Source organism: Paramisgurnus dabryanus, chromosome 9, assembly GCF_030506205.2.
Source record: "Paramisgurnus dabryanus chromosome 9, PD_genome_1.1, whole genome shotgun sequence".
NCBI classification, from domain to species: domain Eukaryota; kingdom Metazoa; phylum Chordata; class Actinopteri; order Cypriniformes; family Cobitidae; genus Paramisgurnus; species Paramisgurnus dabryanus.
The window spans coordinates 34,279,089-34,423,267 of NC_133345.1; positions in this window are offsets into that span (position 1 = coordinate 34,279,089).

Here is a 144,179-nt window from a genome sequence, read left to right on the forward strand (position 1 = left end):
GTAAACAGTATGCACTGAACTGTGGTAGGTTAACAACTTAACATTTAAATAAAGCACATAATTCAATGCAATTGACTATTTAGAATTGGATGCAGGTGGACAGACACCTACAGAGCGCCACCTCGCCTGGGAAGGGCTACTACAAAATCTGTCAATCACAGAGGTAACTATGATTACATTGACAGGCCTGTATTATGATGAGCAATGATGCAGGGTGCGGTAATGTGCAATCACATTTACATATATGCATATAGGAAATGTTGGAGAGATCTTTCAGAGAAAATCAATTTATTTTGTGCTTGTAAGTGAGAGTATGGATTTGTGTGCACGTGTGTACGAGGTCTCTCACTCTGTTCTCTGTCTGTGGTGATTGGATTCTGCTAGCTCATCCTTGCTGTGCATATTAATTAGGAAGAAAGGCGACCCACTGTGCCCTAGATCACACTGTGCACTTGTCCTTCTGGGGGATAGAGAGAGAAAGTGACAGAGAAAGAGAGAGAGTTTCCAACTTTGTACCTCTCCTGCAGGTGTCAGTGCTGCACCGTGGTCCAGAGGAATTGACTGCATTGCATCATGGGATATCAATCGACACAGGTAAGTAAATAAAGTTCTTGGAGCTTAACTGGTCGAGCATTGTGTTAGCAGCTTAAAGGTCATGGGTTTGACTCGTATTGAGAACACATAAGCTGATAAAACGTATAGCTTGAATGCATTGTAAGTGATGTAGCCACATAAGAGATATTCCTGGGTCAACATCATAGTTTACAACTGGATAACTTGGACAATTCAGAATTAAGGGGGTTCATTTAAAATTAAACGTAAACAAAATCAGGTTAAGTGTAATTGGATAAAAGCGAATGCCAAATGTGTAAATGTAAATATACAGTCATATTTACATGCAAGACTCATATTTAATCTCTAATTTCAAACCTAAATCACAGACTTTGCAGAACAAAAGCAAGACTTAACCTTTCAACAGAGCTGTAATGGACATTAATATTAAATTAAATTTGGGAGAATGGAGCTGTGTTTATGTATCAGCACATAAGGGCTGTTGTGTTACCGCTCTGCAGGATACTGCGAAGAAACACCGGCACGTCAACACTCGCAGATGCTTAATGACGTACACGCTGCCTTTCGTCACGGAAAGGGGGTCATGAGAGGTACATAGAAAGATGTCCTGGGATCTGAAGGATTGTGTGGAAGGAGATGGGGAGTAAAACGGGAAGATAAATGTGTGCAGAGAGGATGGGCTTCACATTTGAACGAGAGAAGAGAGCCAGGGGTGCCGGAGTGATAAATGAGAGGACCGGGATGAAGCCACCGCAACTACCGGAAAACGACCAGGTGCACGGAGAGAGAGAAAGAGAGATGGATCGGGAAGAAATAGATGCAGGATATTAACCATTTAGCCCGATTTACTGAAAGACACCGTGAGGGTTCAAAGGTTCATGAAAGCCAATGAGGTTTAAAGACAGGAAAAGGAATTACTGTACACATGTGGCACAATGATGGAGACAAATTATAAAAAGTGAAATGCAAAAACAACAACAACAGTATTAAAGGGCCGCAAACGTAGGTGTTTTCATATGAAATATTAAAAGAGTCTCCCAGAATGTGTCTGTAAAGTTTCAGCTCAAAATACACCACAGATCTTTCATTATACGATGTTGAACATGGCCTGTTGTTGCTGTTTTTGTGTTTCTTTAAATGCAAAGAAAGCTTCTGTTCCCCTCCCCGTATGCAAAGTAGGGTGTAGGGTGCTTACACATGTGCTTTGGACTTCATCAAAACATGTATCTATGGCGGAAGATTGAACTACATGCTCATAAGGCGGAGTTTGTGAGCAGTCATGGGTGGGGCATAATCAATGTGACATCATATTGATAGGGGATCCCCAACAGCCTGTTTTGTGTGACTGTTGCAATTAAAAGTAAATTACACAAAGATGGATCCTAGGTTAAGGTTAAATCTTTCTCTTGCTTTGCTTTTTGTTGTTTGAAGGTTTGACTTTTTTCTCTGTTTTGTTTTTTTATTGCGTTTCAGTGATTCCCAACGAAAACTATAAAAAATATGTGTCATATTTCACCACAACAAGCATAGAGAATGAATCGAACCTGCTTGTTTGACGTGGCGAAAATTTACTATTCTTATAAACAGTTTTTAACGGATGCACGTGCGGTGACGCGATTACACATCTGGTTGCAACTTAACTTCCGGTTTCTGTTTGTTTAATGGTCTGACTGGTTGCTAAACTGAACTCTTGAACAAATACCTCGTCGGAAATACAAAAATGGTTTCCTAGGTAATTTACGTGTTGTTTATTATGCTTGTTATATACTGCAAATAAACTACTTTAAAAGGACTTTGTTGTTATTTATTCTTAGCTGAGTTTACAGGGAATTACGTGTTGACCAAGAAAGACACTTGTTTATGTTGTTACTGCTGAAACCATCTATACAATAGTTAATTTATATAACCATGATTTGCTATTTGTTATTTTGATGTTGGCAAGAATGGACATTTCAGTTTTAGAAAGCATTGGATGAGTGTAAATATGAGTCATCAATATTTTGGACCGTGCATTTAGTGCAGAGATCTTCTACAAGTTAATAATTTTTGACAGACATTTTATCCAAAGCAATACAGTGTATTCAAGCTGTGTGTTTTATCTATATGTGTATGTATTGACCCACAACCTTTGGGCTGCTAACACAATGTCACAATGGTACACTGTAAAAAATGCTGTAGTTGTGCAGCAGTTTTCCAGTAATTTACTGTATATTTATTAAATTTATTATGCAACAGTTTGTTAAACATTAACAAGTATTTGTCTTTACAGAATAAAATTATAAATAACATCCTCATGCAAAGCATTTTGGGAACCAAAAATCTTCATCAACTTCATCGCTTTCTGTTTTTTTTTCTGATTTTGGTTCCCAGAAACGCTTCGCATAATTCTGTACTTTTTATATTGTTTTCCTGTAAAGATAAAGTCTTGTTAATGTTTAAAGTTCATTTATCTTTAAACAAATTATTGCCAGTAAATTACATCAAATTAAATCTACAGTAAATTACTGGCAAACTGCTGGCACTTATACTGTAATTTCTGCAGCGTATATGATGATCATTTCATGGGTTCTTTAGAATTATATAACATTATTTTCCTGACAATTACAATATGCTCCCCCCACTGCATCACGACAGCATGCTTTTCAAGTTTTCCATAACATTAACTTTAAGATGGGTGAATGTAACAATACTGTAATTGTCATGAAATTATGCTAAATAATGCCAAAATGCAGATATTCATAATGATCCATAATGGTCCTAAAATAGGCCTTATTTTCTTCCCACAAAATATAATTTACTTCAGCCTGCACATTTCTAAGCATCATCCACCATTTTATATAAAAGCAAGATGGTTTTAGTGTGTGATGAATATTTCTTATAACACTGGCCTAAAAAGTTTTGGGAAATTATCGACCTCAGAGATAAAATGTTTCCATTCTCTTTCATATTTTGATTAGATGAACGTGATAAAGGTGCTGGTTAGCTAAAGTTTTCAAGATATTTAATAAAAAAATTTTTAAAAATTGACACACAGGCGAGTATATTTGCCTACAAGGGGGTCTGATGATCATGATGCCTCTTAACTTCTCGACAAGTACATATTTTAAGTACCAAATGGAAGTTTATAAATGTATCTTTACTTTGAGACTAAAGATTATTACTTAACTGTAATTTATTGGGCTTGGCCAGGAGTACATTTGTCTTGGCCAGTGCTACGCATTATACACTTACAGTTAATTTGGTGGCTTGTGTCATTGGCTAACATTTCCAAACTTGTGATATTTTCCTTCAGAAACAATTCAGTCAGTTTTTCATGAAAAAGCATGAAAATGTTCCAGGAAAAATAAATAATATAATACATGAATAATAAAAAAAATGAATTAAAAGTTATGTTATTGGTATTAATAAAAGATAAATTGCTATATCACATTTTGCAGAAAAGCTATGGTCTATGTTAGGGTGTACCGTCAATAGAAGAGTTTATCTAATCCAGGTGTTTATTTTCATGCAAAAATCGTGGTTCCCAAACAAAATGAAAAACATAAAGTGACAAAACTAAGCAAAGCAATAAAGAAACACATATACATATACTTATACATGTGTATTTTGACTATGCCAAAATCTAGGCCCAGAAACACAGTACTTTCACATGCAACAAAAAAACCTCCTCAAAATGGCTACCAGAGGCCTTTTATAAAGTTAGACTCCTCCCACTTCTGGAACATACCATGTGGTATTTTATAAGGTTTCATATAACTACACAAATACACAAAATAAACAGTATTAACGTGTAGCAAATGCGCCAAACTATAGATCTAAAAGTGAAACCATGGGAAATTCTAGTTTTCCAAATTCCCCCCTGTGATGTCACTAAAAAAGGTAGTGCCCTTCCTACTGGGCAATTGTAAGCCTTTAAAAATGGCACCCCCCTCCCATTTTATTATTTCTCCTGGAAAACTCCTCGTTGTATGAATAATCATGAATGATCTTGTATAAAACACATACTGCTCACACAATAGACACAACATACAAATTTAAACCCATTTTTTACCACAAGCTGGCAACCTACAACTCTGTTGCGCTGTTGATTTCTGCGCAGGTAAACGGGGAAAGTTGAATCCAGCATCACTTTTAAAAATTAAAAAATTGGTAAGCTCAGGTGGTGCTACGGCAAAATAAACTAAATATAGCTGCAAATTTTACAACAACTGGACGGAGGAGTTTCATATCTTTCTAACTGCGAATCAACATTGGTAATTCCCACGCTTTTTGCAATGTTTGTCACACTGATTTTTGTTTTGGACACGTTGGGAAAAAATCCACAACGCAGCACAATAAAACATAACAGTTGCACTGTGGAGGTAAAGAGCATAGTAGTTAAAGACATAACTATACTTGCACGTTGGCTGCTGTATCGTGGGTCAACGGCGCCGCCGTATTAGTTGTGGCAACTTATCCATTAATCTCATGGCAAATGGAGGTAAAAATTCCTCCGTTGTGTGCAGTTTGGAGGTGTACAAACCATCACACATCATAAAAAGAGTCTCAGGGAATTACCTTTCACAAGTAAGACTGAACAGTTGTTTCTGGTTGTGTTAGATCACAATCGTTATAATAACATTATTTTGATAGAGAGTTGTCAACTTGAGGCAGACTATTAATAGCTACAGATATCGCTATTTAGCTATGAATGTTGATACTTAATGAGAATTAACAATGTTTAAATTATTTGGTTTATTATAAAATTGTAACATGTGTTAGAGTCAGGCTATATTAAATTGTCCGTCTTACAGTAGTTTGTTGGTTAGGGTTTCCTAAAGTGAAACATATGAGGAGGCATTGGGAGGTTGCTGAAAGTAGAGAAGGGTTTTGCATGATATAAGTTTAGCGCTTTGCTAACCCCCAGACCCCCCATTCATACTCTAAGTCTCCCGGATTTTGGAATCCAGTTGACAGGTATGTTGACGACCAGTGTAATATATTCTGTTGGGAGACACTGGGCGCTATGTGAGGTAGACACGACACAGTCCAGGATACCTATTACTTTAAAGAAGTGCACCCTTGAGTCCTGACACATAGAAGGTATATACCATTTGTCAAAATCCTGCATCTCTTTCTCTTCAGTGGATCCCAGCGGATCTCACTGCAGCACATGTAAATGTGTGTAGAGTCTTGTATACAGGTTACACCAGATGCTATAGTGGGAACGGTTGCGGTGATATTCAGCAGAAAGCACTATCTATCTTTATAAAGTAAATGCAGTTAAAACCTCAACAGCAACTTGGAAAAAAAGTTAGAGCTAAGGCAACCATCACTTATAACATGCAAACTATTGCCATATCTCTTTGATATATATAAAATTGCAGGTTACTTTATGTACTTTTATTTATACGCTTTTGAATAAACAACTAACTGCAAACTCTGACCTGTAAGGAACACTGATTGTTTATGTACATATTCAATTACTGATTTGTGTATATTTTAATAATAATAAGTAGAAGGGTAAGCAATAGACTCTAGTAAGACGACTGCTGGCCCTCCTATAATTATTGAAGGACCCCTTATGAAGCAGAAAATATAAAGTAGGGGGGTCCCCTGTTTTTTATTAAAATACAACATGAATTTAAAAATCTTGTGCTGTGGTGCCACCAAGCAATACTGTCCATTATTTGTCACAATTTTGCAAAAAAATAATCCAAAAGATTTCTTTCTGAAATAAACGTAAACTCTCAAGTGCGCCTCATGCTGTTTTCAGGAGGAATTGACAGACGAGTTGACGAGTTGCATGTTGAATACTTTCACCCCGTTGATGGTAAGAATCTTTAGAAATTATCTATAGTAATCTGTAGGGTTAGGGGATTTTAAAAATTATTCTCAAACTATTATTTGAGGGGTAAATAAGGTTAGGGTTTGAGCTTAGGGTAATTTGGAGTTTCTTAATTAAAACGTTGATCCAGGATCACATCTTACTTTGTGAAATCACATCGACCCTAAAATGATGGGGGTGGGGGGGCTTAGCTAGGGGACCTTCATATTTGACATAATTTGAACCTATTTCAACCATCTAACCTAGGTCTAAAGCACATGGTGCACAGTCTATAAGAGCGTGTCTGAATCCACTTTTGCTAATTTAACTACGGTAAAAATGGTTTATGCGCCTGGTGCACAGTCTAAATGGGTTGTTCCTATTCTCATAATGAGTAATGCATGTGTTTTGGGTGTAATGTGCAATAAACCAACGAGTGCAATAAACCAATTAGAGTCTCATCTCTCATTCCCTTTAAAAGCAAGATGCGCTCGTGCCATGCCAATTGCCTATTTAGATGGCAGAATTTGTAAACTGAAAAACTAAGTGGAGGAAGGAGACCATCACACCAGTTTAAGATTGATGTTAAAAAATGCCTTGATTTTATTTGTATTTAAATTATTTTTTGTATTAAAACCTTTGGCTCTCTTTAAAAGTCATTTTCTTTCAGTCATGGAAGTAAAATTAGCAGCCTTTTAATTGTTGTAAATGTATGGATAGCCTACATGGTCAGTGTATAAATAATTTACAAATATGCCAGAAATTGTTTGTACTCTAAAAATACTTTATTTGTAACAAACAGGGGATAACAAATTTACAAACATGTGGAGAGCTGGAATGTTTCAGCACTCAGACAGAGCCGTGAGGGTTTTGAAAAGCATTACTTTTAAAATTTTAATCCTTTAATTTTTCATATTTAAAATGTTTGTGTGCTGCTGCGCATCCATGTGTGTGATAAGCAAACATGTGTTGTCATCCGGTTTATAGGCGCATATTACTAACGTGCTCATTAAATAACAAAAACAATATTGCACCATTTCAGTTTTGTGTTGGTCAATGGTGTAGTCTATTTTAGTTGCCTCAAAATAGCAATGCGCCAACAATGCGTCTGAACACACCTCTGTAACGACACAAATAAGTGGAGGAAGCAAGCGCAGGCGATCAACACAGATTTATTGTAAATGATGGTAAGATCAGAGAAACAACAGAACATGTGACAGAGTCCAGGATGTTGGCGATGGTGATCGAAGGTCTACGGTGGCTGAAGAGTGATGAAACGTGAAGTCGGTGATGAGTGTGATAAAGGCCAATGGACGAAACCAGGAACGGACCCAACACTCACACGGAGACGACAAACACGAACACTGATCCAATGCACACGAAGACGAGAGACGATAATCCAAGTGGTACTGCTGGACATGAAATGAACAGAAACAAAACACGAGGAGTAAAACCATAACACAGGAACACGCAGTACATGGAACACAGGAACAGACATGAACGTAATGACAATGACAATGATCCGGCGACAGGTGAGAAACAGACAGCAGTATAAATACACAACACTTAACAGGGAACAGGTGTGATGAATCAGTCCGTGAATGTCCAGGTGACGTAATCGGAGAGACAAACAAAACATGACACGGATCACCGTGACATGACCCCTCCCTCTAAGAGTGGCTACCAGACACTCACCTAAACAAAACAAACACAAAAGTCTGGTAGCGAGAGTCCAAGGGAGGGGTGGAGGGCTTGGGGACCCTGGCGAAGCCGGCAGCCGCCGGGATGAGACCAACAGGAACGGTAGGCCGGACTGCGCCAGGAGAACCGGAGCGATCGCTCCGAGGACCGAGGCAGACGAATTACCCCCCTCCTGGGAATCGCCGACGATCAGCTGCCCCCGGAAGTCATCTCCCATCCCCTCGCGGAAACGGAGACCCTCTCACGGTAGCCACCCCGGGGAAATGATCGGGCGTGGTCCGTTCCGGATCCCCCTGCGAGCAGGATGGTGGTTCTCCGAGGGACCGTCGACGACGACTCAACCGTTGGGGGACCGCCTGGGCCGATCCTCCTCCCGCATGCTCGCAGGAGCGAGCGATCGCTCACGGTGGTCCCCAAGAGACATCGGGGCTGATGGGGAATGAACCCCGATGTCACTACTCCCCCTCGACGAAACTCCTGGGGGAGCCGCCCTCCGTGAACCCGCTGCGTCCAGTCTGGCCGGATCATTCTGTCATGACTGGGTACAGGAATCAGGACGCAAGTGCAGGGTTCACCATGAAATAAATAACGTTTAATAAAAAATGAACAGAAACAAAACACGAGGAGTAAAACCATAACACAGGAACACGCAGTACATGGAACACAGGAACAGACATGAACGTAATGACAATGATCCGGCGACAGGTGAGAAACAGACAGCAGTATAAATACACAACACTTAACAGGGAACAGGTGTGATGAATCAGTCCGTGAATGTCCAGGTGACGTAATCGGAGAGACAAACAAAACATGACACGGATCACCGTGACAACCTCATTTTCAAGCCAAGCACGCTTATGGGCACAAAAATGGGCGCAAACGCATTTGCTATTTAAACAATGTGGTTCTGAACATGAAAATGATAACTGCGCTGGGCTTAAACTAGCAAAAACACTTGCGCCGTGCATTGTGCTGCATTGCATCGAGCGTATGAAAGGGTATGTGGTTATTATAGTTAGTTAGACAAATATCATGGTTAAACAATTAGATTTTTATAAAGCAGGTAAGATTGCCTATAATTTACATACACACCAGTCTTCAACTACTTTCTTCCAGGATACAGCATGTCAACCCTTATGAAAATGAATCATGTTTTTTTTTTTTGTGTGTGTTAAAAGTGTAGTAACCATGATTTTTTTGTGTGTTTTTATCACTATTGATTACATTACTGTACAGTAACCATGTTTTTTTTAAATTACTTAGTACTAAAATTCATTGAGTCCAGACTGAATCCGTCTTCAAATAAATATGATCCTGACCCTGAATCAGGTGTCTATGATAGGACAGCTATCTGTGATGGAGCACTACAAGATTACATACTTCAGATCTTACAGGAGACCAGAGAAATGCCCTTCTATCCCATTGTAGTGAATCTCATGGCATTATTTGAGGATAATATGGAGTTTGAATGCATTTCCCAGCCAGGTGCTGCCTATATTTAACAAAGCAGCTCTGTCCATATAACAATAATGACACTCAAACACCATCTGCATGTCTGAATATCAGGTTGAATGTCAGAGTTTTCTTAAATTACTGTTCTCCATACACTTGCGTCCTTTCCTTTTCAAATAGTTTTGTATTAAGCTCTCTCTTTTATATTCTCAGCTCAGTGTTTAACATAATAGAACCAAATTCCGTTCCTGAAGATTCATTAACCATAAACCGGATATTTGTGCCATTACAGTGTCTATAGCACAGGGTGTCTCTCTGAGGTTATGATACAAAATTGAATAAAAAGGTGAGAGGAAGCAACATATCATAGAATGACAGGAAAGTATAGCTACAGGTCCCTGTCTTCTTATACATCACGTTTCTTTACACAAAGAAGTGTCCTGTTGATGTCTGAGTGAAAGGGAACCAAATTGGTCGCCAGGTCTTACAAGGATTCTCACAATGTTTTGCAGACGGATGATGTGGCAGAAAATATCAACACACAGTGAGCGACAAAAGCAATGCAAAGGAAAAAAGGCACAGCTGTAATGAGTCTCTCTGAGCACATATATGGCAAATGATGATGTCTTTATCATAATGTAGGATGAAAAGGTAAGATGAAACAGAAGGTATGACTTCAGACGGGCGTATCTGCTTTATTCATACGACCTGTACGCTCTCAGTAAGGCAAGCATTGATGTTAGGCAAGAATGACTCTTCTATAGCCTTGCCTGTTGGGAAATTGACATCATCTGTAATAATTTACATTTAATCATGTTTACATTTGTAATCATACTCCTGATATCCATTTTATTAATGCTTTTAAATGAAATAATGAGGTATTTTAAAAACACATAAAATACCAGAAATTGGCTTTATTGAATAATCGAAAAATAAATATAGATTTGTTTTTATTTCAGTGCAGGTTTTTGCCCAATAATGCTAGCAGTATCAGCTGGTACTGGTGGCTATAAAGCTTGCAGGCCCAATGTAAGCTATTAAACTAGAGATTACTAACAGTAAAATACAAATACCAACAAAGGAAAGGAGAACAGTCAGGAATGATACACCAAATCAATCTGCACCTTCAGACGTAGGGCACCAAGTGCTGAGGGGGCACCAAAAATAATAGCCCAAAGAAAAAAATTAGAATGCCGATATTATTTCATTAGCCTATAGAAATAATATTAGGCACTTTTTAGCCGTGTATATGTAACAAAAAAGGGGGAACAAGATAATTTTAATTCCTCTAGTCTAGAAAGTATGCCCCCCTCGCCTTAGATGGTCTGCACCTGTTGATCGCGCGGGCTCCTGATGAAGTTTGACAGACAGTAAGCAACTTTTATGGAAATGGCCTCGAGGAGGAGTCAGGGTGCAATAATGTGCCTCGAACTTGCTGTCATTAATGTTAACAAACTATGTTGTTATACTTTATAACTTTGGTGCAAGCTAAATTGAGATTTTATTGTTAAACATTACCTATGCATATGCATTTTACAAATAACTGACACCAGCTAGCTGTTTTTTTCATTACTATCTTTCTTTAGATATTGAGCAGTAGTTTATGGTATATTTTGACGTGACAGTGGTTAATACTTTCTCAGTAACCGTAAACGTCAGCAGTGAGTACAGTGCACATTGTAGGCTAATGGTGCATTCCCACCAGCCGCGGTAGAGGTGGCAAAAATGCACTATTTTCGCGTAGTTGGACGCTTGAACATTTGAGTTTACTCGCTTCATTCGCACATTAAATTCTAGCCATTCGAAACATTCACGCGGAAAATCACGTCATGGGAGGGGCTTCTGTGACTCCGCTGAGACTCCGCCACTCTGCTCGCTTCCTGAAATCACGTCGCTACTAGAGCAAGGTCCTGATTGGCCAAAGTTCAGATTTTTCAACTCGCGTGCGTTTCCCACTGCAACACTCAATTCGTGCGCTCCATCCTACGCATGCGCCTTACGCACACGCCGCTCTTACCACGTGTACCACGTCGCAGGATGCCTAATCGCGTCTTTGCATTGACTTAACATGTAAATCACTCGAGCTTGCCACCTCTGCCACGTCTTGTGTGAACTCTACATAACAATTCCTGTTAAATATATTATCAAAATAATCCAGACATGTTTTTTCCAAATTAAATGTCACTTGTTTTACAAACAAGAATAGCCAATCTTTTTAAATAAAACAAAGATTTAGAGGACTAAAAGTCACAAATTTACTTACTTTGTAAACACAGTAGGCTATGTAGAATAGCTAAAAAATCTAATCTCATCTAAAATTATAATAAAATAAGGTGCAATAATGCACAGAATTCAACAGTAATGTTTGCTTTATATCATTCATAATGACATTTTATATTTATATATAATTTTATTTTCTAATGGAAGAAAAGTTTGCACTTTCAAATGTGTTGGCTATTTTACATGTTGACTATGTTTACAAAGTCAGCAAAGCTGTGAAGATTTTACTTTTTTTATTTTACATGTTCTTTATTTTTATATGCTACTGTGATGCTGCTATTGTGTTATTGGTGTTGAGTTATATGTTTAGTAAAAAGCTAAACTGGCAAAGACAAAAAAATATTTTCTCAGGGTCCGGGTAGGGGGCATCATAAAGGAATTATGCTTAGGGCACCAAAATGGCTAGCAGTGGCACTCCTTTCAGAGGTTTTGCTTGAGCTTCATTTTGGGCCTTTATCAGCATTGTCAAAAAACTGATACTATGTTGTATTAACAAACATGTTCATAAGTCTATAATAAAGCTAAGATGTATTTGAGATGTCTTTAGGTCCATTAACTGGAAGTCAACTCTCAAATCCTTTTTAGCAGGACATTTACTTTGAAACATATTTTATTAAAGCTTTGCTGTATCCAAAATAAATGACCGTACATTTTACCAGAAAGTGTCTTAGAAAATCTCTTGACTAACCGGTGCAGGGTTTGATCAGTTTCTGTTGTAGTGTTATCAACTATTTTGCTTAGTGCCGTGACAGTGACAGAGAGTATCGTATGGTGTATGGGTATCGGGACACCTGCAGGATTTTGGTGATATCTGTCAGGACATTTTATTTGTGGTTTAAAAAACATGTTTACAGCAGCTCCACATGTTTAAATCCTTTGATAAGGTGGACATCAAAAACCAGCGCTTTGCATGAATGGAAAACATCCTTCAAAAGAAACCCTGTGGCTTTACTGTAAAACTAGATTGCGCAACCGGTAATACAGTCTCGTCTGATCTGAAGTACAATCTTGTAGGTGATTGAGTGTCTTGTACAATCTTGGATTTTGTAGCAACCAGCACAGCATGCAGAAAATAATCTTTCAACACATCCTAAAAGAGTCCACGCTTTTGTCTACATCTCAAAGCTGCAAAAGATTTATTGATCAAAGTAAGACGGCTGTGGAGATTCCATTTTTTGTTGTAAAGGAACTTTTAAAGTAATGAAAACATTATAATCATCAAAATAGATTTTAAGGCCTATACTTACAAAAGCATACAAGAGGGTTTAAATTGCCCTGCGACAAATAACCAGGTTTAAATTTGACATTAATCACAACAATTGTCACATTATGGATGAAGCATTATTGTAGCATTGGTATTTGTTAAATCAGTATGACTAGTCTGGATGTGTACAGTATAAGGGTGGTCTGTGTTGGTCAGACAGTGTGACATCATCATGACTTTAATAAAAAGCACCAATCGGTCCAATTTGGCAAAAATACTATTTTAAAAAATTAACTGTAATTAAATTACTGGAAAAATAAGAATTTAAAATATGCCAAAAATATATATTTACTGAAATATATTTTGAAATGTTTAAAAAAAATCACAATTTTTTATATTTTAAAATAAATGTTAAAAATAAATATAATTTAAAGTATTTAAATTCACGTCGCATTGGAATTTTTTTTATTTTATAACCTGTAAACATAACAAGTTTTAAAAAGTTAAAATAAAATATATATAGCATATATTTAAAACATGTTTTTGGCCAGATAGTTTTTTTTGTCATATGGAGTAATTCACTGTTGAAATTGTAAATGAAAATCAGTTTGTCTGAAATTGTAAACATTCTCATTGACAGACTCTTGATTTTATGGGACCATAGGATTTTACTTTTAAGTAAAGTATAATTCATTTTTATTCTGATTTTAGTGAACTATCCAGAGAGTTTAGAGGGTTAAGATGTAGGGCCACTGATGATATCATTTTCAGAGTAAAAATATCCTTACAAATTATACTGATGATCAAATTTTATTTTCTTTCCCTTCGTTTTTAATCAGACGTAGTTAAGATCATTCAGATTTAATAAAACTGCCATGACATGGATCTGATTGTGGAGGCTACACGCTGACCGTGCCGTGAGAGACGTCGAATCTGATTACGATCTTCAGGTGCCACGTTTTTCTAAGAAAGACCCCTGCTGACGTGAAGAGCAATCCCTCTGGTGTCTAATCAACTGAACCGGATCACGCTGGAAAATCCCAAGACGAAGAGTCAATCATCAAATCAGACTGACAGCAAATGAGACTAATGCATCGACCAAGACAAAACACCAATTAGCCAGATTTGATTCATTCATGGTTGTATAGTCTGTTGCTAGATTACAGTAGTGCTTTAGATAACTGTAAATTGTAAATGCACCTATATTGTTTTCTACAATGTAAATCTTTCTTATACTAGAGAAGATACAAAAGTCTGAGGGCAGAAATTAAATTCCTTTAAGCAGTGCATGATATCACTACACCTGCTGCAGCCATCTTACATCAGCAAAGTCACTGATTATTACGCCAGAATGAGATTATACACTCACCTAAAGGATTATTAGGAACACCATACTAATACTGTGTTTGACCCCCATTCGCCTTCAGAACTGCCTTAATTCCATGTGGCATTGATTCAACAAGGTGCTGAAAGCATTCTTTAGAAATGTTGGCCCATATTGATTGGATAGCATCTTGCAGTTGATGGAGATTTGTGGGATGCACATCCAGGGCACGAAGCTCCCGTTCCACCACATCACAAAGATGCTCTATTGGGTTGAGATCTGGTGACTGTGGGGGCCATCTTAGTACAGTGAACTCATTGTCATGTTCAAGAAACCAATTTGAAATGATTCAAGCTTTATGACATGGTGCATTATCCTGCTGGAAGTAACCATCAGAGGATGGGTACATGGTGGTCATAAAGGGATGGACATGGTCAGAAACAATGCTCAGGTAGGCCATGGCATTTAAACGATGCCCAATTGACACTAAGGGGCCTAAAGTGTGCCAAGAAAACATCCCCCACACCATTACACCACCACCAGCAGCCTGCACAGTGGTAACAAGGTATGATGGATCCATGTTCTCATTCTGTTTACGCCAAATTCTGACTTTACCATCTGAATGTCTCAACTGAAATCGAGACTCATCAGACCAGGCAACATTTTTCCAGTCTTCCACTGTCCAATTTTGGTGAGCTCGTTCAAATTGTGGCCTCTTTTTTCTTTTTGTAGTGGAGATGAGTGGTACTCGGTGGGGTCTTCTGCTGTTGTAGCCCATCCGCCTCAAGGTTGTGTGTGTTATGGCTTCACAAATGCTTTGCTGCATACCTCGGTTGTAACCACTGGTTATTTCAGTCAAAGTTGCCCTTGCTCTTTTTGACCTTTAGCATCAACAAGGCATTTTCGCCCACAGGACTGCCGCATACTGGATGTTTTTCCCTTTTCACACCATTCTTTGTAAACCCTAGAGATGATTGTGCGTGAAAATCCCAGTAACTGAGCAGATTGTGAAATACTCAGACCGGCACCAACAACCAAGCCAAGCTCAGAATTGCTTAAATCACCTTTCTTTCCCATTCTGACATTCAGTTTGGAGTTCAGGAGATTGTCTTGACCAGGACCACACCCCTAAATGCATTGAAGCAACTTCCATGTGATTGGTTGATTAGATAATTGCATTAATTTGAAATTAAACAGGTGTTCCTAATAATCCTTTAGGTGAGTGTAGTTCCCAGACATATTTGCCTAGAAAATCACAACTTTTAATTTTCCATCGGTCTTAGTACAGGATGTAACTACAGAACAGTTCAGTTTTAAATAGGAAAAATATTGAAACTCTTTGGTTATTTTTAGCGCAATGCTAATGGCCTAATCAGATTTATTGGATTGTGCTAAAAGTGGCAGAGCTAGACTCGGAGAACAGCTGAATGGATTCCAAAACGGTAAAAAACAAATGTTTAACTCTAGGGGAGCTGGAAAATGAGCATTTTTCAAAAAATGTGAAGTGTCCTTTTAAGATAACTAAATCAGCATAGTTTACTCTGTAAAAAAGTTTTCACAGCAACTCAAACTCTTTGCAGTACAGTTGACCTCCCTGTAATATTTGTGGATCAGTAATCACGACTCATTTCTTTAGCTCTTTAAATGTAGATTGAGGAAACAATCTCAGAGTGTCCTTCCGATGTTCAGATTGAAACACATTAGTCAAGAGACGATCATGACTACACTGAAGTAGACGGATATGTTGATGACACTAAAACGCTGTTAACATCCATTTAAAGAAAATCTTTCTCCATCTAATTTTGAATCCATCAGCGGAAGGTCATCCACCCGTCTCCATTACGTGAAGTGATGAAGAGAGGATTGTGGTGAGTGAGAGGCCACTAAGACTTCCTGAGATTTGTGTCTTTGTTCCTTTAGACAGCAAGCCTCCGTGTTATTTTGGGATATTTCGGCCTGTACTCTTTCTAAGTGTTAATGCACATGTCGTTCTCCCATCAAACTACTCATGCATCCTGAGAGAGATTTCACAGAGCTATTTCCTACAAGAAAAAAAAAACATTAAGCTGTCTGCAATGGCTACGGTAAAGTTACTTTAAAATATGCAGATATGGATTTATGATTGTATGCAGACAGACTCACTTGCAATGCAAAAATGAAAATTGCGTTCATAAGTCAAATGTTTAGAGCTGACAGAAAACTCTTAAAGATGTGTTAACAATGATCGATTCATTCATTGATAGTTGTGCATTCTGTTTATCTGATTTTGAAGACTAGCTTTCTTTTGCAGAGGACGCAAAACCTTTGGTAGATGCTCTAACATCATTCTGGGGCAAAATCATCAGCAACACCTGTGTATTATGACAGGTAGAGTATATATCAATTTAAATTTAATTTGAAACTAAATTTTGCAATGTACAATTCATTTTATAATAATGTAGAAATTAGATGTTTTACAAGAAAATCCCATTTAGGAAACATTGATGGCTCTGCATAAGAAATGGGACCTGATGTCAACACGGCAGGTCTCTGTATAAATTACATTACTAAATTAAATAACCGACACCTCGGCTTCTCTGTGTCTTTGAGACTCAGGTCATGCTACGGTGAGCAGATGATGGAGGATATTTATAGCGTCTGTCCTTTAAAATTAATTCATTTCTCTTCTGTCAGGACATTGTTGATTGGTGCTGTCAGGCATGTTTCCAAACCTCTCTTCCACAGTCCATAAAGTCTTTTCAACCGTTTAACACCTACATCTCAATTTGTCTGTATTTGTTTTGGTCCTGTAGGCCTCACAGAGACATTATAAGTGATTACTAAGTAGTCAGGGTCTTTATCAAGGGCAGATGAGTTAGGAACAATTAGTGGACAAACATATTTCACATCAGCTATAATACCACATTTTCATTAAAGTAAGCTACTACTAAAATATATATTTATTTTACTTATTCAAATTTTCCCTACCCCAGTGTTGAAGATTGCTTCATAAAGTAATATATTTTTAAACATAGTTTAATTAGTCTCTATTTTGGGATTTGTTACCAGTTTTTCAGCTTGCATTGGTGTTATAGAGTCACACACAACAGCACCTGTCACAGAAATGTCAAAACACATTGTGATTTACTTTTTTTAGTTTTTTGGTAGAAATGCTGTGTGTTGCCAAATAAAGTTCTCGAGAAAATCCTGTAAACAAAAAATCGTACATTTTTATCTTTTCAACTTAATTGAACACTTTTCAAGTTTTTTAATACTTTAATCAACATTGGCATGGACAAATATGGATGCTTTATGCAAATGCATGATTATTATTAGTCAAAGAGTCAGCAAACAATAATAATAAAAAAATAATAAAATAAATAATTTTTCATCACCGCATCCATACCTTTGAATCACTGGTAAAACATAGATTTGGCAAACACAAAGTCAAAAACAACATCAATTTCAACTTTTTTCTTTTATTGTTTGATTAACATTGAGACATCTACTGTAATGCAAGGATCTAATAATCTTACACATCAGATATTTTCCCCAACAGGTAATCAAACATTTACTTAAGACATAACAGATTATGGGCCCTATTTTAACGATCTGAAACGCAAGTGCGAAGCGCAACGCGCAAGTGAGTTTGTAGGCGGATCTTGGGCGCTGTTGCTATTTTCCCGGCGTGAGAAATAACTCTTGCGCCGGGCGCAAATCAAATAGGGGTTGGTCTGAAGTAGGTTCATTATTCATAGGTGTGGTTTGGGCGTAACGTCAAATAAACCAATCAGAACGCTATCCAACATTCCCTTTAAACGCAAGGGCGCAAGTTCCATGGCGGGTTGCTATTATAATGACAGATTTACCAGGCGTACGCCAGGAGCGGTTTACAGCCGAGGAGACCCACGTTCTTGTAAGAGCAGTCAAAGACAGAGAAGTTGTTTTGTATGGGGATAGGAGAAACCCGCCAAAATCAGCGTAGGTTAAACAGGCGTGAGAGGAAATAGCCACAATATTCTCATCAGCTGGCATCCCCATCGTTGGGCCAAACGCTACAATGATGTCAAGAGACGGGGGAATCCCAAGCTTGCCAGCATAAATCGGGCACCCCGTGTAACGGGAGATCTGCCTCTACACAGACGCCAGCAGAGGACATTGCTGCGTCCACCGCTGAAAGGGTTTGGGGGCTTTGAAATTGGACCCAAGAAACGCAAGCAAGGTCCAACCCCAAAGTACTCTTACAAGTTCATAATCATTAAGGTTTCTTATGAAAACATTTTAATTATTATTTACATAAAATAAACATAATACAGCCACACAACAAACTTATGAAAATATTTTAATCGTTATTTGCATGAGACTTTTTTAACGCAGCCACACAATAAATAAAAACTATCACCACAATGCTCACCACTATGATTCCCCTATCTCGTGTATTAATATTTTTTAGTGTAACAATTTATGATTTGCAAAAATAACTGTTGCATCTGTGTAGATTAGATGCAAAGTGTATGCGCATTGTGCACGCTATACATTATGGTCAAGCATGCGCCCTTAAAATAGCATAATGAACAACGCGCCACTGACTTTAAACTTTTTTTTTCTGGTCAGTGGCGCAATTGTTTTTTGAAACTGCAAAATAGCATCAGGGATGGTTTGCGCCAGAACACGCCTCTTTTTTGCGCTGAACCGCCCAGGGAGCGCAAGTTCATTCCCTAGTTTGCCGACGTGCGTCTGTGGAGGGAAAAACGCGCTGTGCGCCGGTGCAAAATACGAATGATACATGCATCACTGACAAAGTCAATTGCGCTGGGTGCAAGATAGGGCCCTATATCTGCATGAATTCTTGTCAAAACATATATATTTTTAAAACTGTAATTCTGTCTATGTGTGCAAATATCTGGGACACACGCCTGTGTGCATGCTACAGATGTCAGATCGTTTTCTTGTCTTATGGCTCTTAATAACTCTTTCAACATCAATCAGGTGCTGAACTTTATATCTCTTAAAGCTATTTTAACATCAAGCAAGTCCTGCACTTTTTTTCCGAATTCCTGCATGGTTTAAAACCAAAATCTCAGACACGCAAGTGGCTGGACACGCCTCATTTGTAATTTAAGCATTCAGAATGATACACCTCTCAGGAAACTTACAAGACAAGATTATTTTAGATGTTCAATAAAGATTTACTGTCTAAGGTCTCAATTTATCCAACAACGTGTTGACCAAGGGTCAAATAGAAATTGCACATTGCATTAATCCCACGTTAATAAAATTTGAGCCGTTAAAATGAATTTGCGTTAACTCATTATTGACAGGTTCATTTTGACACCCCTAATGTATGTATATGTATGTATGTATGTATGTGTATATGTATATGTATATGTATATTATTTATTTATTTATAGTTAATGGAGTGACATGTATTTTGTGAATGTGGGCGTCAATTTTTACATAAATGGTTTTGATGCGTGTGCAACAGCCAAAACACATGATGCACATGGTTCACATGATGCAACAAACACATATTTTGAAAACAGGAGCAAAACACATGACACTCCGAAAACTTATTTTGAATTTGCGCTCCTCGGAAGAGCAGTCACGAGCCGCCACTAAAATATACTGTATATATTCACTTGCATTTGACACTTCATTCTGGACCCGAACCCTCAGACCACCTTACCAACTGCATAGCAAGACCCTAGCGCCAACTTAGCACAGGTAATTATTCACATTTTCCAGTTAACTTGTTGATTATCTAATTATTAAAACTATAGCTCATTTCCAATATGGAGGCTGCCTAATTCCCCTAAGCTGCCTTTTTAACAAAGTTCCGATATTAAACTCTGATGTAATCCATTTTAACCTTTCTAACCAATTAAATCAAAGTAACAGTATTGTGTGAAATCTCAGTTCTTTACTTGTTCAAAGGAAAGTTTAACTGTGTCATGCGGTGAGGGATACGATGATGTCCCACTGTGCATTATGTGAAGGCTGGCCTCCTCTCCCAGTGTACGGCGGTAACCCGCTTTAGTCAATTCTGTGATGCTGAGAGCAACTCTGGTCGCCCAATTTATTCTTCTCGAATGTCTTCCCCCTCTGTGCAGTAAGTTCCTACAGCTGTAGCGCACACGCGAGAAAAATCGTTGGTTGGTGCCTGGTTTCACTGCGGAGTTACAACACTTACAGCGTTAGGCTTCATAATGCATTTCAACACGCTGGAGAGAAGTGAGCTACAGCACGGCTCCTGTCAGCGACTGTGCCTGTGAATCGACCTCATGGAGTTAAGGGATCTTTCCTCAGCCACGCAAAGCAAGTACATTTCTCATTCATTTACACTTGCGTGAGTGGAAACACTTTTTAAGTACAAAGAGATCGTAATGTAAAAGATTAAGAACACTTTTTTGACTGAGACTCACATTTTTTTCCATGAAGAGCACCTATCGTCCAATTCACGATTTTACATGTTCTCTGGTGTGCATGTGTGTATTAATACATGTTAACGATATGCAAAAAGTACAAACTCCAAAGTAAACAATGCCGTGATTTATCATCTTCAATGTAAATCTCTTTTCTTGGACTACAACAAACACAAGGATTGTACGCAACAGTTTACTTCCTGGGATTGACGATGTAGACAAGACCGACATTTTCATAATTCCTCCCGCTTCGGGCTCACAGCCTGTAAGTTAAGTCCTGTTAGCATTTCATTGTGAGCGAATCTTTCAAACATGGTAAGGAGCGTCACGTTTCCTTCTGACATCAGATGTATTCAGGCCAATCACAACGTACAGATTAGCTGGGTAATCAATTACACAGCACTTTTCGGATTGAGGATTTTTGTACAAAATCAGTACGTTTTAGAAAGAGTAGGAAATCTGGAGCTACAAAAATGTACGGGATGTGGACATTAACTCTTTCCCCGCCATTGACGAGATATCTCGTCAATCCAGAGAAAACGCTTCCCCGCCAATGATGAGTTTTTCTGTCTTTCAGCAATACCGCTATTATCCACAACTTTTTAAACCCGGAAGTATTGCCCTATGGCAAGCGGCTGCATGTCCGTGTCTGTTTTAAAGATCGCTCTGAATGGGATCTCTATGAAAAGTCCATCACAAAAATGGAATTATCTCTGCTTTTTGCTCAAAATGTGGTGTTTTTGCATGAAACCTACCTATATTCAAAAGCTGACAAAAGAACTACTAAAGGTAGGATGAAACGTTATTTTTTTGTTTGAAAGCAGAGGGTCTGTTCTTTCATGTGGTATATTGTATGTTTATATATTTGAAGAAGAACATTTTCTGGAAGACATTAAACTTTGGTGAAAATCATGAAAAACGCTGGCGCTGGCTGGCAACTTTTTTTAAAAACGCTGGCGGTGAAAGAGTTAATATGTTTTTTTTTTTTACAATAAACCATGCAAACACATTGTATACCAAATACACAAAATAAAGTTTTTTTAGCAATGAGTAGGTGCACTTTAAATATCTTTCAAAATGACACTGAAATGTCTTTAAATGTCCACTGTGTAAAGCGGCATCTAGAAGAGAGATTGTGAATTGCAACCAATAGCTCTGTCGCGTAAAGAAGGTATGGTATCCACCAAAGGACAAACATATCATGATCTGAGACAACGTAGTGACACGACCATAAAATGGTTTGTTTAGGGCTACTGTAAAAACATGACGGCGACTTCCATGTAAGGGGACCCGCTGTGTATGTAGTCAAAAACGGCTCATTCAATGTGATAAAACAATACAGATCATTTTTAAAGATCTTTATACACCACTAATAATATAGTTATGTATATTATATTGCATTTATATCAAGAGATCCTCAATGCACCTTTAAAATATTTTTAATGCCGTTTTGGAGGTGTATGTCTTTTAAACGTACAAGTAGTATTTCATTTATCGTTGATGCTTTATACACAGTCAATAACATCATAAAAGTCTGGTAAAACTGAAAAATGAATGTTGTATCTAACTGAAACGTTTATTAGCCTTAACAAATAGTTTAAAATAAATAAAAAATCCTGCTGTAAATTCTTAAACAATTTTCTTCTTATTGATGAATCTCAGGAAAAGAAAGATCAATGTTTAATTTAATTAACAATGAAATTTGAGTTACTACAGTATGCCGTAGCCTCACCAATCACTTCTCATCCTGTTGTTGTAATATCGCCAGGGGCGCCGCTAGCAATTTTGGGCCCTATGAAAAAATAGGAGGTCAGGCCCCCCCATACCAATTTCGTACCAAACATACAATCCAACCTACTGTAGCTATTCAAAACCTTTGTCTGTAATTTAATAATACAGAACTATTTATTTTGCTATTGTTTTGACCACAGTTATCAGTATTTATAGATACCTAAAATGTCTGCAGCTAAGATAATTAATTGTGCAATGCAAATTTAATTGAAAAATACAGTTCATTAAATCAAATATTCAGAGAAAATGCAACATTCTTAAAGATTAAAGATAAATGTGACCATGCCTGTGAAAACCCAGCTGAAGTATTTCTTTGTGATTTACTGTTTTCCACATAAAATCATCCTATATAATGTAAAGAACATTTGTGAAAATATAAACTTGATATCTTTAATGTTGACTGAGTAATGTCATGTCAGCGATTGAAATCATAGTGAAATTAATGCTTAAAATTAAACTGTGATGCTTTTTATCTCACAATAAGATTTGAGGCTTTAGTCTGATTTTCAGAGACAGTCTTAGTGACATACTGTATACTTGAGCTGTTACACACACGACATTGTAATATTTAAAAATGGCGAACAACAACAATGCATCTTTTCTATGTACATTCTGCCTAAAATAAGACTGGGTCAACAATGCTTGACCAAAGCGGCGTGGTGAGCTTAAACCTGCTTACATCACGAGGCATTTTTTGGACCCAACATTCAATAGGAAAATTAAACTGCAGTAGCCACCGTTCAACCTGAAGAGGGCAGCACTCAGACGTTTTTACACCAGTATTGAAACACTTTATATCCAAATGTCAAAAAACTTACTAAAATCAATGAACAGCACTAATAAAACCCCATTCTTACAGATCATTAACTAAAAAAGTTGGTTTAGGGTTTAGTTACTCTTTAAGAAAACAGCTATACTGTTATTAAATGAATCGTTAGACTGTTTTTTAATCAACGGGGCTCTAAAATGAAATGAATGACAACTATAGCAGATTACGACATAGATTTCTATTGACTTCTTAACCCTGTTGCAAGTTGAGAAGCTTTAATCCTAAAAATCCTTCCTTGGCATATTGCGTTACAAAACAAAACAGTGTGTAACCGATCGCATTTCTAGTTTATGTTAATTAGCTTATAAGGGCTGACTTCGCGTTAGAATCATAACACAAAACAGGGAACATAAATCACCTTGTGTTTTTTTTTTTAAACTGAGGTGAACAGAGCGAAGACTTATTACAGTGGAAAGAAAACTGCATTGTATTGCTCCAGCGTCACATTGTGTAAACTGCATTTATAGTAAGGAAGTGCACATATGCAGATATCATAGGAAATAGCAGTAAATACACACACCTTGTTCTCTTCTGAAGTTCACTCCGCACTGTGAGACAGTGGATTGAAGACGGCGCTAAAACGCAGAGTAAAGACGGGGCGGAGCTAAGAGGGCTCAGCTTAATAAGGGGGTTGCGTGTGCGGCACAGTCCTTGGCTGGGGCCCTCAAAAGTTCATCGGCCCTTAGAATCGTCCTAACTTTCCCCCCCTTACGGCGCCCCTGAATATCGCAGATGCTAATATACACCACAGCCTGAAAACCTGCCCATCGGAGCACATGTGAGATTCTCGTTCACGTCCCATTACCAGCAAGTGACATCTTCCTAAATCCCTCTGAGGCAGCAATTTGTGATGGTTGACAGGCCTTTTTATATCCCATTTGTTATAGTGACATTGCAAGCCGTCAGTCCAAAAATGCCGGCTCACGCGGCCACAGCAACGACCACAGTACTGGAAGTTACAGAAATTTGAGAAAATAGATGAATTAGTAACAACACACGCACGTGTTAAAATAGACATGTATGACAATAAACTAAAGGGAGAGAGAGAGAGAGAGAGAGAGAGAGAGAGAGAGAGAGAGAGAGAGAGAGAGAGAGATTGATTTTCATTACTCAGTAAACAATGTAAAAAGCTTTATGGCTTTCTTTCTATGAATGGATGGCAGATGAAATGAGATACAGGTCACTGTGTTCATGTGTTCATGAGTTAGTCAATGCAGACGTCCAGTATCCGCCTGTAGCACATAAACTTCACTTTGACTTTGTTGCATATTTTTTTCAAGCAATCTCTTACAACAGTAGGGGTGCGCGGGGCAAAAACTAACGTGGGGTTAGTTGTAGCACGGACTGTTTACATTGTTTTGTTTTTCCGGCATTTTTTTTCATGCTGCCAAAAGACGATCTCACGCAAATTATTGTAATTGTATAATGTTTTTCCAGAGAGTTATTGATGAACGAGTGTTTTGGTGGGATGCAAGTATTTTTTTCATCATATGTGTATTTTTTGTTAACAGTGTATAAGATACCAAAGGTGTGTAAGATACCAAATCCAATGCTATTTTATATTAATCAGTGTCTTGTTGACTAAAACATAGCATCGTTTTGAAATATCTGCAGCTCTTAGCAACTTTTTTAGTGGGCTTGAAAATATTTTGACCCAGCGGGGTTAATTGTAACGCTGTGTTAACCCCTCAGCACTTACGATATGAAAACCGCTAACATTAGCGTAATTCTTGCCGTTGTTTTAAATAGGCTACACACGAATGATTGCTGCCAACAAAATAAATGTGTCTGTCTTATTAAAAATCGTGTGCAAAATTGATTTTTGTTCATATCTTTAATATTGATTGAATCAATATCACGTCAAATATTAAAATCAATTAAATTAATAGCTAAAATCAGACTTTGATGCTCATTATCTCAGAATTAAATTTTTGAAACTGTAGTATGATTATTACAGACTGGATCACATATAAAAAAAAAAAAGTTAAACATTTGTATCCATTTATAATTGAACTATTGTTGGAAAAGGGTTGGATGAATGAATACAGTGTGGATACCCGTCTATTATAGACATATATATAAACAATATCCACTTCAAGTATATAGACAAAATAGTATTGAAATATTTGCCGGCAAACTTAATTTTTATCAAGTGTTACAACTAACCCCCTGCCTGTTACAATTAACCCCACCTATGGGGTAAGTTGTAACGTTTGCACTTCTGTCACGTTTGGTGTAATTGTCCAAGAATGGTAAGTAAAAGAAACAAACTTCAAATGGTCATTTGTAGCAGAGATGTGTGTGTTGCATGTATAAAAATATAATTAATCAAACACAAATATTTTTTAAATGATTGAGCCAAAACTAAAAGGCTTTAGGTTGTGCCCCGCTCTTCCCTACGTCAAAGAATGACAGTGTTTATTTCCTTGGGACATACTGTACAGGGGTAACAGATACGTTTACATAAAGCTCTTGAATATGTGCATGTGAAAAAATACAAACATACCACCATTGATACAAAGCAATAAAAGCATAAGAGATCTGTGTTATAGGTATTTATTCACTTGTTTATTTATAAATGTCAGATGGCACATTACAACAATTCTTCCTTGCGGTAAAGCAACATGTTTTATTAAGGGTTGTGTGGCAAGCCAAATGTTGCAGACAGCGCCAAGTGAATACATTTACAGTACTGTTCGCTGATAGTCACCGCTGTACCGCCTAATAGTGTTATTGTAAACACATCCGCTTATGTCTAAAGCAAATATAATGTGGCTTTGTAGTGTTAATGCAAGATGTCTGTTATTTGTTTTTGGCTAAAGTTCCTCAAACAAATGTGTTTAAGAGGTGTAGAGATGAATAGTAGACGCTCCTCTCCTCGTTTTTTTCAAGACGAACTTGCAACTGTGAGCAAAAAGAGGAAGATAAACTCATTCTGTTTCCATAACAACCAAATTTATCTATTCAATAGCTTCCTCCCGATTCAGTTCAGCAAGAGTCCATCTTTAGTGCAGTTTAAAGCTAATATCATATAATAGCAAAATGATTCATTTGATAGAGTGGTTTGACTGTAATGACAGACGACGCCGCATGCAGAGCTCAGAAACATCAAAGGCAGACATTTACTGCTGGCAGGGTGTCACAGGCACCATCATCTGAATAGCCTTATCAAAATGTACCTTTTCACAATGACATCGTACACCCACGTTACCCCGCCTCACAAATTTAAAATCATTTTTGTTTCTTTTTTTTTTTTAGAAAGATTACAGCCGGATCCCGAGATGAAAAGCGTAATGTGTGAGAAGACTCTGTCTTTACAGTTTAGTGGTAGGATAGCAGTAATATGTTTCATCACTTATCCAATTACATATGTTAGAGGAAACTAATCTGAGACTCCATTAAAACAAGAGACCTGGCAGCGCGAGGTTAAACAATAGCAAATTACATTACCCTCAAGCTGCTTAGCAAGAAGACCCTGCCATGTTCGTGGCGGCTCATATCTGCTGAGAAATTACCAACCAGATATCAGCCGCTTGTTTTTTTCTTACAATTTCTAATAAAACATAATTCGGGTAGCAAACAAGAACAACTCCAAAATAATAGATGAATCTGTAAACATACATTAATAAAATGTAACGAAACACTGCAATGTTACTACAGTAGTAGCAAAAACAAGTCGCACATCATTTTAATGTAAATTATGAACAAATATAATAAATCACACTAGGGCTCGTTAATGCCTTTTTCTACATAAATCATGAGGTGTGGTATAGATTTTATTATAAAAAATATAATTTGAAGCGTGGGAAATGTGAAAAGTGGTGGAACATAATACGAACCTTATCAGCTCATGAATATTAATGAGGTAGTGTAGCATTTGTTATCATCCTCGCTGAAACACACGTAAATGACTTCAAGCTATAGCAGATTACGGCAATGCTTCCCAAACTGGGTTTTTATAATGAATAACATTTAAACCAATGTGTCCATGTATTTTTCACAGGCAAAATGAGATTACGAAATTAATGGGTGGACCCTTTAATGTACAAACAGCACAGCTAATGTAAAACGTTCAAGCTAATTTAACATCCAGGGTCCTATTTAACCATCTAAGTGCACAAAAAGCCCCCCCCCCCCCAACCTAGAAAAATGCACTTTTAAATGTTTTTCATTTTTTTAATCAGAAAAAGAGTTACCAGTGTGTGTGCAGTAACATCCTAGAATTATACATATTAATCTATTCTTACATTTACATCTCTTTTAAAACAAAACAGGCCGTTGGGGATCCCCATCAATGTGATGTCACATTGATTACGCCCCATCCATGACGCTCACAAACTCCACCTTATCAGGACATAGTTTAACCTTCTCAACTAGTCATGGGTGTGTTTTAGGCGTAATGTGAAATAAACCAATCATAGTGTCATCTCCCATTTCCTTTAAAAGCAATTTGTGCTTGCACCATGGCAAATTCACTATTTACATGGCAAAATTTGCAAGAGCAAAAGACTAAACGCTTTTGCAGAAAGGAATTCAATTTTATTTGTCATTACTGCAAATACCGGTAATTCTGATACATGCAATGAATATGCATTTTTATCCTTATGTACACAATAATTATCTTTTAAATTGCAATCCTTTCATTTTTAATATTTGGCATAGAGGCACTCACTTATAGGCGCGCATATGTTACTAACACACCCTTTTAATTAACACAGTCTCACCCCATGTCGTCAATATTTGACGACACTTGACCATTCGTCATATGTTGACGCGAAGGGTATACCTTTCGCGTCATTTTTTGACGAACTGGGGACTTCAATACTATTACGTCCGTTGCATTCTCTTTCCTATTTTCTTACCATTTTCGCGTCGGTTTAGGGTTAGATTACGCAAAATTAAACAGTCTACGCGAAATGAAACAGTTGTCACCTGGCGTTGGGGTTAGAGTTAGGTACGCGAAATGAAACAGTTGTCACCTGGCGTTGGGGTTAGATTTAGGTTTGGGTAGGGATGTCATTATGTAAATCTAACCCTAAACCGACGCGGAAATGGTAAGAAAATAGGAAAGAGAATGCAACGGACGTAATAGTATTGAAGTCCCCAGTTCGTCAAAAAATGACACGAAAGGTATACCCTTCGCGTCAACATATGACGAATGGTCAAGTGTCGTCAAATATTGACGACATGGGGTGAGACTGGGTTGTTTTAATTAATAAAATAATTCTAATTGACTTTAGACCAGGTTTTACTTGGTCAATGGTGCAATTTCAATTGCCTCAAAATAGCAACGGCCAACAAGTCACCTCGCTTCCAGACCAAGACGCCTATGGGCAATCCGATGGGCGCAAGTGCATTCGCTTTTTAAACAACGTGGCCCTGGGCATAAAAATGATAACTGGATGGGCCTGAAACTATAGCAAATAGCTTCATTTTATATAAAGCATCAACTAATTCAACAACATTGTAAACTCTATGGGCCCTATCTTGCACCCAGCGCAATTGACTTTGTCAGTGACGCATGTATCATTCGTATTTTGCACCGGCGCCCAGCGGGTTTTTCCCTCCACAGACGCACGTCGGCAAACTAGGGAATGAACTTGCGCTCCCTGGGCGGTTCAGCGCAAAGAAGGAGGAGCTCCATGCCTGATGCTAATTTGAAGTTGCAAAAAACTCAATTGCGCCACTGACCAGAAAAAAAAAGTTTAAAGTCAGTGGCGCGTTGCGCGTTGTTCATTATATGCTATTTTAAGGGCGCATGCTTGACCATAATGTATAGCGTGCACAACGCGCATACACTTTGCTTATCTAATCTACACAGATGCAACAGTTATTTTTGCAAATCATAAATTGTTACACTTAAAAATATTAATACACGAGATAAGGGGAATCATAGTGGTGAGCATTGTGGTGATAGTTTTTATTTATTGTGTGGCTGCGTTAAAAAATTCTCATGCAAATAACGATTAAAATATTTTCATATTCAAGTTAATAATAATAAGTTTGTTGTGTGGCTGTATTACGTTTATTTTATGTAAATAATAATTAAAATGTTTTCACAAGAAACCTTAATGTATGTGAACTTGATTTGTAAGAGTACTTTGGGGTTGGACCTTGCTTGCGTTTCTTGGGTCTGATTTCAAAGCCCCCAAACCCTTTCAGCGGTGAGGGTGGATGCAGCGATGTCCTGTGCTGGCGTCAGGTCCTGAGGCAGATCCACCTCCCGTTACACGGCGTGCCCGATTTATGCTGGCAAGCTTGGGATTCCCCCGTCTCCTGACATCATTGTAGCGCTTGGCGCAACGATGGGGATGCCAGCTGATGAGACTGTGGCTATTTCCTCTCACGCCTGTTTTACCTACGCTGATTTGGGTGGGTTTCTCCTATCCCCATACAAAACAACTTCTCAGCCTTTGACTGCTCTTACAAGAACGTGGGTCTCCTCGGCTGTGACCCGCTCCTGGCGTACGCCTGGTAAATCCGTAATAATAATAGCAACCCGCCATGGAACTTGCGCCCTTGCGTTTAAAGGGAATGTTGGATAGCGTTCTGATTGGTTTATTTGACGTTACGCCCAAACCACACCTATGAATAATGAACCTACTTCAGACCCCTTATTGATTTGCGCCCGGCTCAAGAGTTATTTCTCACGCCGGGAAAATAGCAACAGCGCCCAAGATCCGCACACAAACTCACTTGCGCGTTGCACTTCGCACTTGCGTTTCAGATTGTTAAAATAGGGCCCAATGTATGTTTTCATCATCATTCTAAATCTGATTTCCTACAGAAGTCCTTTACAAAAATTCAATTATTTCAGCTGTTTGCTCAAAATGTGGTTAGTTTGAAAAAACCTTCCCATATTTAGGTTTCCTAATGACGAGGGGATATGGTGATCATGGTTCACCGTTGGGAACACAGCCGTGGGAACAAAGCGCTCGTGCGTATTACGTCATTTTGTCACATACCTAGATATATGAATAAAATACATCGGCAAATTGCATTTAAATAGATAGTTTTTTTCTGCTTACCTTACATCAGTGTGTATTTTACAAACCACAAATGTATTGTTTTACTAGTACTTATGTGTATTAAAATGTCTGAAACATAAAATAAACATTATGTGGTTGGTTGAAAACATGTGATATATGACAAGCGCTACGCGTGTTCGTCTCTGCCTCAGCGCCAACCAACGCGCAAAAGCAGTGTGAATATTTCTGATTCTGATATGGACCTTTGCCTGGCTTATTTCTTGTCTAATAAATTGTTGCATTTGGATCTGCCTCTGTCTTCTCGCTCATAAAATTATGGTTATAGCATGGTTAACTTATATGCTTGTGGTTAATAATTTTGCACAGTAGGCAATATGACAAAAAATGTGGCACACCCAGATTTTCAGATGCACACCCAGAGTCTCTTTTCTGGCTACGCTATGGTTTGAAGGTTGTTTTAAGTTTTGAAAGTTGCAGTGTTCTTCTAGTAAACTACACTGAACTCTTTTATCTCAGAAGTTTTTGAGTTTAATTCCTCATGATGTGACCTCTTTAAATCACTTCAGATAAAACTGAACCTGTCAAACCATTATATTATGTAGAACCATCCATCTGAGGAAAAAGTACATTTCAACCAGACGTTATTAAGAGCATCTTTTCTCAAAAGTCTGCTGTTTTTTATTTTCTCAGCTCATTGAACTTTCCCTGGTTAAGAGATTCAACTATGAACTTGTCCATTTTACTCTTTAGGTTCCTCTGAATGTAATTACTCTTAATCTCTTCATCCTTCAGTCTCCCCATAAATCCCTTTACCTGAGGCAAAGGACGAGAAGAACTAGTCTCTCTCTCTCTCTCTCTCTCTCTCTCTCTCTCTCTCTCTCTCTCTCTCTCTCTCTCTCTCTCTCTCTCTCTCTCTCTCTCTCTCTCTCTCTCTCTCTCTCTCTCTCTCTCTCTCTCTCTCTCTCGCACACGCACACGCACACACACACACACGCGCGCACACACACGCGCGCACACACACACACACGCACACACACACACGCACACACACACGCACACACACACACGCACACACACACACGCACACACACACACGCACACACACACACGCACACACACACACACACACACACACACACACACACACACACACACACACACACACACACACACACACACACACACACTTTCTGACATTCATTACATTCCTATCATGCATATCTCCTTTTAGACTAGATGAGGTGAGGAATCTTTTTTGGCCTTTGCTGTTTAAAGTAAATGTGAAGCGTGTCATTTTTTAAATGTTAAAATACTTTCTCTTATTCTAGCTTAATAAGCAGTGTCAATACAAAATAATAGCTTAATTCCTGTTTTAACACATTTGGGGGTGTTTGTGGAGAAGAAATAACACTTCAGGGCAATACCATGCAAATGTCAACCTTATCACGAAAAGTAAAGTTTTTAACGATATCGAAAATGTCAATATTTGCTGTTATAAATAAAAAGTATTTCTCATTATTTTCCATAGTTAAGTAAGTGCAAATTTCACATCCATAACGTTGTTTCCCTCGAAATTGTGCATGCAAAATTAAGTAAAAATACATTTTAAATATTCTGTTGCATGTGGTTTGTTCATATTAATTCACAGAATTTCTACAAAGTATGTTGTCTCCCAAAAACTTGTGTCCTTTTTTTGTCAGACCCATAACGCATACATGTTTCCCTCATCTAAAACGTTAGTATAGGCTGATATTTTTCTGATGTCTGGACTCATCAGGTGTTTAGGAAAATATAAACAGATGGTTCAATATATTGGTAAATGCATTATCTGAGAAATAATTTTTCAAATTTGTCACATCCATAATGTTGGTTTGCCCTTCACCAATTTGAACAATTGGTTAGACATAATTGAAATAAAGTCTCAATCATTAACATTAGATAATGCATTCACTAATTCACTAGCATTTATTAATCTTAATTTTCATTAAAGTTGCTCTACATTAATAAATGTTAAACTCATTGTAAAGTTTTACTTAAAAAAACCCTACATTTCAAAAACACAAAGATCATCTTTAGGTGTGCGAGTTGGAATTTGTGCACTGGCCATCTGTCCAGGGTTTATCCAGGATGTGGCCCGGGATGCTGGGAAACCCTCCAGCCCTCCCTGCAGAGAATTGGCTTGGAGAATTGATGAATAATATATATTACATACACTGATCAGCCATAACATTTTGACCACCTGCTTATATTGTGTAGGTCCCCTTTTAGCCCACCAAAACAGCACTGATCCATCGAGGCATGGACTCCACTAGACCTTTCACTTTTTCAGCAATTTTAGCTACAGTAGTTCGTCTGTTGGATGGGACCACACTGGCCAGCCTTCGCTCTCAACATGCATCAATAAGCCTTGGCCGTCCATGACCCTGTCGCCGGTTCACCGCTTTTCCTTCCTGGACCACTTTTGGAAAACATCAGCTACACTTGTCTTCAAAGTTGATGTGTTAGAAACAAGAAAAATGACTTTGTCAAGGGCCAAATTGTGATTGCTAGACGACTGGCTTAGAGCATCTTCAAAACTGAAGCACTTATGGGGGTCTTTACGGTCTGCAGTGGTCAGTACCTATCAAACGTGGTCCAAGGAAGGAAAAGCAGTGAACCGGTGACATGGTCATGGACGGTAAAGGTTGTTTTGGTGGAAAAAGGGGGACCTACACAATATTAGGTAGGTTGTCTTAATGTTATGGCTAATCTGTGTATATGCATGGTCATTATGCAAATACGTTACTTTACATTTGAGTGAAATTCCTTCTTTACCTGATGTTTTTTTCTAATTTTGCCAAGCACAAGTGCCACAAAATCTCAGCTAAAAGTATTCAAGTCATTTTGAAATATAGACCTATTGGTGCTCCAGGGAGCTTTCAAAAGTAACCGTGGCTTTCATCACTCAGAGTCCTGAATGAATTTCAGGTGTTTCTGTGTATACTGTGGTTAAGTAATGCTTTAATGCCAAAACCTGTGGGGAAATCGAAACAATGTGATGAAAAGTGCTATTACAAACACAGTACCTGAACATAAAGTGACTAAATGTGAGTAGACAAGAATCATACAGTATAGGACAGTCTGCATGCTCTGTGTAGATATATATTAGAGTTCACAAGGAAGCTAAGTAACATCTGATTATTATTTATCATATAATGAGGGAGACACATCCAACCTCAAATGAAATTACACCATTAAACTTATTCGGTTTAGCTGAATCATGTGAGACACATCATTTGTGACTTGTCCCACCATCGTAAAAATAGAAAAATGGGATTCCTTGTTTATGTGTGTCAGAATGTTGGCAGCGCTGTGTTCATGGTGCGTTGACTCTCAGCCATGGGCTATTAATAACATTTAGTGTGAGTGTCCACATAATGAGAATGACTAGACCCATCTTAAAGCAGTGGCATTAATTCAGAGGATGCAAACAAAAGCAGAGCCTCCTTAAACAAGGAACATAGCATCAAAGGTGTTTAAGTAAATGTGCATGTGATGTGCATAACTTAAAATATGTAACAAAAATGTCACGATTTCCGGACAGCTCGAATATTATATAATATTATATAACACTTCATATCTAAAACAGTCAGCTATGAGGTTACCAAGGTCCGGACCTCATACATAAAATTTGAAGTTCTCTGAATGATTGCTTAGTAATTTAACATGACTCATATTGGCATCCGCGTATATTATTAAGTTTCACACGTTACTTTATAGTTTAGTGTAAAATTACAGAGATTAGGTCAACACGCTGGCGGAGAGCTGAAGGTGCAGGTGCAGCATTCACTGTGTTGCCAGATCCTATTAATATAAACCCTTAAGATGTATGTTTAATTTTTAAGCAATTCATTTGAAATTTTAAGAAATTTATAAAGTGAGGACTAGGAGTATGTGCACTGATGACACTGATTTATATCTGAAAAACAAGGTTTAAACTTATTTTATTTTGTTAGTCTGGCAACACAGGGTGCAGCACCTAAACTTAATGATCAAATAAGGCGCATCATGCAGTTTAATGCTGACAGGAAACTACATTCTGTAAGACAAAAGCATCATTATGATTATGTCTGTATACTCTGTTAAAAAATTTCATTTAATTGATGAGTTAATCTTTAACAAAGTCACTGTGAAAACAATCACACTAAACAAAGTTCTTGTTTACCTTGTAAAGTTCTTGTTCATATAGCCTAACGTTGCTTATTAAAATTATTACAATAATATGCATTGTTTGATTAAAAATAAATAAATAATACACCGAACAGTAAAATATCAACAAATTGTAATCTAAGGGCTAATAAAACAATTATCCATCCCTCAAAGCAGACAATGAGTGTTGATCCAAAGTGTAACATGGCAAAATGACAGAATATCCTACATTAGATCCCAGTTAAAAATAAAGTATACTTAAATGTACTAAATGTACAATTTATACATAATATACAAATACTAGTAAACACATTTGTAAAAGTTATGCACTAGTTAAAAGTATAGTTCTACTTTAGTACTTCAGTGCACATAAAAAGTAAACTAAATACTAGTGATACTTAAATTGATTTTGATTGCATTGAAACAAATGGTGTCTTAAAAAAGCACAGTTGAGTATTTCTTATTCTCATTAAGTATTAAAGACACATTTTTTTGTATGTTAAGTACGAAATTAGTGCCCGAAAATAGTACATTTACTAAATGTAGTTTAATAAAGTACAATTTTGCACCTGGGATGGCATTGACCCCCCACAGTGAACCTCACAAATTTTCAAACCCTGACTATGGCCGTGCTTTTACTGGTTATTGTTGATTAATGATCCATCACGTTTCTGAATGATATTCAGTCATGTTGACCAAATCTTGAGTATATGCTTCTGTATATTGTGCAGGTCACAGAGTTCACGTCTGAAATAAGAGGTTTATTCACTGCCTTTATTGGACCGTGGATAATAGACAAAGGTCAGGCTTACTGCAGTCAAACTGTCATTCAGTATTGAAATGATGTCTTCTCTCTTCAGGATGAAGCAACTCGAGATTGCTGTCTGCTCATCTTGACCTCTTCTCCTTGATGAATAAAAAGGTGTGAACAAAGACTTCTTCCTCTTACAAAACTTACAAAAGCCACATTTATAAATATAAGCTGTGAATTACTGCAAATACATTTAATATTACCAACTGCATCACGGGTGTTGATATTGATGGAGCAGCTACAGCCCTGCCTTCCAGCAAAAATAACCATTCGTCAAACATTAAAGAATTGGATTTGCACATGCACAGTATCTTGCATCAGCACCTGAAAGCATTGCAAATATGGTGGTGCGATGTCAAGACTTCATTAAAGGTGCAGTGTGTAATTTTTAGAAGGATCTCTTGACAGAAATGCAAAATAGTATACTAAAAACTATATTATCAGGGGTGCATAAAGACCTTTCATAATGAACCTTTATGTGTTTATTACCTCAGAACGAGACCTTTTTAACTACATACATCGAGGGTCCCCTTACATGGAAGTCACCATTTTGTGCTGCCATTTTTCTACAGCAGCCCTTAACGGACTATTTTTTTTTACTAAGTTGTCTCCGACGATGACATGTTTGTCCGGTGGCGGCTGCCGTAGCTTCTCTATCGGTTTCAAAATTGAGGGGTGAGCAGTGGACTAAGCCATTGGTTACAATTCGCAACCTCACCATGAGATGCCGCTAAAATTTACACACTGCACCTTTAAAAGACTTTGATTAAAGTAGTTTTATTTAATAAGAGGTTAAGGACTGTTTTAGACAAGAGACAGTAATGTCTCAAAGGTAATCTGATAAAATGCCTCTTCAATTAACCAGTAGATCATTAATAATGAAATTGACAAGCTTTTTAAGTTTTATAAAGAATTTAAATAAAAATGAAAAAAGTAAAAGTATATATAAAGAAACAATATAAAGAAAGAATATAAGGGATTGTAAATTATGCTTTCTAAATACCGAAAATAATTTTTTTTGTCGTTGCCAGGGTATTGCTTTCTGGTTGGAGAAAGGTCTTCATGGAAACTTTGTTTATAAGAGCTCAGAAAACTCAGATTGTATGTGTAATTTATGTTTTTTATTATTATTATTATGCTGCCACAGAGATTATTATGGGGAATACGGTTTGGTTACTCACCACATAAACTGGCTAAATGAAAAGTATTTTCAGGCAAATCTCTTTTCCTCTTTAATGGTACACATAATGCGTACAAGCTACTGTGCCGCCATTCAGAAAAAAATATCACGATTGAAAAAAATTTGCTTCTGCCATTCTGCTCATGTGCACTCACCTCATGAATACGATCTTTCTGGGATGATGTGAGTGCACAAGAAGATTTTATGAACAGAAAAACATGATTTGTGTATATGTTTACATGAAAAGATGGAAGACATTTACACATGCAGTGATAATTAGTATTGTGCATGTTTGGCTGGAATCATTTGTGATTGATGTTTTTTTTCTAATGCATTTATTGATTATGTCCTCATGTAATTTATCATATAAAAAACCTTTTGTGTGTGTTTTTTTTTTCCCCGAGGCAACAATCCAAATTCTGGGTCATGGGTGGTGGGAGGATACATTTTATTAGTGACCAACAAGCAAAATATTTGTTGCCCCCAAATAAAAAGCCATATCATAGAGGGATATGTGCATCATGTGTACATAACTGAATTGCTTTCTGTTAACCCACATTAAATATCTAAATTTCATTTCCCCTGAGATTTTCTTTTTATAAGTCTAAATTTATGTGCATTCCTCTACACAACTTATTTTGTTTTTAATGGAGCAAAGCAAAGGCTAAACACAAAAACATAGAATTTTATGAATAACAAACAGCTGGTGTGGTACATAATCTAATGAAGATGAAAACACATTAACAACTGTACATTTTAAACATTTTGTATATTGGTACATTTTGTTATACATACGTGTGAATGTGCAAAATCCCAACATCATTCTTTATTGCTTACAGATATGTGGGATTAAAACATTGTGATTTGTGTTACTGGCCCAGTTTCCAGGAAACACAGTACTGCTCCAGTCCCTGTTATAATGTAGTAGCCTAATGATTCTCACATTGGGTCAAAAAGGGACAAACCAAACTGTTAGGTTAAATTAACTCAGAAAATGTTTATGTTTGACCCAAATAATCAGAAAAGGTTTAATCACAACCCAATACGTTTGGATGATCCTTTTTCGACCTAACACTAAAAAATAACCTTTGATTTAAGACTCAAGAGTATTGATATTCTACCAATGTTGCTTGTTAATTTGCATCGCAGCATTAATTTATAGCAATAAATGTCCTGAAAATAAATTTAAACGAGTTGTGTTAAAGAGTGCCAGTGTGTCATAAACACTCCTGTGTTTCTCACAGAGACACGAAGAGCTCCCGAGAGTAATAAGAGATTAGAAGCATAGTGCCGTTATCAAACACGTAAACACATAACACGCACATTATACACAACATAAAACACAAAAAGGTCTTCTCTTGAGACCAGGATTATATTTCACATCGATAAAACACAGGAGTGAACCACAGAGGATATAATTTTTATTAAAACAGTAGAAATTCTTGCATTGTACAGAACAGGTGTAATCCATCAGCCATGTGCTGTATATGAAACTACAGTATGCATTATATTGAACACCCAAGGGAACTATGATAAGAAATCATGTAATGGTTTATACAGGCTGGTTACGGTTTATGATCCAAGTTTGAATCTTCACCCTGAATTATGGTAGATATGTAGTAAATGGAAAAAATAAACTTAGTCTGAATGTATGCCATATTTAAATTCAGTCAATACAATATTAAAAGAATAATTCAGAGAAGATTAATTCTGTCATAAACTCACTCATATGTCATTCTAAAGCTGTACGGTTTTTATTTTTGTAAGAAACACAAACAGTGATGTATAAGCAGAGTGTCTGCTGAGGCTTTAGATATTCAATAATGATAAAAAGCACATAAAGGTGCTACTGTACATATATTTGGCGCACTATAATGCGAGTCTTGTTCAGACATATTGTATGATAGTCATGTGTGAGGAACAGTCAAAATTTAAGTTGTAATGTAATTTGCCTTATTAAAACCTGACAGACCACCTCGGGTTTCACATCATGTCAAAGGTTCAAGAAATTAACCAGAGCTTCAAAATAAATCATGCATTACACGTTAAATGAGTTTCTGAACATTGAATAAACATTGAAAAAGAAATCAACTTATTTATTAAAACTGCAGTCCGTAATCCTTGTCTCTATATCGTCATCTCTGTTGAAAAAGTGAAATGGTATAGATTACTTTATTTAGGGGAGAGCGGGGCACAAAGTAACTTTGGCTTTGGCTCTATCATTCAAAAATATTTAAGTTAGATTAATAATTTCTTACACAATCAACACACATCTCTGCTACAAATGAACACTTTGGGCCCTATTTTAACGATCTGAAATGCAAGTGCGAAGCACAATGCGCAAGTGACTTTGTGGGCGGATCTTGGGCACTGTTGCTATTTTCCCGGCGTGAGAAATAACTCTTGAGCCGGGCGCAAATCAGTAAGGGGTTGGTCTGAAGTAGGTTCATTATTCATAGGTGTGGTTTGGGCGTAACGTCAAATAAACCAATCACAACGCTATCCAACATTCCCTTTAAACGCAAGGGCGCAAGTTCCATGGCGGGTTGCTATTATTATGACGGATTTACCAGGCGCACGCCAGGAGCGGTTCACAGCTGAGGAGACCGACGTTCTTGTAAGAGCAGTCAAAGACAGAGAAGTTGTTTTGTATGGGTATAGGAGAAACCCACCCAAATCAGCGTTGGTTAAACAGGCGTGGGAGGAAATAGCCACAATTGTCTCATCAGCTGGCATCCCCATCATTGCGCCAAGCGCTACAATGATGTCAGGAGACGGGGGAATCCCAAGCTTGCCAGCATAAATCGGGCACGCCGTGTAACGGGAGGTGGATCTGCCTCAGGACCTGACGCCAGCAGAGGACATCGCTGCGTCCACCCTCACCGCTGAAAGGGTTTGGGGGCTTTGAAATCGGACCCAAGAAGCGCAAGCAAGGTCCAACCCCAAAGTACACTTACAAATCCAGTTCATATACATTAAGGTTTATTATGAAAATATTTTAATCGTTATTTGCATGAGAATTTTTTAACGCAGCCACACAATAAATAAAAACTATCACCACAATGCTCACCACAATGATTTCCCTTATCTCATGTGTTAATATTTTTTATTGTAACAATTTATAATTTGCAAAAATAACTTTTGATTCTGTGTAGATTAGATAAGCAAAGTGTGTGCGTGTTGTGCACGCTATACATTATGGTCAAGCATGCGCCCTTAAAATAGCATAATGAACAACGCGCAACGCGCCACTGAGTTTAGACTAGTTTTTTTTTCTGGTCAGTGGCGCAATTGTTTTTTGAAACTGCAAAATAGCATCAGGGATGGTTTGCGCCGCAACACGCCTCCTTTTTTGCGCTGAACCGCCCAGGGAGCGCAAGTTCATTCCCTAGTTTGCCGACGTGCGTCTGTGGAGGGAAAATACCCCTGTGCGCCGGTGCAAAATACGAATGATACATGCAACACTGACAAAGTCAATTGCGCTGGGTGCAAGATAGGGCCCTTAAAGTTTGTTTGTGGGATCTACCATTTTCGTTAAATTACACCGAAAGTGACAGGAGTGCAAATGTTACAACTTAACCCATAGGTGGGCTTCATTGTAACAAACAGAGGGTTTGTTGTAAAATTTAGTTTTAACACAAATAATTAAATCAAATTCTGTTTATATACTAAAGGTGTATATTGTTTATATATTAGTCCTTCCAGAAATTTGCATAGTTTTTTTGTGATTGTTGCGGGCAAAAATCCTTGATCTTGCGAAACATTTTCTTAAAAAATTTGATGGAATATGCAGGTATTTTTATGCAACTTTATGCAATAAAAATTGCGGGACCTTGCAAAAACTGCGGTTGGGATTTGTAGCTTTTTAATAATGTCCACATCGCATAATTACATCACTTCATAACGTTCCCATAGTAACAGTGGACATGGCTGCGAAATCATGCAAACATGCAATATTTTGCGCACGGAAATCTACAATTTATGCAGCAAAAATGCGGCGTATTTAAAAAAATGCAGCCATCGCATAAAAATGCGGACTTTGGCTGATTACGCGTTGAATCATGCGATCACATAATCAAGTTTTTTGAGGGACTGATACGTATATCTGCCTATAATAGATAGATATCCACACATTCATCCATTCATAATCCTTCATTAAACCATCCTTGTATAAATAGATTTTTTAAATGTCTGCACAATTAAGACCAAATATATATACACATTTTGTTCAATATCTAAACCAAAACTTTTCACAAATTCACTAGAGATCTTCTGACAGTAAGAAAAAAAGACCAAAAGCACAGATTGCTCGGCCCTTTAAAATTATGTAAAGTAGCCATGTTACAATTAACCCCTGCACTAGTTTGTGCCCCGCTCACATGTAGTTATCTTTACGCGGGTTGAAGTCAATTGTTGTAAAACTTGCTGCAAAATCTCACCAGACAGTTTAACTTATAAATCATTATTGTAAGTTTATCACTATGAATCTGGTAAGGAGTCAATTTTGAACACTGATTATTTTATATAGTTTCTTAATAACTAATTTTTGTTTATTTGTAGTCGATATAAATGGATTGCAACTTTAGGGAGGTTTACACTGACTGACCATTGAGATCTCCAGGTACTTCAAACTTTCATCAGAAGTTTTTACTCTAGCATGTAGTGTATGAGCCTCTGGATAGCAGTGTAATGTATGGTCGTCGTTTTATACTGAACCATGAAATGATTTCACAAGCCAATTTCAACAACACATCGTCCCCAGAAGAGTGTCTCTTGCTCATTATTATGTAATTGAAGGCAGTGTGGTGAAGCTAATGGTCTATCTAACCTTCAACTTAATATACAGGGCTGTTCTTTTGCTGCTTTTATTGACAAAAGCTAAAACACCTCTGCATTTCATTCCCTTCTGATGCTCATTTGTTGCGGGTCGAGCGTGTCCTTCATTTCTGTCAGCGGTGCATTGGAAGCCTGTCAGTCTTTGAGTAGGTGGCTAAACTCAGGGTCCAATAAACCATTAACGTGTGCTGGTCAGTCTGATCACAGAACGGGAAAATATATGGAAATGAATGCATGCGAGCGTCCATCAATCACTATAGCGTTGGAAACGCTGCCCGTGCTTGATGAGGTTTACTGCACCCTGTCCAGTGTGCTTTATTGTTTGTGTGTGTTCAAGTTTGCTGTGTTTTCAGATTTTTTACACTCGAAATGGACAAAATCCAAACCAAGATTTAATTGAAGGAACATTCAATAACATATAATGACTTTGCTGGAACTTTACAGCATATATCTGGAAAGGCTTGTATTTAGTGTGTGTTTGAGCTCAGTCATGGCTCTACCAAACCAGCGTGAGCACGCTCTCAAACTCATGCGCTCATAGTAAGATTAGAGATCAGCGTCTTCATATGTAGTTCTCCGCTCACCCTGAACTCTTATTAACTTGACAGTGTCTCATTATCTCTCTCAACAGGAGATCTGCTCGCATGCCGTTAAGCCATCTTGATATGCATGCTTGCTTAACAGTGGAGACAGTGCAGTGTCCACGGGAAGTCATACAGGAGCGTGATGGACGTACCATGTGTCTGCAGATACAGAGCGACTGAGAAGTAAAGTACATTATTTTCTTTGTTAAAATCCTCATACTTTTCTGTGTAAAAAGACAAGGTAGCGCTTGTGTTTTGACATGTTAACTTATGATTTAGCCAAAGGTGTGAGCATGGGGTGGGGCTGTAGTATGCAACAATTGAAATGCTTTTTAAAGTCCATACTGTATGACTTGACAGGTAAATCAACCAATCACATTTCGCTTTATTCCAGATCAAGTTTAAGGGGCGTGGGGATGTCCCCACAATAACAGTCTGCAACCATTACTCTCAGAAGTTTCTAAAGTTTATAACAACAATGGCAAATACTTCAAAATATCCAGTTATTCAACAATCCAAGGACGTGACCTCTAAGGCTGAGACTAGAGCGGTCATATTGAGTGTTGCACTCAATATCATGTTATATCCAGCATCGTTGCTTGTAAACAAGTGTTTTGGAGGCCAGTTTGGTAGCAATCGTTGATTTTGCGATAAGATTTGGTGTGGTAATGGGTTAGATAGATGGGCAAGATGCCATTTACTTGTTTAGTGAGGTCAGTTGATGTTTTTCTCTCTAATATTTTTACCGGTGATGGTTAATCAGAATGAATTTGGAGACATAACAACTTCAGCGTGTTAGCAGTAATTGTTAGCACACTAAAATCTTTTTTCATTTATAAACTTCCTTTTTAAAACAGGCGTCAAAGCAGCGCTTGTGTAACAAATTCGCCGCCTTCAACATTAAATTTGAAGACAATTACAGTCGGACTCCGGACTTCCTGCTGTGAGCAATGTTCCCGTTATTATGAATAAACTGTAACTCTCAGATTTCCTTTTGTCAGAGCCATAATAGTGTTGTGCAATGACAGGTTATAGTTATTTAGCCTGTTTATTTGTTGAATATCTGTCAGTCACCGTCTTAAATTGCGTTCATTTATTGTTAAGTTAACTTGTCAGAAAGGCTCCATGGAGTTCATGATTCATTATAAAAAAAAACTCACTAATAATATATAGTTACTGTGCTTATGTTCGACATGACATTCAGTGCATGGACCATTTTTAAGTAGTAATTTTCTTTTCTTTTTTACAGTTTCCTAATAACTCCAGTTATTGCAGATTGTTGCACACAAAGGTTCCCTGTAGGAAGGTTTTATATAATCATGTTTTTTTCTCCATGCCATAGAAAACTTTTGTAAACTTCTTTGAAAATCTTTTTATGATAAATCTGATCGTGCAAAACCCCCCACCGTAATTTGATTATCAATAAAGTTATTTGACTATATTTGCATAACAAGAATTTTCCTAAAAGCCCGTGAATGATTGTGATTATAATGAAATGATAGTTGATTTTATCACAGTGAAATAATACCTTATGATGGCAATGATGAAAAATGTTCATTATAGTCCATTATTGTGCGTCTGTGTGTAGAACAAACAGTGGTTAATTTAAAACACACTTTTCTATTGAAAATGATGACATTCAAAGACTGCGTAACTGAATAACCCCAATCAGAGACTTTTGATCCACCAGAAGCTTCATCTACAAAATGATTTTATTGTATCAAACACAATTTATTAAGGGCATTAAAAGTTTCATTGTGTAGACATTAGCAGTCGTCTCATGATGTACTATATGTGACAAAAGATCATTTAGTCAAGTTTGCCTTTGAAAAAACTTCTCCCTAGAAATAAATCAGAACAGTACATTTTCTTTTCTCTTTTCATTTCTTGGTGTAAATTTGTTATAGTCACTGAGCAGTTTTTCAATTATGTCCATCAAAGCAATCTGTGCACTTATCTTGGCCTCTTCTGCTGTCTCTTTACTCTTTTTCGTTTTTGTCATTAAAGGGATAGTTTGGCCAAAAATGATATTAAACCCATGATTTATTCCCCATCAAGTCGTCCGGGATGCATATGTCTATCATTTTTCACATTTTTTTTTATTTTAGATCCTGTATCCTTGCATTTTATAAACTGAAAGGTCTAAGACATTTTCTGAAAAAACGAAAATGTATTTGTCTGAAAATTAATGGACATATGCAGCTCGGACAACTTGAGGGTTAGTAAATCATAGGTTTAATATCATTTTTGGCTGAACTATCCATTTCATATCGAATGATTTCTGCACCTTTTGTGACATCAACGAAAACCACAAACCACTCGGTGAGTTGCACAGTTTTGAAAATGAACGTTAAGTGTTGTTTTAATGACATGTTTGTGCATGGTCATTGACTTCCATTCTGAAGCAGTCAAGAGACGCTTCTAAACGAGTCAAAAACTCAAGACACGACCCATTGTCAAAATTTCAGTGTCCATCACTGTAGTTCATCCAAAACAATCCAGAAATGAGACTCAAAGTGTTAAACACCGGAATTATCCTTTAACTTTTAGGTTTTACAGTGAATCAAAAAGCGCCTTTTTATTTCTGTGTTTATTACAGGGTTGATAACAAATACAACCATGTTTAACACTTTCAACAGTGTTTTATGTAATTTCAAAGGGTTTCCTGTAAAATGATACCAAACTTTTGTATGTAAACCTCTGCATGTGGGTATGGGAAGCTTTTGAAATTGGGTAGGCCAAATCCAGGCGTAAAAATCCCCAAAATAACCTCTGTGCTTTACCGTTAGATGTGGCAGGTTCACAGATATTTATCCACTAGTGCTGTTTGTAAGTAAGGTCTCGTAATGTAATTGACTTTTCAGGCATTGAAATAAGTCAAATGTTGACAGCTGTAGAGCTTAATAGACTCTCAGTCTTTAGAAACTCTCTGAGATTTGATCTGCCTGAGGTTTTCTTTTAAACCATACGCTGTGATCCGGTTAAAATGTTTGGAGACAGAAATGACTAGAGTTTGAAAAAGAAACACACGAGTGTTAATCGTGAGCAATTTACTGTAAGATATTGTGTGGATGCCACTGGCACTAGAAATGTTTTGTTATTATCAGGATGATAGAAAGGGTGGATATTTTGATAGGATCCAAATCAACCATGAAATATCCTAAGAAATAAATGAAAAAATAACTTGCAATCTTAAATCTCTGGGTAGATCTCACAAACACACTGTGTTTGTGTTTGTGAGATGTTAAAATGTGTGAACTTTAGCTGGCTTAAACAATCGTTTTAAAGTTGTTATTTCTGCCAATATATTGCTGCTACAATTTGAAAAATGTCCAAACCTTTGTATATGCCACATGTACTGTTTTATGGTTTTGCATCTGTTAAATAAAGCAAACAAGTTTGCATTACAGATAGGTCACGTTTCAAGATTATCACTGAATGGATGACCTGGTGCACTTGAGCTTATAATCACAAACCCTGCCATTTCTTCATAGTGTATGAAGGTAATTTAGCGCCTAAAAGATTTGCATGCGCAGGATAAAATTTGTAAGAATTTACTTGACATTGCAAGCGTAAAATAAATGTGCATGCACAAAAAATAAATCAAGTTGCAAGTGTAATGGTGCATTTACACCAACTGCGGTAGAGGCGGCAAGAATGCACTATTCGCGCGTAGTTAGACGCTTGAACATTTGAGTTCATACTTGCTTCATTCGCACCTGAAATTCTAGTCATTCAAGACTCTGCTTTCTTCCTGTAATCACATCACTACTACAACAAGGTCCTGATTGGTTAACTCGACGTGGAAATCCGCCGAAGTTCAGATTTTTCAACTCGCGCTTTTCCCACGGCAACACTCAGAATTGCAGGATGCCTAATTGCATCTTTGCATTGACTTAACATATAAATCACTTGCGCTTTCCGCCTCTACCACGTCTGGTGTGAACCCTACATAAGAAAACAAGTTTTGCAACATTCTACTGTTAATCGTAAGTGTAACTGATGTCTTGTAAACTGAAACTTAAATATTTACGCTAAAAATAATGAACTGTATGCATCTGACCTCAGTTTTTCCATGCTTACACTTTTGGCACGGTTTTAGCGCTGAAATACTGCCAAAAGCATTGCAAGTCTGCAAACAGTGGTGTGCAATCAAAAAACACAGTTTCATGAACGGCAAATATGAATTAAGAAAATTACTTTTCTTATGCTTGCAGCTTGATTTACACCTTTACAAGGTGGTTTTTGCGCATGCAAATTTATTTTATGCTTGTAATGTCAAGTACATTCTTACAAATTTTATCCTGCGCATGCAAATCTTTTAGGCGCTAAATATCTTCATAATACTGTGAGTTATAAATGTAAAGCTTATGCATTTATTGACTTTTGCTGAAGCATAGACTAACTGATAGATATATAATTTTTCATGAGGCCCCTTGTTTTGCCCACCCTAGCCCTGCGTTGTCAATTTCTCCATGCTGTATCAAAAGCTATGCAAATTGTGATAAAAAACTAAATCAAATAAGAGGTTGCTGTGTCTTAATTTTTTTTTCAATATGTTATGTTTGTCAATAGTGGATGATCCTGAAACGTCAACCCCAACCCAAACGTTACCATGATTTTGTTTGGAAAACGTAATTGAAAAGTGGATATTTGTAAAAATAGCAAAGTTAAAGCGATACTCCAACCAAATATAAAACTTACCCCATGATTTACTCACCCTTAAGCAATCCGACACACGTCCATCATGTTTCAGACGAACACATTTGTAGTTATTTTAGGAAATGTCCTTGCTTTTCCAAGCTTATAAAGGGAGAAAACAGGGAACAGGGAACAATTTAATGGCAAATCGCTGTGTTATTACAGTTTATAATGTTAGAAATATGGATTTTTTTAATACAAAATTGCAAAAAATTACAAAAAGACCCTTATTAACTCTTTGGAGCTGTGTGGATTACTTATGTGAAGGATGAATGCACTTTTTGGGGTTTTAAGAGGTTGTTCCCTGATCCTTTTTTTTTACCATTATAAAGCTTGAAAGATCAAGGACATTAACTAAAATAACTCCAAATGTGCTCATCTGAAAGATGATGGACATGTGTATCTCTTTTTGCTTGAGGGTAAGTAAATCGATAGGTCATTTTGATATTTAGTGCAAAAAAATTTGAGTGGATTTTGTTTGGAAAAAATTTTAATAGGTGATTATGTTCATGTGCAATATGAGATTATATAACATTATATTTCAGGCAAGGCCAAAAAAAGTTGCGGGTGCATGTCGTGCATCTTGGTGCATGTTGAAAGCAAATCATTTCCTCATTGTTTTGATAATGAGAAACAGGAACACAGATATCCATCAATCGAATCGATTTTAGACCCATTGGAGTGAGGATATGCATATATTTTCCCATTCACTTCCATTTCACCTCATGCCAGCACGAACAATCCAATATTTGATCCTGGCTTAGCTGGGAGATTTAATCCTGCGGAGTGATGAAAAGGCTTTTTCACCAACTTGCATTTATGCAATTTTGTCTGCTAGTGCAATTCTATGGAAATGTTTTCCCTTCATTCCCGCAGTCTGGATTAGACTGTGGATATGTGAAAGGAGCCATTAATACCTTAAAGCAAATGTCACAACCGCTTTATGGGTTTGGGGTGTTTTTTTGGTTTTCATTTTAGACCACGGAGTTTGCAGATGTATGTTTTTTTATGTGTTTAGTGAATTCAGGCAAATTGTGCCCCCTTTAAGAAATAATCTGCCAACAGCATAAAATAAATATGCACACAATGCTCAGCTTTTTTGTGTGTCTAGAGTATATTTGCGATGTTCAAAATAAGCAATGGGAAAGTTTAATGCTTGGAAAGTCACAACCACTGTGTTCAGATAATATTGCATAACCATTGTACCAGAACATTGTGTTTTGAAATGGTTCAGCTAAAATGAAACTGGACAGGCAAAAACATTACACTGCCTGTGTTTGTGATAAAGAGAATTTGAGCTGGATTCGTGAATGTTACAATAACAGTAACAAATGTACTGTGGTAATACTGAAGTACCATATCACAGCCATGGTATTATCTCAGTGTTTCAGAGATTTTGATTTCATTACCATGGTACATGTCCAAAAACAAGACAGTGCCGTGACAACTTTTGCATCAATTTGTTTTTGAATGCTACAGCAATTTTATTTCCTAAATTGCAACAACACATACAGGCTCATTCCAGATATCCTTGTTTATTTTGTATGTGTGTGTATTTTCATTAATCCTAATTGGCTACTGCATCTCCTGGCGTGTTGATACAGATTTTTATTATTGAGATTGGGTTCATTTCAGATTGTTTACTGATGTGCATCTGCAATTTGAAGGACAGAGAGCAGAGTCCAAATCCGAGAGCCCATTATTGCAGCGACACCGGTCACAAATCTAATGGGCTCACGGGCCTTTGAACTCTCTAAGACAGTCTTGCTTCTTTTAAAATGTAAATGACTCATTGAGCCGAGAATTAATAAAGGTAGTGTCGCCTTTAACCGCACGGCTGATGCTCGCTCGGGTCTGATAAATTGCCGTTTCGTGGAATTCCCTGTTGTTGAACAAGCTCAGGTAACAAAGACAAATGCTCAATTCCCATCACAGTCAGACCTCCAGATGACTCGCCATTGATCAATTTGTCACAACTTTTGTGCGGTGCGACCTGATAGAATGCAAACATGATTTCTATCCTAAACTGGCTCAGTATGGGCATTTGTTATTGTGACGCACACTGGTATCAGGCTGTGCTTGTGATATCAATGGATTCAAGCCGTCATCCGGTGCTTGTTGAGTTCACGAGGCCAGTAATGTCTTTGACACCCCGCTGGAGTTATGTAGTGTTTGTAAATGGTGGACTGTAACATGTAGAAATGGATTTACTAACAGCCGGTGCAAACCGTAATTTTGCCGTTAAGTAACAACTGTCAAGATTTATTAAAGACGCGCAGTGGATCATTAGCGCTGTAAAGGCGTGGTCTACATATATTTGCAACTGACCTTATTGCATCCCTGACTGGCCAGCTAATCTGTACGTTGTGATTGGTCTGAATACCTCTGACGTCAGCCGGAAATGTGACGCTCTTTACCATGTTTGAAAGATTCGCGCACAATGCAATGCTAACAGGAGTTAGCATTGGAAGTAAACTGTTGCCTACAATCCGTGTGTTTGTTGTAGTCCAAGGAAAGAGATTTACGTTGGAGAAGATAACTCGCGTCATCGTTTACTTTGGGGTTTGGAACTTTTTAATACCGTTAACATGTACTAACACACACTTACACACCAAAGGAAATGTAACAATAGGTGCTCTTTAATTACTATTACCAAAACCATAGTTTTACCATAGTTACCATGGTTTAACTATGGTTTTTGAAACAATGTTGCACGGTAAAAAATATTTGCTGCCTTTATTTTTTTGTTGAAACAACTCATAAGTCATTTTACCTTACTATTATTTATAAAATGTTTAAAAAATGGTAATGATTTACATATTTGCATAAACTGCCATTAAAAAAAAAAAAAAAAAAATTATGTTATTTAGTAACAAACCAATAAATACAAATGTCCAGATTAAAATTGATAAGTTTGAACTAGAAATTTTAAATGAAATAAAATTTGTAGGGGTCATTATTGATCACAAGATTAGTTGGAAACCCCACATAACTTATATAAAGTCAAAAATTTCTAAAACTCTGGCAATCCTGTCTAAAACAAAACATATTCTTGATTTAAAGGCTTTAAAAATACTTTAGTTCTCTTGTAATCACCTCTCAAACATGGGTAGGTTTCTTAAAAAACACCCAGTTTTGAGCAAAAAGCTGAGATAATTCCATTTTTACGAAGGACTTTTGATATAGATCAGATGCAGAGCGATCTTTAAAACATACACGGAGTTCTTTATGTTTCACGTGAGGCGCTACTTCCAGGTTGTATAAGTTGCGGAAGTGCGTCACCTGGTGGATAATAGCGGTATTGTGGAAAGACGGAAAATCTCGTCATTGGCGGGGAAGCGTTTTCTCTTAATTGACGAGATATGGCGGCAAAAGAGTTAATAGTGCCGTATATGATTTATTGCGTAGAGATTTGGGGAAATACATATAAAACAATAATAAAATAAATTGTTATTCTGCAAAAACGTGAAATACGGATTATAAATAAAACAGATTATTATCACCCAACAAACAAGTTATTTACAAATCCCAACCTATTAAAATTTGATGACTATGATCTTAGGGAACACTTATGTTAGTAACCCCCAAACTAGAACTAATGTTAAACAAAGAAGTCTGTCTTTAAACTGTGAAATAGACTCGATGATGAGATGAAAATATGCAAATCCATTAGTAGATTTTATTGTGTAAAAAATTACACTACAGTATATAGAGCAGAACGAATGTAGTTTTTTTTTTCATTACACGCAAGATGACTTTGGGTCTTGGTGTTTTGTTTAAAACAAATGATATGTAAAAAGGATCGGTGTAATAAGCATTAGCTTCAGCTGATACCTTTTCGGTCGATCTTTTCTTTTTAATATTGTTTACATTGTAAATTAATGTTTATGTTGCTTGTAAATTGTCTTTTTATTATTTTTTCTTATTTTTTATTTTGACCGCAATAAACTTTAACTACTACTACTACTACTACTATTTATCTTGACTAGAGATGAGACGTTATAACTACAAATGAGTTGTATAGTTGACTTTTTCAACTATATTTTATAAGTTGTAGCATTTCATCTCTTGCCAAGATAAATAATAGTAAGTTGACTTCTATGTTGTTTCAACAAAAAATTACATGCAGCAAATATTTTTTTTACAGTGCATGGTTTTGTAAACCATAAAATACCATGGTTTCAAAAACCACACTGTAAAAAATACTTTGCTGCCTTAAAAATTTTTGTTGAATCAACTCGGATTTACAAGTCATTTTAACTTACTATTATTTATCTTGACTAGAGATGAGTTGTCACTACAGGTGAGTTGTTATAACTTATAAATTTAAGTTGACTTTTCTCAACTATATTTTATAAGTTGTGACAACTAATCTCTGTTGACATGACTTGTAAATCTGAGTTGATTTAACAAAAAATTTTAAGGCAGCAAAGTTTTTTTACAGTGCATATTTTAACCATGGTAACTACTGTATAGTAAAACCATGAGGATTTTTTAAACATGTACCAGTTTATCTGGAATGCCAGAGGATTATTATTCAAAAATATATTGTTTGCCAAGCCATGTTATTATTTGTTTGCTGGAATCACTAGGAGAAGTCACACAATAGCAAGTGTTTCAAAACTTCCTCTTTTGTCCTCCAGTTTTTTCAGTGTACTTTGGCTTCATTAGCTGGGATTTCACCCTCCCTGAATTTTGTCTGTGATGTCTGTGGTGCTGAACTCAAGCGCATTATGCGTCAGTAGATCACCACACCTGAAGAGCATCAGCTCTGCTTTATTTGTGACCCTAAACTAATTTGTGCTGCTCTTAGTAGATTGTGTGATCATTATGGAAATGAGATGTTGCGTCTGTGTTATTTAATTTGCACCATTTTAGTAAATCTTGCCTTTAATGTTTTATAAACACACACCAAACTTTTAAATACTGAGTAATTCTCATTTATCGGTAGCCAAAGGCATAATCTATTTAGCTAAAATATTTATCAAAAGAAAATCTGTGAGGCGAGAGACCGGTCGAAACGTATCAATAATGAGTGTTACAATTCTGAGCTGTAAAGCTTTCCAGTGATGACAAAGCAGACGTGTGATCTCTGTATTTTAGGAAGCCGTGTGATTTTAAAGTTTGTTGTATTTAACTTGCTGAAGGACGATGGTTGGAGATCACTCTGACAGTTTTGGTTAATGCAGGGCTTTATGAGTAAGGATGTGGAAATGATATCCGGAGTTTGTTTAATGGGATGGCGATCAGTAAGTGTTTATCTCAGCTCATTAACAGAATAGCAATGAGGCCAAATCCTCTTATATGGATGTGCAAAGGCTTATTCAAATATTTAACAGAGAGAAACTGAGAGACCTGGCAAAGAAACTGAGCAAGAAGGGACTTTGTCAAATCTCCCCATGAAATCACATCTTAGGTCCCATCTCAGCATTAGTATTCCTGAGGCACCACAGCATCTCAAAGTCAACATGAAATGAAACTATTTTCTATCGTAATGCATGTTCCTGTCTTACTGACCACAATTTATCGGTTCCCGATATTCCAAATATAATGTTTGCCTTCTGTCATCACTTTGCTATGCATCACTCTTATCTGAAGACCAAATACAGTACTTGCTTCCTGTAAGCATATGGATTAAGCAAAACAATGTATATTTTATGATAGAAGTTTGCAAAACTCTCAATGTTAATCATTTACATCTTGGTTTCTTCAAATGGTGCATTTTTGAGATGATGCATTTCAGGGTCGTACGAGGGAAGATGGAGAATGCTGATCAAAGCTGTTCCGCACTGATTCTCCGATCTCATCTTAAGCTCTGTCCATCATCAGCAACTCTAATGAGGAAAAAAAAACCTTTCTCTTTGACCATGAAATTCTTGTTCTGTATGTGAAAATTACAGCCAGGGGACGAATCCGAGCAGAACGCAGCGTCCGCCGAAGAATCCAAAGTAAAAGAGAATCAATTATTTTTTAATAGGGCTCTATTCAATGAAAGACACATGCCGGTTGATGGACAGCTTTGGATTGCACGAGGTGAGCCGAGCTCCCTGTTTAAAAACTGAGAATTTCATAAGGTGCAGCAAGATTGACAGTCAGCTCTGAGAATATTTAAAAATAGTGTTTAAAACCCGGAGCGGATCTTGCGGGCAGCTGGATGCGGGAAGATTTCTTTAGTCTTAATGTGTTTCTTTATCTCGCCCCTTCCACAGTCAATTAATCTTGGAGTTTGGGACAAGCAGTCTTTAGACTCTTAACCCCGGCCACTTCCTGCGTGAGGTAGATAGGATGTATCTGAGAGGGGTGTTGCCGCGGTGACACCCCTACCTCCAGCGCCCGCCACATAAGTATGCAATCCCACCACGACGGAAGACTTGCGTGCATGGAAATGACTAAGGGGCGGTAAATGCAAAACTTGACCTTTCCGAAACGAGTCTCGGTGCTCGCAGACAGGCCTAATATTATTGCCCAGGGAGCGATCATTAGATAAGGTTCAGCTTTTAGAATAAGTGATGCTGAAAAGAGTTTAAGCTAAAAGATTCAGAGGCACAGAAGACAGTAAGCATGTTTATAACTGTGGCTGCGTAGCTTTGAAACATTATGATATGTTTTATAGACAGAATGTCACCGTTTGGTTTTAAACTTTAGCTTCTGTAATTCTGAAATGAACCTTATGTCAACATGACACAATTTTTTATTAGAAGTGTAAAACATACAACATACGATTAAACAGAACACAAAAATAAACATAAATTAAAAAAACAGCAATTATGATAATTATATTATTATAAATATTTGTAGATATTTACATAATAATAATATGTATATTATGTAATAATGGTATGTATACTAATAATGATAGTAACAACAATAATAATTTTAAAGATGATAAGGATAATAATATTTTATGATGATGGCAACCGTAATCTCAATAATAATAATAATAATAATACCCTTAAAAAACCACACCAATCTAAACTTCTGTGTCAGTGTGTTTTTATCGTTTTCTTTGATGCAAGGTAAGATTACTAATTGTATATATTAATATGCTTAAGCTATGGTATTGCATTAAAAGAACGGTGTGATGCATTACAATTAGCATGTGGTGCATTAAAATTAAGTGTGGTATATATTGGGTAGATTTAGTTATAAGCATGTATATTTTAATTACATGATCTCATTGTTGATCTTATTGTGCACAATTCACCAATTAATTTAAAATAAAATTGAGTTTGTAATGACTTTGACTACTTTTTGTTGCTTAAATTTGTTTAATTAAAATACAGAACTTATTTCTATAACAACTTGTTAAAATAACACTGTTTTTTCTGCTATTTAGCACTATTTTTAACTAAAGCATACAGTTATTTGTGGCACTACATTTTCTTAGAAAAAAGTAAAATAAAGTAAATTCAAAACAGTTTTACACAGTTTTATGAGTATGGAGTTTATCTGCTGCATGGATTTGGATGAAAAGAACATATTATGAATGCAAAAACGTTTTAAGACAACTAAGTTGTATTTTTTACAGCCCAGTCTCCTGAAGATGCGTATAAATAGCACGAAGTGTAAAACTCGTGCAATACATACCCCAAATTCCACTTTGGCGTGCATATGATACGCCAGTCCTTCCCATTCACTTAAACTGTGCATCTTTTTTTGTCGTTTAATTTATTGGTTTCTCAATTTTTTTGCTATTTTTTTTAAATTTTCACTTGGGTTTAGGGTTAGAACAACTTTTTGTTATATAAAAATGACATCCTAACCCAAACCCCAACTCTAACCCCAACTCCAAGCGACCATGGCTTAAATATGGACAAAAACATGGAGAAACCAGTTTATTAAATAACCTCATTAAGCAAATCTAAAATCTAACCCTTAACCCAAGCAAAAATGGTTTAAAAAACAGAAAAAAATTGAGAAACCAAAAAAAAAAAAAAAAGATGCACCGTTTAAGTGAATGGGAAGGACTGGTGTATCATATGCACGCCAAAGTGGAATTTGGCTTATGTATTGCACGAGTTTTACACTTCGTGCTATTTATACGCATCTTCAGGAGACTGTATTGATTTTTTATTACTTTGCTGTATTTCTTCAGATATTATTTGAAGATAACATTATGCTAAATATAAAATGTTTTGAGTTTGTTACATGTACAATAGCTACAGTACATTTAAAGTGAAGTTTCTTCTGTACAGTGTGATAAAGTGCATTGGGAGTGTTTACATGAGCATTATCAGTAGTGACGTGATGTTGGGTACACAACTACATGTTTAAAATTGTAAACAAGTGTTTTATAATTGTTTCAATTTAGCAGAACAGCCTATATAATAGACTTAACAATGTCAGTTTCCACTGTGACCAATCATCATTAGCACCTGTTTATTTTCGTGTTTTAAAACAACAGGAAGTGATGTCATTCAGAGACTTACATTATGGCTGTCCATCATTTTTCTCCAGGGACATTAGATGTTCTGTCAAGTTTTCTCTCAAATGCATTTTTAAATGTCTCATCATCTCTCTTTATTTCAGAGTGTTTTTTGTAGGCAGTCCTCTGAAACCTCATATACACCCTCCACGGCACTGCAAGGGAGAAACCACACGTTTCTGTTCCACAGAGATTCACCAAGATGTTCCTTAATCCCAGTCAGCGAGCTCAAGAGCTCTCAGTGTCCTGCTTCATTTTTTTTCTGCATGATCTTCTGCAGATCTGATGTGACAGTCGCTGCTGGAATTTGTGCATGGGAAGAAAACCGTGAGTCATGCAATTACTGTCAGTTTGGAGGATGAATTAAACACACAAGCATATGCACTTAAGGTAGCAGCACACACAAGCATGTAAAATCTTGTTGCTTTTAAATTTATTATTAGGGACAGATGCTTTAATGTAACATACCCAAAGTGGCCTAGTAAATAAATAAGAGTCTTTGATGACTTCTGTAGGGGGTAGGTGTCCCTTATGTGTTAAAATATAAATGAATGCTATTTTTGGAAAAAATCTATACTAATACGAAAGCAATGCATATTTACATTCATGCATTTGTAAGTTGCTTTGGAAACAGGGGCACAAAGGGACACATTAACATGTGGATCTTACAAAAAAAAAACATTTTACTACAAATGAAAATAATATATATATATATATGCGTATAATCCGTGAAATATAGATATATAGTCTATTGTTTACATCAGATTTCGCATGACCGTATGGTAATACAATATAATATACAATCTGAGGACTATTTACATCGTAACATGTTACGTTACACTCCGTTAAACACATGAACCCGCCTTCAAAGTTTGTATTTAAAATAGGGAGGTAGTATAATAGATAATCCAAACAGCGCCATCGAAAAAGTGACGTCCTTTAGAGATGTTACCAATCGCTCGCTCGTTCCTCCATCAGCCAATGACTTCATGGAAAATATTGATAGACAAAACATGTAGCCAATTATATAAAGAGTTCAACGATCTCTGTGTAACTTATATGTGTTTGACTTCATGCTGCGCTGCAAGAACTGACAGAGAGATGATGTCAAAGTACTGTGAGAGCGAGTCCAAATTAAACTACTCCGTAAGATTTCTTGAAGAGCTCTCGCGGTACTTTGACTTCACCCGACTGCGGCGCCGCATAAAGTCAGTGACGCGACTGACGTACGAGGCGGCTGACTTTTATCTGTTCCGCCCCCAGCTTCTTTTATTTTTCTTTTGTTTTGTGTGCCCGAGCTTTGTTTAAAGTCTGGGGAGACGCACAATTTTTAAATGTGAAAAAAAAAAACTTAGAACTTAGCAAACATGTCTGAGGGATTTAATTTAATTTTTAAGATTGAAAATGTTTTGGTATATTACTTTATTTTTTTATTTCAGTGTTTCTTATTTGATTCTCAGTAGTGTAATGGAGCATTTGCTTTACTGTATTATAAATACTTTCTTGTCTTTAACATCTATTTTTGTATTTTTTTGGGAGGGGTGAAGAATAATGTTATAAAACTTTTCATTAGTCTATTCCTTCAAAAGCATTACTGACATATTCCTATTTTCACCCAAATACGTTTCCCCTCTTTTGCAGCTTTAAAGAGAAACAATGCAAAGAAGGAGAAGATAAGGTGACCTGCATTCGACAGGTCTCCCGACAGGCTTAAATATCAATCCACAAAGGCAGAAATTAAGCCGCTCCTTGTAAATCCAATACCGTTCAGTAGATGAGACACTTAGCAAATGAAAAAAAAAACAAACACTATTAGTTGAAATAGAGTTATTTGAAAAGGAACAAGCTAATGAAAAGATTAACTGGACCCTGTGCTTCGTGAACTGATTTTATGGCATTTGTCAAAATGGGCCGCTCAATAACCCACAGGGAATAAATGCCCAACAGTATCTCTAAAATTAAATAAATCCATCCCAAGAAGAACAATGGCTTGAACTAAGTTTGAAAGTCACTGGTTTAAAACCGTGTGTCCTTTAAAAGCAATAAATTGAATGTTTTAAAACTTTAGGAAGGATTTTATTAATGACCTCTGATGAGGAGTTTAAGAGTTGAAAGGCAAACTTTGATGCACTACAATCATATATAAAAATGCTTTTTGAGTAAAACCTCATTTCAAATGTGGATTTTGGGATTCATGTTTAAAAGTCTTTAGACCTTAAATCCATCAGATAGGAATAATGAATGAGTTATTATCCAATTAGAGTTAAAAGTCTAATAAAGTCACGTGTTTCACTCGAAGTCCTGCCTTCGATCCACCCAACAGTGCGTTTGATGGAACCGGCCATCTGCTAAAGGTCTAAGAGTTTTTGCATATTATTTGCATAGACAGTGCTGTGCTATACAGTATGACTGATGAGTATATGTGCTGCTGATTTGTCTTCGTCAGACAGATTGGCGATAACTGGCTGACATCTGCTGTTTGACACAGATACAGTTTGACAGTCTAACAAAATGGCTGAAGCAAAATGGGAAAATTTGCATCACTGATATTTATTAATGAGAAACTGTGGCTTGTTTCTTGTAAATGAGATTTGATTTTTCTGTAACACAATATTACATTCAGCTAAATCATCAAATGAAAAAAAAGTGATTGTCACAGATGTTTATTAAAAATTAAGGGACAGTTTCAGACAGTTTTTAGATGAATCCAGGACTAAGCCTTAGGTGAATTGGTGTGCATCTTGACACAAAACAATGCCACTGACATATGCTAAGATTTGGCAGTGCAAGATATTTTTAAAATAGGGCAGCTCAAACATGCAATATTGTCTGGGATGAGGATAAGCCCTGTCCCTAAAGGTTTAGAGTAGCTTTAGCGATTTAAATTACAGTCACATTAGGATGATAAAAGGTTGAAAGTCATGTGATCTCTTTTTCTAAAGAGCAATCAGTTCTTCATTCATTGAATCGATGACAGGTGTTATGCTGTGCTGATGGGAGCAACTTTCACCCCACTGCATTGATTTTTTTTGTTTCTCTTTATTAAAATCACCTGATTAATCTCAAAATATAAAGCATTTTAATAATGCTAAAATTTAATACAAGAAATACTACATTGTTTTTGTCACTAACATTCTGTTTTGTGTAGCACATATGTCTTTAAGGCCATGGACCCCTTAATGCAGGGGTGTCAAACTCATTTTAGGCTGAGGGCCGGATGGTAAATAACGCCATGAAGTGCGGGCCGGATAATTTTTTTAAACCTTAGTGTGCTGATAATTGTGTTAATATTAACTAAACAAACCAATTAATTAGTTTGTTTAGCAAGAAAACCAGAAAAACACACAGCTCTGCGAAAACTACATTTCATAAGGTCACACTCATACTGTACATACTATACACACAAATTTACATCTGTACAAAATCCACTGGCCTTATAGGTTGAAAAGCTTTAATTTAACTTCTTTTGCCTTAATGCCAAAATTATTTATAAACCATTCACTTTTCTTTGGAATATATTTGTAATGAGAACAGTCATTTAGAAAATGCTAGATGGGGCAGTGGCCCAAACCAAAAATGGCACTATGGGGGGTGGTACTATTATTATGGTTTTAATAAAGTATATTAAATATTATGTATTATATTACTAGCATCAACTTAGACAAGTGATTATAATGGGAAATATAATAAGAATTAAAGTGTGACAATCTGCTAAATATTCAATATGATTTACCTGCTGGCTTGATGGAGCTTTGAATCCATATTTGCAATGTTGAACTGCTGCTAAAAGCCTCTCTTTCCGTTCTCTGTCGTTATTTTGTGAAGGCATTGGTGTTTTTTGTATTTTTTGTCTACAAAGTGTGCCAACAACAGCAAATTTAGTGTTTATATTAACTTAGATCTGATCGGGAACATTAAATCGATTAGACAAGCATTGTAACGTAAATAAGAATGTGGATATTTTGGTTTTGTTAGCTTGCTAAGTTGTTAGCACTTTTAGAACACTGACAGCAAATCATTACCGGAAGAAATACATAAACATACTTACAAATTACTAATTCTGCGGTTTAACAACTGATATAATGTAATGAATCTACCTGTTACTGCAACGAACTTCGGAAACTGTCGTCTTCGCTCTCCAGGCAGAGAGTGGACACAGAGATGCTGCGGAGCGGGCGAGAAAACACGAAGTGGATTACCAGAATCGGTGGATCTTTAGCGGAGCGGTAACAACAAAACGGCAAGATTTTTGGGCACCGTGTTTAGTCTATGTTCCGCGTTTTGCTGCTTTCCGCAAGTCTTTCATATTAAAAACGAACTAGACACCCGCCTAAAAGGGTTTTTAAAATATGTATTTAATATTTAATAACACTGTATAAATCATCACGCGGGCCGGATTGGACACCTTTGCGGGCTGTATCCGGCCTGCGGGCCGCATGTTTGACACCCCTGCCTTAATGGATAGAGAGAAGGAGCAGGGACCCCCTTCCCATTTCTTACAAAATTATGTACCTATAGTCACATATTTTTTATTATATTTCGTGATACTGTCAATAATTTCTGTGTTTTTTTGTGATCGTATCACAAATTTCTGTCTATGTGTCATTGTCACGTATTGGTTACTCAACTGCTTTTTCCTATTTTCAAACCATTTCCCTTCGGTTTAGGTTTAGTTTTGGTGTTTGCGTTAGGATGTCACTTTAAGTATTGGTTTATACAATTTTTTTTCCAGATTTTTTAATATTTTCTAAATGTTTAAACATTGTCGCCTGGTGTAAGGGTTCGAGTTGGGTTTGGGTAAGGATGTAATTTTATGTAAATCTAACCCTAAACCGAAGCGACAATTGTAAGAAAATAGAACAAAACAGTTGAGTAACAAATACGTGACAATGACACATAAACAGAAATTTTTAATACGATCACGAAAAAATTTGGGAAATCATGACAGTATCATGAAAAAGAATAAAAAAATCATGTGACTATAGTTATGTCATTTCGTGAGACTGGGCTGGACCAGTACATGAACTGGGCTGTACATCAAATCAAATTACAGATTTACATACTTTTGTATGACGTTATGTTACAAAGATATTAAAATTATTATACATTTTTGCATACACAAAACTAACATTGGCTACTACATAACATTTTTAATTTAATGACTTGATTAAAATAGGGGAATCTTAATTTTAATTTCTGTTGTTAGAGTTTTAATGCATTTTTGTTGGATGCCTAATTTCATTAAAAATAATAATTAATTTAAATCATATTAGGAGGATCCCCATTAATACCACCACAGACCCCCAAGTGGCCCCAGACCCCCTGTTCAAGACCCATGGTTTAGCAAGTTCATGCCTAATAATGATAAAGCTCTCACCAGCCTATAAATCTGAGAAAAAAAAAAACGTAATCTTACTCTCTGCTTTGTGTAATTTATTACTTTGTGTTTATAGCATGTGCATATTTTACCTCTTTATTCAGATTTGAGTTTGGATTTACGATCAAAGAATTAAATGTGAAGTGTGAAATTGTGAGCCTCTGCAAAGCCTTGGATGTGATTTTTGGACAGAGATGACAGAATCAACAGAATGCCCTCTGTCTGTGTCTCAGAAACACTGTCCACATCGCCGCTGAACGCATAAAAATGAGGTTTGTTGGGATAACAATACAGCTATAGTATGCACACAGACTCAATGTGAAATAGCGGTGGTTTGCTGCATATAGTGAAGATTTTGTGTGATGTCATATTGTGGTATTTTTGGTGTCATTTTTAATTAAATGCAATGTGTTGCCTTTAAAGTAAAGTGACATTAAACAGAGAAATATTTAAGAGCTTTGCATTAAATGTATTAATGTTATGAGATTATGTCTCTCTAATGTTTGTATTAAATTATTAGTAGCATTGGCTAAGACAAGCCCTATTACTATTCATGCTAAAGCCTAAAGTATTAAAATGACTTTGTCCTACATTAATGCTGACATGTCAGATCATGCAGAATTATCTTTTAATGTCGTAACAAGACACTTCATCTCACAGGACACAATTAGAATATATTTTACAATTTAACACATTTATACATGTTTAACTAACCAACCGAATGAAAAGCATTTAATAGTAAATAGTAAATGTAGGTATGTTGAGTAGAGAGAGAGAGAGAGAGAGAGAGAGATACACAATGGTATGGACCTTCTATAACATTCTTTGCCTGTATTTTCCACCAGCGCAGGATGATTGATTTCCATCTTAATCAAACCGGGCAAACAAGGACTCGGATGCACAGCACGAGACCCAGGAGAGGGACACATGGAGAACAGGAAGAAATAAAATGAGAGAGGAAGAGGAATGAATTGAAAGCGAACGTGAAGGAGTGTGCGGTAATGTATAGAGGTGGGGAGGGGGGCACTGATGTATTTCAATCACACCTGTCACTCACCAGGACAGTTATGATCTCTGAAGAGAAAAACATGACAGCAGCAACAAGTACACATGTGTTAGTAACTGGTACAGGGATGCTATGCAGTTGTTAAAAGATAATTTAAGGTCTATCTATAGACGGTTTCGGCGGCAACAATGTAAAAAAAAAAAGAGATTGTGTGTTCATCACGTGTCTTTTTAAAATAAGTGCCTGCTGCAGATGCGTCTAAAGGGTTTATGATAAAAGATACGCTCGCGTTTGCTAGATACTCTCATAATCTCATGCATAATCAGAGTTTACTGTTAAGGGAGTGTCTTGCTTGTATTTTGTGAACGTGAGCGTCTATTTTATCATAAATGGTTTTGACGCGTGTGCAGTAGGCACTTATTTTGACAAAACACGTGATGCACACAGAATCTCTCGACACGCAGAACACATATTTTGGAAAAGGGAAACACACATGTAACACTCGGAACACATATTTTGAATTTGCGCCCCTCGGATGAGCAGTCTCGAGCCGCCACTGATGTATATGTGACCAGTCACGGAAAGTAGGGACACAAGTCGGATCTGGGCATTTTGAGTTATTCACAGATTCTGAAAGTGCAGTTTCTAAGCTTTCCAACGATGTGTAACACATGGAAATCTGATAAGATTTGGAGAAGTTGTGGCCATTAGAATATAGGAACTCAGAAATACTCAAACCGAGAAAATCGAGACGAAAGGGACTCTTCTTTTCAGCTGGGGGAGACAATAGGGCTCATTTACATCTCATTTAGCTAAGCCATGCCCCCTGTAAAACCCTTTTTGAGATGTTCTAGCATCATATGTAGTATTTTATGACCAAATGACAACCCGCAAAAATAAACATGACTCTTTTACCTTTGTGGGGATCACAAGTCGAATCCAGTCTGTTTCAGATTATCCAATGACCATATTTGTCCACAAATGCGTATAATCCGTGAAATATAGATTGTTTACATCAGATTTCGCATGAATGTCTGGTAATACAATATAATATATAATCTGAAGACTATTTAAATCGTAACATGTAAGGGTATATGAGCTTACACTCCGTTAAACACATGAACCCGCCTTCAAAGTTTGTATTTAAAATAGGGAAGTAGTATAATAGATCATCCAAACAGCGCCGTCGAAAACGTGACATCCTTTAGAGAGGTTACCAATGGCTCGCTCGTTCCTCCATCAGCCAATGACTTCATGGAAAATATTGATAGACAAAACATGTAGCCAATTATATGAAGAATACAACGATATCTGTGTAACTTCTGTGTGTTTGGACTCATGCTGCGCTGCAAGAACTGACATACAGATGACGTCAAAGTACCGCGAGAGCGAGTCGAAATTAAACTACTCCGTAAGATTTCTTGAAGAGCTCTCGCGGTACTTTGACGTCTTCCGACTGCGGCGCCGCATAAAGTCAGTGACGCGGCTGACGTACGATGCGGCTGACTGTTATTTGTTCCGCCCCAGCTTCTTTTATTTTTCTTTTGTTTTGTGCGCCCGAGCTTTACAGTCTGGGGAGACGCAGGCTATAAGTTTGAAAAAAAAAAAAAACTTAGCAAACATATCTGAGGAACAGGGCAGCGCGTCACTACAGTCACGTGACTTCACGCTCGAGCCGGAAGAGAAGACAATGCTGAATAAAGTCGTAATTCTGCTATTTTTGGACCAAACTGTATTTTCGATGCATCAACACAATCTTACTGACCCACTGATGTCACATGGACTACTTTGATGATGTTTTTATTAACTTTCTGGACATGGAAACCATACATAGATTTTCAATGAAGGGGAAAGCTCTCGGACTAAATCTAACGATAAAACATCTTAAACTGTGTTCCGAAGATGAACGGAGGTCTTCCGAGTTTAGAACGACATAAGGGTGAGTCATTACTTACATTATTTTCATTTTTGGGCGAACTATCCTTATTTAGTAGTCACGCTGTTCCCATTGGGGGCGGAGGCGAAAACACAAGCTTATACAGTATGTAAATATACACACAGACAATGACGCCCCCCGCTGCACGCTAGAATCTCCGGAAAAACAAGCCTATTTTAACCGCAAAATGTACGCTTTTAAATATACAAAAACTGCTATCTCAAACATGGAGAGGCTTCTTCGTGATCTCAACTAACAGATTCTGCAATAAAACGAAAATCACAAATTTCGAAAAAAAAACTTTGTTTCTCATTTTCTCGAAACTTGTGCTGCCGACTTGAGTCCCTGGTTTCCGTGACGGGTCACATATGTATATGTATAGTAAAGCAAAATAAAGTATAAAATAAACTGTGACATATTAGACTTAACAAATTCTTCCTACTGTGTTCTAACAGTAAAAATGATAAAAATGTAGGACCAAAAATTATTCAGACACTTTGACCTGGCCATATATATTAATATATTTTTTAAAGACACATAAATTGTCATTTATAAACAAATAATATAACAAATTATGAGCAATAGCCAATATAAAGTATAATATAACAAGCATACAAATAAACAGTGCTTTTTATGTTTTTATGTTGGTCTGTAGAAACGTCATCAAATTTAAATATAAAGTCATATACTGTATATCTTAAATTAACTATAGATTAAACTTTTTTTGCAGTTAGAAAAGTTTATCAGTCAAGACAAATTTATGATTTTTTTGGCCATTGTTTAATTAACATTAGAAAAAGACATCATGAATTCACTTTGAGAGGAAGTGCACGGATTCAATAGCCTGCTAAACGTTTAATTTCTCAACCACTTACTTAAGACATAGACTGTGTTTCCGAGGATAATAGCGGTATTTTTAGATAAAAAAATATTTTCACAAGGTATTTGTTCCCAGAGGTGTCATACCCCCTCGGTTTTTTGTGCCAAATGGATTTTGCATGCAACCTCAAAATCAAAGAAGCGTCCATTAATCTGTTACTTTCTTTTAATCTGTTTAATATGCAAAATATTATTAATTCTGTGCTGCATCCATGTCACTTTTCAGAGATTTTTGCCATTTTGATAGTGTTTTTTTTTTATTGTGTTACATTACTGCGCAGTCGCAGACGTCATTAATGTCTGAACGCGCTCACGAGCTCTTTGCTGTTGCTGCTGCATTTTGGCATGTTTACCATTTTGGTGGCCCTTTGCAAAGTCCAAGAACCGGGGGCCCCCATGCCCCAGCATTGCCCAAGGTTTTTCATTTGAATTGCACAATAATAATATTCAGTATATAGAATTAAGTGAGATATATAAACCTGGTTTATTTTGTTTTACACTGCTTAAAATAACACTAAATTGTTAGTTTGGTATGACAAAAATTTTTAGTTTAAAAAAATGTTTCGCGCCCCTCTCAGATATTTATTTTGCTTGCAAATGTATTATAGGATGTATTTAAAACAATGTAATTAAAACTGCAACTTCAGTGTCTGAAATCTTACAAAAAAAAAAAACTAAATGAGGAAAAAGAGGAAGCATTAGATTAAGATTCATACTGATCTAACAAACTGAACTAATTAACACCAGCAAACAACATTGTAAGTTGGTTATTGCTTGAATTTATGGATGGGAATCACATAAAACTCTTATGTTCATATTGCAAAAACAAACTTACTGTGAGATACAACAAGCATATAGACTAGAAATACACTAAAGATGATATTTTAATGACAATGATGAGATACAGAATATGATTTGTCGTCTATTTTTGACGTGATTAAAACCCCTGCGTGGTGTCTTTATCATGTTTATACAGTACCTGTACGAGTGTGGAACAAAAGATGCGTGTCATCAAACTGAACCACCAATCACAGGTGTGAAGCCCAAAGTCTTTAAAGTAAACTTGACCATCGAGTGAATGTTGTGCAGTTACGAGAGCACAGAGATAGTCGAGCGAGCGCTCATTCCAGCACTTGTGTGGCTGCATTTGTGCGCGCTGAGCAGAGGTGCGCTTTCCCGTAGAGTTTCGCTCATGAAGTAGCCTATATGGGCCCTCGCGAGGATGAGCGCAAATATTATTCTACGTGCATACTCCCACATCTCTCGCTCGCGCGTGCTTTATCCGTACCTTAGATTCGGGTCTGAATAAACGTGACATACTTTCCCACACCTTGTGGCCAGTAGGGGGCCCCCCAAGCCCGCGAGGCCCCACGCAATTGCGTTGTTTGCGTGGTGGGTAAACACGCCACTGGCTATATGAGGAATTAAAATGTGTAAGAAACGCTCACAACATTTCCAAACCCCAGTACGGTAATGTGCAGTTAACCTCCTCTGTGTAGAAAATGTATGGTTTAAAATGTGACAGTCTCGATGTTATATTAGTAGATTTATAGATTCATCTTGGTACAACGCCAGAGTTCGCCGGAGTTCATGGGGGTGTGGAATCACACATGCTCACATATGAGGTAAAATTTAATGCAAAAATATGTTCCTCTAATTATTTTATCTAAACTTATTTTTTTAAATCATTATTGAACATTAAAATAAATCACGTGGCTATAGCTTATATAATTTCCGTTGTTTATATACTTTATGGATTTAAAATTACATTAATTTCATAGGATAATGCAGTTGCTGTGCAAAATGCATTAATGTCACAATTAAACAAGTCAGTTATTAAAACTTAAATAAATAAAAAATGCTGTTTCAGATGCCAATATGTCATTTTTCCAAATGAATAGTATTTTATATGAAACTAGTCAACACTTTTATTTAGAGGTTTTTGCATGAAGGCAGGGGCGCTCAAATTGTTAGAAATGTAAGTGCCATGGAAAAGACTGAAAGTTCATTTTCGTTTGATGTCTGTGTATGCACAAACTTCTGTGAGCTGTGCACACTGTGCCCCCTTAAAAACAATTGTTACATGACGCCCCGTTTGGTCCCATAGACTGTAAAATGGACGTAGAATCCGTGATGTCACCCATAGGTTTCTGAAGATCGTTTTTGAAGCTTAAAGTAGGCAGTGCCTGCCTCGCCATCTTGGCAGCCTGTCATTGCGCATCATTCGCGGATATCCGAAAATGGGTAAAGAGGCCGGACGTGGGTGAAGCTGAGGTGTCTGGTTGCTGAAACCACACCCGCCTTGCTTGACTGTAGTGACAGCAGTGGCAGTTCATCTGTCACTCAAGTGGCCACGCCCTTAATTATGCAAAACTTTAAGGCTTAAAATCATTTAAACGGATGAGTTACAAGAAAATGTACCCCTCACAGTTGTCATGAAGGGCAAAATGAGCTATATAGACCAAAAACTATTTTTGTACCAGGCTGTAAACATATTATTTTCTACTGTAAAGTTGGCCATTTTAACATGGAGGTCTATGGAAATTGACTCCCTTTTAGGAGCCTGCCTCTAGTGCCCAGTCAATTAATTGCAGATTTAATCACTTCCATATTGGCTTCATCAGAGAGATTGGAAGGGTGCCCCTCGTTTGTTCCAGAGGTCAGTTTAGTCACTAGCCAGACCGATAAACAATCACAGACCAGAAGTTAACTCCGGGCCAGGTACATAACTGGCAATGCACGCTCGTCCAATGAAACCGTCTATTGATCATTTCGAAAGCAATTTATATCATTAAATTGTGTTGCTGGAAGAACTGAACATATTAAATAATAAGACAACTTCCCATAGCAGAGCTGTTATTGACAAAAACTGTTCAATGAAGTGTGTAACTATTAATTAGGCACAACGGTAAAAAACTAAGTTTTCCAACAAAAGAGATTTTATTATTCAACAGATGAAGTGACATAAAACCAAATGAATGTAATCAAATATTGTTTGTTTTTATAGCTTCTCCATCATTTCTTCAACTTTCCTCCTGCAGTTTAAAATGAGTAAATTAAAAACATAAAAATGGCTAACAGATAACGAAAATGGCTATAAAAACGAGCACAATAAACTTGTTTCATTAACGCACAATAACTGTATGATTTAATGCATTGTTGTGATATGTTGCTCTGTTCAATGTGTTTCATTTCTTTTCTCTGTCGTTTATTCGTCATCGTGACAACAGCTGTTGCTCCCAAAAGATTTCTAATTACATGTAAGTGCTTTTTGCCTTTCATCAGTAGCTGTAATTATAGGGAGAATCAGCAGCAGGCGTTTTTCAGAATTTTTGCCGCCTCTTCTGATGTTTGATGAAGCCCTGGAACGAATTGCCACTGAATTAAATCAAATTACAACAACGTCCTGTTTACAGAACATCATCTCTTCTGAAACGGTGATCACGGTTGTGTAAAAACTTATTGAAGGGTTTCTTGAACGTGAAGGGTTATGAAGGCTGAACACAGACAGTGTACGCACACCCGCTGAGATAACAGCTGCTTTCATTGACTTGCGGTCCATTCTGTTCGCCTGCTTACAATACATGTCAGCCTGTATTTGATCTCTTCATAGCTTCTCACATCTTTTGTATGTATACTGAACTGCTTATGATGTCTGAATAGGTATTAAACAAGCAGTAGCAGTAAAATGAATATTTGGACCATGTCAGTAAAAAAAAGTAATTTACTGTTTTCTACATAAAACCATCCTACATAATATAAAGAACATTCAGTGAAAATACAGCACCTCATTTATAAATGTTGCATAGAAACTGTCCTAAATTTCACTTTATGATATTTTCTCAAAAGCCTACCCAGTCTCATGCAGATTAATAAGAATTGTGTATAAATACAGTAGCATGACGTGTTAAATCATGTAATACATGCAGCAAATTCCAATTTGGCGTGCAAGTCCTTCCCATTCACGTAAATAGCGCATCTTTTTTAGTCGTTTTATTTATTGGTTTCTCAGTGTTTTTCTGTTTTTTAAACCATTTCCGCTTGGGTTTAGGGTTAGATTTGAGATTTGCTTAAGGAGGTTATTTAATATACAGGTTTCGCCATGTTTTTGTCTATTTTTAAGCCATGGTCGCTTGGAGTTGGGTTTAGAATTGGGGTTTGGGTTAGGATGTCATTTTTATGTAACAAAAAGTTGTTCTAAACCCAAACCCAAGCGACATGGTAAAAAATTGCAAAATTTTAAACCAATAAATAAAACGACAAAAAGATGTGCTGTTTAAGTGAATGGAAACGACTGGCGTATCATATGCATGCCAAATTGGAATTTGTCGTATGTATTGCACGATTTTCACACTTAGTGCTATTTATATGCAACTACGTATATGTTATCCATAGAATGAATGTATGTACAAAAACTTGCATGCCTCACTTTGAGATGTAAAATTTATACTGTATAAATTGCAAATGGTCTTGAAATTGGGCACAGCTAAACAGTTTCAGATCTCTTTATATATATAAAACTGATGCCACGTTTAGCACTTTTCCATGTAAAAGAGCGTTTTCATAAAAATAAATTTTGCCATAAAATTTTTGCGTGTGGACATTCTACGATCAAATCTGTGCATATGAATGCTTTTTAAATAATGCCCATTATCTTGATTAGGGATGTTCGTATTGGCCGGTTAACCGGTAACCAAAGGTAAGAATTCATGACCAATGAATAAATTACATAATAATAATAATAATAATAATAATAACTAGAAAATGCATTACCAGAGGAACTGCGAAAGTGTGCTTGCTCTGATGCTGCCGATTTAGTTGTTTTATCTTGTGCACATTGGAGTCCCAAGTTCATGTTCAAAGTTTGGTTTAATTAAGTGAAAGCGTTCCTGAGATATGAACGACTTCCTGTTTGGTGGCGTAAAATGTTAGAATGTTTTTTTATGTTGTGCATCCTCACATTGAAGACCCAAGTTCATGTTCAAAGTTTGGTTTCACTATGCGAAAACGTTCCTGAGATATGAACGACTTCCTGTTTTGGCGACTACGCCACAGATTTTGTTTGGGCTGTGACGGTCAAACGCTTCTGAAAATCAAAAATCCTCCTTGTAACTTTTGTTAAGCTTGGTCCAAGGATCATGTGCGTCCAGTTTTGTGAAGTTCGGACAAAATATGTGATCTGTGAATCTCTTTTTTTGGTTTTCTGTTCAATCCAATATGGCGGAAGAACGACATGGATCCATGATGTCATCTCCTCAAGCACTGCCCAAACGTTTTAAAATTTGAACGGGGTCTCTGTGTCAAACGGCCTAGTCGCAGGAGCTGGGCAAAAATTAGGGCAGAATAAGAAGAAGAAAACTTATGAAGAACAATAAGTGTGCTTTATTTAATTTATTATTATATAATTATTACTCAATTCAATTAAAATCTTATCAGTGACAGGATTGTGCATTAGCATTCTTTATCAACATTATTGACTACTGTAATAGTGATGTATCCCATCATGCCTTGGTAGGCACCAATCAACTATTTACATGCAGGCCTCTACATTTCTAAGGTGATGTTTATGTTATGGCAGGTTGCTCCTTTTGGTATCTGATATTAGATATAGTGCGACTTTGATGCAGCAGAAATTAATTAAAAACATCAACAAAAAAAAGAAGAGTCTGTCTAATGTGAGGAGGCCATATATAGTGGTGGCGAAGGTGAAGCATCCCTAAACAAGTGCTCTCTTTGGCATCTTTACATTTTATAACCCACCCTCCCCTCCATCTGACGCCGGCCCTTCACCGCTCGCTCTATCTGGGAGTGGGTTGTGCTTTAATAGCCTGTCAACATGAATCTTATGACCACTGAAAGATAGCATGGAGTGGGCAGTCAAAAATGCCACCTTGAATGGTTTCCATTAGCGACCGCCTCCTGCCAGCACAGTGAAGGCATGTTAATGCAAATGCTGTCATCTTTGGCTGACAGACCGCTACCGGTCTGAAGTCTTCTGTCGTTTGACACTTCAGTCGCTTTTAAACTCTCTTTCTTTGTGGGCTGAATAACCCAAAGACTTGCTGCTTTAACATACAGTATTTCAATGCAAATACGTTTCAAGATCCATCTTTAAAATGTGTAAGTTACAGTAGGCAGTTGTGGTTCTGCATTTTGTGTGGATGACATTAATTGCATAAATGTATCCAATAAATTAATAGAAAATAGTAATGAAATTTTATTTATACGTAGGTTACCTGTCGTTTTCCTGACTTTACTACTCATTCTACAATATACAAATGATTCGCTAGAGACTTTTACTGCCTGTGGAAGCAGAATGCTATTTTAAAGAGATGTTTGTGTATATTTTTTAGTGATCATGGCAGAAGTAATTCATAAAATGATGGAGTAGAGCGGGCACATTTCCAGACACGCAGTGGACTCAAGTGCACTTTTAGCATTTCAAAGAAAAGATTTAGACTGCAGTAGTGGTTGCTATATATTCTCTATAGCACTTGTAAAGTACAGTATCCTTATTATGGCAATCCATGTTAAACATAACTTTAACATACTGTACTTACAAACAGTTTGCAGGTAATGCATGCAAACTTTTTTTGGTTTACGTTGTGCTATTAACCGTTTTGCATGTTTCTGTTTGTGCATCAGGTGCACAGAATGGGCAGAAATTACCTAGACAGCAGACGACTCCATGCCGGAAGGAAAACGTCGGCCTGGATCTGGTGCAGATCTGGCCAGGAGTCGTCTGCTGTGCTATCATCATAGTCTTCCTTCTACGTTCATATTAGCCTTATACTTTTTTTCAAACAACCATTGTCCATCGTTCTGAACTTCTCAAGGTCTCCATTACTCTGCCTCTTTATTTTATACCGTGGCCCATTTGAACTGAACAAATTAGTGTGGCGTATAAAATAACTGCTGTAAATGCATATCATCCATTTGTAATTACTTATTTCTTAGCACAAAAGTAGCACTTTGTCCACCCACCAATTGCTGCAGACACGCTCTGCTATTCATTGAGAGACTTCCAAAAGGTTTCCAAGGGGGACAACAGAATGGATGGATAATTTCAGAGACTGTAAAGTGGAACAATAGGCACTGTTGAGGAAAAACGATCTTTGGAAAAGGTCCCTGTTCATTGAAGGTAAAGTTCATCTCTATATTGAAATTCTAGCCATCCATTGAGACCTGAAAAGAGAACTACTTGTTTTGAAAATGCACCTGCCAGTAGAGTTTTCACATTTGCTGAAGTGCAGCTATACATCATCAGTAAAAAAATCAGGAAAAGGCTTAAAATGAACAGCCGCCGAGCACCTGCTTGCTAATGGTTTTCCCCACACAATCTCATGGTAATTTTTACGTTTTTTTTTTAGATGGCTAATTCTTACGAACACATAAGGTTAGGGGCAGGTTTTTTTCTTTTTAACAATGTTAATAATCATTTTGCACAGTTTACGAATTAGCCAAATCGTTATATATGTATGAATTCCAGTGAGATCAGTCTAGTTTTCCTGTAACTTTATGAATACTGTTGCGTAATACTGTACACATATAGTAAATCAAACTTTACAAATGATTACGACAGACAGATTGTCTGCCAAAAAAAAACGTATCTAAATGGCCAATGAAAAGTTGTGAAATCATGTCATCTGATTTTCACGTATATCCATTTGGTGTCAAAGCTGTCAATCACGGCGCAAATCTCCCACCCTGTGGAAGCATCTTGCCGGTCTCGTGAAGTTACATCGAAGCTCAGCACTGAATAGCCGAATAAACAGCCTGGTGAGACAATGACTTTCCTTCATCGAGGTAAACAAGCGTCGAGAGTTGAAAGAGATTCAACGTTGGGTGAAATGCTCCGCTCGTCAATTTCAGTTCTCACATGGCCGTCCAATCACATCACAGCTCAAGTATCACAGCTAAAAAGTGCTTGGCTGAAAAAACAGCTGGCATTCGGTGTCCCCAAGCCACGTTTAAAAGTTTTGGTGTGCACATCCCTTAGACATACAAATTTTGCACATAATTTGCGCTACTACTCGCCCGCAGGGAGTTTATTATCTGCCCGCGGCCCCGCCCGTGAATTTTAGCAATGTCACAATCTACCCATTTGAGACACTTTTATGTAGGTATCCGCGGGTTCCTGACCCGTTGCAGGACTCTGAACCAGATTTATTTCCACTTGTCCAGTTTCGTTTGAAATGCGTCCCAGACCACCTTCTAAAGTGATTTGAGCGATCGGATTTAAATCCGTCTCAAAAACATTTCGAAGGGCTTTACACCTATTTTTTTTTCAATCGGATAGCTATCTGATCCGAGAAAACACATGATGTGACCAGGTGTAAAAAACCCCTTAAAATAGTTTAAAATAGACATTATTTTCTTAAACACGCATATTATTTCACTTCAGAAGACATTTTTTAAACCACTGAAGATGTTTGGGTTAGTCTCATAATAATCTTAATGCTAGTCATGTGTTAGTATTTTAAACATATTTTAAAAATCTCTGTTGCTTTTTGAAGAAAGGAAATAAATACTGGGATGGCATGAGGTGAGTAAATTATGAATACATTTTCGGGTGAACTACTTAAAAAGCAGACTGAGCTGATCTCCCAAACCAACTTAAGATGGCTTAAGTTGTTTTTGCAGTTTGCTGTATGAGAAGCTTTACCGTCATCTTTCGTCCTCCATCTGAAGTAGCTCTTCACGTCCTTGTGATGTCATCCTGAAATCTCTTGCGCTACTCAAGAACATCTGTGTTGATGAGCACAGAAGAGTTGAAGAAACTCACAGCTCACACAAATCCTTGGGCTGATGGACGCCACAGGAAGCCCTCAGGACATGTGACAGCCCGGTAGGCTTCTTCATTGCCGGTTTTCTTCTTCGCTGAGAATAACTGAGGAGCCTCAGCTATGAAAGACTCTCAGCATGGTCTTTCAATATCTGGTCTCATGAGACACAACAGGCCATTTTTCTCTTACTGTTTAGTCTGGATGCACAGTTATAGTTGTGTTTTCTAACACCAACCTGCCAATCCAGCTGGAAATAAGCTCAGTGTATGACACCTTCGATTCATCTTGTGAAGTCACTAGACAATTAAAATGTTATGGTGAGTAATATATTTCAGACACACAGTAGTTAAATGAACTATGCTTGAAGGCACAACCCCACTTTGTTTCTTAAGGCAGGGTTTAGACTGAGTACATAAATATTCACTATTCATGTGTATCCTCTAACAACAGTCATATTACAAATTGAAATTGCGTTTTGTTTACCTTTTCACATAATGGAACGTTCGTCACGGTCAATTTATGGCGAATGAAAGGTCTGAGCTGAGAGTAGTCTTACAGATGCAGATACAGCTGAAGCAGCTCCAAGCAACACTGAAACATATTTACAATAAAGTGGTTGTATATTATTGATGTTGTTGAAAAAGGTATTCCTGTGTGATCTACTTGAAATAAAATGAATAAGACAATGTTGCTGTTCACCCATTACGCAACGACCATGGACCAATTGTAGATCAAAGTTGTTTACCACCCCAACAGAAATTTTCCTGAAGGTCACACTCTAAAACGGTTATTTGTATTTTTTTTTTCCAATTCAATTGAAGTTTATTTATATAGCACTTTTCACAATTGTTACATTAATGAAACAAGAGAAAACATAGATAAATCTGATGACAACAAAGTAGCAAAGTACATTGGTTAAAATTAAATCTCACTAGTTAGTGGAGTATTAATGTAACGTACAGAAGAAAGTTTTATGGTAAGCTAATGTCAGCTGACTCCCAAGGGGTTGAAAAAACTCCTAGAAGAAAAAACCCTTTTAGGGAAAAAAGTCAATGGGACAAAAAAACCTTGAGAGAGAGCCAGACATAGCTGGTCATATAAAAGAGATATTATAATATTAAACCATATACTATAAACACTGAATTTTTTATGTTAGCAAGAAAATGCACACAATAAATTTATCTAACTCCAGATATATTTTTTAAGTTGAGTGTACTTATAAAATAAAAGTACACTCAATTGATAAATTATAAGTAATTTAAGATTAATTATATTCATAATTGTAGCTTTACTATTTTGAGTAGAATTTACTCATTTTTTATGTTCAGTACACAGATTAATTATGTGGAATCAGATCCATTTTATGGTTCAATTTCTTCATTTTATTTTTCAATCTCTTATTCTATCTTAACTTTCCACATTTAACTATCACATGTTGAGAAGTAAGAAGAGACGCAGTAGGTCTCTGTACTGGCATAAGCACATTTACTGCTTACATCATGATTTTTATTGTGTCACCTATTGTCTCACCACTCTTCTGAATGATGGTAACCACAAAACTCAAAACAGAAACTCTTAAATCTCAAAGATAATTTAACCTTAAACACTAACAAGTATTTCATTTTTGTTAAAAACACAAACATAGTGTTTAATTTCAAATTTAACTCTCCAAATGCAGTCCCATTCAAAGCATGCTTGGAAGTACAAGTCCACCGCCTGGTTAGTTATATTTAATTAAATAATTCAAGTAGTTTCAACAGAAAATTATTAAATTAATTTCCTTCTAACAAATTTGGGTTGATTTTACATGGTAAAATTAAGTGAAATTTATTTAATAATTTGTTAATTTAGGCTTCCTTATTTTTTTGTGTTATTTTTACTTTTTAAATTTTTTAATAGAATGTAATATTTTTTGTTTTTGTTTAGTTTTAACAATTTTTTCAGTGAAGTTTTTTATGGCAATTAAACAATTTAACCAATTGTGCAGTTTACAAGTGGTTGGTTGTCGCTGGGCAGACTTAGGTACGGTGGCCCTGAAGTGCAAACCACAACAACAAATTACTAAACAACAACAACAAATTAAAAAACAACAACAAATTAAAAAAAAACACTACAACAAATTAAAAAACACTACAGCAAATAAAAAAACACAACTTCAAATTAAAAAACACTACAACAAAATAAAAAACCATAACAAAATAGAAAACACAACAGCAAGTTAAAAAAAACACTACAACAAATTAAAAAACACTACAACAAAATAAAAAACCATAACAAAATAGAAAACACAACAGCAAGTTAAAAAAAACACTACAACAAATTAAAAAACACTACAACAAAATAAAAAACCATAACAAAATAGAAAACACAACAGCAAGTTAAAAAAAAACACTACAACAAATTAAAAAACACTACAACAAAATAAAAAACCATAACAAAATAGAAAACACAACAGCAAGTTAAAAAAAACACTACAACAAATTAAAAAACACTACAACAAAATAAAAAACCATAACAAAATAGAAAACACAACAGCAAGTTAAAAAAAACACTACAACAAATTAAAAAACACTACAACAAAATAAAAAACCATAACAAAATAGAAAACACAACAGCAAGTTAAAAAAACACTACAACAAATTAAAAAACACTACAACAAAATAAAAAACAACTACAAAATAAAAAACACTACAACAAATTAAAAAACACAACTACCAATTAAAAAACACAACAACAAATTAAAAACACAACTGCAAATTAAAAAACACAACTACATTAACCTACCGGAAGAGGTAGGTACCAGTGGGCAACATGAGACATCACTGATTGGACGACACTGCAGTTCGGCTTTTGAACCGGAAGTTATTCTTCCTGTAGCGCATTTTTTCATCATGCGTGTTACAGATGACCCAAACGTAGCAGCTGCTGGGGCCGGCTAAGGGTACGGTCTGGAAACCACTAACGATAGTAGTAAGCTAACGTTACTTCCACAAGCAACGTAAGCATTACACTATTCTTATTAACTTACTCGAAGGTTGTTGGGTGTCTCCGATGGTAGATATTTCTTTAAGCCTTTTGCCACAGCATCTGCAGAAGTTCAGGGACGGCTCAACCAATTCTTTTCTGCAGTTTGGGCAAAACATTTTGCTGTCCTTCCTCCTCTCCAAACCACGCGCTACAGGAAGAATAACTTCCGGTTCAAAAGCCGAACTGCAGTGTCGTCCAGTCAGCGAAGTCTCATGTTGCCCACTGGTACCTACCTCTTCTGGTAGGTTAATGTAGTTGTGTTTTTTATTTGTAGTTGTGTTTTTAATTTGTTGTTGTGTTTTTTAATTTGTAGTTGTGTTTTTAATTTGTTGTAGTGTTTTTAATTTTGTAGTTGTTTTTTATTTTGTTGTAGTGTTTTTAATTTGTTGTAGTGTTTTTTTAATTTGTTGTAGTGTTTTTTATTATATTATGGTTTTTTTATTTTGTTGTAGTGTTTTTTAATTTGTTGTAGTGTTTTTTTAACTTGCTGTTGTGCTTTTTATTTTGTTATGGTTTTTTATTTTGTTGTAGTGGTTTTTAATTTGTAGTTGTGTTTTTAATTTGTTGTAGTGTTTTTTAATTTTTTGTTGTGTTTTTTAATTTGCTGTAGTGTTTTTTTTTAACTTGCTGTTGTTTTTTAATTTGTTGCAGTGTTTTTTAATTTGTTTTGCTGTTTTTTAATTTGTTGTTGTTGTTTAGTATTTAGTTTTTGTATACTACATATAAAAAATAAGAATTAAAATATTAGATTTGCATTTTTAACCCAGCTTTGTATCAAAAAGGGACAATCCCATCCCCCTGGGTTGTAATTTTACATATGCTGGGGTATTTAACCAAACGGCTGGGCTCAAGTATTTTCAGAAACATGAAAGCTAAGTTCTATTTGGTCTGATTTTGATGAGAATGAGAACGATTTGGACACCTATCCTCAACCTTTACATGATACTATTTTAACACAATATGGCGTCATATTACTTGCAAACACCCTGACTAGAGATCTTCTTGGGTCCAAAAAAATGTACCCAACCCGAAATGACACTAATCGTTTTCCCGAACCAGACGTGCATATTTTTTTTTTTTTAAAGAAAGATCAACCTTAGACAAACATGGCAAAATTAGACCCAACCAAAAACAATAATTCTGTAGTAAATACACGATGAGAGCGAAGCGATGGAATTGCATAACCAATGATGGAATTGAAACAACCCAACATTTTTTACAGTGTAGTTTCTCTACTTGACATCCGTGCAAGCATGCCAGGAACAAAAAAAGCTAAGTGGTGTAATGTGATTAAACTAAGATTTTTCCTAAAGCTTACGTTAATTCAACTTTTTCATACAACAATTTATAGCAACTCCTCACTAGTCAATAAAGTTGAAATGATTTGGTAATTTAATTAATTGATCAAATTTAGAAATTGCAACAAAGACTTTTTTAGAAAAGTTTACAGCAAGATAATTTAATGAAGAATTAATGTAAGCGTTCAGTGTTCAGCTCTAAAATGTAGTTTCTGTCCTGTTTGCCCATTAACAAAAAAACATTACTATTATTGTCCGTGGTAACTGCCCAATTGCCACTGATTTCCTACTAGAAATTAGATGGGACACACTAAATATATTTTCTGTTATGGTGAGGTTTTGTTAAAAGATTTTGCAGGTGGTACATTTAAATCCATCTAAACACCAACAGCACGTCAGGACCAAACCCTTGCACATCTGATCTAAAAGATCAGAACAATCACTGAACTCACTGGGAGAGAGAAGAACAGTGGAGAAATGGTTTTATAATAGGTTATTTCTTTGAGCTCCTTTAAACACTGGTTTATTTCACTATAGTGCTAAAAGAAGCTCAGCTAGACGTTTACCTTCCCTGCTGCTTACAGAAAATAAAACGCTCTCTTCCTACTGTGCCCGACTGCAGATTATTCTTGGCTGTTACCGCGGTAAAGAGTAATGACTTTCTTTCGCTAATGCATTCATGTAATGCCATTGCACTCGCTGCGTTTGTCTGCCACTGTCTGGTTTGATTAGTCTACGTGTATTTATAACACTGTTTCTTGTGCATTGCTGTTTCACCTCATGGATAAATAAAGTTTGACAGCCAGACAGACAGTCTGGAGCTAACAAAACCTCTCAAGATCATATTCCAATCATATTTTACCCGAAAAGACAAAAATAAGAAATGTTGTTTTTGTGCATAGAAAATGAAGCCTTTACAGGATCAATACGATTCATAAAAGTAAAGTCACAAGTCCACTTACACATCACTGAAATTAACAGTGGCATTCATAAAGCCAATGTCCAAATATATAAATATACTCTAAAGCAAGCCTTAAATGAAGAAGAAAGTTTATGGATTTTGAAACATTTTAAACAATGAAGTGCTATGATGTAAAAAAAACAACATTTTACCATTTATAGGTCACAATTCATTGCTTTTTAAAACATCCGTCTTAATCCATCTATACAGTCACTATAAAAAATATGCAGCATTTTTGTCCAATCAACATATATTTTTGTTTCTTTAACTCATTCGCTGCCAACCTCTATTTTTTTTTTAAGTTGACCACAATTTTTTTGTGATTTTCAAAAAAGTTTCACGAAATTCCTTCCAGGAAAATGTATATAACCATACAAATATACGAAATGAAAGAAATAACCTTCTGCTTTCAAACAAACAAAACGGGATTTTTTCATATCTTTATTTTTTTCTGCTTATAAATTTTAAATATGGGTATTTTTCTTTAAAAAAACCTTTTTATATAAAAAAGTTGAAATAATTGCATTTTTGTGAACGAATTTTGTTAGAGATCAGATTCAAAACCAGTATCAAAACATACAAGGAGGGCTCTATCTTACACCCCGCGCAAGTGTATTTTGCTAGTTTCCACCCTGCACAATTATCATTTTCACATTTAGCGCCACGTTGATTAAATAGCAAATGCATTTGCGGCCCCTCTTGCGCCCATGTGCATTCTGGTCTGAAAACGAGGTGTGTTCAGGCGCATTGTTGGCGCGTTGCTATTTTGAGGCAACTTAAATAGACTATGCCATTGACCAACAAAAACCTGGTCTAAAGTCTAAAGTCAAATTGCGCAATATGTTTTTTTTTTGTTATTTAAAGAGCGCATTAGTAATATGCGCCTAAACGGGACGACAAAGCGGGTTTACTTATCACATACATGGATGCGCAGCAGCACAGAAAAGCTTTTAAATATGAAAGATTAAAGGATTGAATGTAAAAGATTATTATTGAGTCTCTTGGACATAAATTGGGACCGATTATGAGATGTTAGAGAGCTGCTTCACCAGTAGCCTGGTAAGTAAATAAATGCTTTGCTTTAAACAAATGCATTAAACAGCAGTTAGGTTAAAATAACCCAGCATTGGGTCAATTTTTAACCCAACACGTGTTCTGTCCAATATTTACCCATATTGGGTCAAACATAACCCAGCCATTTTTAGAGTGTAGGATATCAATACATTTACAGCAATTCAAAGCCTGCTATTTGTACTTCTATGACTGAAAGAAAAAGGCTTTTAAAGGTTTTAATAAAAAAAAAAAAAAAATTTTTAACATTATTCTTAAACTGGTGGTCTTCTTCCTCCGCTTAGTTTTTCAGTTTACAAAGTCCGTCATCTAAATAACGATTACGCACAGCGCCAGCGCAACTGGCTTTTAAAGGGGATGAGAGCTGAGACTATCATTGGTTTATTGCACGTTACGCCCAAAACACTCCCATTACTCATTAGGAAAATATGTACAACCCTTTTCGACCGTGCCTTCGGCGCACAAACCATTTTTAGCATCATTAAATTAGCAAAAGTGGCATCGGACACGCCCATTTAGACCATGCGCTTAGATCGTTAAAATAGGGCCCGAAGTGTAAAATTAATACATTATTTTTTGTTTCAGTTTTTTTATAAATTGTGTAAAATCTCCATCTAGTGGATAATCGTGGTATTACAACTTACCATAAAAACTCACCAGTAAGACATTTTTTTCATGCAAATGTTTTCTCTTAATGGAAAAATGAGTTAACAAATTAAGTTATTAAATTTCAACTTGTTTTTATAAGTTATGTCAACTTATCACATGCCAAAATTTTAAATAGTAGGTTGAATTGACCTGCAAAACCAAGTTGTTTTAACTTTATGTTGCATATTTTTTTACTGTGTAATAATAGTTCATTTGAAATTATAAATTATTATATGAAATGATTATTTTGCTTTTATGAAAAATCCTGATAATTTACTCACCGCCATGTCATCCAAGATGTTTATGTCTTTCTTTGTTCAGTCGAAAATAAATATACATACATACATGCATACATACATACATACATACTTACATATATGTATGGAGCCTCATTCCGTTTCCGGTTTGTGACGTCACGCTGAACAGATCGTGCATCGTAGCTCCGTCGAGTTCATCATCTAAAAGCTTTTTTTTACCATCTTATTCCTATTTATATAATATAACTTATTAGTTTTACATAGGAATACTTTACCGTGACGATTATTGAGCAGTACTACCACGTGAAACTATTTATCACTAATAAACACCCAGTGTTGTTAGCATATAGCCCGCTAGCATCCACACGGTGGAGGCTGAAGCTAGCATTTTCCGATCTAATGGCGGATTCATCTGATATATGCTTTTCTGACCTATCCTCACCTGAGCGGGAAGCTGTGGAGGAGTTGTTTCCCGGTTTTAGCAGATCCAAGGCGAGGTACAGCGCCCACTTCACCCTGCCTTCCGACGTCCACAAGCGAGCAACAAACATGCATTCCACGCGATGCAGCTTCACGGACCGTGAACGACATGAAAGCGATCGGGAAGCTGTGGAGGAACCGCTGCCCGGCCTTTGCAGATTCGGCAAGCCAAACATCACCCTGGCCCCAGACGTTCGCAGGCGACCGAGGGGTGTCACAACCGAACACCCCACGCGATGCAGCTCCGGGGACCGCGTTCGGGTAAACGAAGACGCCATCGCCCAGCATGAAAGCGGTAAGACTCCGCTTGTTATTGTAACATGTACTACTTGCCACATGTATAGTTTAGCTTCTGCTGTTAGCATAGAGGGGTTTACATGCACTAAGTGTATTGAAGTATTAAGGTTAACTGAGAAGGTTGCTGAACTAGAATCGCGCATCCGAACGCTAGTTGAGGATAGCAAAACCGCTAATGTTACTGTCGCAAATAATCTATCGAGCGAAAAGACTAATGGCTCGGTTCCGACATCAGATGCTAATATAAATATTACAAATACTGTATCGAGCGCGCATAGTGTTTATCAAAATACACATGGCTCGGTTCCGTCATCAGAGTCAAGTCGGCGGTCAAACTGGGTGACTGTTAGGCGGCATAGTCATATAAGGCGTCCTTCTAAGACCCATAACGTAACGACAATTTCTAACAGATTCGATCCCCTAAGGAGTATACCAGCTGAAACACCTTTTAAAAGTGCCCTGGTCATTGGAGATTCTATACTCAGGAACACTAACATTGAGGCTCCAAACACCATAGTCGACTGTATACCGGGAGCCAGAACGTCTGACATTAGATCCAAACTTAAAGTGCTGGCTAATGCTAAGCGGAAGTTTTCTAAGATTGTTATTCACGCCGGCACGAATGACACTAGGCTCCGCCAGTCGGAAATCACCAAAGATAATATTAAGGAGATGTGTGAAATTGCAAAAACAATGTCAGACAATGTAATATGCTCTGGTCCCCTCCCCGCCTACCGGGGAGATGAAACACATAGTAGATTAGTGTCTCTCAATGGATGGATGTTAAAGTGGTGCCCTCAGCATAATGTAGGGTTTATAGACAATTGGAAGCATTTCTGGGGAAGACCATTTCTCCTAACCCGAGATGGCCTTCATCCGTCATCGGAAGGAAGTGCTATACTCACTAAAAATCTGATCAATAGTCTTAATTCTGATATAGTATGACTATCCAGGGCCCAGGTCAGGAAACAGACGGATCGGCTTAACCGTCCATCTGTTAGCTGCCGTGATATGTCAAGACCACTTATATCCCAGCACTTCGAGTCAATCTTACCGAAATATCAGCACATTTCAACTGTATCTGTTCCCCGAACAAATAAATACAGGGCACCGCTTGTTACATCTGGTACAAATCTGATTCAAATAAAATTAGAAAACAATACATTAACAGATGAATCTCAAATCTTAAAATTCGGCCTTCTTAACATTAGATCGCTTACCAATAAAGAACCTATTGTCAATGAAATAATTACAGACCAAAACTTAGATGTACTCTGTTTAACAGAAACCTGGCTTAAAGCAGACGACTACATTAGTTTAAATGAATCCACCCCACAAGACTATTATTATAAACACGAACCTCGATTAAAGGGGAGAGGGGGTGGTGTAGCTACAATATACAACACAATGTTTAAAGTAAACCAAAAATCTGAGCTAAAATTTAAATCATTTGAAGTAATGTTGTTAAATATGGAAATAACTGATCGTAACCACAAACAGCTTTCTTTTGCTTTAGCGACAATCTATAGACCACCGGGCCACCATGCAGATTTCCTTAATGAAATAGCAGATTTCCTATCTGAGCTTGTAGTCACTGTAGATAAAGCTCTTATTGTTGGTGATTTTAATGTCCATGTGGACAACCCAAAAGACGCGTTAGGACGTGCGTTTATAGATGTTCTAAATTCTCTCAATATTAGACAAAACGTGACAGGGCCAACGCATACTCGTAATCACACATTAGACTTAATTCTGTCACTCGGACTCAATATTAATGACGTCGAAATATCACCTCAGAGTGATGCAGTTTCTGACCATTACCTTGTGTCATACACTGTACTTCTAGATAGGATCACTCAATCTATAACATGCTACCGACTAGCCAGAACAATAATTTCCACCACTAAAGATAGCTTTATTAGCACTCTTCCAGACCTGTCCCAAATGAAACATGTAGCAGATAACTGTGACGATCTAGATATTGAAATAGAAAACCTAAACAATGTCTGTTCTAACACATTGGATGCCGTTGCTCCCATTCGAAAAAAGAGATTCAAAGAAAAACCACCAGCTCCATGGTATGACCATCACACAGCAGCCCTTAAAAAGGCAGCTAGAAAAATGGAAAGAAATTATAGAAGCAAAAAGTTAGAAGTATGGCGCGCAGCATGGAAACAGAGTGTTAAACACTACAGACAGGCTATTAAAACCGCCAGATCTACATATCTTAGCAAGCTTATAAATGAGAATCATAATAACCCTCGTTTCCTCTTTAGCACAGTTGCGAAACTGACTAGAAACAAAGAACAAACAGAAACCAATAGTAAACTTCAACACAATAGTAACGACTTCATGAACTTCTTTTCTAACAAAATTTCGGCTATTAGGGAAAACATCGTAGCTACCCAGGCAGCCACCACTCTACCCATTAGTTCACTTAACACTAGACTACCATACGAACATCTTGATTCATTTAAACCTACTACAATAGATGAGCTCTCTAAACTAGTCACATCATCCAAATCATCGTCCTGTATATTAGACCCCGTTCCCACAAAACTACTTAAAGAAGTATTCCCTGTAGTGTCAACCCCGGTTCTAAATATCTTTAACTCATCGCTAGAAATAGGATACGTTCCAACAGCTTTCAAACTAGCAGTTATTAAACCGCTGATTAAAAAACCACAGCTTGACCAAGGAGAACTTAATAACTTTAGACCAATCTCAAATCTCCCTTTTCTTTCGAAAATATTAGAAAAGGTAGTGGCAAGCCAGTTACGCACATTCTTGACAAATAATAGTACATATGAAAAGTTCCAATCAGGATTCAGGCCCCACCATAGCACAGAGACAGCGTTGCTTAGAGTTACAAATGACCTCCTATTAACATCCGATCGTGGTGAAATCTCAATTCTTATATTACTAGACCTTAGTGCAGCATTTGACACAATAGACCACAGAATCCTACTCAATAGACTAGAAAACTATGTTGGTATCAGTGGTCAGGCGCTAGCCTGGTTTAGGTCATATCTAACCAATCGCTATCACTTTGTTTATGTAAATGAGGAAGAGTCATATCACTCCCTGGTTAAATACGGTGTACCGCAGGGATCAGTTTTAGGTCCTATCCTGTTCTCGTTATACATGTTACCCCTAGGAGACATTATCAGGAAACACAACATAAGTTTTCACTGCTATGCGGATGATACCCAGCTTTACATCTCCTCGCATCCCAGCGAAACACACACGTTTTCTAAGCTAAAAGACTGCATTAGCGATGTTAGTGACTGGATGGCACATAACTTTCTTAAGCTCAACTCCAATAAGACAGAGGTACTTATTATTGAACCAAATCGCTACAAACATAATATGTCAGATTACAAATTGCTCATAGATGGCTGTACTGTGGTGCCATCTTCCACGGTTAGGAACTTAGGTGTGATGTTCGACAGCAACTTATCCTTTGATAGTCATATCGCCAACGTCTGCCGCACAGCATTCTTCCATCTTAGAAATATCTCAAAAATACGCCATATACTGTCTACATCTGACGCAGAGAAGCTTATTCATGCTTTTATGACCTCTAGAATAGACTATTGTAACTCGCTACTCGGGGGATGCCATTCAAATCAGGTCAACAAGCTTCAGCTAGTTCAAAACGCTTCTGCAAGGGTACTTACTCGATCTAAGAAGTATGACCACATAAGCCCAATTCTGGCATCTTTACACTGGCTACCAGTTAAATATCGCATCCAATTTAAAATATCATTAATCACCTACAAAGCTTTAAATGGCTTAGCACCCTCATATCTTAGAGAATTACTATCAGAATACAATCCATCACGCACACTACGGTCGCAAAATTCTGGCCTATTGATTATCCCTAGACTATCAAAAGTGTCTAAAAGTGGAAGATCCTTTTCCTACTTAGCCCCTAAGCTCTGGAATGATTTACCAACCGATGTCCGAGAATCAGACACAGTCGATCATTTTAAATCTAGACTTAAAACTTTTCTCTTCAACAAAGCATTCGCATAATTTGTCTAGTAAAGGTTCTTAACTCGCAATAGTTATTTTCACGGAACAAAGCACTCACGGTCATAACACAGACCAACCAAATAAATAAATAAAAACCTTTTCTACATGAACACTTAAAATGAATTGCATTAAATAGTTTGCCACCGTTTGCCACTGAACCTGCATTAACGACGACAGTGGGGCTTTCGGCCTTAGTCAAACGGTTTGGCACGTATGGTCGGGTTGCGATTTTGGTGCTTTCGTGTGTCTTGTGAATAGTATGCCATACAGACCCGTTTGCCACTGAACCTGCATTAACGACGACAGTGGGGCCTCCAGCCTTAGTCAAACGGGTTGGTATGTATGGTCGGGTTGCGTTTTTCGCGCTTTCGTGTGTCTTGTGAATAGTTTGCCATACATACCCGTTTGCCACTGAACCTGCATTAACGACGACAGTGGGGCCTCCAGCCTTAGTCAAACGGGTTGGCACGTATGGTCGGGTTGCAATTTTGGCGCTATCGTAAGTCTTATGAATAATATGCCATACAGACCCGTTTGCCACTGAACCTGCATTAACGACGACAGTGGGGCCTCCAGCCTTAGTCAAACGGGTTGGTATGTATGGTCGGGTTGCGTTTTTCGCGCTTTCGTGTGTCTTGTGAATAGTATGCCATACAGACTCGTTTGCCACTGAACCTGCATTAACGACGACAGTGGGGCCTCCAGCCTTAGTCAAACGGGTTGGCACGTATGGTCGGGTTGCGATTTTGGCGCTATCGTAAGTCTTATGAATAGTATGCCATACAGACCCGTTTGCCACTGAACCTGCATTAACGACGACAGTGGGGCCTCCAGCCTTAGTCAAACGGGTTGGTATGTATGGTCGGGTTGCGTTTTTCGCGCTTTCGTGTGTCTTGTGAATAGTATGCCATACAGACCCGTTTGCCACTGAACCTGCATTAACGACGACAGTGGGGCCTCCAGCCTTAGTCAAACGGGTTGGCACGTATGGTCGGGTTGCGATTTTGGCGCTATCGTAAGTCTTATGAATAGTATGCCATACAGACCCGTTTGCCACTGAACCTGCATTAACGACGACAGTGGGGCTTCCGGCCTTAGTCAAACGGGTTAACACGTATGGTCGGGTTGCGATGTTTTTGGCGTCTTCTCCTGGTCCTGTAAATGGTATACAATATAGACCCGTTTGCCACTGAACCTGCATTAACGACGACAGTGGGGCTTTAGGCCTTAGTCAAACGGGTCGTCAGGTTTCATTTTCTCTTAAAGATCAGAAGGTGACCCTTATTTACCATATATACCCTCGCATTGGGCCCCCAATTTGCTAAATCCTCAACTGTGGATAACATAATTATGCCGCAATATTTAGTCTGTCTGGAACTAAGCTGAGTTAAACCACATCACTGTGTGACACTTCAATACATATGAACGGCTGCTACGCTAATACGATTTTGTTTTTCTCTCCCTGTCTCGTCCTCGACCCGAGGACGAGACAAACAGACCCAGTCCCGGTAGATGTGAAAGTCGGCACACCTCTGATCTACTGGCCGTCCTTCAACGTTATGCCCAGCTGATACCTGACCAACGATCACCGGCAGAACCGCTTAATCTCCGCTAAATCTCCATTTCCGTTCTCCCAAGGGTTTTTCCCTCCTAGGACTTATTTTTCCTCGGATAAAAGCCCGGGGGTTTTTTTTCTCCTAGGGGGTTTTTCACCCCGGGGAGGCAGCCTTTTGGGCTTTACCTAGCTTCCTCTTCTACACGTTGCTTTAGTAATACGTACAATTATAATATTGAGTCATAGCCGCAGCAAATTTAACTGCTCATGCTATCATGTATTCTGTTGTGCTATCTGTCGTTTTCTGTGCTTTTCACTGCTTCTATTTATGTAAAGCTGCTTTGAAACAATTGACTTTTGTGAAAAGCGCTATATAAATAAAATTGAATTGAATTGAATTGAATTGAATTGAATTGAATTGAATTGAATATATATATATATATATATATATATATATATATATATATATATATATATATAATTTTTTTTTTTTTTTTTTGAGTAAAACATTCCAGGATGTTTCTTCATATAGTGAACTTTAGTGGACCTCAACTGTTTACAGTTTCAATGCAACTTCAAAGACTCTAAATAATCCCAACCCAAACGTTGTTGTTTGTGGCATGATATTCATTTATGTCTTTGTTTATTGTCTATTGTTTAAAATGCGCTGCAAGTGTGCGTTTCACATTTGTGATGTGTGACCTTTTCACGTGATAACGTAATACGTAAGGTCGCCAGTCACGGCATCATGGGCAGGCTTTGGGTGTCCGGGCCCGCCCTGTGAGTCACTAGTGCCCGCCCTGGACGAGCCTGCAGTCTCCCTTCACCTGTTCACCAACTCCATGTCCCACCAACCAACAGTTGTTTGTTTGCACTTTTTTTAAGTTATTGTTTTGTATATATACATATAACTTCTGAATAAAAAAAAATGTGTTTGGTCTGATTTAAAAAATATTTTAAATTTGATTGGTTTGTTGATAGTGAGCGCGGAAATGTTTGGTTGTTTGCTAAGCATAGCGCCACCGCTTAATGTTAAGACACGATTGAGTGCTGCAGTGAGACTGACACGTTATGGTTCTGCTGTTATCTTTGATCTATGTTCACTGCTGAAACAACAAAAACAGTCAACATTACGTATAAAATGTAAGTGACTAAATATGAATTACTTGTTTAGTGAACTGTCATATGAAATATGTACATTTTTAACCGTGATGTATTTACTATATCATGTTATCAAAAACTCCAAATTTTTACCGCAGTAACCCACTTTGTTCACACTGTTAACTCACTTTGTGTTAGCTGCGCTTATTTGTTTAACTTAGCGTTATTACATTATGCACTTTCGGTCGCCATTGAGACTAAAGGATGCAGAATCATTTTCGTGTTTTGGTGATTCTTATTGGCGTTTTTAATCAGACTAGGCTACTTGTTCGGTCGAGCAAGTTAAATTCTCTTTCACTTGGCCTTTTAAATAATCCACTTGTCCCTGATAGGTGGACAAGCGTTGACGTCGAGCCCTGCGACATGTGTTTGACTGCTCCAATCTTTACGACTTCTCCGTTATTGCGTATGTCAGTTCTTCCTAGTTTTTGTCCATTTAATTGCAGTGAGGTTGATCTCACTTAGTCCACTAAAGTCCAATATATGGAGAAAGAATCCTGGAATGTTTTGCTAAAAAAACACTTTATTTCTTTTCGACTGAAGACATAAACATTTTGGATGATATGGGGGTACATTTTAGGGATTTTTTATGAAAGTGGAGTAATCCTTTAATTGTCTAATATAAATGAGTTTGGATAAAGTATTTCCATGTAAATAAAAACTGGGCTTCACAGGACCACAATTTGCACTTCACTGGAAATGTGCTTTGTGGGAATAGTCACCTCCGGTTGGATAGCACTCGAAATTTATCCTCCTGATCTTTCTGGGACCTTTACACATCTAAGGCATATCTTTAGGCAAGAGCAATCCCACAGGAGTCATTGATTTCTGGACAGTTTGATAGTGTCTGTTTACCTGCCATATTTTAGGTAGGCGGCAGAAAATGCTGTAAAACTGTTGTTCAATTGCATCAGCTGACCGCCAAGCACTTTTCGTTTCATCTCATCCTCTTAGACCCCTTAAAAATCTTTTTTTTTTCTACCTTGTCTCCTTCACTACCATTAAAGTTCAGGTCTGTCTTGTCGTCTCATTGTTTCTATGTCCGCAACTTCTCTCATTATCTCAGAGCATTTCATCTTCACTCTTCAAAATAAAGGTTGTAAAGGGGTTCATCGCAGCGGTGTCATATAGAGAAACCATTTTTGATTCTACAAAGAACCTTTTAAATTTCTTTAAAGAATTATATACTGACAAATCGACCATACGAATCTTACAAAAACCTGAACAAAATATCCTTGAAAGTTATGTATTTTTTTTCTGCTTTAAATGTTCCTCTGTGCCACTTTAATGAGAAGTTTCATTAAAAATATAATGGCATAGGCTGAGCAGAAACATTTATAATTTTGTATAAACAACAGCGGGAGTGTAATTTACTAACCTAAAGTAAATACTGTGCCAAATATTGTATTAGTATTAGTCATATTGCCAAGTGACATACTGTATTTGTGCCAAAATTATGTCAACAAAAAAAGCTACGGGATAAGAAGCATTTGTCATTTCTACAATATTTTCTCATTCTGTCCACAAACCCAAAAATCTGCAACTTATTTCTGGGTTGAAATTTTGAGAACCGCTGTCATAGGGTATGTGAGGTGACTGACTCATATGTACCCGCCTGCACATCTTTGCAATACACATCCATGCTTTAACACACATACACACTAGTCAAAGTTCAAACAGGACCTCTTCTCATGAAGAACAGTCACACAGATCTCAGAGATGCCTGACAAAATATGACAAAAGCCAGCGAATAACTCAATCATTATCTCTGATCAGAGAACAGTTTGTGCTGCAGTGTCAGGGCGCTTGGGGACAAAAAGACTTCACAGCACCTCCGGTAGAGTCTGTGCAACTTGTGTGTGACAAAAAAAAAACAAGTGAAAGGAAAACAATATTGTGGCTTTAAGATGTCCAAGTGGCCTTATCAACATCATGATGCTGTGCTGCCCACTGTAGCATGATGTCTTATACATAATGGCCCATATATACTCACAAAGAAGATCGCTTTGTTATCTCAATTTCTTTTATCTAGAAAGCCGAGGGATCCTGCATTCTGAAAAAAGACTCGCGAGCGTCTTCTCTGGAGTTTCAGAATAGATCTCAATAGTGTCACCAACCGCTCAGATTTGACATGAAGCCAAAGTCTGCAATAGAAAGTCGTAATTGCAAATATGATTTTTTTTTTGTTCAGTTCGCCTTAGCTATGCTATTGACATCAATATAAAGCTCTATATTATTACTTTGTCAACCAATGACTTGTGACATTGATTTGTGCATTTACTGGCAAAGAATAAAGTTAAAATTAAACATAAATGAAAATTGGGATCTGAGCTATATAAGCAAAAAATAATCCTTTATTGTGGTTTGGTTTGGAGATGTACAGTAGTATGTCAATATAATACTAATATAAATGTTACAGTATTGATTGCTTGTTGATGGTGTATAATAAATATCTATTTTTTTCCACAAGTGATCATCAAATGGAACTGAAACATAAAATTACTGCATTCATAAACCCACATAAAACAAGCAGATGCGATTAGACTCTATTAATAAGATTTTGTGTCCGTATAAAACTAATAAGTACTGATTTTACAGAGATTACTACTTTGTGTACCTCAAACACAACTCTTATGGGGCGTGCACACCAAAGCTTTTACGCCGGCATATGTTTTTATTGATTTCAACGAAAGCACAGCATTTTTCAAAAAAAGCCAGCAGTAAGCGTTTTTTTTCCGCTATGAAAGTAATGCTTAGCTCCGGGAGTTAAAAAATATTCAACTGTGGGTCAAAAGCTCAGCTCGAAAAGCAAACAGCCGAGCGTGGAAACAAAACATCAACTGATCATGCATTTCGTTATCCACGCCATCAAGTAGAGCGCGGCTCATGGTTGCGTAGCCGCGGGTGACACCACACCATGGGAGCGCATGGGAGCACTTTGGAAAGTAAGAAACGCCTTGACTCTACTTTATCTCGCGTTGTTAGACAGCATAAATAAAAAATCTAACGAATACGAAACAAAGTGAATAAATAATGATGTTTATTTAAAGTAATTTGAAGACGCCAAACTATCATTCTCCAACTAACGTGTGTTAATGCCATGAATATAGCCATAGATGCTGAAACTGGGTCAGAATGGCCAGACCTCAATCCAACTGAACATGTGTATAATGATTTATAAATAACTATCTGTAAATGTTCCCATTCCAACTATGTTTTCACAAAATGGACACCTGTTTCATGAAAATTAAAAAGTGGCTAATAACATTTATTAAAAGTAAACTTTAATTAGGTTTGCACATCTAATTTTCTATTTCTATTTTGTATTTTTTTGCTGTTTAGACTTTTAACATCATTTAATATTACAAAATGTTCAGAGTCATTATCTTGCTGTGCCTTTTTTTAAAAAAAGTTTATGGTAAATCTATAAAAGAGTATAGTTGCTATGCTGTGATTTGTGATGAAGATGTGGAAGACCATTATACTATGTACTGTATATTACTATCTTTATTTACAAGTACAGTATCTCTAAATGGATTACATTAAAGTCACAGCCAACAATCTATATATACATTTCAGTGAAGCAGTAAATCTCAAAACAAAGTTAAGTTTACAAGGAATAAATGATCAGTTCACCATTTTAAAACATAAGTGGAATTAAAAGTGAAAGATAGGTGACGTGCACACCAAGCTTTAACACATCATGCTGTTCTAAACCTGTATATATTTTTTTATTTTCATGAAAACAAAAGAAGATATTTTGATAAATCAGGGACACAAAGCTTTTCAAATCGATGAGTTTTGTACAAAATCAGTGGGTTCAGGAAGAGAGTATAATCTGGAGCTACAAAAATGTACGGTATATGGAAAATAATGTGTTTTTCGAAACCATAACCATGCGAAGACATTGTATTATACCAAATACACAAAATAACGTTGTTTTAGCAATGAAAGAGGTGCTCTTTACGCATTTAATACGAAGTAAGTCAGCTGATAAAAATCTGAAGATATAGGTAATGTGTATTTTACCACTCACTCACTTTGCCTTAAACCTATATGCCTTTTATTTCCAAATAACCATAAATAAGAGCTCAAAGTGGTCCAAAACTTTTAAACCTTTTGAAGCTTAATGCCCTCAGCCCTAAGGTCATTGTGTTTGATATTGTTTGGGTTATCATCCCTTCAGGTAGCATTTGCTCACAATAAGGTTGGAGAACTCATTTCTCTGAAGCATGCGTTATATTGAACACAAGGGGCCTCATTTATAAAGCCTGCGTACGCACAGATTTGATCGTAAAGTGTGCGTAGGCGAAAATCCACGGCAAAGTCCATATTTATAAAAACCGTCTTTGACGTGGAAAAGTGCTTAGCGCCACGTCAGGGTCTGAGCAGACGTACGCACTTTTGCTTGTCTGATTGCTGCAGGTTTTTGGAAATATAAGCCATTCTTGCTGTTTGAAATTGGGTTTAAACATTGACAAGCGCTTTTTATATGTCTGACATTAATTACGCATCGTTTAAAGGCGGAGATCTGAAACTGCTCGGCTGCGCGCACAAGTTCAAGTTCATTTCTGATTTATAGATTTGAAAGGGGTACGCACGTTTTCTGCGCGTACGTTCGGTTTATGAATCACACGTACGCATTTTTGTTAAATGATCGTAAGATCAAATTTAGGATGGTTTTTACGCAGCATTTTATAAATGAGGCCCAAGGTCCATCGATCTATGCACCATCTTTGGATTGTAAAGATTTTAAAGACCAAAAGACTGAGACACAGCTGTTGTATTTAAAAGTGCAAGTATAAAATATCAAGTTACGACCAACAGCAGAAATTTACAGTGTGTTTTACAAGCAGTGGTAAAGCACAATGAGTAAAATCCATCAGGTGTCCACTACTGACATGTCATTTTAGATGCTTCTTGATGAAATGTATGCATAGTTGATTCATCTTTGACAAATCTGTAAATGCACATCATAAAAAAAGCAAACTAACTGAATGCTTTTAGCCAAAGAGCTCTGGTGTCAATGCACGTTTGCAAAAATGAACCCCGGAGATGTTTCAGCAGCATCTTTTTAGTATAGTATGAGCTATTTTAAAAGAAAGCAACCGCCCTACATTGAAAAAAAAACACAAGGTACAGGTAACCAGCAGTCCTGAACCAGCATCACTTTCTGTGTGTTGAGCTAAGCGAGTATGAGAGAGTTAATAAAGAGAGATGATATGTGGTGGATTAATGCAGTGCATCTGTCATGAAGTGTTTGAGAAATGATGAGATTTGGTTGACTCTATTCACACTCAGTTAGAATGCTCAGCGATTTACGCGTGTGACAGATGAGGTCTAACGGCAACGTACAATGACGGGTTTACACCCGAGAGTCACTGCTGGATCATTTCAAGTACTCAAACACATGACATATGACATGTCAAGAGCAGTATAAACGCATGCATGTGTGCGAGACATGCACACAGCCCAAACAAATTGCTGAAACACACTGATATTTTAAATATAAAAATGATGATCAAACCAATTCTGTGAAAGCTGTACAATGTTTCTGTATCAGTATTTTCTGGGCAAATATGCTGACAGCAAGCAATTTTGCATTTAAAAGTCTAATTGGATGCCCAGGCAATATCAAGGCAAGATTTGGGCAGCCAGTGAACGTTTTCTAGACGTCTAATTATAGCAAATCCTGTCATCACTGTTGACTTTGCTTACATCTGTTCTTTTTATTTAACCGGGTTAAAACTCATTTTGCTTAAAATATATTTTACAAGAGTGACCTGGCCAAGAAAGGCATCAACAAATAACAAGCGTATACAAATATACAATGTACAACAAAACATAAAAACACACTCAAAAAACACTACAACAATTTACCAAAGGATAAAACGTAGTTTGTTAATATAGCTTAAACTCATTTAATAACGCAAACATGGTAAGCTGTAGAGCATTCTGCAGCCAGGTTATTCCAAGAGGAGGGGACATTATATAAATATAAAACCTGTTAAGTCTTTCCCCGCCATTGACAAGTTATCTCGTCAATTAAGAGAAAACATTTGCATAAAAAAACGTGTTTCTGATAAATTTTTATGTTAATCTGCAATACCGCGATTATGCACTAGATGTTACCCAATTAAAAAAAAAAAACTGAAGCCAAAACATTTTTTACTAATTTTAAAGTCTTTAAACTGTTTTGATAGTTGTACAGAATCTGATCTCTAACAAAATTCCTTCACAAAAATGCAATTATTTCAGCTTTGGAAAAAAATTAAAAAAAAATTATTTTTAACTTAAACGGGCAACTTAAAAAAAAAAATGTTGGTGGGGAATAAGTTAATACCCTGGGAACTTTAAGATGCAACAAATAATTTTTAAACAAAGTTTGTAGCATTCGTTTAATTTGAAAAGCCTTGCCTTTCGAATATAAAATGCAATGATGCATAATGGAGTATCAGAGTAACTCATAGCAGGACTACTGTATATCAAGTCTATGGGCAAATGACAACTATTGCTTGCTATGTAATGTCCATGCAAACCTGGCTCTTTAAAGAATGTCATTTCCTTTTCATTATGCAATTATGGTGGCAGTATTTTTTAGTATTTGTTAAAGATGACATTTGTTGAAAATCTGACATTTTCCATGTTTAAGTGCTATAATTGGGTCCCAAGTGCCTCGATCAACATATAAAATGTAAAAAAAACACACTAACTTAGTTTTGGTAAACCATTCTCTGCAAGCATGTAAAAAAAAATATATATAATTTGTCTCCCCTTGTGATGTCAAAATCCAACCATGGCACTGACATTTCTGGACATTTAGTGCAAAGACAGAGCTCGAGAGTGACAGATAGAGAGAGAGAGAGAGAGAGAGAGAGAGAGAGAGAGAGAGAGAGAGAGAGAGAGAATGCAGAGAGAAAGAAAAAAAATGTATTGACGGCACAATTGAGTTCATGGCAATTACACCCAAAAACAACACATTTTTGCTCATACCTACAAAGGGCGCAATTTTAGAATAAATTATTTATATGGTATTTTGAGCATTTTACATCTTAAAAAGTCTTGTGAAATGTCCCCTTTAAGGTACTGTTTGATCAAATTTTAATAAACTTTTTCTAAATGGAGGTTACTGTATAATGTACAGATCTGTGCACACGTGACCTTGCCTCCATTGCATCAGGTTGTGCTAAAACATGAATGGTGCATGCATGCAAATATTCATTGCTATCAGCATATTAGTTTTCTGTTCTCATTTTTATGTTCACAATTCTTCAACTAAATTGCCATCAAAAGCCTAAAAAACTTGCTTTTTTATGTCGAACAAAACGTAGCGGGGCATTGACAGTGCTAATGAGGTCTCGAGTGGATCTGTCCAGGATCAACCTTCAAATCGACACAAATGACACTTTAGTTAATCCAATTACTCTTAAATCAGGATGAAAAGCATAAGCCTGTGAAATGATCTCATCTTAGAAAGACTTTGATGGTGACTTCATGGTCCACTTCATGTCACTGAGATTTTAGCATATAAATGTCAAAAACTCATTTCATACCATCTTTTACTATTAAAATTACATTGATACAACAAGGTACTGTACGAGCACACAAGTGCTTATTGTATTTATGAAAAAAGCTGTATTATTTATAAAAAGAACATAATATATACAATAGAGCATACATTTTAGTAAACATTAAATGCACAAATATATTGTCTAACATGTAATCTGTAGAAGATTACTACAGTATGCAACATACAGTAAATAACCATTGCTGTATTTAATCTGTAAATTTGTGACCCTGTCTGTGAAATCCAGGATGAAGTCTCTGAATTTAATTATAAGATTAGTCAAAGCCACGGCTTCTTAAACATTGATTTGAATCTTTGGCATGACCTTACTCAGTCAACATTAAAGATAGCAAGGTTATGTTCTTTACATTATGTAATTATGTTTGCTCCATGAGAACTGAACTCATGATTTTGGTGTTGCAAGCTTTAGCACATCGGCTACTGGTTCAAATAAAGTTTAATATGGTTTCTAAAACTCCTCAAATTATTTCTTTGAAGTATCTTGAGTTTATCTAAGTTTGCTAAATACTAAACATCAAGACACTGACACAATGAGATGGCAATTTTTTTGTAACAGTCAGCTCATTTAAATAAACCTAATTTCAATTTCAACCCACTGGTTGAGGCTTATTAATAATTTAAAACCATGGCTTGTACTGTAGTGCCATTCATTGATGTGCTGCCAGTTTTCTGTCAAAACAAACTTGGCTTTAATGTCACAATTGCAAGGTCAAAACACAGCTAACAACGGGCGTACAGTTAGTCAGTATTGAGGTCACATCACAATGCTCGCACACTATATAAACTTAGACTAGATCTCCCAGACTTCTTTAAAAAGGTTTAAAACAATTCACAGAGCAATCCATCAGACTGTAGGAAGAATGACAGCTAACTTCTGCTTTCACTCGGTGTGCCCTGAAGGGCTCGATGGGTTAAAAGTCATTTATAATATCACGGCCAAATTATATTTTTCACATATCTTTGATAAACACTTTAGTATTTATGCAGTATTGCAAAACAAAACTGTGAATTTGTTTTCCAATGTACATTTTTTTACAAATTGTATTTACAGTATCAAATTTGACTGTCTTTCACTGCAAAACCCTCTAAGTGCATGCAAGTGGGTGATTCTCACGAAATCCAGATTTAGAAGGTGTCCATAAGATTAAGGTCTGAACTTGCTATAACCATTATTTTTAGAGGATTTAAAACATATTTACTATAGAATTATTTAAATTTTTTAGATTATCATTATCAAAAATGATCATTACCACAACATGATATTCCATTAAATATATGCATTTGCAAACTTATGTTTTGGTAATGAGAACTAAAAGGTTGTCTAGGTACTATGACAAACAAAATTTATCTGGAGAGAAAAAATAAGAATTGCTTACCTGGTAGCCATCTTGAGTGTCACTGTCAATTATGTCCCTTCCAATAAAAAAAAAAAAAAAATGTTTGTTCCTTGAGGGCTTAAACAATGATTGAAAATTTTTGCGGAGGATGAGAAAATTTGACTTGGACACATTTATATTCCTTATTATTGTCTCTACATTTACCGATGATCACCAAATACCACATGTTTCTATACTGTACATGTTTAGTATAACATGCACTGAAGCTTTTTATTTTTTAGATTTTTAATTATAAATATTTCCATGTCAAAGAACCCAAATCCAGTCATGGACACATTGCGATAATGAAAATTTTCCCCTTAAATGTGGAAAAACAACAAAATTGGTTTGTAAGATGTCATTTGAAATCATGTGCAAAATAGTACATGAAGAGATGTTTGTAACTGTATGCTTCTTATTTTGATAGCATTTACTTTTTTATCAAAATGTTTCATGACACCTCATAAGTCAAATTTTGTAAGAATCACCCAAGTGTTTGTAAACCTCTACTTAAAAAATCCACTTTTTTTGGAAAAGACATATAAACACTTACTTGCAAAATCACTAAAGATGTAAGTAGAAACATTGCAAATGATAAAAGTCAAAGTGTAAAAATGAAAAAACTCAAGCACACATTTTAGGGGTTGCTGTGATCCATGTGACTCCCACTAAAGGATTCAGACAACAACGCAGTATTTCTGAATGGTGCGAGGTGAGGATTTAGCGGATTTTAAACTTTAGCAATAAGCACTGCGAATCAGTGGGTAACAGTGCATTTTATAACAGATAAGGGTCGTTGTTAGAGATAACCCAAAGCGGAGTGCTTAAAACCCACTTAGCTGTTTTAAAATGCACTGTAACACCACTCCTTCGAGGGGCTTATTGCTTTTATAAAATAGTTACTTTATATGCATAGCAGGGTTTCATACATAAGATGCATAAAATAAAATAAAAATTTTAGTACAAATATTACTCTTCCGCCTAACAAAATTGTTCCTCAGAGTGTGGCTGCAACAGAGCACAGTACCCAAGCAACACAGACGCAGCAAAGAAACAATGAAAATATTATAAAATTATACAGAAAAACCATAACATATTTTTATAGCACTAAAATATTAATAAATCAATTATGTTACGTTACATAGCAAAAGCTCCACAAAAGGTCATGGGTTTAATCCCAGGGAGCATAAACGCTGATAAAATGTGTACCTTATAAGTGACTTTGGCTCAAAATGTCTGCCAAAAGCATACATTGTCATCTTTTCCATTCAACTAAAGCTGAAGTGCTTCTCAACGGTTGGAGGAAACCAAAAACAGATGATGTTCAGTTAGTCAGTCAGTACTGAGTGACTGAAAGACAGAAATGTGTTCATCAGCAGAGCGTGAGATCTGTGCCTCATGATGGAAATCTGATGTATATATTCTGTGTAGGAGGACAATACCGTGACAGAAACAAGATCTTCTACATACGGTCCTGCCAAACTGTCAGAGAAATGTCTACTGATCTACAGCTCTTCACAGCTGCGTGTTACAAAAACACAAACCCACCAGTTAAACTTACAAAAACTGAGAAAATTATAATGTTTATGAGGCTTAACACCTGTGCTTTATAAGACCATCAAATCCTTTGTTATAGTCAGTACAGATATTTGGCTTTGCTACTGTGGCGTTAAAGGATACACAATGTTTTGAGGATTTTGATGACAACAACAACGTTTATAACGGTGCACCTGTTTGCAAATCCACTGGCAGCATCCAAATTTTGTTATTTTGTGAGTAAAACTGAATTTATCCTAAGAGCCCAAATTTATTTCCATTTACCAGCTGTATTATCAGTTTTTAAAGTATACATCCAAGAGGTTAAAAGAAAACTTTGTTCCCATCTGTCTTTTACTGATAAGCGTGCAACATCATCTATCAAGGTTACACACACAACAACAACGACCTGTATACTTTATACATCCGTAATGTCTTCTTTCATTATCTTAACTGCGCCATCTTTACTGGTGATAACCCAAGTAGCTTAACCCAAATAAATAAATCTCTGGAGTTGCACCCAACCACACAAAAACTGCTACAGTACACCAACATGCATTTTCTCATGCATTCTTCCAGAACGGTGTCCCAGTTCTTCACATCAAAAGGAATCTGAAAGCAAGCATTCAGTCCACGGACTCGGTGGGATCGACCTCTTTAGCCTCCTACTTTGTGTTTGTGAGAAAGCTCTCACTGAACTATTGCATATTCCCAGCTCATGGTTTACGGAGTACACTGATGGTACAAAGTGCCTCTTGGACAACATAGCACTCCAAACGGCTGGAATTGTCTACTCCAGAGAACTGATGGGAGTCAGTCTGTACTTTACATCTTGTTCAAATAATTTCCTTTTTGGCCTTTTCTTGTAAATGGATAGGCGATGAAATTGCTCTCGAGGGAGCAAATGAAACTGAAGTGAAGTATTGAAACATCTTGTACTTTTATTGTGCTATCCATGCATCACACAAAGATTGAATACTGAAGCTTACAGTCACAAGATACTGGTGAGCTTTTCTCAAATAAAATTACAGAACAGATGCACAAACTACAAATTTTAACACTTTCTGAAGAAGCATGATTTTCAACTTATTTATAATTTTCTGCTTCCAAAAAGGCCAGCCTGATCTCACAACCCAGTCTCACCCCATGGCGTCAATATTTGACGACACTTGACCATGCGTCAATATGTTGACGCGGAGGGTATACCTTTCGCGTCATTTTTTGACGAACTGGGGACTTCAATACTATTACGTCCGTTGCATTCTCTTTCCTATTTTCTTACCATTTTCGCGTCGGTTTAGGGTTAGATTTACATAATGACATCCCTACCCAAACCTAAGGTGACAACTGTTTAATTTCGCGTACCTAACTCTAACCCCAACGCCAGGTGACAACTGTTTAATTTCGCGTACACTGTTTAATTTTGCGTAATCTAACACTGCAAAAAAAAAAAAAAGATTTTTGTCTTGTACAAATATCTATACATTTTAAAACATATGCAGAAAAAAAGTCTAGCTTATAGACCAAAAATTTCAAATGTAAGTAAATTTGTGCATAAAACAAGTAAACATAAATAAATAAATAAAAATCTGCCAATCAGGTAAGCAAAATAATGATGAACATTTTTCATAAACACTTTCAAGAAAAAAAAAATCAATATATAAAATTTTTGTCTAAAAACTAGACTTTTCTAAGGTCATTTTGCTCTTAAAGAAAATGTATCTTGATTTAAGAATTTTTAGATATTTGTATAAATTAGATATTTTTGGCAGTGCACTGCACACTGCAAAGATGATTTCCAATTAATTTTTTTTAAAAAAAGAATATAAGTCTATAGTCATAAAACAAGCAAAAAAATATGGCAATGGGGTAAGCACATTTTTCTTATTATTTTTATTTAGTGTTTAAAAAAAAATTGAAGAATTTCAAATTTCAATTTCAAATTTCAGATTATTTTGCTTGTTTTATGCACAAAATCACTTAAATTTGATATTTTTGGTCTAAAAACTAGACTTATTGTCTTGGGTCGTTTTGGTCATTCAGAAAAAGCATCTTAATTTAAGAATTTTTTGAAATGTCTTTCTTGAAAATCGTTTTTTTATTTTATTTTATTGCAGTGTGTATAAAATGGTACAAACTGCAAAAAATGACTTTCTTACTTATTATTTTTGTCTTGTTTTCAGTAAAAATATCAAAAAAATTCTTAAAATAAGATGTATTTTCTTGATGAGCAAAATGGCCTAGGAAAATAAGTTATTTTAAGTTAACTTTAAGAAGTGCTTAAAACAAGCAAAAACAATCTTCCATTGAATAAGAAATATTTTTTTAAATAGTTTACTTTTTAAACATTTAATTCACGAAATTGTTTTCTTTTTCCGTTGTCAGATTTTTTCTTTTTGCTTGTTTTAAGAACTAATTTACTTAAAGTTTATATTTCTTCGTCTCAAAACTAGACTTATTTTCCTAGGTCATTTTGCTCATCAAGAAAATACATCTTAATTGAAAATAATTTTACTGAAAGCAAGACAAAAATACTAAGTAATAAAGTCATTTTTTGCAGTGTAATTGTGCAAAAACATATGATTATCATAGAAACAATAATGACAAAACCCCATCCCCAACATCACAGGGGTCAAGGCAAATCGTACAAAAATGTATGAATATGAATTGCCATGAGATTACGTTGAAAAGGCTTGGGTCCTCATAATGCAAGTCTATAGATGTTTTTGCCCTAAAACTTGCAAATGGAAATCAAATGCCTGAATATTTAGAAAAGTAACAACAAATCTCTTCTCAACAAGCTACATACAGTAATCTGAGGTATAATAAGTCCACAGAATGATTTATTTAATTAAGTTACTGAGGGTTAATGGTTTGTTCAAATCCCTAAATCTACATAACGCATTGGCAATAGTGATGACTGTCATTTATCTCATAAATGATACAAGAAAAGATAATCATTGCATATAAATGACATATAATAGAGTGCATAATATAACTGTCCCGAAACCACAAGAGTCACATATTCTCAGCCACCTGTTCTAGTGGATTTAATTGCTTTTCCTGTGAAGTAGCCAATGTGCGGCATCATCTTTGCCTATTTGCATGCTGGTGACATAAAGCTTTTTATCCCGTGTGTTATCAATGCTATCTGTTATACGGATGCCAGGTTGGTCGCCAGTTTTGGAGTCAACGATTATCAAAGGCGAAGCAAATAATCAGACCCCCCTTTGCTGAAGTATTAGAGAGATCGTATCAGAGAGACTGACTGATTGTCCCCAGTTTATCTGATAATAGGGGAAATAGATTATTCTGACGCTTCTACAATTGTCTGTGGAAAAAAAGCCATTCGACTGATCCTGTAAGATACTGGCCCGATGTGGCCGGACAGCATGCTTTATAGATACAGATGGGAATTTAAAGAGGAAATCTCCTGCCTCCCGGGATGAAATAAATGCGTGGCAGATAGATTTGTTTTTTGCTCTACATCCAGTTTGTTTGTCAAAAGATGAAGAAAATGTAGACACGGTGTCCTTAGAGACAGAACGTGTTTGTAGTCTGTTTTCCATCAGCTGTTAGATTCATGTTTGTGTTTTGATGCACTTTCAACCAGTCTGACTCACTTCAGAAAAACCTTCACCTTCTGAATGACCGCCAGCTAGATGTGACATTGGGTGACGTAAATGATGTGCTATAATGAAAAACAAAAGTGCAAAAGTAACAATAAGAATGTCCTTATTTAAACTGACATCACACAGATGTTTTTAGAAAATATCTCAAAAGACATCTTACATTTTCAGAAAAAAAAAACTTAATTTTGAAAGATAATGTTTTAGACAGAGACTTTTTTTTGCTGTGGTCAGTAACTCACAAGTGTGGTCTATTAATTCCAGGTAAAAAATTTATCAAATGTAAAATGACTTCAGTATAATTTCACTTTCAACATAAGTAGCGCATTGTTACTTTTGACGCTAACGGCAGGGATGAAAGTAACACACAGGTGGATCAAAAGTAACGCAACAGAACAAGATAGAGTTTTGTGTTACACTTGTTTTATGTAGGGAAGAGCGGGGCACAACCTAACGCTTTTTGGTTTTGGCTCAATCATTCAAAAAATATTAGAGTTTGATTAATTATATTTTTACACAAGCAACACACACATCTGTGCTACAAAACAACATTTGGGGCCCTATTTTAACGATCTAAGTGCATTGTCTAAAGCGCACAGCACAACGTCTAAATGGGCATGTCCGAATCCACTTTTGCTAATTTAACGACGGGAAAATGGTTTTTGCGCCGAGCGCATGTTCGACAAGGGTAGGTCCTATTGTAATGGGAGTATTTTGGGCGTAACGTGCAGTAAACCAATGAGAGTCACAGCTCTCATCCCCTTTAAAAGCAAGTTGCGCTGGCGTTATGTCTAATCCCTATTTAGATGACGGACTTTGTAAACTGAAAAACTAAGCGGAGGAAGAAGATCCCCAGTTTAAGATTAATGTTAAATAATTGTGTTGTTTTCACTTGTATTGAAATTGTTATTTTTTTATTAAAACCTTTAAAACCCGTTTTCTTTTAGTCATGGAAGTAAAAAGCAGGCTTTTAATTTCTGCAAATGTATGGGTATCTTGTAAAAAAAAAATTCAAGTATGTAAGAAAAGGTTTGTACTCTAAAAATACTTTATTTGTAACAAACAGGAGATAAAGAATTTACAAACGGCTCTCCTCACGTTTCAGCACTTTGGACAGCGTTTTTTTTTTTAGCAAAGAGTTTTTTTAAGCATTACTTAAAAATGTTTCTCATCTCACCATATCCACAGGTACAGAGTCATCATATACAATAAATCCGTGAGGTAGCATAAAAAAAACATTTAAAAACAGACGCATTTGTTCAAAGCAAAGCATTTATTTACTTACCAGGCTGCAGGTGAAGCAGCTCTTTGCGCCTTCTAACGTCTCATAATTAGTCCTCATTTATGTCCAAGAGACTCAATAATAATCTTTTACATTCAATCCTTTAATCTTTCATATTTAAAAGCATTTTTGTGCTGCTGCACATTCATGTACCTTTTGATAAGCAAACCTGCGTTGTCCTCCCGTCTTTAAATAACATAAAACAAATTGCGCCATTGACTTTAGACTTTAGAGCAGGTTTTTGTTGGTCAATGGCGTAGTCTATTTTAGTTGCCTCAAAATAGCAACGCGCCAACATTGCGCCTGAACACACCTCGTTTTCAGACCAGAACGCTCATGGGCGCAAAAGGGGGCGCAAATGCATTTGCTATTTAAACAACGCGGCGCTAAACGTGAAAATTAGGGTGGAAACTAGCGAAAGACACTTGCGTCGCGCATTGCGCTGCATTGCGCCGGGTGTAAGATAGAGCCCTTGAAGTTTGTTTCTTGTACTTACCATCCTTAGACAATTACACCAAACGTGACAGAAGTGCAAACGTTACAACTTACCCCAGGTGGGGTTAATTGTAAGAGGCAGGAGGTTAGTTGTAACACTGCTAAAATTGCTAAAAATTAAGTTAGCAGGCTATAATATTTCAATACTATTTTGTCTATATACTTATCGTGAAGTCTAATTTTAGTCATTAATTTCATTATGATTTCAATCTTTGACGTGACCTTATTCAATCAATATTAAAGATATGAACAAAAATAAATTTGACACATGATTTTTGATAAGACAGGCACATTTATTTTGTTGGCAGCCAGCAATCATTCGTGTGTAGCTTATGTAAAACAATGGCAAGAATTACGCTAACGTTAGCGGTTTTCATATCGTAAGTGCTGAGAGGGTTAGTTGTAACACAGCGTTACAATTAACCCCATTGGGTCAAAATATTTTCAAGCTCACCTAAAAAGTTGCTAAGAGCTGCAGGCATATTTGAAAATGATGCTATGTTTGAGTCAACAAGACGATAATATGACATCGCAATGGATTTGGTATCTTACACACCCAACCACCAAAACACTCGTTCATCAATAACTCTTTAAAAAAAACTTAATACATTTCCAATAATTTGAAGTAGATCGTCTTTTGGCAGCATGAAAAAAATGCCGGAAAAACAAAACGCTCAACCTTGTGCAACAATGTAAACAGTCCGTGTTACAACTAACCCCACGTTAGTTTTTGCCCCGCGCACCCCTAAATATACATGACCCATATTTTTTTATAAGTTTCAGTTTAATCAAATGTTTCAAAAGCAACCCGACAGTACAAACTTGAATTGTTGAGATTATACTTTTTTCAACAGTATAAACACTACAATTAAACAGAACAGAAAAATGAACAGAAAATTAAATAAAATCAAATGAGCATAATATAAATTCTCAAAATAATGCAACAGTATGAATTTCTGTTAAAGCACAAAATAACCTGTAGATTGATCAGTATTGTAACACATGAAAAAATAAACGTGTTGTAGAAAAAAAAAATAAATTAGGGATTGTTTACTACGGTCAAAAACAGCTTTCCGTACCTACATGCGGGAAACGATGACTAAATAACATGAAGGGTTGTGTGCTTAAGATGCTGTCATGGTTTGGAATGCAAATATATTTAGGGCTCGGAGAAAATCGTTTTGTTACTTTCGTCCCGCGTTATTTTCACCCCGGTTCTCCCCATATCATGAAGAATCAAATGTACTTTTTGTTTGCTTTTTTTTAACAAGGTGACCAGCTGAATAGCCTCGAATCTCTATTAAACCAGTTTAGACCTGCAGCAAAACATTTCGGATAATCAAGATTTCATAAGACTATAAAACTTATATGTGCTCCTCTGTTTGAAAGACCAGAAAAAAATAGCTTGATGTAAAATGAATTTTTAAAAACTTTAGCACACAAGCTCTTACATTTACATACCAATCAAGCCTATTAAGAGTTCAGAAACTTGACAAACCAGCAGCCACTCATGAAACTTTATCTTTCTTCAGGATCTCCTTAAAAAGTTTGCGGCAAAATAATCATTTTTATGTATTTTATAATTTCCCTGTCTGTGTCTTGTGTCACAGGACAGTGCTATTCTTTGCCAACAGTACACAAATTATACAACATTTGCTAAATAATGTTTGAACTAAACTGAGGTGAATGCAAATATAAACCTAAAGTTTTCTCCAGGTTTTCTAAACATTCTTAGTTCATTCCTAAGGGTCAGCGGGAAGGTAAAATTAAATTATAGTTTTGGCACAAAACAACTTTACTAAAGTGCACATCAGGGAGAAAAAATAAATAATAAAATAATGTACCTTCAAGCATAGAGATTTTCATTATTCCACAATTGTAAATCACATTGAGCTCTTTCAAAAGGCCATTTCATCAAATAAAAATCGACCGATTAGCACACTTCAATCTCTGACAGACGTATTTCACATTTACATCCTATATGACATTCGTTCCTACATAAATGTGCATATGATACAGAAAGAGAAAATTCACTGCTTCAACATAAAAACATGACCCCTTTAGCTTCATCTTGTTGCGTGTGTGCAATTGTTTACAGACAAAGATCTGTGTACGAGTGTGTGTATCAGACGGGTGGGGTCAACTGCTGGCCCACCAGCCACTTTAATTAATAAAAGCATATCTCTGGAAGTCAGCCCAGAATCCAGCTATCATACAGTCACTCTCTGTCAATACACTTGGCCAAAACTCTGGGGTCAGTCAGTGTGAGGTGAAATGCAGAAGGACGTCGAGTTACGACGAAAGAGCTCAGAGGAGAAACTAGATGTAAAAGCATGAGTCATTTGTAGTGTAACATCTGTAAATCAATTCTCACATTTAAACTGTCTATCGACTCTGCAGCTTAAGCCAAGAAAAACGCAATGTATACACAACATTTTCTGAATGAGACCTTTGTGCCGGAATGCATGGATGTTGTAAATGGTTACTATATGCACCAAAAAAATAATAATTGGCTGAACATGATTTAATCATGGATAGCGGTTCCACATGACTGGCTCAACATGAAATTAACATGTAACCTCTACTCTATTACTTCAAGTCGATAGAACATGATGGAACATCTCGGTTACGACTGTAACCTCGGTTACCCAAGATAGGGAACGAGACGCTGCGTCATGAAATGACATTATGGGGGAACAACACCAGCATTCACAAATCTGAATAATTTAGAAATCTAGTCCATCTTATAGGCTGCGAGTGATGAAGTTACGAGTGTGACGGAACTGGAAGGTATAAAAGGGAGGTACAAACAGCGCATTACGTGGCATTGATTCAACAAGGTGCTGAAAGCAATCTTTAGAAATGTTGGCCCATATTGATTGGATAGCATCTTGCAGTTGATGGAGATTTGTGGGATGCACATCTAGGGCACGAAGCTCCCATAGCACCACATCCCAAATATGCTCCATTGGGTTGAGATCTGGTGACTGTGGGGGCCATTTTAGTACAGTGAACTCATTGTCATGTTCAAGAGCTTTGTGACATGGTGCATTATCCTGCTGAAAGCAGCTATCAGAGGATGGGTACATAGTGGTCATAAAGGGATGGACATGGTCAGAAACAATGCTCAGGTAGGCCGTGGCATTTAAACGATGCCCAATTGGCACTAAGGGGCCTAAAGTGTGCCAAGAAAACATCCCCCACACCATTACACCACCACCACCAGCCTGCACAGTGGTAACAAGGCATGATGGATCCATGTTCTCATTCTGTTTATGCAAAATTCTGACTCTACCATCTGAATGTCTCAACAGAAATCAAGACTCATCAGACCAGGCAACATTTTTCCAGTCTTCAACTGTCCAATTTTGGTGAGCTTGTGCAAATTGTAGCCTCTTTTTCCAATTTGTAGTGGAGATGAGTGGTACCCGGTGTGGTCATCCGCCTCAAGGTTGTGCGTGTTGTGGCTTCACAAATGCTTTGCTGCATACCTCGGTTGTAACGAGCGGTTATTTCAGTCAAAGTTGCTCTTCTATCAGCTTGAATCATTCGGCTAATTCTCCTCTGACCTCTAGCATCAACAAGGCATTTTCGCCCACAGGATTGCCGCATACTGGATGTTTTCCCCTTTTCACATCATTCTTTGTAAACCCTAGAAATGGTTGTGCGTGAAAATCCCAGTAACTGAGCAGATTGTGAAATACTCAGACCGCCCGTCTGGCACCAACAACCATATCATGCTCAAAGTTGCTTAAATCATCTTTCTTTCCCATTCTGACATTCAGTTTGGAGTTCAGGAGATTGTCTTGACCAGGACCACACCCCTAAATGCATTAAAGCAACTGCCATGTGATTGGTTGATTAGATAATTGCATTAATGAGAAATTGAACAGGTGTTCATAACAATCCTTTAGGTGAGTGTATGTATGTATATTAATTTGCTGTATTTGGTACAAAAATGAACCTCTGAGAGTGCACTTTTTAGGTGCAAAGATGTATAACACTGTGTCATGCACTTAGACCACAACACCGAACAAACAAAACTCAATCATGGTGACAATCAACCAACATCATTCATTAATAAAACAACTGTTAATACAACGGACAACAAACAGAGACAACAGCATAAATAAAGCCAGCAAACACTTAAACGGCAATCCTTTTTAATATTATTAACCACATATTGTTTTTTAGTTGGTGGCGAAATGCATTCAGACCTTTGTCTTATGTACAAATTACTTAATTACCTTAGTCTGGGGGACATTTTGCGGTTGGATTTTTATATTTAAACAAAACTAACACCCATATGGGATGCAATAGCAAGGATGAAGCTGGCCTTACGTCAGTATGAAACAGTTAATGCATTGGGTGTAAGAGAGAAATGACACAGTCACACCTGCTGATAGCATCCTGATAGAGTGTTTCCCTTGCGACCACACACACAGATTAATGAATGAAACCGGACCATCGCTCTGTGCCAAACAATCTCTACCATGTAGACAGATTAAACGCCGGCGTGTCTTGGCACCGTACAGACACGCATACCGGCTGCCTTCAGCACTGATTAAAGAAATAACCAATTTGAGTTAAATGAGCTCGGTCCTCTGATGCAGTAAAATGACTTGAGTCACAGGTCTTTACTAAAGCACCGTTCATTAGCCCTGCATGTCATTAGCATTCTCTGATATTCTCATCTGATTATACTCATCTATCCAAAGCATCTCACTTATTTCAACGACAGAGTCATATAACTGTATACAGTACACACAAATGGCACCAATCTAAAAGTGAGATTAAATATCGGAGGGGTAAATTACAGTGATTGCATCAAAAGGTGAAGACTGGAAGTTAGAGATAGCGCAGAGGTGGAGGGGAGAAATGTGAGGCTTTGAAAGTTGTTTAAGATCATTTACAGAAAATATCATCTTTTGCCTTTCAAAAATAAATCACCTTCACTTAAAGGATTACTCCACTTTCATAAAAAATTACTCACCCCCATGTCATCCAAGATGTTTATGTCTTTCTATCTTCAGTGGAAAATAAATGTAAGTTTTATGAGTGATTTTCTCCACATAGTGGACTTTAGTGGACCCTTAAACAGTTTACAGTTTAAATGCAGTTTTAAAGGTCTCAAAATTATCCCAACTGAGACATAAGGGTCTTAACTAGCAAAACAATCGTCATTCTTTTATCAAAAAAAGGATTTTAAACCACAACTCTTCGTCTTGCACTACCCGTGTTATGTGCCCTATGTTACATATGTGAAATGGACACTAGTGGACCATTTTAAACAATAAACGGACACAACGACATTAATTAGTATCATTCTACATACAACAACGCTCCTCTATATAAAAACTGGAGCAGTAGTTTCAGATATGTCATGCGCGACCTTTCAACTTGATTATGTAATACGTAAGGTCAAGCTGGCGCATCACACGGCTAGTGCAAGGTGAGAAGCTGTAGTTAAAAAATACTTTTTTGTGAATATGATGATTGTTTTGCTAGATAAGACCCTTATGTCTCAGTTGGGATCGTTAAGAGCCCTTTGAAGCTGCATTCAATCTGTAAACGGTTGAGGTCCACTAAAGTACATTATATGGATCTAAAATACATCATTTCTTCTTGACCTTTACATTTTGGATGATATGGGGTGAGTAAATTATCAGGATTTTTTATGAAAGTGGAGTAATCCTTTAATGGTCAATATCCTCTAGATCAGTAGTCCACAGCTTTTTCGCCGAGTTGCTGTTCAAACAAAGTGCTGACATTCCTTCTTTGTGAAATGTAGAAATGTATAGCGTTTTAAACCGAAGTAAATATCAAAAAATCATGCATTAGTAAAATGAATAACAGCTGCTTTATCTGTAGTGTACTTTATATAGACATTTAAAACCATATTTTGGTGGTTGTTGACTTTCATTCTTTCAATAGTTTGCCTGCCCTTTTAGTCTTACAAATTAACAGTAAACGAACTTGGGCTATGTTTACATTACTTTTGCTACGTTTACGCCTTTCATCTACACTACATCAATGTTTTCGACCCTCATAAACGGATTCGTTCGCAAACACTGCAGACCCTGTTTTAGTTTGAGAACTCAGACATTGCGCTGAGTGTAAATAAGATGAGTCTCGAGTCTTATGTAAATGAAAAGCTGATGTTAACGTGACAGCGCATCATTTTCAAAGTAAAAATTATTTTATTCAGGTAAATGGAGGTTTGCAACGGAGGTTTTGCCAAAAATAGTAAACATCTACCAACCAGCTATTATAAACGCTATATCGGATTGTTTTAACATGTATCCTTATAGATAATGTCTGTTTTATATTTATGTTTGAGTATTGTTGGGTTTGAATATTGTTGTAATGTGTTTATGTTTTGTTTAAATTTAGTTAGCTTATTACGAAAGATAGACTGTAATTTTAAACGCCATATAGGGCGTTTTAAAGGGCAATATGAAGGGAGAATTGTAATGCATCAGACATTATTTTCGAGTTTAATTTAAGTTTTGTTTTCTACTTTAAAATTAATTTAGTTTCAGATAATTTGTCTCTTAATTTTAATCGATGTTTTGTTGATAAGTTTTGTGAATATAAATTAATAAAAACAATAAACTCAACGTCATTCATATTTAATGCTTGTTTAGCCGCTTGCGCTTTTAGCTATTTCTGTGTTGCTAGCGGAGGACGTGCACGGACCTCGCAAACTTTTAAAAAATAATGCACTAAGCATTTCTATAGGCTAAAGCAATACTTCACCTCTTACTATGTTTGATTGAAGTTTGCATTTGCTGAAATTTATTTTTGCTTCGTTTAGTACTGTTCACTTGAATGCTTTCTTTTTAAATCATAAAGACCTTTCTGTTTAGTTAAAAAAATCAAAATTAACCTATAAATCATATTAATATGTTGTAAGGGGGAGCTAGAACAGTATAAGACTTTCCCAAACACATTTTTATAGGTTCAAAAATAGTGTCTGTTATAGTTGCTAGCAAAGGACCCAGGTATGATTTTTTGTCAATATCGCACACCCCTAGGCTGCATAAACGCACAATGGTAAGCTATTATTAGAGTAATAAGTTATTTTACACTTTTATGCGCATGCCCAGTTACGTGATTGGTCATGTTTCATGCGTTTATGGTCGTGTATAGTGTGGATGAAGATTCTTTTTAAAATGCCAGTATAAACGAGGATCGTTTTCATTTTAAAATGCCGTTTTAAAACGCAAATGCTCTAATGTAAACAGGGCCTTGGCTTGCTGTTCTCGAAAGCAGCTCAAACCTTAGGCCGGGCTCAAGCCCCAAGTTCAAGTAACAGAACAGATGAAAAAATCACATCCTAGCGAAACCCACCAGTTTGGTAAGCTAACAGACTGCATTAGTGATAATAGGGACTGGATGGCACATAACTTTCTTATGCTAAACTTCAATAAGACTGAGATACTTATTATTGAACCAAATCGCTCCAAACATAATATGTCAGATTACAAGTTGCCCATAGATGGCTGCACGGTGGTGCCATCTTCCACGGTTAAGAATTTAGGCGTAATATTTGACAGCAATCTATCTTTCGATAGTCATATCTCCAACGTCTGCCGCACAGCATTCTTCCATCTTAGAAATATCTCAAAAATACGCCATATGCTGTCTGCATCAGAGGCAGAAAAGCTTATCCATGCTTTTATGACCTCTAGAATAGACTATTGTAACTCGTTACTCGGGGGATGCAATGCAAATCAGGTAAACAAGCTACAGCTGGTTCAAAACGCCGCCGCTAGAGTATTTACTCGATCTAAAAAGTATGACCACATCAGTCCAATTCTGGCATCTCTACACTGGCTACCAGTTAAATATCGCATACAATTTAAAATATTACTAATCACCTACAAAGCCTTAAATGGCCTAGCGCCCTCGTATATTAAAGAACTACTATCAGAATACAATCCACCACGTAAACTGCGATCACAAAATTCTGGTTACTTAATTATCCCTAGAATATCAAAAGTGTCTAAAGGTGGTAGATCCTTTTCCTACTTAGCCCCCAAGCTCTGGAATGATTTACCAAATAATGTTAGAGTATCAGACACAGCCGATCAATTTAAATCTAAACTTAAGACATTCTTCTTTAACAAAGCATTCACATAGAATGTCCAGTAAATGTACTTTTCCCGCAGTAGTTATTTTGTCTAGAACAAAGCACTCACATACCTCATATGGGTAATTTACTCTTGCCGCAATAGTTAGCCTGTCTGGAACCGAGCTGAATTAAACCACTATAATGTATGACACTTGCATTACATGCGAACGGCCCCTACGCTAATAGAATTCTCTTTTTGTCTCCCTGTCTCGTCCTCGACCCCGAGGACAATGAGACAAACAGACCCAGTTCCTGTTGCTGTGAAGGTCATCGCACCACTGATCTACTAGCTGTCCTTCAACGTGATGCCCAACTGATGCGCGACCAACGACCACCGGCTGAACCAGTTTAATCCGCTTACCCGATTCCTATCCCTACCATGTCTATATATTATTAATATAAATATTAATTTCTCCCCAGGGTTTTTTGTCCTTCTAGGAGTTTTTCCCACCGGGTTTTCTCCTAGGGGTTTTTTTAGTCCCAGGGAGAGTCAGCCAACTTTGGCTTAACTTAGCACTTTACTGTATACGTTACATTATTAATATGCTCGCTTACACGGTTTTGTATCCTTAGCCGCTATATTATACTTCTTATACTATGTATTGATTTTCAATGTTCTCCTCTACATCTACTCATGTAAAGCTGCTTTGCAACAATTAACAATTGTGAAAAGCGCTATATAAATAAAATTGAATTGAATGAAAAAATGCAGTGAAGGAGGAGAGATGCTAGAAAATTTGCATCTGGGCACGGGGGCATGGAGACTCCTCTGAGAAATGTGATCACTGATGCATTGATGATAGAAAGAGAGACGGAGAGAACGCAGACCTGTACAAAAGTGGAAATTATGTTATTTGAAGTCAGCTTCTATAGGACAAAATACCTGATTAAGCTATTACGCAGCTATTATACACATTTCTTTCAGAACGTCGCGACCCGGTGGTTGGGGACCTCTCCTCTAGATTGTATTTTTCTAAAAAGCAAAATTAATAGAATGTCTATGCTTGCATTTATATAATGCTGTGTTACACAAATAGTAAGTGATAGCATATGATAAAAGCAAACCAACAAGAATCATGAATGATAACTGCAAGTGTTTAACACACCAAACATTTGCCTTGAATTTATCAACAATCCCTAACAATCTGAATCTTGACAAATATTAAAACGTAACAATGTATTTGTTTTTTTGAGGATTATATTACAGTTTTAGAACTAGTCCTGCATGTAAATACATTTCAAAATATTGCCAATTATCTTTGCGGTCGCACAATTCTGGTCACTTAATAATCCCTAGAATATCAAAGTGTGTAAAAATGGTCGATTCTTTTCTTACTTAGCCCCCAAGCTCTGGAATGATTTACCCAACAATGTTCAAGAGTCAGACACAGTCTTAACTAAAGACATATCTCTTTAACAAAGCATTCGTCTAGTAAATATACACAGTAAAACTCCCAGTGTTAAATTAACACTGCTGGGAGCATATATGGTCCCACTCTACAGAGTGTTAAATTTACACTGAATCAGTGTTAAAATTAATGAGATAATGAAGTGATGATTAAGACATTAATGGTGAACACCTGCTGGTCATTCTGTGTCAAATTAACTTCATTTTAGAATTGTTCATGTCTCTAAGTTTTTATTTTATTTTTCTGGAGAAAGTAATACTAAAATAATGAAAAAGGTCAAAATATTAAATGCAATAGATATATAAAAACTGCAGTGTGTATATATGAGTCTATCTTACAGAGTTTTAAAAAGTTACACTGAAGCAGAGTAAAAAGCTGCAATCTTTAACTTTTGCCTCTCTATCATCATCTCTGTTTGAAACCCAAACTTACAACTTTGTTGTAGAGCTATTTTGTAGACGATGATAAGTTTAACTTCTAAACAACTGTTGTCAGAAAAAATAAAAGTGCTCAACTATTCCAGCATCCACACATGTGATTTAGTAGACAAATCTTCTTTCTGATACGATGTAATCACAAGTCAAATGGATATTTATCACAAAAATTATCACAATAAATCTCCAGTTTGATTCATTTGAAGTCACCATTATTGTGATTAGTGTTTCCTTTAGTTAGGTGTTTGTCCCTTGACCTTCACTAAACTAGCTCTCCAATATTAGCAATTGCAACAGTGTTTCAATAAAAGCACTTGTTTGTTGCTTGATGTAGAAAAAATCTTATCAACCCACCTAAAATTGCTTGTTTTAAAAATATTAATATATGATATGATATGAAAAAGGTAAAGAAAAAAGCATAAAAAATGTTTCTCTATGCAAATGCCACAGTTTTGGATAAGGGTGCTTTGATTCTATAGTTTTTTTTTGTTTTGTTTTTTTTTAGAGAGACTTCATGACTTCGGATACAAATCTCAACAATGGTGACAGTAAATGGTAAGAAAGTTGCACAACTGTGTCATGTTGCAATGCATGATGGGAGTTATGAAAGAGTTTTCTACAATCCTGGTACCCAGCATGCATTGCGGCATGAAGCTTTGTTGTTGATTGTCACCATGGTTGAGTTTTATAGGGTGATTGTTGATGTCATGAAGCTTTGTTGTTGATTGTCACCATGATTGTGTTTTATAGGGTGATTGTTGATGTCTCAGGGTGTCCGACTGAAACCACAGATTAGATTTGTGTAAAAAAATTAACTTTTAAGGGTATGGATTTACAGCATAGGAACATCACAGGTTTGACTGAACATAAAAAAATGTAACTTACATTTAGTGTTTTTTTTAGTTTGAGATCAGTGAATCACAATATTTAACAACTACTGTAGCACACCAACAGTTTATAACTTCATCTGTGTCACCTCCATCTGCTCCAACAGATGTGTTTAATAAACACAATGAACAAAAGAAGGCCAACTCTAATCTTCAAGACTCAAGTGCCCAACTAATGGAAACACTAATCGGGACAATGGTGACTCACTTTATTAACCAGAAATACAGCTGTTGTATAGAGATTAAACTTATCATCCATGTAACTCTACAAGCAAGTTGTAACTTTAAGTTTCAAACACAGATGATGATAGAGAGGCAAAAGTTAAAGATGGCAGCTTTTTACTCTGCTTCAGTGTAACTTTTTAAAACTCTGTAAGATAGACTCATATATACACACAGCAGTTTTTATATATCTATTGCATTTAATATGTTGACCTTTTTCATTATTTTAGTATTACTTTCTCCAGAAAAATAAAATAAAAACTTAGAGACAGGAACAATTCTAAAATTAAGTTGATTTGACATGAAATGACCGCAGGTGTTCACCATTAATGTCTTAATCATCACTTCATTACCTCATTAATTTTAACACTGATTCAGTGTAAATTTAACACCCTGTAGAGTGGGACCATATATGCTCCCAGCAGTGTTAATTTAACACTGGGAGTTTTACTGTGTACTTATGCTGCAATAGTTAGCTTGTCTGGAACCTTACACATTCATTCAATGACACTTGCATTAAATGCGAGCAATTGCTTTACCTGTCTCGTCCTCGATCCCGAGGACACTGAGATTAACAGACCCAGTTTCTGCTGCCATGAAGCTCATCAAACCACTGATATTCTGGCCTCCCATCATACTGATGCCCAACCAATGTCTGACCAGCGACTACGACTGCTTCCCTTTATTTCTAAATGTTTACATTTTTATTAAATCTTATAGTATAGTATTTTTTTCTTCTGGATCTGCCCAACGACAATCAATCGCTTCCTCTAACTTTTTATTTATTTTTTTTAATCTTTAATTCCTATAAAATTTCAACCCCTTGGGAGTAAGCTGACATTGGCTTACTGTAACTTATAACTTTCTTCTGTACGTTACATTATTACTCCAATCACTAGTATGGTTTAAACCTTGCTACTTTTGTTGCCCTGATTTTTCTGTGTTTTCTCTTGTTTTTATTAATGTAAAGCTGCTTTGGAACAATTAAACAACTGTGAAAAGTGCTAAATAAACAAAATTGAATTGAATTGTAAGCATAGCTTTGTAGTAAACATTTATTGTTGGCTGGTTAGACAAAACTCTCTCTCTCTCTCTCTCTCTCTGTAATCGTAAATGTAATAACAGCGAAAAGAAGAAAATCACATGACAATTTCAGCGAAAGTATTTGGCTTAAAAAATGTAAGGATCAAAGATGATTGTGTACTTCTAGGGCAGTGTGAGCCAACACAGCAACTGCAATTGGAAAGAATAGGAATGTAACAGACCTCTCTCTGTCTTTCTCTAGATAACACAGACTGCCTTGTAAGGAAAGTGTGATTCGCTGACAGATAATAATAGCGCTCTGTAAATGGAGAGGTCCGTGTGCAGAACATCTTCATTCGGAGGGAGAGGAACGGGCGTTCCAGCTGATGAGGCCTTCATTACATTTCCCGTCTCTACCTGAGAAGAGTCATTACTGTGCCGTGTCTCCTCGTCTGCAAGAAACAGATTGAAAGTGAACTGAGAGAAAGAGATTGAAATGCTGTGAGATTTATTGAGTATATTAGAAGAACAGTTCCCTGACAAAGGGAAAAAAGACGTTACTTACGCATGTCCTTCCCAGACCTGCATGATGTCATTTATAGTTTTTTAAAGAATTGTTATGCAACTCGTTCAGTGGTGACAGAATTTAAAAATGTGATGCAGGAACAGCATTTGCTTTCATATGTAACCAAAAGATGCAATTTTTCAATGTTGCTGTTTCTCACACAGAGTCATCACAGGACTTTAAAAGACTTGAAATATAAAGCATTGATTGCACTGACCTCGGTTATGCCGTGTTTAATATTGTTTTGGAGCTTGACAGGCATTCTTGTTGTATACAAATCTGCAAAAGATTCAAAAATACTTTACGTTAAACAGAAAAAATACCAATGCATTTGGAACAGCATGAGCATGAGAAAATAGCAACCCAGTCTCACAGAGTTGAGTATAAATATCACGAAGTGTGAAAATCGTGCAATATGATACGCCAGTCCTCCCCATTCACTTAAACGCCGCACCTTTTTATCGTTTTATTTATTGTTTTTTATTTTTATTTTTTTATCTGTTTTTTTTTTGGTTTAGGGTTTATTACAATGACATCCAAACCCCAACTCTAACCCCAACTCCAAGCAACCATGGCTTAAAAATAGACAAAAACATGGAGAAACCTGCATATTAAATAACCTCCTTAAGCAAATCTCAAATCTAACATCTATGAAACTGGGTAGCAATAATTAAGGACAATAACAGTCAAATCATTTTCAATAAAGCTCTTTTCTTACTAGTATGAGCTATTGCTTTACCTTGCAAAATAAACCACAGACCATTCATAAGTGTGTTTGCAGATAATGGTTTTCCATTTCAGTCATATTGCATCATGTGGTCATTTTCTCTGTTTAATTCATAAATCATATGAACAATATGCTCCGATAAATATTAGCGGTGGGAATTAATTTGTATTATAAGACCAGGTTGATGTGAGCAGGATGGAAATCAGAGAACCGCTGGAGGAGATCCATTTTGGACCTTAAGGAGACCATCTGTTGGTACAGAAATGCAGAGAACACACACACACAGAGAGAGAGAGAGAGAGAGAGAGAGAGAGAGAGAGAGAGAGAGAGAAAGAGAGAGAGCGAGAGAGAGCGAGAGAGAGAGAGGTTATAGTAGGTTTTGATTAGAGATCTTCACGGGTCCACTTAGATCCGAAATCCCGAGGTCCAACCCAAGCTGGTTTTAAAAGTTTTATGTGTGCCTTGGTCGGGTATAATATGAGTGCCATCAGTTCTCGGGTTATTTGAAATGAATGTGCTTTTGCCAAACACACGCAAGAAGACCCGAACTATCTCACATGTTTTGTGCATTGAGTTCTTTTCCAACTACTCCTCTGTTTGCCAAGAGCACATTTTTAAATGCACATTTGGTGTCGTTGTCAGATAACAAAGGGAAATAAATGGAGCAGCGGGCCAAATTTATTGTGTGGCCGGCAGGGTTTCTTTCTGTCTGACTGGTGCATATGGGGCTGCACACACGTTGGTACCATTTAGATTCTGGTCCAGTCGGGTTTAATTAATACAGTTACTACTGGGTCGACCTCGGGTCTCTTTTTCTCGGGTTTGTCTTGACTCGGGTCTTAAAAAAAGTATGCATGTCGGGTTCAGGTTTAACAAAATTTCTTTGGACCCGAGAAGGACTCTAGTTTTTAATTTTAAATCTGTATCAACCTTTTAAAAAAGACCTACTTATAGTTTTGATGTTAAAATGTAGGAAATGCTTTAGTAGATGCCTGCCACTGTGAATCTTAGCCAAACCCAGTTGAAGGACAACGCTTTAGTGTAATTTATAGTCGTGCGTAGGATCTATCCCATAGCTATATAACATTTTATTGAAAATTTTGTCAGTGACATCCATAAGAGTTCTGTGTTTCTCACATGAGACAGTTTGTGATTGTCTTCAATAAAACTACTGCGGTCTGATCTCACCTGAGCACGTCATTACCTGTAGTGACATGACCTCTAATGTAATGATTTCTCCTGTGGTTCTCATTCCTCTGAGAAAAGAGGAACACAATCTCATCCTGTGCTTCATTCCTGGAGGATGCTAGATTTCTTTCTTCATGACAAACCAGACATTTGGTGTGTGCGTCATTTGTCAGGTCCTGAATGTCCTCTTGTTCAAGAAATCATATTGCAGGCATGGGAATGCATTACTGAACAAGAGAATGGAGTTGCTGATCAATACATTCAATACAAAATGACTTCTAAAGCAAGTTTTGCATTGCTTTACAGTAGATGGCAATACAGACAGAAGAGAACTAAGAAAAGGCATACAATTATGAAATATAAAGAATACATGGGATGATTGCAAATCTATTATAAGATGCACATTAGCGAAAATTTGACAGATTTGTAATCAGACTGTTGGATTAATAATGATATTTAAGCAAGTACTGTATATGCATGACATATTTTATAAGATGTATACTAGACTTACTAACGGTATAACAAATATTTATAAGATTAAAATTGATTTCTAAACAGAAAATTAACTCAAATGACATTTTGAGTAATGCATGTGCATCAGAATTATTTGTCATTTCATCCAAAGGCTCAAACCTACATCAATGCTTCATGAAAGGACAACGTTACAAGTCTACTCAAACATTATAAACCTTATTTTAGACGATGATACATTAAGGGGCAGTTTCATGGACAGGGCTTATCCTAGTCCCAGACTAAAATGCATGTTTGAGCTGCCTTAATTCAAAAACAGCTTGCACTGACATATCCATACATATATTTACATTTCTCTCAAGATGCACATCAGTATTGTTTTTTTTGTTTTTTTTTAATGTTTGTTTGTAAAAACTACTTTTAGTCCTAATGTAACCTTATATAAAATTAGTCCTGGATTAATCTAAACCCTGTCTGGGAAACCACACCTTAGTCAATTAGCACATATGCCTTATTAATCCAGACATGCAGTACAATTTCAGCATACATGAAAATGACAAAAAAAATCCACACATGAATAATTTGCAAAATTGCAATATAAGCTGTGCTATTATATTAAGCAAAAACCTTATTCTGCTGTTGGAAGTCTCTCATTGAGTAAAGCTCCCATGAACCAAACTCCCAAGAAACCAAAACTCCAAAGGTAAATTAATTACAAGACATTCATAAATAATCAATAACATTAAAATAGATGCAAAGTCACAATCATGCACAACAACACCAAATTACATCTTTGGTGATTTCTTTATATGACCTCATCGCTATGCATTCTGGGATTGCTTTTTTTGTGGACACATATGATACAGACAGGGCTGGACTGGGACAAAAAATTGGCCCTGGCATTTTGGCCCAGGCCGGCCCACTACATAGGATCACAAATCTTTGTGCAATCTTGACTACCAACTCCATATAATGATTAAGTAGAAAAGTATAAGAGCTGACACGTGACATTACAAAAATGTAAGCGGGGTAAAAAGCTTATGATAACTTATGATAACACTGAGACCTGATAAATTTACAATGAAGTCGCAGTCTCACGGCAGATCCACAAGTCTCATTACAGTGTGTGCTCAATATTTTGATCACTTTTTTCTGAACACCTTTTACCAATTTAAACAACAGTAATTTTAATAACTAACATTCAATTTTGTGTATATTTTTCCTGTTCACCCTATATAATGAGCTTTCTGCCCGAATCAGGATTTCTTGTCTAATAGTCAAACCTCAATTTTGCAATTTCCATGCATGGCATCTTTCTTATGGACATCATATAATGAATTGCCAGCATGTTTGTTAAACTATTTTTTTTGTCCATTTTTAATTATAAGAACAAATGTGCCCAATAATTCTGCCCATCTTCGTTAAGGTGCTTTTTTCTCCAGCCAGTCATCGTTTACAATAATGTCTTACTTATAAATGCTTTATTTACATAATTAATGGTAGTTATTAAGATTCATTTGGTTTGGAATTAGTTAATATGTTTGATAAAAACTGTGATCAAAAGTTTGATGTAGCTTCCTAATAATTCTGCACACACTGTATTTCATTGCAGTGTAATCACTGTCATTTTGCAAGCAGCCATTGGTCTATCATTTGTGTTTTTGACTGCGTTTTATCAAGAGGATATCTAACGACAGTGATTTAAAAGCAGTTCTGCTTACCGCACGTCAACTCACTTCTTAGACGCACACTGACGTTGCATGCTTCATAAATAAGCCTGAAAAGTTGTGATTAATTTGGGCTAGCCAAATGTCAAATAAAAAGGACCAATGGGCTGCGGATTAGGTGTCTCCTGGGCTGGTCTGTCCGGAAAAAAAATCTTACTCTAACTTTTTGGAAAATGCAGTACATAGCCACCGCGCCTTTTAGCGCCATTAATGAGTTACGTGAAAACAGAAACAAACAAAGAAAGCAACGGCCTACGTTGCGCGATGTACGAGTGTTATAGGCTGGTCAGACAAAATAGTGTGAGATGTATGATATGTCGTGTGAATGATACTCCTCCTTGTGGACTGCATCAGACACAAGAAACAGAAGGGGAGGGGCGGAGCCTGTTAAGAGATGATTGGGCCAGCCCAGTGTCAGTATGGAAAATGAACCAATGGGCCGCTGTTTCTGCTTTTTGGGCCAGTCGTTGGCCGATTTAAAAAAATTATATTATAGGCTATCCACCGGCCCCCAAGTGCGTCGGCCCACCGGGCATTTGCCCGGTATGCCAGATTACCAGTCCAGCCCTGGATACAGACTTATTATATATAAGGTAATGCTATAAGAGTACATAGGACAGTTAAGCTAGCAACCATTTGAAACAGCTTTTACTGTACATTAAGAACATACAAAGCCTACAGTAATATACATGACGGTAAAAATGTGCCTCATTGCTATGCTCATCATTTTGCATTCTAGGATTGCTTTTTTGTGGAAAAGAACACATGGATGCCAAATTATTTTATGAAAGGTAATGCTATAAGAGTACATACAGTAGGACAGAGCAACCATTTGAAACAGCTTTAACATTAAGAACATACAAAGCCTACAGTAATATACATGACAGTAAAAATGTGTCTCATTGCTATGCTCATCGCTTTGCATTCTTTGATTTTTTTTTTTTTTTGTGGAAAAGGACACACTGATACAAACTTATTTTATTAAAGGTAATGCTAAGAGTACATAGGACAGTTAAGCTAGCCACCATTTGAAACAGCTTTTACATTGAGAACATACGAAGCCTACAGTAATATACATGACAGTAAAAATGTGCCTTATTTACCGTTTTTCCTCAGAGGAGTCTCACCAATATAGAAGATCAATATTTTCAGAATCAATAACACACATGAAATGCATACAGTATATGCCCCAGAGATTGTGTTTAAACCGAATTACAATTACAGTATTGCCAGAAACCTCAGGAGTCAGGTTATAATATGAAGAACAATATCCTCTCCCGCAGGCAGCTGACATCAGCGGCACACGTTACACCTACTGGATCATATCATAAAACCTAATCAAATATGAACCTGTAGGGCGACTCGCATTAGTGATGGAGTGTGCCGCCGTGATTTAAGTTGGCACCGATCGCACGCAGCTGACCCTGAAACGCATTCAAAAATGATAGCGAGGGACATGCCTATAACAGTATGGCTGAGAAGGGATTACAGTTTTACACCTGATCTTCATCGTGCTCTTTTTTTTATTCGAGAAATCATGTGGGCGTTTTGGCTGTGAACACATTTTTGGGTATCAGCCGAGCTGATGTCACGACGTGCAGCCAATTACTGTGCCATAACGGTTGGCCTACGCAGCACCGAGGTGCCAACCTGCCAAAAACAAAACATGTGAGAAGCATGATTCTTTTCTAAGCATCCTGCATTATTAATACGTCGCCGTTTTCAACACAGCACTCGCTGAAGCACCACACATTGAAAATGACTGTGCAGATTTAGGAAGAAAACGGGTATCCTCCCCAGCAGGTTGCTTTGGCGTGATCAGTATTGCTTTAAAACAGAGCTCTGGTGCTGCTGTGCATTAGGATCATGAAATTTAGGACTGTACAAATGTGCAAACCTCTGCAGGGAGCGTCACGCTTCGGCCTGACATCATGCGTGACCTTTGACTCCACCCCACTTTCTCTCAGTGGTATCACTGTTTATTACTTGGGTTGGCTAAAAAATTGCTCTATCATCTTATTTAAATCCCGTCCATCCAGCAGCCTGTGATCGTTTCACCTGCTGACATCCATCTCTAACAGACGAAACGCCTCCAGGAAAATGAACCCAAGGGAAGGAGCTCTTGATTGTTCTGGCAGGGGTGAACCGGATGGCAGCGTAACACTTGGTGAGTCTCAGAAATACACTTCCGATTTTTTCACCACATGTTGAACTTAGCAAGTCAATTGACAAATCAAGTCAAGGGCTGTTTGGAGCTTGTTGCCATGGTTTTGTTAAAGAGCCACACAGATCCAAAATCGAAACTTACCTTTATTGCAGTGTGTCATGGAGCTGTCCATCAATGTAAACAACGTGTAAAGTAGTTGAACCAAAAAGTGCACGATTAATAAAGTTATTGGCTTCTAAAGTAGGGAGTCGACTCTGAATCGCTGAAACGAGTCGTTATAGGGAGTGAGTCTTCTTCCTGATATTATCCACGTCACACAAACTTATCCACGTCACATGAGATACTAATCTCCGCCTACAGCCATGCCTGGGAGAAACGAAAACTATGACCCGCCCACAGCTAGTTTGTGTGTGAGTGTAAAAACATCAGCTCACGCTGTCTTTTCAGCTTGTGTTGTTTTCACTACCAAAGGAGACTTTTTCAAGGAGGGATATACTAAACGTGTCTGGCTGGGAAGAATCAGTGGTTAAAATTAATTTTTATCGGAGGGATTTAGACGTTTGGCAATGAAAGTGGTTCAGTACCCACTTTATTTGGAACAACATGCGTCTCCTAACCACAGACTGTAAGTATGATTATAGCTACATACTTGCTTAAAAGAGTGTAAAATGTCTATATTCGTTTTTATTGCTTGGATTAATGATGAATGATATCGTTGTTTAAACTCTAACTTATATACTGTCAGAGTCACGATAGCAAGCGGTTTTGCCATGACCCGGTTAGTTTACATAAATGCTTAAATGAGTGTAAAATTGTTAGTTTTAATCGTCGTTTGTATTGTTTGTATTAATGATGATTGATGTTGTGTGTTCAAACTGTTATTTTACTGTCAGAGAGTCAGGTTAGCAAACGGCTAACGCATGCTCATTTACGGTTTTGTTATGACCCGGTTAGTTTACATAAATGCTTAAATGAGTGTAAAATGTCTATATTCGTTTTTATTGCTTGGATTAATGATGAATGATATCGTTGTTTAAACTCTAACTTATATACTGTCAGAGTCACGATAGCAAGCAGTTTTGCTATGACCCGGTTAGTTTACATAAATGCTTAAATGAGTGTAAAATTGTTAGTTTCAATCGTCGTTTGTATTGTTTGGATTAATGATGAATGATGTTGTGTGTTTAAACTGTTAATTTACTGTCAGAGAGTCACGTTAGCAAACGGCTAACGCTGCTCATTTACGGTTTTGTAATGACCCGGTTAGTTTACATAAATGCTTAAATGAGTGTAAAATTGTTAGTTTCAATCGTCGTTTGTATTGTTTGGATTAATGATGAATGATGTTGTGTGTTTAAACTGTTAATTTACTGTCAGAGAGTCACGTTAGCAAACGGCTAACGCTGCTCATTTACGGTTTTGTAATGACCCGGTTAGTTTACATAAATGCTTAAATGAGTGTAAAATTGTTAGTTTCAATCGTCGTTTGTATTGTTTGTATTAATGATGATTGATGTTGTGTGTTCAAACTGTTATTTTACTGTCAGAGAGTCAGGTTAGCAAACGGCTAACGCATGCTCATTTACGGTTTTGTTATGACCCGGTTAGTTTACATAAATGCTTAAATGAGTGTAAAATGTCTATATTCGTTTTTATTGCTTGGATTAATGATGAATGATATTGTTGTTTAAACTCTAACTTATATACTGTCAGAGTCACGATAGCAAGCAGTTTTGCTATGACCCGGTTAGTTTACATAAATGCTTAAATGAGTGTAAAATTGTTAGTTTCAATCGTCGTTTGTATTGTTTGGATTAATGATGAATGATGTTGTGTGTTTAAACTGTTAATTTACTGTCAGAGAGTCACGTTAGCAAACGGCTAACGCTGCTCATTTACGGTTTTGTAATGACCCGGTTAGTTTACATAAATGCTTAAATGAGTGTAAAATTGTTAGTTTCAATCGTCGTTTGTATTGTTTGTATTAATGATGATTGATGTTGTGTGTTCAAACTGTTATTTTACTGTCAGAGAGTCAGGTTAGCAAACGGCTAACGCATGCTCATTTACGGTTTTGTTTTGACCCGGTTAGTTTACATAAATGCTTAAATGAGTGTAAAATGTCTATATTCGTTTTTATTGCTTGGATTAATGATGAATGATATCGTTGTTTAAACTCTAACTTATATACTGTCAGAGTCACGATAGCAAGCAGTTTTGCTATGACCCGGTTAGTTTACATAAATGCTTAAATGAGTGTAAAATTGTTAGTTTCAATCGTCGTTTGTATTGTTTGTATTAATGATGATTGATGTTGTGTGTTCAAACTGTTATTTTACTGTCAGAGAGTCAGGTTAGCAAACGGCTAACGCATGCTCATTTACGGTTTTGTTATGACCCGGTTAGTTTACATAAATGCTTAAATGAGTGTAAAATGTCTATATTCGTTTTTATTGCTTGGATTAATGATGAATGATATCGTTGTTTAAACTCTAACTTATATACTGTCAGAGTCACGATAGCAAGCAGTTTTGCTATGACCCGGTTAGTTTACATAAATGCTTAAATGAGTGTAAAATTGTTAGTTTCAATCGTCGTTTGTATTGTTTGTATTAATGATGATTGATGTTGTGTGTTCAAACTGTTATTTTACTGTCAGAGAGTCAGGTTAGCAAACGGCTAACGCATGCTCATTTACGGTTTTGTTTTGACCCGGTTAGTTTACATAAATGCTTAAATGAGTGTAAAATGTCTATATTCGTTTTTATTGCTTGGATTAATGATGAATGATATCGTTGTTTAAACTCTAACTTATATACTGTCAGAGTCACGATAGCAAGCAGTTTTGCTATGACCCGGTTAGTTTACATAAATGCTTAAATGAGTGTAAAATTGTTAGTTTCAATCGTCGTTTGTATTGTTTGGATTAATGATGAATGATGTTGTGTGTTTAAACTGTTAATTTACTGTCAGAGAGTCACGTTAGCAAACGGCTAACGCATGCTCATTTACGGTTTTGTAATGACCCGGTTTGTTTACATAAATGCTTAAATGAGTGTAAAATGTTAGTTTCAATCGTAGTTGTTATTGCTTGGATTAATAATGAATGATGTGTATTGATGTTGATAATGTCTTCTCAGTAAATCATGTTAGCACGAGGTCAATACATGTTGCACTGTTGTTGGTCTGTGCCACCGATCTGTGGTCTGTGAGACTGATCTGTGATCTGTGCAAAGACACTGTGTCAGTTGACCAATCAGAGCAGAGTAGGCTACTGAAAGGTGGGGTTTAGGCAGACTGAGTCGTTGAACGGCTTCATACGAATCGTTTGGGGATCTCTGAGAAATGGGGTAATTTTAAATTTATATTTTGAGAAAATTAAAGTGTTTTTTGACCTTGCATGCATTTAAACCTGTTGTCCGGGACTTATAAATAGTGATAGGATGCTTAAAATTGTCATCTTACTGGCTCTTTAAAATGTGGACTAATCGAACGCCTCAGACATCAGAATACATCTTACAATCAAAGATACTGCAGTTCAATTTAGTCTAAGGTGTTTCTTCCTAATCTGAAATACAAATAGAATCAAATAAGACAGTTGGTAAAACGCATTAACGAGCACTTATTGTCCGATTCATGATTTTACATTTCCTTTGGAGTGTAGGTGTGTATTTGTAAATTTTAACAATATGCAAAAGGTATAAACCCCAAAGTAAATGATTACGCGAGTAATTGTCTCCAACGTAAATCCCTTTTCTTGGACTACAACAAACACACCGATTGTAGGCAACAGTTTACATCATGGGACTCTTCACATGGACAAGACCGACATTATCATAATTCCTCCCGCTTCGGACTGTAAATTAACTCCTGTTAGCATTGCATTGTGTGCAAATCTTTCAAACATAGTATTAGGGGTGACCCCGAATTGTCAAAGATTCAATGCATCAATAGGAGAAGCCTGATTCGACTACCAATCTCACAGTCGAATCGTCGCAGATGTGTTATGAAATGAGGATCATTCAATTTTGTCCGTATATTGGTGCACACATTAACTGATTTCACATATAACAGCTTTCTCCCAATATATTGATATACAGCATATTATGATAACGCTGCAAATAATATGTGAAGTAGCAGCTTTCAATAAAATTCTTTAATAAATCCAACAACCCCTGTGACCGGGCGTTACACGTCCAAAAGAGGTTTCTATGTTAATAAACCATTGCCTCTTTGTTTCCACATTTTAAAGTCGCAATGAAATTGAAATGAAAAACTATATATGTATTTTTAATAGTGTGGTATTATTAACAAATGACTTATCTGTGAGCTTCATTATTTTTTAAAAATTCGTGTGTGCTCATAATCTTTAATCAAAAATGCAAATCTCCTCCCCTCCTCAAAACGATCTCTCTTCACTTCCGGTCAAAAGTATGGCAGGTGGGCGGGGTCCGGGAGAAGATCGCAGTGATTAGCAATTAGCAACACGACCCAACTTCAAACGATCCAATCAGATCTCGATGGACAAATTCAAATCCAGCCCTGCCTTATTTCATCTCAAAAGCCGTTTCATTCGGATATACGTCACCACGGGGAAAATAAGGCAATCGCTACTTCCGTTTCATGGCGACTTTAAAAGACATAAAAGTTTTGGCCTAGAATCCAAATCTTGGTCTTGTATTAAAGAAGACACTTTAAAGTTTTTCACGGAAGTGAATAAATTATGTAAAACATTGTTATAGCAGTTTACATTTATTGTAATAAATAAAAATAATGCAATAAAGTATATGTTTTATACATCAAATTTGTTGTTCTACACTTTTAGTGGTTTTACAAACAACGGCCACTAGGTGTCAACGGTAAGCTGCATACTCTTGTCTGCATACAACTTAATAAATTACTGTCGCTGCATTATTACTACTAAACGGTTTTGAAATATGAAAACTACATTCTTCGACCTATCCATTGATATATAGCTTGTTTTGATAGAAAAAATTTAGCAAAATATTGACGTTAACTCGGGTGTCCCGCTCACGGGACAGAGCCAGTTAAGGTGTTTGAATATGTACAGTCATAGTGACAACTTTTGTAATTTTGTCTGAGAGTGTTCATACTGAAATCTTTAGGATACAATAACCTGACTGTCGACTTATCAAATCTAACCTCAGTTTGTAACATTGTTGAGATCTCTTCTGAGACTCTAACCCCCAATTTCCACCAACTGCGGAAAGGCTGCAGATCCGCTGCGGAAAGGCTGTGGAGTCAATCGGTTTCCATTCAAGTCAATGTGTGTATTTCCACTGACTGCGCTCCGAAACCGTCAAAGCTCCGGCCATCCGCAGCCCTCCGGCACAAATATGCAGAGCTTCTATTTTTGACGGATGCCGGACAGCTCCGCAGGGCGGAGCCATGAATTTATCGCGTGATCATACCTGAATTCGCAATACAAACATTACACACACACACACGCACAAACGCAAACACACACACACACACACACACACACAAATAAAGTCATTAATACAGAAACAACAAATAATAGACAAGAACAGAGCCAGGGGGAGTTTCAAATAAATACATTAAAGATAGAGCATAAATAAATGTTTTAGCAGCCTTCTTCTTTTTGAATTTTGGATGGATTTGATGTAATGCTCTGTCTACGCCAAATCTTGTGTTGTGATCTGGGCTGGTTTGTAAAAACGTCATAATTCAACGGCATAATGGGCAGAGACAGAATTAGGTATCGCGAGATCATCATGTGAATATGCGAGACCTCATGGGTCCTCGTCACTTCAGCACGCAGCCGCTCTGCAACAAATACGGAACCGGTGGGTATTGACGGACGGCGGAGTGCGGAGCCGTAACGCAGCTGAGCCGATCTTCAGCCGCTCCACAGTTGGTGGAAATCCGGCGTAATGGAGACATTTGTGAGATTTGCGATTTTCCAGGAGGAAATGTACAAAATATCTTAATGTCCTAATCATTTTTGGCAAATCAATAAGTTTGACTCATGCAATGTATTCTTGGCTATTACTTTAAATAACCCAACCTTCATATTTTATGTTCCGGTCCAAAGCTTCCTCAGAAGTTAGTGCTGGTGGAGCTTTACGTGGTAGTTTTAAAAGTACAAAAGTTTTGTACTTTTTTTTGAGAGTGTAACTCGCATTCAGCTCTGAAATAAAAAACAAAAAGACGGCCATCGATCAATTCACAACTGTTAAAATCAAATCCCGCCCTACATGCTGGAAATATTTCACATTACAGTTTACAAGGCTGCCATTCATCCAATTTCACCCCTAATTTTCTCTTGATGAGTAAAGTAAGGCCATGCATCCTGCTGGCGATGAAAGACAGAAAGGTCTAAAATAACATCAGAAAGTGATCGTCATAGGCGAAACGGTGAAAGGTCGGCGTGTGCTATAGGAAATGGTTTGTGAAATTTAACTCGGTTGGTGCACGAACTGCTGTCCTGAACATCAAGGTTCAATGACCAAAACAGCGAGGAACTAAAAGTCAGCAGGTGTATGTGTAAATACATTAATAGACCTTTGTCTGGTGGAGGAAAAGGTAATAGTCAACATGTCACACTTCAATGGCTAACGGTATGAAAACACATTACAGTTAAACTCTATTTCCTCAGACGTTACGTCGTCATCCTCCCGCATCCTCCCATCATCATCGGCTCATCTTTACTCATCTGTTCTCCTCTCTCATCACTCCATTGACATTATTCTCGCTTTCATGCTGCCAATCAAATCCACAAACCCAATACATAATAGAGACTGCAGCGGATCGAGGGTAATTGTTTCTGTGCACATCAGAGCATTGCTATCACACGTTAAAGAGACTGCTGCTCTGTACAATGCAAGGATCTGCGGCTCACTTTGTGTATTAGGAATTATGCTAATTGCCAAAATGATGAGTTACAGAGAAAGAGGGAGACACAAATGTGCACAAAAGTACAAATCACGAGAAGAAGGCCTGTTTGACAAGTTAATTACTTATTAATCTAAAACTGCTTAAAGTCAGTTAGATGAAGGACAATAAGAAAGGAAACTCAGCCGAGATTGAGCTAATGTTGTCTACAGAGAAATGAAATGCTGTCAAGGGGTTTAAAAGTGTTTTTTGTCCTTTTTGGACCCGAATGCATAATCAGGTGACAGGATTAATGTTCATACCCTAGCTAGATTTTGGTCATCAATATTTGGAAATTTAAATTGGTGCAAGGCTTGGGGAATAGTTTATCATTTTTTGTAAATGAAGTTTCATTTAAAATAATGCAGAGAATTTATCCAGTAAAACATAAATATTGACTTTTCATGTTAAATCTGTAGTAACAAGATGTTTTTTTAATTTTTTTATTGCATTTATACAAAGATATTTTGGGATGATGTCAAACATTTTATTATAAGAAAACATAGTGTTAAACTGTACAGGTATCATAAAATAAAATGGTCTGGTTGTCTGCCAATGTTTTTTTTTTTCAGTTTATTAGCAATATTGTAATGAGTTGTATAAATGTAAAAATAAAAAAGTTCTCTCTTTTTTATTATATATGTTCACATGCAATACAAAGTTTATGAGTTTATGGACACAATTGGTCTATATGTCTTTTTTGCAGTTTTGAAAACGTTGTCCTGTAGATGGATATGTTTTGAAAATAAAAGAAAACGCATAGGAAAATCTTTTTTGTATAATTGTAGCCAACATGTTAAACTATTAACAACATGTCTGTTAACACCCGGGGGTCTAAAAAATGTGGGGTCGCATTTTGACAGATTTTTTTCTCATCAAAGCAGAATCAACTTAAATTACTTTGCTGTTTTTAGTCATATAGGTTTGATTTGTACATCATTCAAAACTTTAAAGCGTCAAACGTGTCTATTATTAATTTTGTCCACAACAAAATGTTGTGCTTTATGCAAAAGTAAGAAAATAAACATGATGCGCATCATACTGTAAAACTTTTTAAAAAATCTAATAAAGCATAGTTCTAAATACACTGTAAAAGTGAAACATTGAATCAACTTAAAAAAAGTATTAGTAACACCTAAAAAAACTTAAGTTCTTTCAACTAAAATATGTGAAACTAGAGCGAAAATAAATTGTAATTTTGACATAAGTTTATTTGAATGAAATTGGTAAATAAAATGATTTAGTTGAAATAAATAGATATTTAAACTAAAATTAAAATAAAAAATATGTTAATGTAAACAGTCATGTGATAATGGGTTTATCTAAGTGACACAAAATTGCAAAATCCTGAACATTGTAGCATTTAAAGAAACAATTCTTTTAGACTGTGGAGAAAGTTTCTTCCAGGAAAGAAAAAGATTTTGAAAGTTATTTTGTATTCACAGAACATCCTTCTTTCATCTCAGAAGATCAAGGTAAATGTGATTCCTTTTGCTTTGACCCCGTTAATAATGCACGCAAGCTCTTGGTATTATTTACTTGTAATTTCTCATTTTCTGCTGCCCTTATTGTTTTTATGATCATGTGTGAAGTAAGGGCTGATTTGTCAAAACCAAACTTGTGTGTTCAGGGTTGGGCATGATGATGGAGATCCTGAGGGATTTCTCAAGGCCGTGTGGGAAGGTGCCGATCGGTTCCACCACACTGCAACCCACAGCTACTGACTGTGCCTCCTCTATCACAGTTTGTCACCAGTCGTGCGCCAAAACAGATGGAGCTCACACAGCGGCACGCCGTGCCATGAGTTACCTGGCAGAAGATGAGCGAGAAGAGAGCGAGGGTGAGAGAGAGAGAGCTGGCGAGGGCTCCATAACAGCTTGCTGAAGCCAGTCTAACTCTATTAGTTTCTCAAGTCAAATGTCTTCGAATCTGTTGTTGTTCTTTCCCCACAAAATAATGTCTACAAAAGTAACCTGCAAAACCTAAACTAAAAGGGTTCAAAAAGTTGTTTTAAATCACACAACTGGAACAAACAGTAAACTGTAAAAGGTAAAAGTTGGTTCATATTACTTCAATCAACAAATTTTAATAAAAAACCTGAGCACTACATTTGCATGCCATAAGTATATTACAATAATTACGATTAACTAAGAATAACGATCAACTTTATAATTGTTAATATTCTGAAACAAGACAAATGAGACCTCAGGTGGATGCACTATTTAGTTTTAGAAATGCCAACATTTCCCAGACTGGTGCATCACTTTGTGACCCCCCTGAAACACTTCCGTTGCCATTTTGTTCTGCTTGCAGCACATTTCTGTATTTGTTTGTGTTGTGAGTATTTGCAACATGTTTCTGTATTTGTTTGTTTTATGAGTATTTGCAATGTGTTTCTGTATTTGTGTGTGTTGTGAGTATTTGCAATGCCTTTCTGCATTTGTGTGTTTTGTGTGTATTTGCAACACATTTCTAAATTTGTTCATGTTGTGAGGATTTGCAATGCGTTTTTGTATTTGTGTGTGTTGTGAGTATTTGCAACACGTTTCTGAATTTGTTCATGTTGTGAGGATTTGCAACGTGTTTCTGTATTTGTGTGTGTTTTAAGTATTTGCAGCGTGTTTCTGTATTTGTGGGTGTGGTATGTGCAACACGTTTCTGAATTTGTTTGTGTTGTGAGGATTTGCAACGCGTTTCTGTAATTGTTTGTGTTGTGAGGATTTGCAAGGCGTTTCTGTATTTGTGTGTTGTGAGTATTTACAATTTGTTTCTGTATTTGTGTGTGTTGTGAGGATTTGCAACGTGTTTCTGTATTTGTATGTGTTGTGACCATTTGCAGCGCGTTTCTGTATTTGTTTCTGTTGTGAAGATTTGTGACGGTTTCTGTATTTGTATGTGTTGTGAGTATTTGCAATGTGTTTCTTTATTTGTCTGTGTTGTGAGTATTTGCAACAGGTTTCTGTATCTGTGTGTGTTATGAGTATTTGAAACGTGTTTCTTTATTAGTCTGTTTGGTGAGTATTTGCAATGCGTTTCTTTATTTGTATGTGTTGTGAGGATTTTCAACGCGTTTCTGTATTTGTTTATTAAAAATATTAAGTTGAAAATGTAATTTTTTTAGGTGTTACCAATTAAAGTAATTTTTAAGTTGACCACTTTTCACTTTTGACAATGTAAACTTTTCTCTTTTACTTTTGGTAAACACCAGCGCAGGTTGACACTTCAAAAATAATTTAATAACTTAAGAGCGAAAGCACCATCTACACCATTTTAAAGAGAAAGAAATACATGAGACATAAACAACCTGCCTTAAAAACACAGAATTTCTTACATAGCCTGGATTTGAAGTCTTGGGTCCACATGTATCCGAAAATTCACCAAATGAGATCCAGTGAGACTCTGGATGCAAAATTCTGTTAGAAACTTCCACAAAAATGTAACTCTACATCAGAACTGAATTAGCCATGTATTTCACTGTAATCTTTGGTTACAGTATGGTTACTGTAGCAAAACCATGGTTAATTTGTGGTAAGATAACATATAACAGCATGGTTGCAAGTGTAAAATTACTTAGAAAAGTATAAACAAAAGCATGTTTGCAGAAACCAAAATGTCCAAAATCTCTTGTGTGTGTGGACCTTCTGATGTGGGTTTAAACATACATTAAATGACAGCTTGGGTTGTTACTGGAGTACAAAAGAATCAGGATGTTTGTGAAAATGGGAATGAGAGGATGACAAAAATGTGTACAGTACAGTATGTGTTTGTCATGATCTGCTGAGGATATTGATTGTAGGATTGTTTCAAAGGTTACAGGGTCTCAATGTTCTCCTGGTCATGAACACCTCTTGGAAAGCATCTTAACCTAATGATTAAACAACAACAACACAGAACAAACAATAACAAGAAACAGTTCTTCCCAAAATACACATTTTCTTCATCCCATGGACCTTTAGGTTCCCTTTCAATACGGTTCACTTCGCATTGCGTCAGTTAGCTGACGCTATGGGGGAAACTCCTGTTTACTCCGTGACTGAAGCCTATTGGTTAACGTCTGTACAAAGTACAGACCAATGACGTTTGAACCCGCGCGCGGGAGGAACGCGTCCTTATATAAGCGCGGTTCAATCGTCAGGAGCTCATTATTTTCTCTTTCAGCGCGAACCTCTCGCTGCTCCGAAGAAAAAGAAGAAGCCTTACCTCGCCGTTGACAAAAGCCCTGCAGCGGAGTCCAGGCCTAGCGTCTTCCCCTGCCGTTTTCCGGCTGAGAACCGAAGATAGCAGAGTCCAGGTCTAGCGTCTTCCCCTGCCGCTTTCCGGCCGAGAACCGAAGATAGCCTTCGCTTGCCGTGGTACGAGCCCTGTGCAGCGGACACATGCCTGACGAGGTCTCCCCTGCGGCCGCCCGGTAAGATCAATATTTTTAATATAAAGCTATAAGCTAAAAGAGCAGGCGCTGTTGTAATAGCGTCCAGCACAGCGGCTCGGTGAGCCTCTCTGCTATGAATTTCCTCCGAGCGCGTTACCGGTCTGGCACCTCCCACGCCGGGACCGCGCTTATGCTTTGGTTGTCTTATCCATGTTTCGTGCTCCCCCTGCTGTTCCTCTCTCGCCGGGATGAACACACGGCGAGCCATGAGACTAGATGGATGCATAGACAAGCACACACGGACTAACCCCCCCTGTGTTCTGTCACACCACAACCGTTCATGCTTACAGAGTCCCTTCGCTCCTCTCACATTCAGTGGCGAGATCTCTGGCACATATATTAATCCCCCGAGTGCATCGGGTGATACCGTCACGACGCATGGCTGTTCTGTCTGTGTTGCTGCTCCCCTCTGCCGTTCCTCTCTTGTTGAGATGAACAAGCGGGGAACCGTAGACCTGGATAGATGCATACGACAAGCAAACACGGGCGGTCTGCCCCTGTCTCTGTCATAGCACAGCCACTCGTGCTCCACGCTCGCGGAGTCCCTCGCTCCTTTCCCCACAGTGGTGAGGTCTCTTAACGGCTTAGCTAGCACGCGGTATTACGGCTCGCTGCCTCTAAATGCAGCTGTCCAGTGTTCAACGATTACAGAGCTTCATGCCCCTCCGCTCCTGGAGCGGCGCGATCTCATTCGTCTGCTCGATAGGGCGGATTCGCCGCTATTGGAGCACCAAGAACACTCATTATAAGAGAGCTTCATGCCCCTCCCCTCCTGGAGCGGCACGATCTCATTCGTCTGCTCGATAAGGCGGACACGCCTCTATTGGAGCGCTAAAACACTTATTATAGAGCTTTACTGGCCTGAGCCGATCTCACTTCAGATAGCTCATTCTTCGTCTGCCTGGTAATTTCTCTCTGGTTTAGACGGAATCAGAGGCAGAACGAATTTGTTTATAATATACTGAGGCCCGAATACCTCCCTTTATTCAGTCCCGTCCTGTATCAGTGCGCTGAATATTGGTACATTCTTATATATATACCCGGTTTTTCTGCCCTTTTAATAAACGGCAAAACCGCGGGCCTCACGGCAGACTTCCTCTCTGCGATGGGTTCAGTCTGACATTAAACCACCTAGACATACTACCCTGCTCCGTGAGCCGTTCGGTCACCGTCACTACTGAGGCTTGTGCACCTGTACGGCTGAGCTCTGGTCTCCGCAGCACAGCTGCATCAACAGAGAACGAAACTGTCTGGGAGAAAAGGGGTTATGTCGCGCCTCGGCTGGACTGCCCTGAAATGTTTTCTGTGTGCTGTTTATCCAAACATACTGTGTAATACTGTCGGCTATGCGACCTCACTATAGTGGCGAAACGGTATTTAATTCCTCTAAAAAGAGTAATTTCCGTGCTTACTATACTGTGTATTTACACCCACGGTTGTACGGTGTCTCTAAACACTTTATCGCCTTACTGACAAGCAATCAGTAATACGCACACACGGCCAGCTGTCCATAATTCTATCGACGCTAGCCGAAAAAACCCCGGTTTGGCCATATACTGTGTATTGACACCCCACGACTGTACAGTGTCTCTAACACCTTTCTGCCAAATTCGCTCGCAGCCCACCTCAGTTTCTCCGCTACGATGCTGATGGCGCAAACGAGCACGGTCTTACGGCTGTTATTCTCTCTTCCTAGAGGAAGGACAGCCTCAGACTTTTGCATGGCTCCAAGTGTTTGAATCGCGCCCTCTCCGGACGGCCACTCACGGACGGCTTACAGCCAAGCGGTTTATGACGTTTTTCGGCCATATAGCTGATTGATATTAGCGGATCCGAAGACGCTCACACCTCCGCTCCAATACTCGGAGATATTAAGGGTAATATCAACCTCAAGTGAGCTTGCTACCCGCCACAATAAGTTTCAAAGCTTAAAGCGCGCGCACAGTCAGACGCGCGCGGCATCTCGTTTAAGACGGGCACACGTACCCCTCTAACGAGCCTCAGAAAGCTGAATATCGTGGCATTCTGTTCATAAGTCCACTTCAGTTTGACTAAGCAAAGGTCCCGCCCCGAGCTGACGGCCGGGAAGCTTGCTTAAGTTACACACTGCTGCATGAAGTGCTGTCATTACGAGCTAGCCCAGCATTTGCTGTGGGTTGAACACGCTTTACGACGGCAATCAGCCTTCGGCGCGTGGAACGCCGTTTGTCTCATATAAATCACCTTGTACTGTGAATACGGTACATTAAGAGGACGATTTAGCACTGCAGCACTCTCGACCGTGGTATTGTGATAATGCGGTCGGGCAATCTACGGTGGTTTCATTATTTACCGAACCAGACTGAGATCTCGCCCCCTGAACAAGCTGACGAGTCATCTCCTTTATAAACTCATTGCATCGCTTTATAAGCTATGTTCAATCAGAGTGATACGCATCTCATGCTTAAACTACCAATATTAACCCATTACGATGGGCGTGCGGAGATGGCATCCGTGGGACACGACCTACATTACGTGCCTTATGACACATTGACACAAGCTGCTAGGACCCCTTTCACGAGGCGTCCTTATGCAAAGTCTGATCCATTCTGTCTATGACATTTGAAAGTCAAACCCCCCGCGAATCGCGGGTGGAACACTTTTCTCCTCACTACAGAGGCACGGCGGCTCTCTCCCCTACCTATATCTATGTGGCCGTGATAACAGCGAACCACGCTTTTACGACCGACCATTCATTTAATTCACAAGCCTGTCATCTCTCAGATGCGGACGGCGGCGGTAACAGCGAACCATGCTTTTACGGCTGGCCATTCACTTTATTCATAAGCCTGTCATTTCTCAGATGCGGACGGTGCCCGAGGCACAGCGCTCTGGAACTGTCCAAGGTCCTGTATGACACATACGTCTGACGTACATCAGACGATCAGCTGTTCATCTGCGTCACAGATCACTCACTAGAGCACCTGTCAATACAGGCTATTTATGGATCGTTGACGTTATCACCTCCCGTGACAATTATGCTCACTTGTCTTAGAGCATGGGCATGGTCTTAGAGGTTTCTCATTGACAATTCTGACACGGCCGGCTGGTCCCCGCCGTCCACGTTGTCAGTTTACAGCTTCGACATCCCTGCTTCGCGCACTACTGAGGTTTGTTGCATTAAAGGTGCGCCCATTAGCTCACCTGTATGCACGATATGGTTTTTAATTATATGCGTCCACCGTGCGCTTAGAGAAGCTCACATGTACACGCTATAACATTTTGGTATACAATAAGATGCGCTTGGGAAAGCTCACCTGTATACACGGCTGTGTTATGCTTTGTGGCACATACATTGTTGTTCATCTGTGTACGTTCACGGTGCGTTGGGTGCCCACCGTTACGTTCATCAATCATATCTGTACACATTCACGGCGCGTTCTGTGCACTGATTTATCTATACGCATTCACGGTGCACTGAAGAGTTCACCCGTGTGCGCACAATTTATTATCAGAACACATGACGGCGCGCTCGAGAATCTTGCCGGCCTGTGCATTATAACACTCTGATTCATCTATATGCATTCACGATGTATTCAAGTGTTCACCTGTGCCCGTGCAATTTATAGTCAATACACATTTACGGCGCGTTTGGAAAGCTCACCGATCTGTGCACTATAATACTACCTATATGCATCCCGATGCGCTCGAGGGTGCACCTGGGTTCACACTATTGTGGTATCTGTATAATCCCACGCTACGAACCGTTCTGCCGCATATTATAGTCAGATCGGCCGTTCGTGAGCTTCGCAGATCACTCACTACGTATGTCTGTTGCTAACAGTGGTTATTTAGATGGATCGTTGAAACCATCGCACTGGCTCACGCCCCTCTATGAGCTATGTCATATATAGAGCCCACTCTCTGCGAGTTTGGCTTCTTCATGAACTTGGTCTAGAGGGGTATCTATATCTATATTTGATATCTGCTACGCGGCCGGCTGGTCTTCGCCGTCTACGTTGTCAGATTGTACAGCTTAGACGTCCCTGCCCTACGAGCGCAGGTTCTCTCGGCTCAATCATGCACGCTCATGCGTTTTATGTGTACACCACGGTGCGCTCAGCGAGCTCACCAACGTGACTCTGACTTTACTTATCTCGCACAGCCGCGGCGCGCTCAGTACCTCGCCGTCTTGTGCTATGTTATGTGCCCCCGGTGCGTTTAAAACCCCACCGTGTGCGCGTCAACAATTTATATGGTGGTTACACATTTGCTTTTAAAGCTGTGAATATGCCGGGTATAGGGCCACACGCAGTGTCTCTCCGGTAAGGCACTTCAGTACGTTGTGTATGCACGGCGTGATGGGATTACGTTACCCCATAGCGTCAGCTAACTGACGCAATGCGAAGTGAACCGTATTGAAAGGGAACGCTTAGGTTACTCACGTAACCCCGGTTCCCTGAAATAACGGGAACGAAGCATTGCGTCTCTTGCCGTGCTACAAACGTCTACGCAGCGAGTGTTATTCGGCTGCGCGCTTCAGTCGAATAATAATGAGCTCCTGACGATTGAACCGCGCTTATATAAGGACGCGTTCCTCCCGCGCGCGGGTTCAAACGTCATTGGTCTGTACTTTGTACAGACGTTAACCAATAGGCTTCAGTCACGGAGTAAACAGGAGTTTCCCCCATAGCGTGAGCTAACTGACGCAATGCTTCGTTCCCGTTATTTCAGGGAACCGGGGTTACGTGAGTAACCTAAGCGTTTTGTGGTTAGTAATTTATGAAAGTCTGACATGACTCAAAAGCACAGGCTGTGTTATATAAAAACCTGGCTATTCTGACAAAACATGGCAAGAAAATGATGACAGAATTTTTATATTTGGATGAACTATTCCTTCAAACTGGAAATATACGGTACAGTAACCGTATGGCTGACATTAGGACAACTCTAAAAAAATAAGTCCTGACAACGTAAAGACTCAGCAAGGCTGTCATATAGACAGGCTTTTACAAACCCTGCGACCATAAGAACACACTGTTCTCAAACAATAAATATGCAGAACTTCTATAACACTTTCTGACCTCAAAACCAAACGATTCACACAAGATAAAGGCGTTGTTCGGATTGGACTTGAGTGTTAGTGTAAATCCAAATGCACAAGAGGAATTCGCTATTAACAGAGTAAATTCTGCTCGTCTGTTCATTTTAAAGTAAACAATAATCATGAATGCATCCTAATCCCCATCTGTGAATAATAATAAAGCACAACACGTCTGTTTTTTCATCAAAATGAGAACTTTACATAACTCTGCAGTTACCTCGTGCCTCGAATCAAAATGTCCTGTTGTGGTCTAGAGACAGCAACGTTTGTAGATTAATAAGAAGAAAAAATGCCTTTCAGTCAAAGAAAGGAGCTGGTTGATGTGTTTTCAATATTTGAATGCTCTGGGATGCAAATGAACTTTCAAAATAAATTCGAATACCACATGGGGCAGAGACAGGAGAGATGAAATTATAATCAGTAATGTCGAACGATACCCTCACACCAAACCAATGAGTCAACATTCATTTATTTCAAGATTTTTGTTCTTCTGTTGTCACTCACACGCACGCACGCACGCACGCACACACACACACACACACACACACACACACTATTATGATGGAAATTAACTCTCTGCTTACAGAACAGAAACATTTAGGGCCTTGCATATGCCCAAAACACCCCAGATAGCAAAATCTGCCTGGCCCACCACTGGGCCACATATTTGCTTGAGTTCTGGCCCAGTTCTGGCTGGGTCCCCGGCCCAGAACTGGTCCACACACTAAAAATTGGATCAAACTATTAAATCTGGGCCAGTTGTGGCCCACACCCAGTAAAATAGATCTTACATACTGACTTGGATTGTATGTTTTTTATATTTAAAAAAATAAAGTTGTCTGGAAGGCATTAAACTTTTGTAAAAATCATTAAAAATGCTGCCGCGGAAAGAGTTTGTTTTGTCTCAAGATCACACCAGTATTGTTTTTGTAAGGTTGGTTTGTAAAAACTACTTATAGGGAAATCCCCCTTAATTAAAGTAGAGATGCACCGATATATCGGCCAATCGGTACACTGTAAAAGCATGCAGCATGAAGTTTAAACAACTTGGTTTTGCAGGTCAATTAAATTTACTGTTTTAAAGGGACACTCCACTTTTGTTGAAAATATGCTCATTTTCCAGCTTCTCTAGAGTTAAACATTTGATTCTTACCGTTTTGGAATCCATTCAGCCGATCTTCAGGTCTGGTGGTACCACTTTTAGCATAGCTTAGCATAATCCATTGAATCTGATTAGACCATTAGCATCAAGCTCAAAAATAAGAGTTTCAATATTTTTCCTATTTGAAACTTGACTCTTCTGTAGTTAGATCGTGTATTAAGACCAACAGCAAATTAAAGGCGCAATGATATTACAGAGTGCCCGAAAACAGTCCTCAGCTATTGAAAGTTACCAAGGGGACTATTTTGGGGCACTGCATAATATCATTGCGCCTGCTGCAGCCATGTTATGGCAGCAAAATCCTTGGTTATTACGCCAGAATGAGAGTATAGTGCCTACCCATATCTGCATAGAAAATCAAAACTAATCAGATTCAATGAATTTTGCTAAGCTATGCTAAAAATAGTAGCGCCAGACCCAGAGATCGGCTGAATGGATTACAAAATGGTAAAAATCAAATGTTTAACTCTAGGGGAGTGTCCCTTTAAGTTTTGGATTGTTAAAAGTTGAAATAACCTTTTAAGTTAAAATAACCTAAAATTATATGTTGATTTGACAAAAAATGCTAAGTATTTTTTTACAGTGTATTGGTTGATAAAAGCAATTTTTAAAACTATCAGCTATCAGCACAATTCCTGGCAGCCTAATATATTTTAAATAGCAATCTTCAACCTTAAACAAGTCATTGAAAAGACTCAATAGCACAACAGCAAGGTTTATTAATATACTTTAATACTAGAGATGCACCGATAATACATTTATCCAAATATCCTGTCAATCAAAAGAAAACAGGAAAAGGCAATGAATTTGAGCTCTGTGTATAGAAAACGTAAAGAAACATCATAGTTTAATGTTTAATATTAATGGTCATTAAATGAATGAATAACATTCAGAAAAATGTAATCTTCAGCATTTAGTTAAAGGAACAGTATGTAGGATTGTGGCCAAAACTGGTATTGCAATCACAAAACTTGTGGCTAAAACTGGTACTGCAATCACACAACTGGTGGCCAATACACAAAATGACAACATACACAACAGTTGAGGGCTGCAACTCCACTTTTTAAATGGCAATACTCTGGCAAGACCACTGTTGTCAGTGATATAAGTATTTGAAATGAAAATTATTTCTGAATGTCTAGTGACATATCAGGCACATTTTATGATTTTTATTTCTTACATACTGTTTCTTTAATGCAAGTTTATGTAACCACCAAACTATTGATATCAGCATTGGCCGATGTCAGTGTGAATAATCGGATATCGGTGGAAAAATGTATTACCAGTGCATAGTATTACTATATAAATAAAACTTGCTTTTGTGCGTTTCAATGAAGTTGAAGGTGGAAGATCTTGCTATTAAAAATATATCAGGCTGCCAGGAATTGTGCTGTCTCATCTAATGGATACCACCTGAAGTAAACAATTGTTTCTATTTTGGGGCATCCCGAATCCTTTAAGATTAACACAGCAGTCTGCATGACAAGAAAAACTTGCACTGGTATAGAGTTTGTATGCGTATGTGTGTGTATGCAAATGTGACGGAGATAAAAAAAAATGCAACAATCTGTTAGCATATCCAACACATGCACCAAACTGTCAATTAAACAATGATGGCCAGATGTTCGGCTCTCTTCATTAAGTTTAATTGATATCTCCGTATCATTCTCCCACGGTCCATTTGAAGCGTGCACCATCAACAACGCTTCTAGATGGCACTGTGCACTTATCAACAACACTTTTCCAAAGATGTCAGTGATCTGGAAAGCTGTCTTTACAGTGACATACGCAGTTGGGTTCCATGCTATGTTGCTTTACAATGACATTTCCTTAATTTACTCGTCCGTAGCCGATAGGAACCCCGTTGCTGAAGTCTCATTTTTCCTTCTTACCTGAGGGCAGGCATTTGTAAGATTTGGTTTGGTTGGTGTGCAATAACAAACTCTAACCTTGTATCTCACCTTGGAAAAGAAAACAAATAGGCCTAAGTCTGGATTAAATGCTTTCCTATATAACTTTACTCAGGATGATACTGGCAATGTTGTTTTTTGCTTGTTTAGATCTCGGATGACACTCCCATTGACCACCCCCATTCTGTTTAATTGACAGCTTGATGGATGTCAAGCGTTGGCTGATATCATCACTTTTAATCAGATGCACCTGGATTGTTTTATAATCTATTTCAGATAAACTTGTCTCTAAAAAGAACATGAAAACAAAATGCGGTTGGTTGCTTTACATATCAATCAGACAGTTTTGGCAACAAGATGCAATGAAGACGAGACTTTACGGCACAACTCAAACGTATTGCTAGTGACCATCTTAGGAAAAAATCTGATTTATACCCACTGTTTTGCTGGAAATGATAAAACACGGTTCAAGACCTCTTCCCGACAAACACAAACACATTTATAGCTCACAAAGATTAGTAACAGAACCCTGGGGAGGTAACACTCATCTGTGAGTGAGACTGTGCACGCTGACATTGAACAAGGGCTTTATCAAACCCAGGGGCATTCGGGGACACAGAAGGACCATACAGATCATCGCACATGGGACCACGGCTCTAGGTCTGCCTTTAATACCTGACTGCAGTGAACAAACCCATACGCCATTTCGCTTTTCCCTGCGGATGGATGAATGATTGCTCTCTTCTTAAAGCACACATAGTGGTTTATGCACAGAAGGAGACGCTCAACCCTCGTGGGTTTGGCAAAAGCACGGAGTCGGCGTCTGAGAACTTGCGGACTCATGGGAGGCAGAGATTTTTTAAATATATGAACGAGTAAATGTCTACAATTGACCTCTGATTCTACCCCAAGATGGTGCTGTGCCATTAGCAATCTTGCAGTTTCGTATTTTTCCGTCTTTTGTCATTTTGTGCACGTTTGAATCTGTGAAGGAAATAAACGGCGAGATCGGTTTTATGTATCTCGACTGCGGACGTCCTGCATGTCCCAATGCACAAGCGCATACACGACTGCGAACGCGTGGACGTGAACCCAATAAAAATGAATGTCAAATGACTGCAACAGATAATTATGAAAGTGTAATTTGCTGAAACAATGATGACTCGAGTGAAATTTACATATGAAAAGAGTTCAGTCTGGGGTCCTTTTCATTTATTAGAATATTTTCCATTAGATTGACTGCGTGATTTGATGTTTCGTTATGAGTAAGTCAGGCTGCCAGGGTTTAGTTGGTTAGTCCTGGTAGATACTGTAACTTTAGCATTATGTCAGAAAAGGATCTTTATGCAGTAATGGTCATTCAAAACCTGTTCAAAAGCAGACTGAAATCAAGGAAATTTGGGTTATAGTCACACGAAATGTGATTAATTTATTTGTTTCCATGGCACAAAATTTGAGCAACCTTTAGCAAAAATGTATTTTTCGTGTCACTTGCATGAATTTCTTAGTTTTTCGTGTCCATTGCATGACTTTCTTTTTGTTTCATTTTATGTATTGTTTTTGCGTAGTTTTTTTTTCACTATTTCTTGCCATTGTTGCTTGGAGTTGGGGTTAGATTCACTTTCTGTTACTTTTTTAGACATGCTATCCCAAACCCCAAGGCAAGAATAGTTTTAAAAGTGGAAGAAAAACATGTAGAAACCAATACATAAAAGTACATCCTAAAACAAACCCCAAATCTAACCCCAAGCGACAATTTATGAATATAAAAAATGAGAAAAAAAATGACATGAAAAAGTCGTGCTACGGACATAAAAAACTTTTTATAGAAATTTGTGCGAGTGACACGAAACAGACATGCATGCTCAAGGCACAAAAAAGCTGTATTTCTTGCCATGGACACGAATAAATTAATCAAATTTTTTTTTTTTTTTGTGACTATAACATGACTTTCCATGTGATTAT